The sequence below is a fragment of the Lissotriton helveticus genome, chromosome 7, assembly GCF_964261635.1.
Source record: "Lissotriton helveticus chromosome 7, aLisHel1.1, whole genome shotgun sequence".
NCBI lineage: Eukaryota > Metazoa > Chordata > Amphibia > Caudata > Salamandridae > Lissotriton > Lissotriton helveticus.
The window spans coordinates 1,853,086,409-1,853,230,587 of NC_136068.1; the positions used below are offsets into that span (position 1 = coordinate 1,853,086,409).

General features: G+C 46.2%; 1 protein-coding gene and 1 long non-coding RNA gene across 2 annotated transcripts; one reads left to right on the plus strand and one right to left on the minus strand.

Annotated features, from left to right (window-relative positions):
* The first annotated feature begins 2,344 nt into the window (after positions 1-2,344).
* LOC144767776 (olfactory receptor 5V1-like) lies at positions 2,345-119,532 on the plus strand. Its single transcript, XM_078651156.1, has 5 exons — positions 2,345-2,453; positions 32,934-33,065; positions 35,331-35,423; positions 89,264-89,354; positions 117,200-119,532. The coding sequence occupies exon 5, from the start codon at positions 117,244-117,246 to the stop codon at positions 118,168-118,170; it is 927 nt and encodes a 308-aa protein (XP_078507282.1). The 5' UTR covers positions 2,345-2,453; positions 32,934-33,065; positions 35,331-35,423; positions 89,264-89,354; positions 117,200-117,243; the 3' UTR covers positions 118,171-119,532.
* On the minus strand, positions 10,225-11,751 carry LOC144767777 (uncharacterized). The gene is made up of 3 exons (XR_013598342.1): positions 11,464-11,751; positions 11,296-11,371; positions 10,225-10,464 (listed from the first exon to the last, which is right to left on the minus strand). It is a non-coding gene; the product is annotated as an uncharacterized LOC144767777 (long non-coding RNA).
* Positions 119,533-144,179: the final 24,647 nt, after the last annotated feature.

The window sequence follows — 144,179 nt, forward strand, 5'->3', positions numbered from 1 at the left end:
TCGTTTTCTTCCAGGAGGCTTATTGAGTGCCGGAGTTGGCGTCTGCTGCAGTGCTCGGTTCCAGCTGGGCTTGCCACTTACGATAGTCCCCGGCTTCCGGCGCCAAAGCAGGCCTCAGTCTTCCCCACGGTGTAGCTTCTCAGTCAGACCACGCACAGGGACACGGGTGGGATCGTCATGCATCGGAAGGTCCGCCGCTGCTGGTTCTTCAGTTTAGCAACTGCGGTGATGCCGGATTAATGATCAGATCAGTGGAGGAGTGCTCTTCAGTCACAGAGCTCCTTCAGACTGCGGCCATCTTGGCTGGTCGCTAGCCACGCCCCCATTGCGTCCTTTTTTTAATATAATCTTGTGTTCAAAATGATGCACTAAACAAAGTCCTTCTTCAAAAAGAGTGTGATGCTCAAGCGATAGCTGTTGTAATGTAGGATTAGAATTAGGAAGATCAACCAAGGAGATAGGGCAAGTGGTGCCTGGTGTTAAAATCATGCCGAATTTCCCTTGGTCTTTCCATCCCAATATAATATATCCTTTCTTTGCCACATACATTTTTATGAAGATCAGTCTGTTTTTGAATCTGATGTTATCAGAGAAAAAAAAACATGTCAATATTGTGTCCACCAAAAGCAATGGTGCGGATATCTGATGGATCAAGTTGAATATGATTCTAATGTTTATAAAATAATTCATTGGTAATGAAGGTAATGGGAGATCCAGAGTCTACAGTCACTTGTAAATTACCATTGCCAATTATTATATTGCATAATGGACCACCACCAGTAGCATCAGAATCAGCAGAAAGAATAATTTTGCTAGCACTTCTAATAGCACAAACATTGGAATCAGAAAGTTTTTCTACATTTTCAATAGTTGCAATTTCACGAGGGACCTTACACATTCGAGAAAAATGGCCAACTTTGTTGCAATTTACACACAACTTTCCCAAAGCTGCACATTTTTTTGCATAAGCCAAATGTGTAAAGGAACCACATCTATAACAAACATTCTGTTTCTTAACATCTTGAGTTTTATAAATTGTAGATTTAGGTTTAGTACTTATGGCAACAACAGGTTCAATAACTAGTTCATTTTTATTTTTGTTTAATTCTTTTTGTGCAACAACTGATCTCTCAATGCCTCTGGCCAGTTCTAAAGTTTCATCTAAGGAAGTATCTCTACAACAGAGAAGCCTTTCTTGTACTTTTTTGTTAAAACAATTGACAACTAATTGATCCCTTAAATAAGAATCAATGTTCCTATCAAAGTCACAAGTGGCTATTAATACCCTTAATTCAGTTAAAAAGGTATCAATTGATTAAAAATCAAATTGACGTCTGGTGTAAAATGTATGTCTTTCAACAACTTGTGTCATCTTTGAAATTATTGGAAAGTCTACAAACAGCTTCCTTATAAACATCCCAATCAGTTTCATTAGTTTGGATCATGACTGGTAAATGGTCAAAGATATGATACCCCTCAGAACCCAGATTATTATAGAGGAAAGCTAACTTTCTGACTGGATCCAATTTTGCTCCATCTGAAGCTATATTATAACTTGCAAAACCTTTAAACCATTGCTTCCATTTGGTTTTTACCAATCCAGGTTCAGGTAGAAAATTAGGAGGACACGTAATATTTTGCATGGTAACAATATGAAAGAAATAAACAGAAGGAAAATGTCAAAATAAAGTTGCAACAGTGAGGTTCGGAGGTTCGGCAGTTGGCCTGCGAACTCCGGAGCTGACTGCTCGAACATAGAACACATTCCATATAAAGATTCTAGTGCCCACTCTAAGAAGTAATGCAAATGGAAACACGACACATCTTCCCTCTTTAACCGCATGCGTGCGGGCGGAATTCCGCCCGTATGCTGAGTTTTTTTAAATCGCATGTTACGTGACGAGCTGGGCTCGTCATGAGCGTGCGAGGAGGCTACCTCATGGAAGGGGTTAAAAGGAAAGAAGAAAAAGGAGAGGAGATGAAAAGGGGAGGAAGCAGGAGGAGTAAAAACAGAAAGGTGAATTCAATGTAAAACGTAATCCTTAAGATAGTGAGGAGTACTAGTGATTCAAAGTATAAAGCAAAAAATGTGAATTTAACGTGTGCACATCACCGTATAGGATTCAATAAGTTAAAAGTGGTGAGTAAAATCATTAAAGTACCTTCATGGTGTGCACATCACCGAGGTAGCTGAAAACTGGAATGTGCGAAGAAAACTGCATGCACTGTTTTTGAGCGATTGCATGTAAAATGAATTAGTGGGCGTATAAAATGGGGTGCGCGTTACCTTGCTGAAATTGTAAATAAAGTTGGTGCCTTGTAAAATGGCGGCACCTAAGGTCACGTAAACATGACCCTGTTGTAGCTGCGTGCGAACGTAGTATGACGTAGCCTGGAGAACAGTGAGCAGGAGAGAATGCCGTGCTGGATGAAGATTCCAAGGATCGTGCGAGGTAAGCCAATGCTCGGGCAAGGGCGGCATGGGGGTTGAGGATTTCAAAAGAAAACCAACTTGAAATATTTACGTATGGTACAGAAAATCCATACAACCTGCCGCGGGATGTCTTCAAACATTAACGGCGGGATTCCGGTCACTAAGAGGTTCTTCCAAGGCAGGAAAGCAGAAAGTAAATTATGTTCACCCACGCAGTCAGTGCTGTAAAGGTGCTGAAGAAAAATCCCATCCTCCTCGCCAAGTGTAGTATCCGGTGAGCTCCAAATAAATTAAAAAGGAGTCATCTGATGAAAGGTTTAAGTCTTCTTTATTTCTGTCAGCACACAGCACAGATCAAGACCACTAGTCAGTTCCGGAGGTCACAGAGCAACTGCCGAACCGCTGAACCTCACTGCTTGAACATAGAATACATTCCATATAAAGATTCTAGTGCCCACTTTAAGAAGTAATGCAAATAGAAACACACCAGAAACCCCTTAACTGCTGGGCTTTCATCCCCCACATATCAAGCTGTTTTATGACTATTTGGGGTAGTTCACACTTAGGGCTCCATTTCTTTATTTTCACAAAAGGTATCCATGCCAAATTTGCACCCATGTTTTCCAACTTCTTGGGGATTCTAATGGTACCCAGTGTTTGTGAATTCCTCATGAGGGGACTGAGGAAGTAAACAAAATATATCAAATCTAGATTTTTTTAGGATACAAATACAAAAAGGTACCCTAGATAAAAGTTCGCAAAGATGGAATCAATGCAATGCTGTGCTAAAGTCACCAGCTTCACAGCTTTCATTTGCATACAGAGCAGAATACAAAAAACTCTGTTTTACCAAACTTTTACAATTTTTCAAAAAAGATAGCCCATTTTTCGTATTTTTTTGTGCTCTCAATCTGCTTCCAGTTTGTGTTGAAAACCAATAAATTAATAGACTCGACGTGCCTGGCTCTAAGATGGCTGCCAAACCCACACTCCTTCTCCTACCTTTCCATCCTTGCCAGCGCCTAACGCCCATCTTTGGTTTCTAGCCTTCTGATCCCCTTCTGATCCTCACTCTTCTCTGGCAGAGCCCTAAACGCATACATGGCCGCTTTCCAGTGGAGCTGCACCGACAGTTAAAGGGGAGATTGGCCCTGGCACACCGCTATGAACATCACCTACCCAGCCTGACCACAGACATTTGTCTAGTTTTCTTCCCCGTTGCTGTCTCCTCCCTGTGGATTACTTGCTGTCCCTGGTCTTTCCTATCCTGACTTTCTTGTTCGCTAATTTACTCCTGTAATGTTTATTTATCCATTATGCAACAACTGTGAAACTTTTGTAACTTGTAACTCGCTGTGTCCTTATGTAAAGCGCTCTGATACCTCTGGGTCTAGCCAGAGCTATATAAAACTCAAGTAATAAATAAAACCAGTATAAAATCATGGGTGATCTAGGCACTCTAGAGTTTTCAAAAAGGTAAAAAGTAATCCAAATTCAGTATGTGTAGATACTTCAAGGTTAAAGAACTAACTGTTGAAATAGAGAAATATTGAAAACGAGTACAAATGAAACTGCCATTTGTGACAATGTTTTCATCTATAACTTTTTGTCACAATGGCCAATTTACAAAAGCAATGTACCATTAGATCCGCTTAGGTTGCAGTGATATACAGGGTTTGTAGGTTCTCCTAAATGCAAGGGAGCATAAGTACAAGGACTTAATGCTGCCGTAGTGTCAATGTTTTGACGTTATGGCTTTTTTTATTGCCGTATTTACAAGTTGTTGCTAAGTGCAGTTAGCATCACTTTCTCAGTGAAAACTGGAATTTTTAAGATCGCTACTTCTGTTAATGGGATTAACAAAAATGAGATGCAAGGTAGGGGTTCCCGTGCAAAAACTGCAGCTAATCCCACTTTGTGATATTTACAAGGAATTCCTTGTATACTGCAAAACCCCAAAACATTCCCTCTAACTCCAGTTAGAGGCACTTTTCAAGACTAGAAAATAGCTGGTCTTAATAATGGTGCAAACACTTGGGCCTCATTTCAGAAGGTTTTGTTGCTAGACAGTGCTGCAAGGAATGTTGCTGCGGTGCCCTGCAACAAAACTACAGGGCAGGAACTGTCACCATCAACCTAAAAAGTGGTGCATCGCTGCAACAAAACAGTGTTGCAACGCTTTTCACTACGCCCTTCTTGTGACACCATGGATGTGCTGTATTCACTGTATAGCGCTCCATGCCACAATTAATGACAGACACTTCTGGAATCCTGCATATCTGTCAGCACTAAAGTCACTAAAGGCGTAAGGCTCAGATGCAGTGGTGTCCTACTTGTTGCAGTGAAATCTTATGGATTTTACTGTGCCACTCCTATGAGGCTCTGTTGCATGGGAATGCCTACCCTGCATACATCATACCTGATGCAGGTATAATGTGGCATAGGTCTTCACAGGTCACACTGCAAGTATGTTAAGAAAATGACAAACCAGCAGATTTAAATTGTGAGAAGGGGCTCATGAATAGGCTCCCCTGTCTTTTTCCCCTACACAATGCTTCCATGTGCCAACGCAGGCACCCTTGTGCCCTGGTGCAAGGGGAACTGTATTGTGTAGTTGACTGATGTTGTGGCTCCATCTCTTCTCTAGACATCTGCAGGTGGGGCTGGACTAGTGGAGGGTGGAAGTAAACCAGTTGACCTTCTTGGAGTGTTGTTTGCCTGGTCTTTTCTTGAGGGCTTTTTTTTTTTTTTTGTGAAAAAGTATACGCCCAGGCAGACTTCGAGTACAAGGAGCTGGCTATTTAAAGGAACATATTATATAAACATTAGACAAAAAATAGTGCAATAAACTGTAATGATATCAAAAAATATTTTTTAATTCCGATATTTTAAAAGAGATCAATAAATATAGCTCTTTTCTTGAGGGGTGCCAGGGTGTTGCCACAATTGGAAATCCATAGGTGGAGGTTGCGTGCTGCCGTCTTGCCATCTGCAAGCGTTGGTGGAGTGGTGTTATGTTATGTTATGTTATGTTAAGTGCAACTTATATAGCGCGCTAACACCATAGGATTCATGGCGCTTTAAGACAGAGTGAGTGAGGGTGAAGCGTGAGTGACGGAATATTAACCAAGGGGTGAGAAGAGATGAGTTTTAAGCAATTTTCTGAAGTTCAGGAGGGAAGGGCTGGATTTGATGGAAAGAGGGAGGAGATTCCAAAGTCCGGGGGCTAGGTGGGAGAAGCGACGGCCACCGAATTTCTTGGTTTTAGCTTTGGGGGTGAGTAGCCGATGGAGGTGGGCTGAGCGAAGGTTGCGCGTAGGTCGATAAGGGATGATTAGGGATTTGAGAAACGCGGGACCAGTGCAGTGAAGGGCTTTGAATGTGAGGCAGGCCACTTTGAAAGCTGCCCTTTGGCCTATTGGTAGCCAGTGCAGTCTGTGAAGTAAAGGTTTTGCCGATTGCCATCTGGGGTTTTATGAATGAGGTGGGCCGCTTGGTTCTGGACAACCTGAAGGCGGTGCGCAGAGATTGTGGGAGACCGTGGTAGAGGGAGTTGGAGAAGTCCAGACGGGAAAGTACCAGCGAGATGACAACTTGGGTAAGTGCTGCGGGTGGAAGTAAGTGGCGAACTTTGCGGATCTTCCAGAGCTGGTACGTACAAGATGATATGACCGCAACCATTTGAGCTTTGAGGGGCAGTTCGGTGTCGATAATCACACCCAGGCTCTTCACTGATTTGACCGGGACTGGGGGGGGCTAGCTCAGAGGGCCAAAACTGCGGACCCCAGTGAGCATTACTGAGTCCAGGGAGGAGGAGCTCGGTTTTCCCGGGGTTTAGCTTGAGTTGATTCAGGTTCATCCAGTGTTGGATGTGAATCATGACACTGTGAAACGTATTGATGGCATGGGGGGAACTGAGAGGGAGGACAATCTGTAAATCGTCGGCATAGTTGTAAACAATAATGTCCCATTTCTGAAGTGAGTGGATCAGGGGCCGGAGGTATAAGTTGAACAGAAGCGGTGAAAGGGAGGAGCCCTGAGGGACTCCACAGATCGTGGGGGTTTTTGTTGCGGTATAGGGGCCCAGGCGGACGGCCTGAGTTCTTCCGATCAGGAAGGACTCGACCCACTTAAGAGCGGTACCCTGGATGCCTGCCTGTCCGACATGGTGGAGAAGGATGTTGTGGTCCACCGTGTCGAACGCGGCCGACAGGTCCAGGAGTACAAGGGCTTGGGGGATCCCCGCACCCGCGTTACTCCTAAGCGTGTCCAGGACTGCCAGAATGACGGCTTCAGTAGAGTGGGCAGGTCTGAAGCCAGCTTGGTTGGGCTCAAAGTAGCAAGAGGATTCAATAAAATTTGACAGGCATCGTGTGACGTGGGCCTCCATTAATTTGGGAAAATAGGGAAGGAGGGAGATGGGATGCTAATTGGATGGTTCCACGGGGTCGGCGCCAGGTTTTTTGAGGAGGGGCACTAGGATGGCCTCCTTAAGAGAACTAGGAACGATGCCGCTGCTGAGTGAACCATTCAGCAGGGGTAAAATACAATCAGGTAGATTAAGGCAGATATTCCGTAAGACAGATGGCGGGCAGCAATCATTAGGGGAGCCAGATTTGACACGGGTAGCGAGTTCCGCTAATGAGGTGGGGTTCAGGGCAGGGAAGGTAGTAAGAGTCAGGGGGTTATTAGAGGCGGTGTCCGATAGATGTGGCTGGGGTGGGGAAGGGATAGAGTTTTTGATTTTTATGATCTTTTCCACAAAGAAGAGGTTGAGAGTGTCGCATGTCTCTTGAGTAGGAGTCTGGGCTGGGAGGTTTCTGTCATCTGTGGTAAGTTCATTCATGACTTTGAACACCTCCTTTGATTTATTAACCGCAGACGAGATCCTATTGGAAAAATGTTCCGATTTTGCTAGGGTGATGGCAGTTTTGTATACTCTGCGTGCAGCCGTGTAAGACAGCCTGGCTGAGTTAGAATAGACGCGTCTCCAGATTCGTTCCAACTGGCGCGTTTTTAACTTAAGTTGCTTGAGGTCATCAGAGAACCACCATTGGGAATTGTGATGCCTAGTGCGGGGAAATTTGGTAAGGGGGGGCGAATTGGTCGCTGGTCATTTTCTATGACGTCGATATTATCAGTGGAATTAAAGACTGGGCGGGTGTCGGCCAGGGTCATGAGAAAGCCCTGGGAGTCATATGTGCTCCATTTTCGTGAGGAGCCACCAGCCATCAGAGGAGCAAGGATCCGGCCGCCGACAGTGATGGAAGTGTCAACTAAGTGATGGTCTGACCAGATGCAAGGGGATATAGCTGGCTGGGACAGAGCCAGATTACAGGTCCAGTTCTGGTCCAGGATATGGCCCTTGATATGAGTGGATCGGGTGACCTGTTGGGTGAGGTTCACGCTGTTGAGAGTCTCAAAGAGCTCAATAGCATGGGGGTCGGCGTTGGTATCATTGAACCAATAGTTCAGGTCACCAAAAAGGGCGAACCTAGAGTGCTGCGTTAATAGATTGGACAGCTGTTCACTCATAATGGTAGGGAAGGAAGGCATAGGGTGTGGAGGCCGGTATAAAAGAAGGAACGTGAAGGCGCCGGTATAAATTTCCAGGCTAACAAGCAAGTTATCCACCTCAGGAAGAGGGAGGGAATAAGAAGAAGTCGAGTTCAGGCGCTTCGATATGATGGCTGCCACCCCACCCCCAGGCCGGTCACCAGGGCGATCGGCATGAAGAATGTAGTAGTCAGGGGGGAGGGCCGCCAAAATATCTGGGAGGGACTCTGACGTTAACCATGTTTCCGCTAGCAGGAGTATGTCAGGGTTGTTATTAGACAACAGAATAAAAATGTCTTCGCAGTGCTTTACTAGAGAACGGGTGTTCAGATATGACACCCTGATGGAAGTAGCGTTCTTGATCGGTTTAACTGATGGTGTGTGGCCACATGGAGATTGTAGAGCAGGGCACAAGAGGCCGGCAGTGTGTACACGGCTATAGGAATTGGGAGACAGTGGGGGGGCAAGGTGCTGTAGCTCTCTGAGAGATTGTAAAGAGTATGAGATGGGATGGGCGACATGGTGTGCCCTAGGGCCCGACCTGGCGTGGACGGGCGCAGACGGGCTTACCTTTGGCGCGCTGACGGCGCGCCCGCTGCGCTCGTCCGCTGCGCGTCCGGGGGATGCACATGATTTATAGGTCTGGAGGGAGGGGGAGGGGGCGTGGCCTGCGGCCTCGCCGAAGTGGCGGCAGGAAGAGATTGTTTGCTCTGGGGGCCGCTGCAGCGCTAGATCCACTGCGCGAGCTCAACCGGAGCTCAGTAAGTGACGAGTGCAAAAAGTTAAAGTGACAATCAAATTGCACAATCAAATTTCAATAGTTAGTTTTTAAAAACAGGTAAAAACGCTCTTGGCTTCCGCCTCAAGAGCTCAATGCAGTCTTAATGAGCGACGCTAGTTTTCAGCGTCTATTTGTAGGGCGGCGGGGGGCATGGCCTCTAAAGGGGGCGTGGCCTGCGGCCGCGCCGAGATGGCGGCAGGAAGATATTGTTTGCTCTGGGGGCCATGGCAGCGCTAGATCCACTGCGCGAGCACAACTGGAGCTCAGTAAGTGACGAGTGCAACAAGTTAAAGTGACAATCAAATTTCAATAGTTAGTTTTTAAAAACAGGTAAAAACGCTCTCGGCTTCCGCCTGAAGAGCTCAATGCAGTCTTAATGAGCGGCGCTAGTTTTCAGCGTCTATTTGTAGGGGGGCGTGGCCTCTAAAGGGGGCCTGGCCTGCGGCCTCGCCGAGATGGCGGCAGGAAGAGATTGTTTGCTCTGGGGGCCGCAGCAGCGCTAGATCCACTGCGCAAGCACAACCAGAGCTCAGTAAGTGACGAGTGCAACAAGTTAAAGTGACAATCAAATTTCAATAGTTTGTTTTTAAAAACAGGTAAAAACGCTCTTGGCTTCCGCCTCAAGAGCTCAATGCAGTCTTAAATCTGGGTGGTGCTGAGGGAGTTGACAGTAAGTTCTTTGGTGGCCTTGATACAGCTGCAACGGAGGGCAATGATAGTGATGATGTACGGTGGGTGAGGTGATGGCGTGATGTAAATAATGATGGTTGGTACAGGAGAGTCCTGTGGTGTGGCTGTAGTTGAAGTTCCAGCTGGTAGAGAAGAAGGGCTCAAGCATGTGTCAGGCTATGTGGGTTGGTGCGATGACTAGCTTCTTGAGTCAGAGGTTGATGAGTTTTCCCAGAAGGGGGTGGTGGTCTGGTCACTGGGGCTGATCAGATGGAACTTGAGGTCTCCAAGTAGGAAGCAGTCAGTAATTGTGAGAGCCTGGGATGCAATGAGGTCTACAATGGCATCAGTGAATAGGGTTCATGTCCTTGGGTCCTGTATATAAGGGTGCAGTGGAGGGTGTTTTTGGTTTGGATCAGGAAGTGGAGGTGTTCCATGGTCACCGTCGGTTCATGACAGTGCATGTTCATTGAGTGTGCCTTTTTTAGACAATGGTAGGTATAATGGAGAACCCAATCTACCCTTAAGGGCTCGGGCAAAGTTACTAAGCGGTTAAAGGTGCCTTCAAGGGATGTATTGAAATACTCAGTTATGTTGTTCTAAATCTCAGTTAATTACAAGGTTTGTTATTAGCTTGCTAATTGATTTCTTTTGACATTCTGTTTTCTAATAGCACAATTTCTTATAGTTTTGAATAAATCACATAGAGATATATATCAAAGAGAATATACATTACATATATATATATATATTATACAACAAAAAGAAGCAAAGAACACAGGTGTATCTAAACATAATGGATTTTATCATCAAATTTCATAAAGGGTACTTGTATGAAACACATACAATGAAACAAGAAGGAAACAACCTAATATTTCAACCTTTACTGTTACAGTTGTATACAATTTTTCATAATCACAGTCGATGACTGTTAAGAAAGAAGTGTGCAAGTCGACGTTTCGGTCTCTAGGCTTTGATCGATGGGACCATCTTCAGGACTAACATTTTTTAAAGTGGTTGACCCCTAGTGAATTATAGAACAAACAATAATTACCATATATTTTAATCAAGTTATAATATATTACCCGTGTAAATATGACAGAATTCTATCCTTCAACATTGTCTTTAAAAAGCAAAATCATATTAAGTAATTGAAAAACTTTTAGTAGTATCATATTTTGTTCTATGACATTCTGTATATCATATCCAGATATCATACTTGTGTCTCTACTGATGTTCATTCAGCATATTTGGTTAATGCACAAAATATATATCCATTCTTATTGCATTTTGCATATAGTCCAAGGGAGTAAAATATACCTGTTTTGCCAGCCTTATTTATGAGCCGAATTTGGTTTGGACAGATATATGATTGTATCTACAATAAGCTCCATCATTGTATTTCATGATCATACCTATTGGGACTACGGCTATGACATTTACATGGATTCAACAGCCAATGTTACATTTTTCTTTTTTGAGTATTATATTCTCCCTATTACAACAGAGCATTATTAATAGGAGTAATTGCATCCTTGGTATAAACATTTTATCTCGATGTAATGTGGTTATTCTATCTATCTTGGTCTTTTTGCACTTAATATTAGATCTATTTGTATTGCATACATCTAGAGAACTCTTTCAAAAGTAATCAGGTATATTTTATCCAAAGAGAAGATACATCTTTTTTTGGTCAGTGCATCTCAATATGTTAACTGACCGATATTCCATCATCGTAATTATGATAACCCCATCATTATTATCATTGACATTTAAACCTTTGGGAATGAACCAACTCATTGCCAACCGGAGTTTATTTCCGTTATTATATTCAAGTACAATAAAAAGAGCCTACCTGGGTTCTGTTGTTTAAGAAAATTCAGCAGAATCATGAATATCGCCCGTATTTGCTTTGACAATAGTGGAAGACCCTGCGTGAGTCAAAGAGGGATTTTTATTCTTCTAGTAACTACTTAGTACATTGCAGAATGTTCATTTTTAAACATGATTAAACGTAAATTACCGTAGTTTTTTATAGAGGCAAACATACGAAAAAGGGACATCTTCGCTCTGATTTAAAACGTCTTCTGATTAGGGGTCCTTATTTGTTGCCCGACGAAAATTCAACTGGAACAACTTTAGAGTCTAAACTAAAGCAAAGGTAAACAAGTGTTTAAGGATTTTATACAAAATATATATTCAGACTATAGTGTCCTGGCTCTATTTGGTGTACATATACATGTAATCTCCTTTGAAAATTGAAGCTGACGAGCCCCCGTTAGCGCATCAACGTTTTCATGTACGCCGAGTGTCGTTCGTTTTATAGTTTGGAGCGCGAAAGAGGACTGTCTTGCTTGTGTCCATATCATTGTCAACATAGGCAGCCATCTTGGCCTGGTGTTGATATATATTATACTGTAGAGTTTCTGCTATGTTATACATGTTTCAATTGTATCGATCACCAAATGGCTTTAAACGATCGACAGTTGTTGTACCACATCGTATGTACTTTATTTCTATCTACAGATTCCGACCTATAGTATGCTTCATATCATCATTTAAACTAATGGTGCCGTGCTTACGTTAATTATTAACTGGTACCTACTTATATTATGTATTTTCAGGACCAATTCATAAAAGAGTCTTTATACGTAAATCATGTTATTAAGAGACCTAATGTCCCTTGTGTATAGACCCTTAAAGCTAGGTGGGCACGACTTAATAATAGTTCCCTGTTTATTTCAACATTTGAAAAAAGTGATTTCATTATTTACCACATAATGTCAGTCATGCCCATCTCTGCATGTCTGTCATTACTTCATAAAATTACATTGTATATTCAATTAACCATATTTACAAACAATGTAATGATTAAAATTCTATGTCAGGACGGAGGCTCCGATTATGCTTTTCTCAATTTCTTTACTGAAACAGCAGCCAATAAAAACACAGTAAAGAAACAAAAAACTACATTTCCCATGAGCACATAGTAACCATAGAGTACATAGAAGGTATAAATAACGTCATAGAGGTCCCAACTTCCTCTTTCTTTGCTGCTCCGCAGCCAGTTAAGTGTTTTCACCTATTCTTATGAATTATATGCATTGTTTAATGTTTATATCATAAGCGCTTTGTATTTTGCACTGTTGCGCTTCAGTTATATGCTTATTCGAACCTTTGGTTCATGTGTTTGCGCTGTTACTGTATGCGCTTTGTTTTTCACACTTGCACTCTGTATCTTGCCGTTTTCGGCGTCGCTACAGGGGCGTGGGCTCACCCCCCCGGTTGCAGGCTTGCTTGTTGCGCCTGTTCTTGTTTGTGGAGCGGGAGTGGGGCTGAGAGACGCGCGTCCTTCTCGCGCGTCTCCCATTTTCGACATTGCTCCTCAGCGCATGCGCAGTACACCGGCTGTTCGGTTTAGTGGTCGGCGGTGGTACTGCGCACTCGCTCGTGGGATTTTCTGACAGGACAGCTGTGCGCTCGAGTGTCTCTCCGGAGCTAAGTGAATTTAGGCTTTGCCTTTGCCCGCTGTTAGAAATGGGGGTCTCTAGTTGGCAGAGGTAGGTACCACTGTCCAAATAGGGACCCTTGCTTCTAGTCAGGACAAGGAGATAACTCTCTGAGATAACCCCTGCTCGCCCTCTAGGTAGCTTGGCCTGAGCAGTCTAGGCTAATCAGAGGCAATGCGTAAAGTATTTGTACCAACACTCACAGTAACACAGTGAAAACACCACAAACTGATTCCACAATAGTTTAGAAAAATAAAGGTATTTAATCTAAAACTACACAAGACCAAAACGATAAAAATCCAACATACACAGTTCAAGAATATGGTTTCAAAGAGTTCTTAAGGTTGCTTTAAAGTTCTTCAAGTTGCGGTAAAAATAACCACAGTTGCGTGAAAAGTTCACAGTTGCGTCACGTTTACTCACAGTACCTTTAGTTGCAACAAAGTTCCAAAAGCAGAAGCTGGTACGGTGAAAAACAAGCGATGCGTTGCTCCTGAGACCCTGGGGAGGAGTTTGCGACAGCCCCGCTGCAGCAGCGGGCGTGTGGCGACGAATCCGGTCTGTATGGGGAGGAAGGCCACTTGTATGGATTCCGGTGCGTAGGTTCCGTAGGAAGTCTGTTCTCGCGAAGACACGATGCGACGATCTCGAAGGTGCTGCGACGATCTCCGGGGCGACGATGCGCGGTCCAGCGGTGATCCTCTCTCTCGCAGCTCCTCGATGCGATGATCCTGCGACGACTCTCGCAGCGACGTGATGCGGTCCGCAAGCAAGCGGTGCGGCGTTCTCACCCAGCGACGACAGGCTCTGCGACGATACTCGCAGCGATGTTCGATTCTCCCGCACCGGTCTGGTGCGTCCCGCAAACGAAGGATGCGACGTCTCTGGCAGCGGCGTCAGGCGCTGCGACAATCTCGACCTCCGTAGCGGTGGGAAACTTCTCGCACTGTCGGGGATGCGCTCCGCAAGCGAGCGATGCAACACTTTTCAAGTTTCAAAAGTCACTCAAGCTTAGTTTCAAGCTTCCCAGCACAGGTCCAACCTCCAGAGGCCCCACAACTGGATCAAGCACTCTAGGAGGGACAGAACTCACTCAGCAGAGTTCAGGGAAGCTGGGGGTGAAGTCCTTTTGTTCCTGGGACTTCAAAAACAGGGAGCCAGCTCTTCTCAGGCCCTTGGAGATTCCTTCAAGACAGGGGACACAGCACACAGCAAAGTCCTCCCCTCTCCTTGGCAGCAAAGCAACAGCAGGTCTGTCCAGCAGAGCAACAGCAGGACAATCTTCCTTCTTCAGAGTCAGCTTTCTCCTTGGCAGAGGTTCCTTCTTGATTTCCAGGATGATCTAATTTTCTGTTGTCAGGGGTCCTGTACTTATACCCCTAAAGTCTTTGTTCTCTTGGTGCATGTGGGCCCTGTGCCCGGTCTGAACCAGTTCTGGGTGGATCCTGAGTACTTTGTTTTGCTGGCTGCATCTTTCCTTTCAGAGTGAGGGGCAGGGTCCTCAGCCGCCCAGCAGGGGGGTGGAGCCAGCATTGTGGAAGGCAGGCACAGCCCTATTCAGCCCAGGTGCTAACTCCTCCCACCACTCCAGTTGCAACTGCAGTCATTCAGCCTAGTGCTGACTCATCCATCCTGCTGGGGAATTCCCCAGCCCCTGTCACTCACAAACCAGACAGTCAATACACAAACAGGCCCAGGCACACAGAAGGTCCAGACAAGAGAACAGCAACTTTCTAAAAGTGCTGTTCTCAAACACAGGATTTAAAAACAATCTTTCCTAAAAGATGTATTATTAAATTCTGAGTTCAGGGATACTAGATACTTATGTCCTATCTTGTTCCTATGGGAAGAAATGCTGTTAACCACTGTAGCCAGCATCCCCCATGTTAATCTATGGAGCAAGATAGCCTTACAATAGTGAAAAACGAAAATGGCTGTAATTCACTACCAGAACATGTTACCTGCACCAGTACATGCTCTACCTTTCACATACACTGCACCCTGCCCAGGGGGGTACCTTGGGCCTTCCATAGGGGTGACTGATGTGCACGAAAAGGGAAGGGTTAGGCCTGGTCAGTGGGGACACTGACCAGGAGGACATGGCAGTTCTAAAACTGCCCATAGGCACTGCAGTGGCAGGCCTGAGACACCATTTTAGGGCTACTCATGTTATGTTATGTTATGTTATGTTATGTTATATAGCTTTTATATAGCGTACGGCTACTCGGTAGGAGTGTCCCGACGCTTTCCACCATCAACTCATAATGAAATAACACAACACAGCTAAAAACAAACATCAGAAAAAAACAAAAAAACAGTAGGCAGTAAAACAGACTAAGAATTAAAAAGCCAAGTCTTCAGGCCCTTCCTAAACTGGAGCAAGTTGGCAGTGCTACGGAGAGGAAGTGGAAGCAGATTCCAAAGCTGGGGGGCTCTGCAACTAAAAGACCGCCCATGTGGGTGGCACAATCAGTGCTGCAGACCCACTAGTAGCATTTGTCATCACCAGCCCTGGCACACCCAGTGCACTTTACTAGGGACTTCATGGTGATACAAATATGCCAAACATGTATATCCAATCAGAATAGCAATTTACACAGGGAGCATATGCACTTTAGCCCTGATCAGCAGTGGTAAAGTGCGCAGAGTCCTATTGCCAACAGCCACGGGTCAGGAAAAATAAGGGAGGAAGAAGCAAAAAGTTTGAGGATGACCCTGCAAAAAGGGCCAGTTCCAACACCCGCATTTCCTGTCGTTAGGCCCCTTACGCCCTAGAGTTCTGGAAAAAGACCTGGGGTTGTAAAATTATTGAAAGGCTCTGCCTAGAGTGTGTCAAGCAAGCCCTCCCTCCACTTTTGAACATTATTGTTGGACAGGTTGCCGCCTGTTCTTGGCTTGCTTTGGGGTTACACTCCCTCTGAAGTGCCCTTTGGGTGTTGATAATTTACTTCTCCTCTCGGGCATTAATTCTACCTTCAGGCAGAATGTCAGAATACTATGAGGATGATGAATCTTACTACTACGCTGAGGAAGAGCCCGCGGGCTCTGAGGGGGCTGAGTTTATGGACCAAGCCTTGTATCAGGCTATAGCACCTCTGAAAAGACATTTGGCTGATTACGCCACTCAGCAGGGTTGGTTACCTTCTACAGGTCGATCTAAGAAGTCTCCAAAAAATCCTCATAAGGCAGACTTTGTTAAATTAGCTAAAAATCTAACCGCCTCCAAACCTTCCAAAAGATCTGCCTCGTCTTTTCAGACGCATCCAGTTTCAACCGTCACTGATGACTCTTCCTCTACTGACTCTTCAGATCCTGTGATTCCGCCTCCCAAAAAGAAAGCTCGTAAGGAACACTTCGTCGATGCCTCTTCTGTTCCGCAAGTCTTAACATTTAACCCGGATGACATTATTCATCCAAACTCTTCGGTTTGGCTTCCCTCTCCTGAGGTTACTGATTACGTTCAGGCACATATCCGTCGTCCTTTCGAGAAGGATGTACGTGCTAGACTGCGCTCTGAATGCCCATGACCCGATCTGGCGGACAAGTTAGCGGACACTCCCGAGGTTGATCCCTCTATGATAACGTATATGCGTAAATATGCTAAAGACCCGAAGAAAGGCTTAGATAGATCGTGGAGGTCCTGCCAGGACAAACTACTAGATCTCTTGAGACCATTGACCAAGATTTTGGATTTGGCATACACTGCAAAACATTCTAACATTCTCATTGATCCTGATGAGTTAGCAGGATGGTCTCAACGAGCCATCTGCATTTTAGGGAATGCTAATTGTGCCCTCTCCTGCGAGCGGCGTCGCTCCATCTTAATGAAATTAGATCCTAAATTAACAGATCTTGCATCTTCTGAATCCGGTTCTCTAGCACAAGGGTTGCTCTTCGGTCCCCCCTTTCTAAAAGAACTTACTAATTTTGTGGCGACGTTCAGTGGCCTTGACAAGGCGCAATCGAACTTACGTCGAGCCTTCCGTCCGGTTTTCGGACGGGCCGGACGAAGGGGACGTTCGTCCGGCCGGGGAGGTACCCAGCCTACTCAACGAGGAGGTCAGTCCCAGCGTGGAGGAGCCCAAGATACCTATGGCTCTGGAAAGTCTCGATTCTATCCCTCTCGCAAGGGCAGAAATAACCATGGCAAAGGCGGCTATGGAGGTGCCCAAGGAGGACGTCATGATTCCTCCAACTCAGGTGAGCTTGATTCTAGCATCAGAGGTTGTTCTGGGGGGCAGACAAAAATTTTTTCTCCACAACTGGCAGCTAATCTCCAGCGATGCTTGGGTGTTGGAGACGGTGCAGGGTTTCAAACTAGAGTTTTACGAACGCCCTCTCCAACACCGCCTTCCCACCCCCCTCGTTTTTTCCCAACAAGATCAGGACTTCATCTCCGAAGAAGTCGAGTCTCTTCTGGCGAAAGGAGCCATCATTCCATCTTCCCGTCACCCCGACGGTTTCGTCAGCAATATCTTCCTAGTGGAGAAAAAAGGTGGAGGTTCCCGTCTGGTCCTCAACCTCAAAGAGTTCAACGGCGGTGTTATATACCGTCATTTCAAGATGGAAGGTATCCATCTTCTTCGAGATCTTCTTCAAGAAGGGGACTGGATGGTCCGTTTGGACCTGAAAGACGCCTATCTTTCTCTGCCAATCTATGCTCCCCACCGTCGCTTTCTTCAGTTTCAATGGTTGGGGAATTGGTTCGAGTACACTGTACTCCCCTTCAGTCTTTCTTCCGCTCCATGGTGCTTTACAAAGCTCATGAGACCAGTGATGGAATCTTTACGGGCCCGGGGAGTCCGTTTGATTGTCTATCTAGACGACATTCTTTTGCTGGCTCAGTGCCCTTTTCTTCTGCAGCTTCATTTACATTGGTCCATAGAGCTCTTACAGTCGCTAGGGTTTCTTGTCAACCCTCTAAAGTCGGACTTTCAACCCTCGCAGGCGATGGATTTCCTCGGGTTCCGCATCGATTCAGTGGCTTGTCAGCTTCTTCTTCCTGGTCTGCAGATCAGGGCGATCAAACGAGAATTGCGCATGGTTTTGTCCAAGCAAATGGTTTCTGTGCGGACAGTGGCTCGGATAGTAGGCCTCTTATCCTCTTCCATCCAAGCCATTTTTCCGGGTCCCTTACACTATCGCGCTCTTCAGCGCCTCAAGATCCGTCATCTTCAGAAGGGCCTTCGTTACTCCGACCTCATTCCCCTTTCGGAGGACGCTCGTTGGGAAATGTTGTGGTGGCTGGACCACATGGAGTCTTGGAACGGTCGAGCGCTGTTCGGGAAAACTCCAGACATTGTGATCGAATCCGATGCGAGTCTGTGGGGATGGGGAGCCAGATGCGGTTCTCTGACGACGGGGGGCCGTTGGTCCCAGGAGGAATTATCCCTCCACATCAATTGTCTAGCGCTTCTTGCGGGCTCTTTTGCGATCCGCTGTCTTTCCCCTCAAGCGACGAACTGTTGCATTCTCCTCCGAATGGACAACATCTCAGCGGTGAGATATGTCAACAAACTTGGGGGCACGAAGTCCAGACTCCTTTCGGAGATTGCCTAGGACTTTTGGCATCTTTGTTTGCAGCGGCAGATCACGATTATTGCCGAGTATCTTCCGGGTCGAGACAATCTCATTGCGGATTGGAACTCTCGTCATCTCCGCGATTACAGCGACTGGCGTCTCCATCCTCGAGTGTTTCGGACCTTGATCCGGGTTTGGGGCCAATGCCACTTGGATCTCTTTGCCTCTCGCCTGAACAGACAGCTTCCACTGTTTTACAGTTGGCGCCCGGATCCGGAGGCCTTAGCCACGGATGCCTTTCTCCAGTCTTGGCCTCCTCTCCTGTGCTATGCGTTTCCTCCCTTCATGATGATTCCCAGGGTTCTGGCCCGCACGAGGTATTTTCTCTCGGATCTGATTCTCATCACTCCTCTTTGGAGGGCTCAGGCGTGGTTTCCAGTTCTTCTGGAGATGAGTTGCTCTCCGCCGCTCCTTCTCCCCAACAGGTGGAACCTGTTGCTTGACCCTCTTCTGCAACCCCACCCTCTCATTCTGTTGGGGCATCTCCGTCTTGTGGTGTGGCGGATTTCGGGGGACGCTGGCAAGTCGCAGGCCTTTCTTCTGACGCTGCCCGATTTATCGGCGAGGCTTGGGCTCCCAACACCCACAAACGTTACGCTTCAGCTTGGAAACGGTGGTGTGATTGGTGCGCTCAGAGGTCAGTGGATACCTCTTCGGCAGATGTCACCTTAGTTCTGAACTTTCTTGCTTCTCTTGCTTCTTCTGGTTTAGCATACAGAACGGTAAATAATTTTCGTTCTGCTATTTCAGCGGGTCACATTCCTGTGGATACTAAACCAATTGGGGAACATCCCTTGGTTTCCAAATTGCTCAGAGGCATCCGGATGGTAAAACCTCCTTGCCCTAAGTATGTTACATTGTGGGATGTCTCTGTGGTGTTACGTTTCTTGAACTCCTGGCCTGTTAATTCAATGCTTTCTCTGAAACAATTGTCCGCAAAATTGACAATGTTGCTGTGCCTCTTGTCTTGCAAGCGAGTGTCAGATGTTCGTGCACTGGATCTTGCCGGTCGCACTTTCTCACCTGAGGGTGTTTCTTTTTCCATTTCTCGCCGTACTAAAAGTAACACGTTTTCTGTGTCTTATCCCTCTTTTCCACACAATCCCAAGCTGTGTGTAGTACAATGTATCAAGGATTATGAGGTGAGTACTGCACCTTTCCGTCATGATTTGCAAGGTCAACTGCTTATAGCTTTGCAAAAGCCTTTTAAGCCTGTGTCTCCAGCCCACCTTGGCACGTTGGGTACGTTGGCTCATGTCAGAAGCGGGCATTGACGTTACCGTCTTTGGGGCCCATTCTGCTCGGGGAGCTATGGATTCAAAGGCTTTTTCCTTTGGGGTTTTTTCTCCAGGATATCATGAAGGCCGCAGATTGGTCTTCGTAATCTGTTTTCAAAACGTTTTACTTCAAACCTATTGTTGCTGTTGCTTCTGTGGTGGTGGAGGAGCTTTAAACAAGCATAATCGGAGCCTCCGTCCTGACATAGAATTTAAAATTTGCTAGCATTCGTGCCAAGAATTTTCAATTCTATTAAGGACAGGAGGCGAGGATTATCCCACCCTTATTGACTTTTATGCATTGGATTATGTATGCATGTTGCTATACTGTAATATTCTTTATTATATGACTTTTTTCCCGCCCTATTGTGAATTTTTGAACTCTATCCTTTGGAACGGCCTTTACGGCTCTGTTTTTCTTTCCTCCAGGCTCCGACCTTAAATGAGATGTGCTGTGAGTTCCTGCTCCTCGTGGGTCTTCTTCTGTTCCTATGGCTCTGGGAGGTGCCTCCGTCCCGTCATATGGATGATGATTTTTCCTTTGGACATTCTTAATGGTTTTTGAATTCTGATGTTCTTGGTTCTGGACAAAGAAAGAGGAAGTTGGGACCTCTATGACGTTATTTATACCTTCTATGTACTCTATGGTTACTATGTGCTCATGGGAAATGTAGTTTTTTGTTTCTTTACTGTGTTTTTATTGGCTGCTGTTTCAGTAAAGAAATTGAGAAAAGCATAATCCTCGCCTCCTGTCCTTAATAGAATTGAAAATTCTTGCCACGAATGTTAGCAAATTTTAAATTGAGCAACTATTGATCATCTCATAACTGCAGAACATGATAATAAATAACATCATATCATGTTTTAACAGAGCAGTTACATTGAAAGATTGTTACATATCAAGATGTATCAAGCTCAGCCAGCACCTTGGCAACCTAGCAAACTTGCACATATTTGTAAAGTAAACCCCTGGAGAAATCTAAGGGTGGGGAAACTTGCATGAATCTCACCAGGTTTTTGTACCTAAAATCCCTCAAACATTGACTAAAAAACATTTTTGTCTCACATTTATGCATTTGAACGTTCTGGAATATGTGAAGAGCCACAAAGTTCCTTCCACCCAGCATTCCCCCACGTCCCCTGATAAAAACTGCACTTCGCTTTTGTGGATAGGCTTAGTGGTTGCGATAGGAAATGGCCCAAAACGTAACATGGATGCATTATATGTTTCACCTCAAAACTGACCCTTTTTTCAAAGTGGGTAGCTGTGCATTTTGGGCCCTAAGCCAGTCAGCATCTAAGGAAACCTAGCAAACCTGCTCATTTTTTAAAATTATACTCCTGAGGGATCCAGGATTGGGTAACTTGCAGGGCTTTCACCAGGTTTGCTCACCCAGAACCACTTGCAAACCTCCAACTTTGACTAAAAATCACATTTCACTCGAATTTCTGTGATGGAAAGTTCTAGAATCTATGGGGAGCCACAAACTTACTTCCACCCAGCATTCCATAAAGTCTCCCAATAGAAACAGTACCTCACTTGTATGGATAGCCTTAGAACGCGCAACAGGAAGAAGCACAAAACGGAACATGGACATATGACATTTTGACACAGAAAATTTACCCTTTTTGTGCAATGTGAATGGCTGTTGAAAGCATAACAAATAGGGAAGTCTGGGGATGCATGCCATGTGTGACTCTCACTAGGTAATTTTACCCAGAAAACCTTGCAAACCCTAAACTTTAGTAAAAAAATAGACATTGTTCTCAAATTTCTGTCACAGAAAGTTCTGGAAACTGTGGGGAGCTGAAAGTGTCATACCACTGTGAGCTCCCACCTGTCCTCCTGATAAAAACTTATAGGAATGGGCCAAGATACCACAAAATAAACAATGCTAAAACACCTCCATTGATAAATAACCAACAGGGATAGGTGCAGTATTTGGGGCTGTGCTGTAGGGCCACCTTTGCATGTCTACAAGCCAAAGACATTTTTGAAAAGTAGACAACCAGGGGTTTCCAGGGTGGTGTGCCTTGTGTGAATCCAATGAGATTTTTTTACCCACAGTGCCTTGTAAACCTCAATCTTTGCCTGAAATCACACATTTTCCTTATATTTATGTAATTGAAACTTTCAAAATCTGCAGGAATCCACTACCCCACTTGTGCCAATACAAACATGGCACCACTTGTGTGGCTGGGCCTACTGCCAGTTAAAGGAAACAGATCAAACCAAGATCAGTGGGAGCCCTTGCGACGGACTCCCATTGACCTTGCTTTGATCCATTCTGGGTAGGGCGGACAGAAAGACTGTTGCAGCATTTTTGGGATGAGGGCATGGGCATGCCTAAGGCAGGTAGACCTCACTCCTATACATTTTATTGTTTAGATTTCCCAGATGTCTAGTGGGCTTTCTGAATCCCCCATGGAGCAGAAAGATTGTTGCCCCTTTTTGTAGGGCGGGCATGACCGTGCCTGTCATGGGCAGTCCCCACCCCTATATTTTCTTACTAAAAATGTCCCCAGTGTCTTGTGGGCTCTCTCCTTCCCATGGATATTTACCCCCATCTATCCCCGGAGGGGGCAGAAAAACTGATATTGGAATGGGTGGAGGGGGGGCTCAAGCCCTTACCTACTGGACCGTTCCCCCAAAATCCCTGGTGTCTATTGGTGAGTCACTGCTTGAGAATTTCTCTTCTATTGTGATCCCCAAAAAGGAATCCAATGGGCAGAGATATCATTGAAAAGGGGAGAGCCTCCCGTTTCCAATGATAGCTCTCCTAAGAGAAACAGTGCTCGAGTTGAGATATGTCCCCGAGCACTGACTCAGTGAAAGTAAAACAAGCTCATCAGCTTGTTTCCCTTTCACTGTACTGTAATGACGTCAGCGCACACTGTGCTAAAATGGCCTGAGCTAAACATAAAATAAAGGAATCCCTCTGGTAATTTGCACCAGAGGGGCCTTTATAATGCTCCCTAGTGTTGGCCAGGGGCCAACAGACACACTGGGGACGAAGTGCAGGTGTCAGCTTTGGTCAAACCAAATGTTATTGATGTTCACTTTTGTGTATAAGCAAACTTTTAGAACACATGATGTTAGGGCTATTGCAGCACAATTGTCATACATGAAATATCCTCAATTTGTTTTTCACTTCTGTGAGACCTACCTCCCCAGTAGAATAACATTAGGTTACCTTACTACATTACATAAATGATAACTTTCAATTGGGATCAGATAGAGATATTGAGTTTGGTGTTTAAAGAATTGTAATTTAAACCTCTCTTTAATGGCAAAATCAGATTTTAAGTCACAATTCTGAAAATTTTACTTTTACAAAACTGGCATTATCTTGTCTTAATCCTTTGATTTCTGCACCCGGTATTCAGGGTCACATGACATGATGTGGCTGAAAGTTGGTCTTTGTGTAATGCTTCCTCATACTAAGACAAAGAGGGAAATGGGTGTTGACAGGATTGGCCCTCTCTGATTTTTGGGGGCCAGATCACAAAGCCTCTGCCTCAGTACACTCACAAAGGGTTTGACACTAGTGTCCTCAGATAAGCTGGGGCCATGGCAGAGAGGCAGGAAATGTCAAGCACTTCTGAGGGTGGAAGCCTCTAGTATTTTCTCCAGGTATAAATATTGGATCCTCAGACCCAACTCTGCAAAACACCTTTGGACCTGTGGTAGAATTAGATAGATTGGTGTGCTGCTCTACAAGAAGGACTGCTACTTTGTATGAGTGAGAAGGACTAGGCTTGCACCGTGAACCCAGTGACTCCAAGGGCTTATTGGAGCACCTCCAGATCAGAGCTTCATGGACAGAAAAAGCTCCAACCACCTTAAGTCCAGCACCTGGACTCTGCCTGCTGTGTGTCCTGTCACAAGTGGTGGCACCCCAGTAGTGGACCCTGGGAATTATTCCTGAAAGAGCAAAGGCCATCCCAGCTGAGGTCCTAGCAGAACTGACAAAGGGTGAAGCATAACTCTAGAACTCCTCAGCACCTCTTCTGTGCTCTGCATCTTGAAGCAGGACCTCAAATCGCTGCTATGCAGCTCCTCAGAACTGCCACCGCACAACACATATTGATGCAGGACCACACCTCCCAGAACCACAGCTCCTCAGAGCCGCTGTTGTGCAATGCAGCTTTATTCAGAGCCTTGCATCACCACAATGCAACCCATTGGTTTCACTGCTGCACAATGCATTCTCTGCACAGGATCTCACAGAGCTCCACAACCAGGAAATAAGATACTTTGTTCAGCGTCCTAATTTGGTCCCTGTCTCCGGCAAATGGTCCATCGCAGTCAGCCTGAACTTGTGACTTAGTTGCGGTTCGGTGCAACAGATAGCCACAGTCCGCACCTTGCGCTTCTAAGCACTGGCATTTTTAAAGATGCATACATTTGGTTCTACAGATTGGATTCCTGTCATTTTTCTCACAAAAAAGTTGTTGCATTGTTATCTATATTTCTAATCTGTTGTGGGACATTTCTCTTTAGTTGTTCTTTTTTTTAATAAATTACTGTTTGATGTGCTGCATACATTCTTTACACATTGCCTCAAATTTAAGACTGGATGCTTCATGCCTACCTCTCAGAGGATTAAGCACAGGTTAATTTTGAGGTTTGCTTGTGTTTTATTCTGACAATAAATGTGGTTTCTTACCCTCAATCAGTAATCCAATTTCCTAAACTACCCAACTGTTTTGCATCCATTGAAGGCACAGAAACTGTGCAGTCAAGTATGTCTCCTAATTGAGTCAGTCTAACTTTTAAAAGATGGGCAACTTCCCACGATGTACCGAGCTACACCCATCTAGCAGATTCTTGGGCAGGCCTGACCATCAATTTGGGAAGGCTACACAAAGAGTTGATGGTCCTGGGTCAGCTATCAGTGATCATTCAAAATTCATACTATTGCTAGGTCTAGCAAATGCCACATTATAAATCCCTCATCTTACTACGTGGCTGACCGAGATTAACAGAGAACCAACAGAGCCTATAAGGGTCGAGAAATTGCTCATCTCAGTACCGCAACTGTACCTCATCCACCATTACCAACCTGATAAAAAACATGAACCCCTGATTGACATGAATACAAAAACTCTCATTGTTAGGACTGGCATCTTTGGCGTGGTTTCCCCTGACTTTTTTCCTCTACCCCCTGTATTCAGTCAGCCCTTGGCTGAATAGCTGCATCTGCATCTGGAGTGGTGGGAGGGGATAGCACCTGGGCCTGAATAGGGCTGTGCCTGCCTTCCACAATGCTAGCTCCACCTCCGGCTGGGCAACAGGAAAACAAAGTGCTCCAGGACTGACCAGAACTGGTTCTGACTAAGCCAAGGCCTCTCTGCCTCCAGAGAACAAAGGAAAGACTGGTATAAAAAGGGCTACCCAGACTACAGAAAATTAGATCATCCTGTAATCAAGAAGGAACCTCTGCCAAGGAGAAAGTTGGAAGACTGAAGAGGAAGGACTGTCCTGCTGTGTGCTTGTGGACTGACATGCAGTTGCTTTGCTGCCAAGGAGAGGAAAGTGACTTTGCTGTGTGCTGTGTCCCCTTGCTTGAAGAGATCTCCAAGGGCCGGAGGAGAGCTGGCCTCCTGTTAAGCAGTCCCAGGAACAAAAGGACTTCACCTCCAGCTTCCCCCTGAACTCTGCTGAGTGAATTCTGCCCTTCCTAGAGTGCTTAATCCAATTGTGGGGCCTCTGGAAATTGTGCCTGCTGTTTGGGAGCTGGACAAGGAGAAAAGAAGACACTCTGCAATTTTCACGCATCGCTTGCTTGGGGAGCGCATCCCCGACAGTGCGAGGAAATTCCCGCCGCTGCGAAGATCGAGATCGTCATAGCGCCTGTTGCTGCTGCAAGAACAGACGCATCGTTCGCTTGTGGAACGCATCGCCCCGGTACGGGAAGTTTCTTGTCGCTTCGAGTATTGTCGCAGAGCCTGTCATCGCTGGGTGAGATTGTCGCACCGCTTGCTTGTGGACCGCATTACGTCGCTGTGAACATCGTCGCAGAGCCATCGCATCGAGGGGCCGCGAGAGGAGAAGATTGGCACTGCGCTGCGCATTGCCACCACACCTGAGATCATCGCCGTCCCGACGATCGTCGCATCGTGCCTGTGCGAGACGCTTCTTACAGAACCTGCACATCGGAATCCATACAAGGTATCGCATCCCTTCCCATACAGACCGGATTCATCGCAACACGCCTGCTGCGTCCAGCAGGGGCTGTCGCATCGCCTCCCCAGGGTCTCAGGAGTGACGCATCGCTTGTTTTTCAACGATGCAGCTTCCATTTGGATGTTTTGTCGTGTCTATATGTACTTTGGGCTAAACGTGAAGCAACTGTGGATTATTTTAACGCAAACCAAAGAACTCTTTGAAGATCATATTCTTAAACTGTGTATGTTGGATTTTTGTTGTTTTGGTCTTGTGTAGTTTAGATAAAGATACTTAATTTCTCTAAATTGGTGTGGAGTCCATTTGTGGTGTTTTCACTGTGTTACTGTGAGTGTTGGTACAAATACTTTACACATTGCCTTTAATAAGCCTGTCTGCTCGTGCCAAGCTACCAAGGGGGTGAGCAGGGGTTATCTAAAGAGTGAATCCCCCTTACCGTGACTAGAAGCAAGAGTTCCTATTTGGACATTTGTACCTACCTCTGCCAACTAGAGACCCCCAGATCTAACACTCATGAAACCTAGATAAGCTGGTGTGTTTTTATTTTCTGCCAGTCAATGTGGACATCCAGGGAGATAATATCTTAACATCCTGGCCCTTATCATGTTAGCAGATCTTAGGGTCTAGAGAAAATTCCATTCCGCCAAGGCTACTCCTATATCTGAGATATCCTCCTTTTTAAAGTGCAGGTAGCAGCATCAAGAGAAGGGAAGGTCCAGTTACAATTTAGAGGGAAGAAATGGCAGAAATACCCCCTCTAGAGCAACACATTATTCTCTAACTTTGAGCTGTGTACCTGCATATCTGATTTGAAGAGGGTTTAGTTGAAAATGTGGGCGTCCCACAGCTAGGATGCATACCAGTCTCCTGTCTCAGTCTATTCCCAGCCATCCAGCCACCCTTCATTGGAATATTACTCTTTGAACCACTAATTGGAAATGATGAAACATTCAATAGATCTATGTCATGCACTCTGTGATGTATTCACAGCAAATATCAACAGGAATACTGGACTACAACTTTATTCTCCTAACATTATCTGCAAGTGTTATTCCTCATAGTTACAAATGTTCTGGGAGAGGAGAGCCAACTCTCTTTGTAGCCAAACATACTGAGCATAGTACTCATGCTTCCCATCAGTCATGTAAAACCAACCTACCCCAACCCTATTAAGCAGGTCCTCTCTGGGTTAATGACACAGATAGCAAACATTTTATAAAGAATGTAGGTATTTGCTATAGAATACACGGGAGCCTGCAATCACTGTGTGAAAGCCTGTCCCTAACTTCCGTATATATGGTCACCAAGCTCCTACTGACTTGAAATATCCATATAATGTATGAAGGGGGATACTTTATCCCATATATGTGGTCTTAACAGTGAAGAGGAGTGTAGAGCCTTATATATACCATTATATATTACAGTAGGAATATTTCACAAACATGATATTTATACCTAGAACGGCATGGTGTAATAGATTTGGTTGAGGTGAGATTAGAGAAATCAAGATGTAAGAGGTCGTAGTGGGCACAGAAACAAGCAATTAAGACAGTACTGGTTTGTAAAGTACACAGCTGGATTTTTGATCTTATTCTGCAGATTCACTAATGTTTTTGACCCTCTCCACTCGTGGTGGATGCCCCGCAGTCATGGCTGGGGGCTCCATTCGTGGCAGGACCTTCACAGTGCAGTTATTCCAACGTAGGTCCAATGACAGTGAGGAGACCCTTCATTGAGCATTAATGAGTGACACTAATCGTAGCATTAGGGACTGTAGTTCTAGGCAAAGTTACAGCAGCAGTTGGTGGCTCTCTCTTTCTGTCAAGTGCATTTTTAAAAAGTGTATCAAGCTTTGCCACACACTCCTCCATCTATATTTCCAATCCAGTGTCACTGAACATTCTCTTTCATTTCCTGCTTCTGCCCTATACTGAATCTTGATGTGCCATTCTGGGAGAATTGCACCTGTACATGGCTCAATTTTTGTTATTTTGATCATATTAGCATCTGCAAAATTTGCAACATGCACATTTTACCCATTCAAAAATTGTGATTTTGTATTTTATTCTTGAGGATCATAATGATTCAGCTTTGCTGTTGATGGTACCTGAGCATACCTACTTTAAAAATCTTATTCTAGGAGTTTTTATTTCTTGCAAAATCTGTCAACTTTCAGTTTAGTACATCCTACCCTAGCTCCTTTAAACCCACTTCCCTCCCATATTTATCCCACTATTTCAAACACAAAATCTGAGAGAATATTTGGAAATGCTGATTACAGACATATATCACTGTTCCTGGAATGAGACCTTTAAAACTGACCTTCTGTCTCTAACTCTCAATACTGAGAAATGGACAGACTCTCTACAGACTCAATGCTAGAGAGCCTGTTTAACTCCCTGATGACCAGCATCCCCAATGAATGAAAGGTTTCTCCATCATCACATGTCGATGGTAATCTCTGTTCACTTCCTTCAATCCACTGTCTGTTGTTCTATGGATTTCTCATGCTGCTTGTTCGTCCACACCTAGAAATAAAGTTACTGACCTTCTACTACCTCAGTGATCATGCTTCAACCAGTCCTTAACCTGCTCCATCCATTCCTGAAAATACCCCTGCAGATCCTCGACCTTCTCAGTGTTCACACTCCAACATTCCTCACTCAGTATTCACTCCAATCTAACACATCCACTAGTTTTGAACCTGCCAGTCCTCACTTTTTCTGGGCTCGAAACCAGCCCCTGCTTCTCCCAGTTAATTGTCTCCTCCCCTCATTTCTTCCTTTTTCCCTCTCTTCACCTACATCTTAAACTACTCCCACGTATCTACTTTGCCAGCCTTTCCTCTGATCCCCCAACTAAGACAGGCCGCTCCCCTCTCCCTTCTCCCCTCTCAACCTTCTGGCCTTCGGCACCTAATACCTGAATCTGCAATTTAAAACTTCCAGCTGTATCATTACCAGCTCAAGTCTTCTCCCAACTAAACAATCCAATCTCCCTACTCTGAGCTTTTTTTCTCTATGACACAACTAGGAAAATTGACACCTGATCATAGGTAGTGACTCAGTTGTCAAATTTACTGATCATTCTCAATTTTGTTCACATCCTGATCTCCAAGTTAAAGATCCTGTCTTGAAGAATAATCCCAGGTGACACAGATTGACTAGGAGCGGCTTTGATGTATGATCCAATAGATCTATCCATTCTCTCAAAGGTTGTGATTTTCGTAATCTGGTTGCTCGTTATGAAGGCATAAATACCACCCCTTTGACTTTGTGAGATCATGCTCCCTTCCACTTCCCCATCCCAAAAAACCTGGCGTCTAAGTTTGTCCGATTCTCACTGATGGGCCAACTACATAGCTACCATTCTGTAGTGAACCCCTTCCTGGATATCTCTGACATTATTAAGAAACTCAACATGATCGTGGTTTTAATAAAAACCTGATCCAATGACTCCTTAAACAGTGTTTTCGACCTTCATGTCTTCCCCCATAATTCCATACTCTGCAATGATCACAAAGAAATACACACTGGCCCACTAACTGTTATCAACAACAATTCAATAGCCTGTAGAAAACATCCAACTATTCGCTATAAATTCTTCAAGTTGGCATTTGTCCATAAAAATATCAATGCAACAGAAAAAATCAAAGATGCAGTTGTGAGACACAATAAATATTGATAGTATTACTATTTCCAACAAAGCTCAGTAGAACTTTCCCACTCCCTGTTGTAAGCAAGCAATTAATGTTGCGACTGCTGAATACAATAAGTGCATGAGGGACCTGATAGTCTAACATTCCCCACTGAAAGTCCCAAAGAAAAATGGCTAATTATTGTCAATGGATCAATGTTTTGTCGTCAGAAACCATATAAATATTTGATATAGCTTGCACTTATCAGACGTCCCACTTTTGATGCCTCACTATATTGCAAATTTTAATGAGCCACCGTATCCCTTTTCAAAATTGGAAAAACAATTCAAATTCACAAAAGAAAGGTTTAGTATACTTTTTTGTGTCGCAAATCCTGTGTTTTTCTCAGTTTTCAGGATTTGCAACTGCAAAGGTATTTTCTACTTGAGGCCCCTCATTCATGAGATTGCAAAGTAGATCTAGTGCACCAAGGTACTAGCAGACATCTTTCTTATCTTGACAACTTTGCCAAGTGGATTCAACACCATTGGACCACTGTGGTGAATTCTTCACTTATGGAAGGTGCGTTCCCCAATTGTTTTAAAATCTGATGCCAGTGATCTCGATAACTTCCAGGCTGTCTCAAATCTACCCTTAAAAAAGTGATGGAAAGCTGTGTAGTCAACCAACTTTCTCTTCATGTTCAGACTACCAATCACCATTACATTTTCCAATCTGGATTTTAACAAAGATGAAGCAGAAACCACCCTGTTAGGAGCTGTTGACAAAGTACTCCACATCCTTGAGTAGGGTGACACCTGCCTATTTGTGTTTCTAGATCTCCTGACTGCCTTTGATACAGTCAACCACATCTCTCACATCAATATATTCACAGAGAGGATGGGAATTGAGGCACGGTTCTAAACTGGTTCAAACCATATCCCAAGTGCAGGGCCGGACTGGCTACTGGGCAGTTTGGAATGCTGCTGAGTTGGGGGCTGAGTTTATTGATGGGGACCTGCGTGTACTAAACGAAATTTGTTTTGCTTTCATTATTTCGAAGCACACGCTGGTCTCCATGAATGAAATCCACCCCCACTGCAGTGATATCAGCCCCCAGCTCAGCAGCATTCCAAACTGTCCGGTAGTCAGTCCGGCCCAACTCAAGTGGTGACAAGAGAAATCTCCATATCAAACAAAGTGAGCCTTTTACAAGGGGTCTCTGAGGGCTCAGTCCATTCCCAATTTCTATTTCATCTGTATCTGAAACCACATTGGAGAGATGCTCTGAAACTCTCATATGCTTTATCATAAATATGAAGATGAAACCCTGACCCTCCTTAAGATATAATCTTCCAGCGACATCTGCCTGCTCTCCAACACCCTTTCCAAAATCCAAGATGGATGCCAAAGAACCACTTAAAACACAAAACCCAAAAATATGGATTCTATTACTTTTACTGAAAAAATAAATGATTCCTGTCCAAGGGTCATGCTCCACATGGACTGTGAATAGACCATTGTGGCTGACGAAATATCGCTGAGGTTTTTTCCTGTCAACTGTCTTATCCAACATAGATACAATCACAACTATCACCAAAAGTGCTCGCTGCCATCTCATCCTACTTTGTGGCATGAGGCTGGGTATTTCTAATCAGGACTTAACATCAGTAGTGCAGGCAATAATTGTTTCCAGACTTGTCTAAGGGAACTCTCTCTTCGCCAGTCTCTCGACATTTCACCCGACCCTCCTCAAGAGCTGTCCCCTACAGGACAACCGGCTCTTGGTACAAGAAATGTGTCCACTGTCCTTTTCACTCTCTATTTGCTCCTCAATGAAACAGGATTATATTTTAAGACTGTCGGCATCACTCACAAAGTCCTTCATTACTCCCCCTTATCTGAGAATTGGAAATGGGGTCCCGAAAATGTACAGTCCCTCCTTTGAGAGCCTCCCACATTGCTGATTTTCAATGACCCTTGTCATTGGTTAGCTGATTGAAAATAGAGATTGTATGTGTAGTGTCTTATTTCTTAGTTGGTCACATTAAGAGTGTTTAGTGTGTTTTATAACAGTGAACATGTTGGCCCATACTACTTAGGATATATTATTGACCCTGCTTTTAACATTGCACAATCTATTTAACTTAAGGTAAAACATGACCTACATTCCAGATGCATTTCAATTAATTTTGCTTGTATACCTGGTGACTACATGACTCGTACTGCAGTACCTGTTGTGTTGTCGTTGGTGGTTGACACTGTACATTTGTGATAGTGACAGTCAGTTGTGCTTGTATAAGGTGTCGCACCACCATGTTCTTCCCCATATGGTAAGCGGTGAGGAGTAAGCCCTATGGTCAGCGCCTCCTTCACCCACATCCATGCACAGAGGAGAAGAAGCCTTTGATGAGACTCAGTGATCGCGGTTGCTCCTAGGTCACGAATACCTGAGCACCGGTGAGGGTAGTCTTCTCGGGGCACAGGCCATGAGAATACCATTCAGTGATGCTCACTTCACACACTGGAATGAGTTTGTTACTTGCCAGTTGTCATAAACAATTATTTCATTACTTTGCATGCTATTTGTCTCCTTGGCGCTGAGCTTTTGATATTTTTCACATAAAGGTGCCGGTGGCACAAGAATTTTCACTCACATTTCTTTACATATTTTGTGGTTGTCACTTGGAGTTTACTGATCAGAGGTGCAGTCATTATTATGGACGCCTCTGAAGTGCATGGAGCAGGCTGCCAAATCCAAGCCACAAATGGACATCAAACAAGTTTATCAGAAAAAATACTTGACCATGGTCTTACTTTGGAGAAACTTTACAACCTGGGTTCAAAAGGTTAAAAGTTTCATCAACATAGAACTTTTATTTACTTTTCTTCTGTAGGTGATGATTAAACAGTTGCAATTTTCAACTGCAAAAACTTCACACCTTTGGGGACAACGTACTGGACTTTGAAGGAACAATTAACTTCAAGTTTTAATTGCTTTTGTTCAGCAGCTGTGACTCTCGACTAAACTTCTTCCACGTCCATCTTTGAGGATCACATCCTTTGAGACACAAGGCATAGACAAAACAAAGAAAGACAGGTATAAAAGTGCTGCACCACTGGAAAAGGTACATGAGCAGAACACAGTATTATCCTGCCTGAATTCCGTTTTTATGCCCACATTTTTGCTTGTCTTATAGTTGTTCTTTATGGTCTGTTATTTTTTACTTCACTTTACAGCAGTATTCATGCTCTTTGGATATGTTGTTCCTACTCATCTTGTGTATTTGTGCTCAGCAGCTTTCACTGAAGACTTTCCACCGCTGCTGCTGAAGCATGTATTAGGACTGCTGGACTCCTGCAGCATTGTGGATTTTGTTTGCAGAGAGAGTCGAGCCCCAATTACCCGAAGAGGCCTGTTTCAGCTACCAGGTCAGCCTCCTTGTTATATCATTTGAGAGTTGTGTCCATTGAGAGTTGCTTTACCTCCAGGGTTAACCCAGTTCCATGAAAATGTAGGGGCATATTACCAAGCCCCTTTTGCCACCACAACGTCACTTTTTGTGACATTGTGGTGGCGATAGGGTCAGCACAATATTACCAAGGCAGCGTTAAACCACATAACGTGGCTAAAATCCAACGCTGCCTTGGTAATAGGGCCCCTTTCACGCTAAAATGAGCGTGAAAGGGGCATGCAGTGGGTGTTGAGCGGGCGTTCCACCACAACACCATTCACTTCGACGCTGCCACCTTTTATCAAGAGAGGCAATAATAGGTGGCAGCGCCGAATTTAAGACCAGGAAAATCTTGGTCTTAAGGTGGCGAAACGGGGAGAAATGCTTCATTTCTCCTCGTTTTTGCTTTTTTCATGTGTGCTGCCATGTGCAGCACACATGAACATGGAAAAATCAAAATGCCAAGGTTTGTTTATGTACAGGAAGGTGTCCCGTCCTGTACATAAACAGACCTTTTTTAAAAAAAATGCCATTTTGTAACTTACATGTGTGCTGCATGAAGCAGCACACATGTAAGTTACAAAATGGCATTTTAGGTTTGTTTATGTACAGGAAGGGACAGGAGGTGCTGCAGCACCCCATAAAGCGCAAACACGTTTAGAAAGAGAATGATCAATGAAGGAGCCTCTCAAAGGTTTTTCCTGGCAGTATTTGTTGTGTTTTCAAAGACAGACTGTCACATGTGCCTTTTTGCTATAGTGAGTTAAATGTTGTTGGCCAGCACACACACAAACACACACACACACACACACACGCACACAGTACACAAACAGTTCCAGCAGCATTGGAACATGCTGTAGTTGGACAGACGAGGTAAACTGCTGTGTTTTGGCACCCTTTATTTGGAATTCTGTCTCGTGGCTATTATCTTCATCTCAGTCACCCGACCACCCTCATATTAGCTGCAAGGTTTGCTTGTGCTGGAATGGAAAACAAGTTAAACTCCGAAAATGTTGCAATACTTGTCCCATGTCCCAGCGAGTGAGCGAGCGCCACTAAAAAATTCCACAAATTCTCATGGCTTGACGCGGAACCCAGGAGCTTTATTTCTCTGCCGCAGCAAATAATGCCTTAGCTTGAGAAGAGAGTTTTTTACCACTCTGCAAAGCCTTTTCACAAGGCACTCTAGGAGCTAGATGTTACTGGTCGCTATCTGGGTTCGCTACTATTGTTTACATATGTTGTCCCAGGGAATTTGGTACGATGACTCTCCTTTGCAAAACCAAATAATCTAGGCCACGTGTGGTCCTGAATTTACTACCATTTATTTTAATGGGAATTACACTTGGATTTTGTGAATAGCCAAAAGTAGTAAAATTAGTTAAAGTGTAAATTAATCAAAGAATGTAAAGTACTTTTGTATATCAGGTCCTCCATTTAAAGTATTGTTCTCCAGTACTAGCTTGGGTGAACAGTTAAGGAATTTCCAGAAGAGGGAAACAGATTAGGAAAAATAGAGTAAAACGAAATACACACAATATTACAACTGTCCAGAGTTTTTATCTACTAAGAGGAAAAGTAGTTCTGATGTGCAACACCAAAGGAAGCCAGAATGCATTGCAGTGAAGGTATGGCCCTAAAATATTATTCAAGTGTTTACAGTGTGGTTTGCAGGGAATCTTAGTCTATAGATTAGGACAGTGAAAACACAGCAGAGTTCCCTGATAACTTCTCAGATTGTAGCACTCAATAGTGTTGCAGTGCATCTTCAGGGACAGTGATTTGTCTGACTCTTGTCCTAAATCATTTGCAGGGTTGGCCTGAAGGAGTCCATACAATGACTTGTGTGATACTGCAGCGTATGAACCTACATCAAATAAACCTTGCAACCAAAAATTAACACAACTGCATACCTTCTGCCACAACTGCAGACCCTCTGCAACAAGCATGCATCGTCCGCCACAACTGTGGGGGCTTTTTTTGATATACTGTTCATGTCAGTCTCAAAACCAGATGCAACGCAACACTGACTGTCACTGTCTCATGATGCAGATCTTGCATCTCAAGCTTCTTCAGGCCACCAATGACTCCATGGGGGAGATCCCATGTTGTGTCCCGTCCCTGCACCGTTCCCTCAGCTGGATATTCTGCTCTTCTGAAATGTAAAGGAGCCCCTCTCTCTCAATGGTTGTTCAGCTGAACCATGCTCAATAAATTCTCCTTTTTCCTGTGTCCTTTTCAGCCTCTTGGATAACAGCCACATGGTACATTGTCCTCCTTTTGACTGTGACTCGCGAGCTTAAAGGAAATGTCAAAGTAAATGCAAGGCGCAGAGGTATGTACTGATCAAAAACTGAGAACTTTGTCTGGAAATGTGTGTTGATTTATTAGCAATACTGGCTTCAGATGTATGTTTCTCAGCTACTACCGCAGATAGCATCTTCAGGGCCAGTTTCTTGGGTGCCTCCCACCCACTGGCGCAGTCAATGAAAACTGTCTTGGTTATTTGGTTTGGGAGGAAGGCTGACAGGCTTCCAAAGAGGTGTCCAGACAGTGATGGGAAGATTAAGTGAGTGAGGTTCCCCAGCAGTCAAGGCAAATATCTAGAACCACATATTGCTGCTACAGGACACATTTCAGGCTAAGCATAGATTACAGACAGAACACATACGTGTAAGGTGTAAGCCTAAGGGACTGCCTCTGGAGAGCAAAGCCAGTTTGGTCATATTGTGCTGTAGGGATCCACCATCATATGCTATAAACAAAGTGTCATGCTAGAGAAGGCTATTGATAAAGAGTATCAAGCACTGGCAAAACCAGCAGCTCTCTGCATTAAATGGCTAAACTATTGGCTTCGCCAGTTCTTATTTGTACTGGTATAAGGTATTGTTAAAATGACTGCCAAAGCATTGCACCACATGCACACATATTCACACACATGCAGACACTTGGAGAGCCGCGTGGAATGGAATCTGTAATGAAAACAACTGCTATTGAAAGATGGCTGCTGATGCACACGCATACCGAGCAGGCTTGTGCTTGAGCTGTGGCCCTCTGTCGGCCCTTTAGTTATTGAATTAGATTTGTTATGTCCTTTACTGTGCCAATATGATTGATGGCCTTCCCAGAATGGTAAATTGAAGGTAATCAAAGAAAGTGCAAAATATTGTGCAACATATAGTGAGCAGCCTAGTAGCACTCAGCAGCTGCTGAGTCCTCGTAAAAAAAAGAAATAAATGCAAATCTATTGATATAAGGAGAGTAGGATGTAGGAGTATTAGGCAGCTGGCAGATCAGTGGGGGAGAGTAAAACATAGAGTATGCAAGGCACCAGATACTGGAAGGGCGAGATTTTGATCGATACCTTATCACTATTGATCTAAACCCCGATCTGGTCGACTGAACCTTTGTTGCCTGTCATTGAAGGAAGAAAGTGCCCCTGTTACCAAGCTAGTTCACCCAATAAAGGACCCCGCTCCAAAAGATCACAAACAACTTCTAGCTTTCAAAAGTTTATTGTAAGGATAGGATAAGCTGCAAATACAGGCATCTCAGAATGAGATTCACGAGATACACAGGTCCAACTACATACATGTGCTCTCTGAAAGCCCTCAGACGAGCAACGGATATTACTAACACAAGTTCTAAGAATAATAAAGCTATCAGCATTGACGCATATCTCTCCTTCATTTAAGTTGGAGGAAAACACACAGGTTAGGCTGTCCCTACCCTGCTCTAGATGGTATCCCTACTTAACCAAATCCCAACCTAACAAAGGTGTCAGCAGTGAATGACCCCCAAGGGAAGTCACTCACTCTTAGTCTCTTGGTGAAAACCTATAGTTCTCCAGTCATGACCCCTCTCTGCCTACCCATCCGCTCTCTAAAGGGTCCTCAGGTATCTGCTCTAACTCCACCCAGGGGTGCTGTCCCTAATACAAAACAGTCAACAACATTTGAGACGCCCCTCGTGAGACGCCCCTCACGTGGTGTAGCTTCTGGCTTTTTCCATGCTGCTTTGTATTGGGCCTCATACGTTGGAGTTGACCTTGCTTCTCAGACTCTTCTCCGGCCCGCTGATACCCCTTAAACATTCCAGAACCCTCCTCCATGTCTGGGCCGTCTACTGAACAGACCTCTATTCATATTATTTATAATCGGATCCTCCCTTTCTCTTGCAGACAGACATCTGCAGCCAAGAACCCAACTCTCATAGACTTCCAAAAAGGTTTGCAACATTTCTCGGCCCAGACATGTACGTGTAAATCAATGTTAAAACATTTCAGGCCTACAGCATTTCTCATAATGATTATAGCATTCAACTTCTTCATTAATTAAAGCATGTTAATACTCTTATTCTATTATTCAGTAAACACATCTATAAATCATGGCCCATTAATGCAATGACCAAAACATTAGTACAATCTATGTCGTGAAAAGAAACACCTTCCTTTTCCCTTCTAGCACTGGCCCTGAGGCCTACCACATTCTGCGTTTAACCACATGCCATCTTACATTTTAACGGCTACACGACATGGATTCAGGAATAATCACATCTAATAAAATCATATAGTGTCACACATTTCTGTATTAGTTCCATTTCTACTTAAATCTCTACATTAGCTATACATTCAGAATATAATTGCAGATACTACTAGCACTCATGGCATTTCTCCTCATGATTTGTGCTTACTACGGGTAAGTGTGATGCACTCATACATTTAGGTCAGTTTGCGCTCTCTCAGTTCCCCCCTTTGATGACCTCTCGGGGTCATCACTAACATTTAAACTGCAGTTATTGCTAGCATAACTTGTCTCTGCGCTTCCAGAGCCCTCAGACTCCTGTACTGATTATCTTGTATGGCAGCCAATCTCTGCAGCTGCTCTCTTTGGGCCCTTTCTGACCTTCTTGCTCTGTACCATTTGAATACCCTCACCAATCCCCACAATATGATCCCACAGATCAATATTATGATGATAGGTTTTAGTATATACCACACAAAGCTTTTGCCTAAGGTGGAGATCCACCCTCCAACTTCACTCATTCCGTGGCCCACCTTTTCCCAGACATTTTCTCTACTCAAGTCTTCGATCTCCTTGTGAATATCAGTTATGTTCCTAATAACTTTCTCAAGGGGCTTCGAATTGTCTGGAATGTAAGTACAACATTCCTGGACCTTCAAAGCCTTACAGACTCCGCCCTCTTTTGCTAGTAGGACGTCTAACGCAAGACGGTTCTGAAGAACCATAGCCCTTATCGATTGCATCTCTCCTTCTACCAGCATTAAGGACTGAGCAGTGCTGGCAGACAACCTGTCGACGACTGTTGCCAGTCGTCTAATTTTAACATCATTAAGGATTAGACCCAAAAGAGGGAACATAGCTCCAAAGACATCTCCAACCATTTCTGCATCTCCTACATCTCTCCTTTCGCCGTACGCCTCTCTGTTATTTTCCCTCTGATCGCTACTCTCCCTTTGCCTAGTATCGCTCAGTATCCGATACGATCCTTCCTGGTTCCCCATATTCCCTGGGCTGCGCTCATTTCCGTCATCACAGGGACTATGATGCGACCTCTCACAACTCCCATTCAGTTCTCTGGTGCCGGGCACACAGTGTGGACACCTAAAGCTGTTTCTGTACTCTTGCGCTCTCCTCTCCTCTTCACTGAGTATTGGGCGCGCCACCCCTCCACTCCCGGGGCCCCCGTTTTCCAGGTCTGTTCTATCCCCACTCCGGGCCCAATGGGTGACTCCCCTACTATCTCTCTCTCTCCCGTCCCACTCCGGGTTGCTCTCCCCAGCCCCGCAGTGAGTCCGAGCTCTGCTGTCCTGACTTTCCCTTTCAGCTTCTGCAGCTATGATGCTCTTGTGAGCCTCCACTGCCTCATCCCACTTCTTCATGTACTCATTTAGCTCTTGAAAGGATTTTCGTCCAGATCCCCTCAGATCCACTGGCCATCTAGGGCCCCCAGGATCCCCTCCTGGATCCCCTGCTGTGTGCATCGGGGTGCTCCACTCTCTTGGTATCGGCATCTGACTTGGGGAATTAATCGTATCGTTCCTCCTTGCCGTCCCTGCTCTTTCTCTGTCCTTCCGTACCCGTTCTTCCCCTCTTGCTCTCTCTTGGTCATATATCGATATTATAGGACCTATGGTAACAGGTACCTGTAGTGCATCTGGTAATGCGTAGGATGTGGCGCTCTCCGTTTCCGGCGCTCTTTGTACCACAAACCTCCCGACTACCTGTTGCACCTGACTAGGCTGGGACAGCTCTTTCTTCGCCTCAGGATCCCACTCTGAACTGGGAAGCGGTCCATGCTCTCCTGCATTGCCCCCCTTTTCTCTTTCACTATGCTCGACCTCCCCCCCTGCTCTATTATACGGGGGTGGCCTCTCTGTCAATAATCTGTTTATCAGGCTGTCCTCTGTTTCGCTCTCATCATCTTCTTCTAGGGGGCTTTTATTTCCGGGCACCTCTAACACCGGGTACAGTTTATTTACTTCCATGTTATGCACTCTCCATCTTTTAGCATCCGCATCCCACCTGGCATCCTGCACTGCCCTTACCGATCGTTTCACCCTTTCTTGTCGTCTGTTCATATTCTTTTCATGCGCTGCCCTAATCCATGCATCAAGAGCTTCAAACTGGGTCGGTCTAGGCAAGGGTCTCATTGAGGTCATGACTGATTTTAATCGATGTAACACCTCTAATCTGAACGTCCCGTACTTCGGGAACGTCAGTTCCTCATTTCCTTCCGTAATCTTACTCCACTCTGATATCCAAAGGATCGTATGCAACCCAACATTCACTGCCATGTAACGAGCCGGCGTACCCTCCGGCGGGGCTTCTTCCCCCTCATACGATCCCCGCTTCTCTTTTTTAAACGCCGCTCTCAGCCATTTAAAACACTTCATAATTATACGCACAATATCCAGCCTCGCTACTCTGTTTACTTCCTGATGACAATCCACCAATCCTGTCGCGGCTTTGCTAACTTGGCCTATCGCAGCGCGGTCTTTCTCCGGTCGGCCAATCACGTCGCGACACTTTCTGACGTCTTTGCTAGCTGGCCTATCACAGCGCGGTCTTTCTCCTGTCGGCCAATCACGTCGCGACACTTCCTGACGTCACTTTTCTCCGCTTCGCAGCAGCACCCCTCCTTTCTCAACTCGTCTCCCGGTCATGCATGCGTCCCATTCATACACCGAAAAATGACTACTTCCGACCAAGCGGTCACTTCCCTCGACTGTACGTCCACAGTCTATATGTAATTGTCAACACAACTGACGAAATGTCTATCGTCTCTCTGATAGGTTGCTTACACACACAGTAACCTCCGACCAGCGTCCGTTACTCACGCACTCACTCTTACGTTCCCCCTATCTCGGTCTTTCGGGTGATCAATGGTACCTCATGACCCCCTTCACACTATTTGACAATTACTCTGGGTGTCCGATACACCCGAACCACTTAAGCTCTCCTTGAACTTAAGATTTCCACCGGTTGCGCGCGCTCACAACCTGTTCCACAGTCACTCTACAGACATTCCAACTCCGCCAGACATTACAACATAGATACAATACAAAAACACCACAATCTAACACGCATGACCCTTTATACTCACTCTCGACCGATACTGCTGCTTTTTCTGTCTCACGTCATCCGGATCTTCTTCGGCGGGCGGTTCTTCCGATCATCGATTTCTAGGGGCCTTGGGGTAAGCTAACCTGGCCTAGGTCACCGTCCTCAAGAAGGCAACCATCCTCTATAGCTACCAACTGGAAGGGCGAGATTTTGATCGATACCTTATCACTATTGATCTAAACCCCGATCTGGTCGACTGAACCTTTGTTGCCTGTCATTGAAGGAAGAAAGTGCCCCTGTTACCAAGCTAGTTCACCCAATAAAGGACCCCGCTCCAAAAGATCACAAACAACTTCTAGCTTTCAAAAGTTTATTGTAAGGATAGGATAAGCTGCAAATACAGGCATCTCAGAATGAGATTCACGAGATACACAGGTCCAACTACATACATGTGCTCTCTGAAAGCCCTCAGACGAGCAACGGATATTACTAACACAAGTTCTAAGAATAATAAAGCTATCAGCATTGACGCATATCTCTCCTTCATTTAAGTTGGAGGAAAACACACAGGTTAGGCTGTCCCTACCCTGCTCTAGATGGTATCCCTACTTAACCAAATCCCAACCTAACAAAGGTGTCAGCAGTGAATGACCCCCAAGGGAAGTCACTCACTCTTAGTCTCTTGGTGAAAACCTATAGTTCTCCAGTCATGACCCCTCTCTGCCTACCCATCCGCTCTCTAAAGGGTCCTCAGGTATCTGCTCTAACTCCACCCAGGGGTGCTGTCCCTAATACAAAACAGTCAACAACATTTGAGACGCCCCTCGTGAGACGCCCCTCACGTGGTGTAGCTTCTGGCTTTTTCCATGCTGCTTTGTATTGGGCCTCATACGTTGGAGTTGACCTTGCTTCTCAGACTCTTCTCCGGCCCGCTGATACCCCTTAAACATTCCAGAACCCTCCTCCATGTCTGGGCCGTCTACTGAACAGACCTCTATTCATATTATTTATAATCGGATCCTCCCTTTCTCTTGCAGACAGACATCTGCAGCCAAGAACCCAACTCTCATAGACTTCCAAAAAGGTTTGCAACATTTCTCGGCCCAGACATGTACGTGTAAATCAATGTTAAAACATTTCAGGCCTACAGCATTTCTCATAATGATTATAGCATTCAACTTCTTCATTAATTAAAGCATGTTAATACTCTTATTCTATTATTCAGTAAACACATCTATAAATCATGGCCCATTAATGCAATGACCAAAACATTAGTACAATCTATGTCGTGAAAAGAAACACCTTCCTTTTCCCTTCTAGCACTGGCCCTGAGGCCTACCACATTCTGCGTTTAACCACATGCCATCTTACATTTTAACGGCTACACGACATGGATTCAGGAATAATCACATCTAATAAAATCATATAGTGTCACACATTTCTGTATTAGTTCCATTTCTACTTAAATCTCTACATTAGCTATACATTCAGAATATAATTGCAGATACTACTAGCACTCATGGCATTTCTCCTCATGATTTGTGCTTACTACGGGTAAGTGTGATGCACTCATACATTTAGGTCAGTTTGCGCTCTCTCAATACTAAAAACAGGACCATGAGAGGAATTATCATGGGAGCTAAAACACAGGAATAGACAACAGGTGCAAGGACGCGTGACAAACAAGGAAGCATATGCACTCCGAAGGAGTGCTGAAAGATAAAAAATAAGCATTAGCCAAGCCAATTGGTCTGGTTTGCATATTCAGATAGATGCCAGAACTATTGACTTTGCAAATGCTTGCTTAAGCAGCAATGGAGCCTTAGAGTTCAATATTAATAATATGGTGTGTAGTTGATTTTGTAATTGTTCATAATGGCATGTATCCTGCCACGGCAATGTCAATGTAAGTCTGAGACTTTGTAATTGACTTAGGTATGCCTTTAAACCACCACCTTGTCTTATTTAACACCTTTAATGCTGAAGGCTCCGACCCCATCACTCAACCCTTGTTGACTTAAGAGCACTGTAGCATTTAAGCCTTCATATCCTCTAATACGTATTGTAATGGTACCACATATTTATCGATTTACACGTCTTTTTATTATCTATCTTCATAAATTCAAGATTTCCAAAATGAATGTGTTGTCAAAATATTGTGCGAATAGCAGGTGCTTTATTCTGCAACAGGCATAAATCTGCTCTCAACTGGTTTATCTACAGAGGGTATTTTCCCGTGCAGTAAGTGTGACACTTTATGTAGGCTAAATTGCTGGCAATTCATTGCTGCCTTTTTCCCTGTTCACCTGCCACTCCAGTAGCCATCCTGCTTTTCCTCTGTTTGTGCAGTAGCTCTGTATATGTTCTGTAGGGGGCAGTGTTGCAGGGGATCATTGACAACTCTTAAACAACAATAACACAAATTAAACCATTTTTTAAATGCAGCCCCGTTTCCTTCTAGGAAGAAGACGAGCTGCATTTTAAGGACAAAAGCTTACTTTTGTAAAATGCAATCACAGACATGGGTGTATTGGTGGTGGTGTAGGTGCTGGTGGACATAGGTGCACCATTCCTGTGAAGCACCTAATTGTAGGGAGTCACAATCTGCCTCCTATTTAATGAGTACCGATGAGGGGGGCCGGATTTGTGAGAACACCTGTTGCTGCAGTGAGACACATGTTCAGGAGACAAGCGGCTTCCTCAAGAGCAGTGCAAAGATAGCGCTCAGTATCTCAAGTTTTTAGGATGTAGTGCTGATGAGAGAGCATCAGTCATCGTGGCCAGTGTAATGTCACTCTGCTATTCAGGACATTTGATGAATAGTCATCGAAGGTGGGCACATGTTTTCAGTCGCTTCCATCTTTTCATGCTGGCATCTTTTCATGCTCTGTGTGCGGAAAGAGGGTCAGAGGATTTATCTCTGAACAAAGCGCAACATATTTATTGGAGAAAAGTTATTTATCTTGGCAGGATCCCTGTTCACCAATCACACCGCGTGTAACAAGTTTAAGTTTATTATGTTTTGTCTCTCAAAAGAGGGCCACATAAAACAATCACATAGTTATACACCACTACATACATACAATAATAATAACAATAAGAAAAAAGAGACCGAATAAAGGATCACATCTCTAACACTGGCCGGACAATCATCAAACAACATCTCTAGGTATCATTAATAAATATCTAAAAAACCCTTAAAAAAGTTAAAAAATTTAAAGCAAAACATTTCATTAGGTGGACAATAAAGGGCATGGAAGAAAGTATTTACATTAAGGGTTCCTAATTGTAGACAAATGGATTTTAACCATTTAGAGCGCAATGGACGTAATGCAGGACAAATAAACAAAACATGATTTTGGTCCTGCACTGCCTTATTACAAAGGTTACATACTGGAGATGTCCCATACCATTTTGCTAAGAGTGAATTTAGAGGAAGCAAATCATGTCTTAAAAGGTACCATAACCTACGGACTCTATGCGGGATATTCCATGAAACATACTGCTGGGCCTGCTTTACGGAGTACGTGCTTAAGAGTAACTCACCACCCTTCTTTTCATGTAGAGCTGTCCTATCCAATTTAAAACAGAGTTCCCAAGATGCGTATTTCAGCTGAGACTTTAGCTGAGAAGGAGAAAGTAGGAACAAAGTACTTGCATCCAGCTCTAACATTGTTACCACTTTTCTAAAAAATTTTACTAGTAATGAGAACTCGTTTAGATTGCCCAGTAGTTAGTTTTTAATATATGCTCGTAGGGAACCCGATTTACCTCTGGCCAAACAGGCCACCCACCTTACCAGGGCAATCAACCCCTGTACCCAACAGCTCCGGAGGCCAAATTCCAGCCTGCATGCAGACACGGAGCAAGCTGTATTAAGGGAAGAAATTCTTCTTAATACCTTTCCTTCCATTAGTTGCAAAAACCCCCAATGCCTTAACTCCACCAATTCGATTCCATATAGCAGAGTTGCAGGGATTTTTGCTCTATATAATTCCAAAAAGCGAGCAAAGTGTCTTTTTCCTGTAGCAGAATACAAGGAACATAACCCTATACCATGAGCCAATGCTTTACGCGAATTATGTTCAATGTGGGGTTTCTCACTTAGATTTGCCGAGATTATTTTACCTAAAAAGGTGTAAGTTTTAACTACCTCTAGTGTCTGGCCTCCTATAGCCCATCCGAAGTTTTCAGACCTACATTTTTTCCTTCCAAAAATGCACATGATTTTGCTTTTAGAAGCATTGATCTTCATAAAATGTGCTTCTGCAAATAAATGTAATGCTTGCAGGCGGTTAGACAAGCCCTTCGGAGTTAGGTCTAAAATGAGGATATCATCCGCATACATTAAAACCGAAATGGATGAACCTCCAACTACCGGGGCTAACCCACCACATGCAGGAATGGAAGCAGGTAGGTCCGCTGTATATAATGAAAACAACATGGGGGCCAATATACACCCCTGTTTTAATCCGTTCAAGGATAAAATAGTGTGTGAAAGACCCCTTTCTCCGCCTTGTAGCACCTTACACCAGGTATTCGAGTGAAGGGATTTTACTAGTTCCAGTAGCTGTAGTGGCATACCCAGTACAGCAAGCTTTCTCCACAGCGTCGGACGGTCCACCTTGTCAAACGCTGTGGAGAAGTCTATGAATGCCGCATATACTCCACCTCCTCGCACTCTTACATACTTATCCACAATCACATGAAGAGCTGTTAAATTGTCAAGTGTACCATGCTCTTTACGGAACCCAGTTTGTTCCACAGGTAGAATTCCATTTGCTTCCACCCAATCAGTGATTAATATTAAAAGGCACTTAGCAAAAACTTTGCCGATAGAATCCAGTAGAGCTATTAAACGGTAGTTAATGGGTTTATCCCGCTCTCCCTTCTTAAATATGGGAATTAATATACTTCCCCTCCAAGATGTAGGAACTGATCTCATTAAGAAACAGGCTTTAAACAAAGGAAAAAGAATCCTACTCCATGGGTGACATCCTGCTTCAGTACTGAAATGGGCAACTCGTCCGGGCCCATTGCTCCGGAGCAGCGCATACTCTTAATCACTGAAGCAAAGAATTTCTCAGGTGGAGGCTCCATATTATACACCCTGTCCAAAACAAGGTCACAATCCTCACCCTCTACGCCATTAGACGCATACAAATTCGATATAAATGAAATCCAGACATCTTCAGGAATAGAGATAGGAATAGGGGAAATTCTAGCACCACAGCCCTTACCAATTATGGACCAGAATTCTCTAGATTTACCATAGACGGAGGCCTCCCTTAAACTAATCCAGAGTGAGTCTGCTTTTTCTTTTTTTAGTTTTGTTCTCAGTCTGGTCCTCCTTCTTTTTAGTAAGGATAACTTATTAGCATTTTCCCTAGTTCTAAAAAGAAACTGTTGTCTCACTAGTTTATTAATTTCTTTATTTAAGGGTACCAATAAACTAGGAACAAAATTCTCTTTCATAGTGTATCTTGGCTTCTTTGCAGTCGCAGTAAGCTTCTTCATAAAGTTTTCGAAATGAAAAAATTCCATACCCTGCCATTCTTTTAATTCAAGTAAGGTTTGGGCAAGAATAATTTGCACATCCTTCATAGTGGTAGGGTTCCAGAAGCATCTGCCAGACTTACTATGAAAAGAGACTCCTCTATTACTTAAAGTCCAGGGATCAGTGACCGGAGGTTGTGATGAAACAGTTATACTGATTACGTTATGGTCACTCATGGGAGTTTGAGAGATCATTATATCCTGAATAAAGGAGAAGGTATCATAGTCCGTAATGACATAGTCAAGGATGGATTCACCCTTAGGGGACCTATGAGTAAATTTAGCGGGTATATCAGATGGCATTCTACCATTTACAATTAACCCCTCTAGATAGCTAAGTTCCTCTAACAACATCTTTCCTCTTTTGCTAGTTTTTATTTTCTTTGGAAAGATGGATTGGGGTATATTATATGCCTCTTCTTTAAACTTATTTCTAAACAAGTTTAAGCTTAAGTTAGAAACTTTGCTATTCAAATCACCCATGAGTAGAATATAAGGTGGCTGATCAAGCTCTAATAGCTGTTTAACATAAAAAAACATTCGCTTCAACACAGTATTAAAGACATCTTCAGGCGGAATATATGCATTGATAATTACCAGGGAATACTGGCTACCTACTCTAGCTAGTTTATTAATGCTTATTGCTTGAAAAAGGTTACTTGTGTCAACATAATGGGAGAATTGCCATTGTAATGAATTAGATAGGAAGCAGGCAATTCCCCCTTTTGCGTGACCTTTTTTCGATGGCGTAGCTGCAGCCTCAAGCACAAATTAATCTTTCCCCCCATATAGGATATTTTTACACCAGGTTTCTTGAATGCATATCACATCTGGATTCAGAGAAAATAAGAAATCAAGTTTCTCCGGTCTATTATGTAACCCTGCTGCATTCCAGGATATGACTCTTAAGTGACTGTTAAAGATGTTGAAACAGTCTTGGGTTATCCGATATATTATTAGATAAGACTCCTGGAAGCCAATTCCACCGATGATTATCCTCAGTTATAGAAGCAGTCAGGTTCAAGGGGATAGGTAGTACCTGGGAAACCAAACGTTTACCTCTAGAGACCCAGATTTTTAAATCTTTATTGTGTGTTGACGGATCTTCCTGCCTACAGCTCAACTTTGTAGCCCCTTCTCTATGGTAAATATCCTTTCCATTATGGAAATAAGGTAATACATCGATCCCTCTACATTGAAACGATTCCGCCTGTTGTAGTACAAGGTTAGCTATTATTTTAGAATAGAATGTTGCCCGTAGACATAGCCCATTTTCAAACCCTACTGAAGAAACCAAGTCAATGTCACTCGACTGAATAAGTTTCAAACTTTCAATATCCTTAAAACAGTTAAGCAACCATGACCTGTTTAGGTATACGTCAGAGTCAAATAAGGGCAAAAAGTCCAGAGTCAAAGTATCCACATAAGAATTGGGGGCTTTAAAATGTACAGGAGGCGACTTCATGGCAACAACAGCCGGCAGATGAAAAATAGGCGCTGATGGATTAAGTGTCCCTGATGCACCAGGAATAGTTCTTGTCACCTCTTCTATTGAAACTATGGGCACTAATCCATTATCCTCTTGACAATGGACTCCCCCAACATTGGCATACACATCAAGATGACCTTCGACTGCAGAGGCAGTGGTACAAACAGCAGCCTGATTAGGAGAAGTGTCTAATAGAGAGTTTTCTTCAGGATCTATATCATCAGGTGCTTCTGTATTTATATGTTTTTGGAAAATAATTTGCCTCTGTCTTTTCTTCTTGTACTTACGAACAGGTTTCCTATTTTTCCCTTTGCTCTTTCTGCTATTTTCTTTTACTTTTCCATTTACATCGAGATTCGCTTCAGGCTCTTTTTTATCTAGGTTGAAAATTGGAAATAATTCATTTTCAGCGTTTAAGTTCACATCCGCTAAACTTGCATCCTTCAAAGGAGGATCTAATTCCTTCATACAGTTTGAAACGGATGGAATAGGCATCCGTAAGGGCTCATGTTTGTCAACCGCTACTAGCGTACCCGCAGGGTAAGATGCTTGGGAGATTAGAGGCTGGTCCTGATGCTGCGTGCTGTAACACGCAGGAGCATATAAGCAGTGAGGATGTGTGCTCGTATTATAGGCATCGATATAGGTGCCCAGTGTAAAAGTAAAGAGCCATATAGAGAGGTAAATGAGGGGGACAATTATAGGAACAATCCTGAGCTTAAGTTGAGCCGTGGTTGCAGGTGGGGTCCACGTGTGTGTACTGGTTAGCTGGCTTCACTTAGGCCTGGCTCTCCCTCCCTGAAACTTCCCCACGATTGGTTACAACAAGAAGCATTTGCAATGCAATAGGTCTCGCTTTCATGGTATTGGTATTTGGGGTATTGTTGGTCGTATTGGTGGTGGTGGTAATGGTGGTGACGGGATTGGTTGAGGTGGTATTGCCGGTGGTGGTATTGGTGGTGGTATTGGTAGTATTGGTGGTGGTGGTATTGCCAGTGGTATCGGTATTGGTGTTGGTGGTATTGGATTGGTGGTGGTCATACTGACGATGGTGGTGTTGGTGGTATAGATGGTATTGTTGGTGTTGGTTTTATTGGTGGTAGTGGTATTGGAGGTGATGGTATTGGTGCTGGCATTGGGGCTGGTCATTTAAGTGGTGGTGGTGGTGATGTTGGTAGTATTGGTGGTGGTGGTATTGGTGGTGGTGGTATTGGTGGTGATGGAGGTGGTAGTGTTGGTGGTAGTTTTGGTGGTGGTGGTATTGTTGGTGGGGGTATTGGTGGTAGTATTGGTGATGGTGGTATTGGTGGTAGTGGTGGTATTGGTGGTGTTGGTATTTGCTTTATTGGTGGTCGTGGTGAAGGTTGTGATATTGGTGGTGGTGCTATCGGTGGTGGTGTTGGTGGGGGTACTGGTGGTGTTGGTGGTATTCGTGGTTGTGGTATTAGTAGTGGTATTGGTGGTGGTATTGGTAGTGGTGGAATTGGTCGTGGTGATGGTATTGGTGATATTGGAATTGGTGGTGGTGGTAATAGTGGTTGTATTGGTGGTGGTATTGGTGGTGGTAGTATTGATGGCGTTGGTAGTACTGGTGGTGGTATTGGTTGTGGTATTGTTGTTGGCGGTATTGGTATTGGTGGTTGTGCTATTTGTGGTGGATTTGGTGGTGATGATGGTATTGGTGATATTGGAATTGGTGGTGGAGGTATTGGTGATTGTATTGGTGGTTGTGGTTGTGGTGGTGTTGGTGGGGGTATTGGTGGTAGTATTGGTGGTAATATTGGTGGTGGTGGTATTGGTGGTATTGGTAGTTGTGGTGGTATTGGTGGTGGTATTGGTGGTAGTGATGGTATTGGTGGTGGTGGTATTTGTGGTGGTAATATTGGTGGCAGTGGTGGTGGTATTGGTGGTGATGGTATAGGTGGTAGTGGTGGTATTGATTTTGGTGGTATTGGTTGTATTGGTGGTGGTGGAGGTAATGATATTGGTGGTGGTTGTATTGGTGGTGGTGGTAGTGGTATAGGTGGTGGGGGTATTGGTGGTGGTATTGGATTAGTGGTGGTGGATTGGTGGTGGTGGTATTGATGGTATTGGTGGTGGTGGTGGTGGTGGTATTGGAGGTGGTGGTATTGGTGCTGGCATTGGTGCTGTTCTTTTAAGTGATGGTGGTGTTGGTGGTAGTATTGGTGGTGGTGGTATTGGTGGTGGTGGAGGTGGTGGTATTGGTGGTAGTTTTGGTGGTGGTGGTATGGTTGGTGGGGGTATTGGTGGTGGTGTTATTGGTGGTAGTGATGGTGATGGTATTTGCTTTATTGGTGGTGGTGGTGGTGGTGGTGAAGGTGGTGATATTGGTGGTGGTGATATTGGTGGTGGTATTCTAGGGGTACTTTTGGTGGTGGTGGTGGTATTGGTGGTGGTGGAAACGGTGGTGGTGATGGTATTGGTGATATTGGAATTGGTGGTGGTGGTATTGGTGGTGGTAGTATTGATGGTGGTGGTAGTACTGGTGGTGGTATTGGTGGTGGTGGTATTGGTGTTGTCATTGGCGGTTGTGGTGGTATTGGTGATGGTGGTATTGGTGGTTGTTGTGGTATTCGTAGTAGTGATGGTATTGGTGGTGGTGGTATTGGTGGTGGTGGTATTGGTGGCAATGTTGGTGGTATTGGTGGTGATGGTGTAGGTGGTAGTGGTGGTATTGGTTTTGGTGGTATTGGTTTTGGTGGGATTGGTTGTATTGGTGGTGGTGGGATTGGTAGTACTGGGGGTGGTGGTGTTAATGATATTGCCGGTGGTTGTATTGGTGGTGGTGGTGGTGGTAGTGGTATTGGTGGTGGTGGTATTGGTGGTGGTATTGGATTAGTCGTGGTGGATTGGTGGGGGTGGTATTGATGGTAATGCTGGTGTTGCTTTTATTGGTGGTGGTGGTGTTGGACTTGGCCCTCTTGGCAGGGTCATCCCTGAACTTTTTGCCTTCCTCCAATATTCTCTCTGACCTGTTTTTGTTGGTTTAATGACTCTGGGCACTTTACCACTGCTGACCAGTGCTAAAGTGCATATGCTCTCCCTGTGCAAAATATATAAGTGATTGATGTCCATGATTGGTTCATTGGATTTACTGTCAGTCCCCAGTAAAGTGCACCAGGAGTGCCAGGGCTTGTAAATGCCAATACTGCTAGTGGGCCTGCAGCGCTGGTTGCGCCATCCACAGAAGCAGCCTTTTAAAATGTGTCTAGGGTCTGCCCTTGCAGAACCTGTGTGCAGTCTGGTACTGTCATGCTGGCTGGGCAAGTGCACACACTTGCCAGCCTCTAAACCTTCCCTTAACTTCATATTAGACACCCCTATGGTAGGCCCAAGGGCAGGGTGCATTGTAAGTGTAAGGAAGGACATGCACTGATGAGTGTGGCATGTCTTAAATCTTGAATTACAGCCAAATTAGTTTTTCACTATTGTAAGGCTACCTGTTCTCTTAGGCCAAGATGGGATGCTGGAATTATTACACTCTATAATCCCAGCAGTCTCAGGGAACATGGTAGAAAGTCAAGTTTAGTATGCCTGAACTCAGAATAATAAAATACTTCTTTTAGTGAAGTTTATTTTAATATCCTGTGTTTGCAAATGCTACTTTTAGAAAGTTAGCATTTGCTTGCCTAGCCATTTCAGCCCGCCTCTGCTTGAATGTGTATCTGACTTTCTGGGTTATGTGAGTGACAGGGCTGGGGGATGACAGGTGGTGAAGGCAAGGATTACACCTTAGTGGGAGGTGGGAGTGCCCCTGGACTCTGAATAGGGCTGATCTCTGCCGCCACAATGCTGGCTCTTCCCCCTGGCACTGTCTACAAGGTACTCCTGGCTGCCTCTGTCCACACAATGCCGGCTCCACCTCCTGTGGAGCGTCTGATGTGCCTGCCCCTCACACAGAAAGCAGAAGCCAGACTACACCCAACAAAGTATTCAGAGACTGAATGAAGTTATGCAAAGGCCCCCCTGGCCTGTGAGAACAAAGAAAATGCTGTATAAAAATAGGCTCCTTGGAAATCAGAATCCTGTTTCCCACAAATAACCTCTGCCCAACTAGAAGGAGAAGTAGACGGAGGAAGGACTGGCCTGCTGCTTGCCTTGCTGAGGAAGGAGAGGAAAAGACTTGATGAAAAGACTTTGCTGACTTTTGCTAGAAACTTTCTCCAAGGGCTTGTCTGAGCTTGCCCCCTGACATGAGCCACAGGACCATCTGGCTCAACCTGCTCTCTGCTCGTCTGTCGTTGAATTACAAGGACTTCTGCCCCGCCGGAGCCGTGATCTTTGGTGACCCCAGCCCCTCCGTGAGGCCGTAACCCAATGGTGTTTCCCCATCCCCGCCGAGGAAGTGCCCCGCTCCGTCGAGCCGCTCTCCCCCGCTGAGGGAAATCACCGAGTCATCTCACCTTGGGAGGCTCGCTGCCGTAACCTGTGGTGCCCCCTCCAGCCCCTCCTCGAGGCCGTGATCAAACTGTGTCCCCCCGTCCCCGCTGAGGGAGAGCCCCGCTCCGCCGAGCCGCTTTCCCCCCGCTGAGGGAGATCGCTGCATCACCGCCGTTGGAGGCTCGCTGGTGCACCCCCCACGCTCCCGCCTGACGTCTGCACCAGACCCAGAGACCCAAACCCCTTGAAGCTGTGTAATCTCTCTCTCCCCGCCGCACGAGCCGCACCAACTGGGTACGGCTCGCACCATTGTGTGTTGATCAGCTAGGAGCGGTACGCTTCGTACCCGTGCTCACGCCCGATGCGTGAGACGCGGTAGGGTGTCGCCCGTTCACACCGGGAGAAGCGCTCAGTCGCGCCACGAAGCGGCTAGCAAGCCTCAGAAAGGTATCAAGGAACTAAGAACAGTTCTGGGAGTCAGTGAGACTAAGAAGAACATTTTTGTTGAACTGTAACTGAAAAGAACACTTGCCTATTTACACCTTGTGGCTAAGAAACACGTTACTTATGGTCTGGTGACAAATACTTGCCTGCATATATATTTTTACATAAAGAAGACGTATTTTTATATAACCACAGCCTGGTGTCCATTTGTGGGGGGTTTGGTATTTTTTTACTGTGTGTGTTATTACAAATGCTTAACTCAGAAATGCCTGAAGAATAGCCTTGGCTGCTCACGCCACGCACCTAGAGGGTGAGCAAGGGTAATTCTAAGGGGTCATCCTTTGCCCTGAATTAGAGGAGAGGGTTCCTGCTTGTCACAAGTGAATACTTGCGCCAACCAGAGACCCCCAATTCTAACTGGTGGTATTGGAGGTGGTGGTATTGGTGGTAGTTTTGGTGGTGGTGGTATTGGTGGTAGTTTTGGTGGTGGTGGTATTGGTGGTGGGGGTATTGGTGGTAGTATTGGTGGTGGTGGTATTTGTGATAGTGGTGGTATTGGTGGTGATGGTATTTGCTTTATTGTTGGTGCTGGTGAAGGTGGTGATATTGGTGGTGGTGATATTGGTGGTGATATTGGTGGGGGTACTGGTGGTGGTGGTATTGGTGGTTGTGGTATTAGTAGTGGCATTGGTGGTGGTATTGTTAGTGGTGGAATTGGTGATGGTGATGGCATTGGTGATATTGGAATTGGTGGTGGTATTGGTGGTTGTATTGGTGGTGATGGTATTTGTGGTGGTGGATGTGGTAATATTGGTGGTGGTGGTATTAGTGGTAGTACGAGTGGTGGTATTGATTGATTGTGGGTTTCTAAAGCGCTAGAATCGACTCCAGAAGGAGTATCTCTGCGCTGTAGACTGCTGGGGAACCCGTCCTGGCTTTCCCTGTGAGATGGTCCCTACTGGGTATCTCCAAGGTGAAACCAGGCATCCCCAGCGTATGTGGGGGGCCGTTGTGGAGATGAGGTAAGCTAATGCCCAGAGTTGCCGAGTGTGATCCCTAGTTAGAGTAGGCACCGAGGCGAGAATTATCGAGTCCGTTGACCCTGCCGCGTTGGGGATTGAACCCTGGTCCCGGTCCGTCCTCTGCTCCCGGGTCTGCCGCCTCTAACCAGTGAGCCACACCACTCCACGTATTGGTGATGGTGGTATTAGTGGTGGTATTGGTGGCGGTGCTATTTGTGGTGGAATTGGTGGTGGTGATGGTATTGGTGATATTGGAATTGGTGGTGAAGGTTCTGATGGTAGTATTGGTGGTTGTGGTGGTATTGTTGTTGGTGGTATTGGTGGTGGTATTAGTGGTAGTATTGGTGGTGGTGGTATTGGTGGTTTTGGTGGTATTAGTGGTGGTATTATTGGTAGGGATGGTATTGGTGATGGTGGTATTGGTGGTGGTGGTATTGGTGGTGGTGATATTGGTGCTGGTGGTGGTATTGTTGGTAGTATTGGAGGTGGTGGTATTGCTGCTGGTGGTATTGGTGGTAGTGGTATTATTGGTGGTATTGGTGGTGATATGGCGGTGGTGCTATTGGTGGTGGAGTTGGTATTGGTGATATTGAAATTGGTGGTGGTCTTTTTGGTGGTGGTTTTGGTGGTGGTGGAATTGGTGGTAGTATTGGTTGTGGTGGTGGTATTGGAGGTTGTGCTGATAATGGTGGTGGTGGTGGTATTGGTGGCAGTGGTGGTATTGGTGGTGGTGGTAATATTGGTGGTGGTATTGATGGTGGTGGTTAAGCATGAGCGCAAAATCCGCTCCGATCGCGGATTTTGCGGATTTTCGGTAAATTCGCGGTCCGCGAACTCTCGCGAATTTACCGAAAATCCGCAATCCGCGAGCGGCGGATTCCGCGGTCAAAAGTTCAAAGCCTAATTTACGATGGCGCCGGCAAGCTGCCAGCGCCATCCTCAAATAGTTACTTAATTAGCTTCAACAGGAAGCTCTAATAGATAAGATAAAGCAGGGGCTCAAGCGCCTGCTTTATTTTATCAGTTGGAGCTTCCTGTTGAAGCTAATTAAGTAACTTTTTCAGGATGGCGCTGGCAGCTTGCCGGCGCCATCGTAAATTATTTACGATGGGGAAAAACGGTGGTGTCTTCTTGAATAAATATGAAGGGCAGGGTTCATTCTGGCACGACGGTCCTGGCACAAAAAATAAACCTCAACAGGAAACACTTGCAGATATCAATAAAGCATATGCCCTAGTTGAAGCTTAAATTCAGTGACTCATTCATCAGCCCAAAAACAATCGTGAGCGTTGTGGAGGCTGGGCAGGTGTGCCTTCTTCCCAAATATACCATCGAAAATCCGCTGTGATGCTGGCCAGAGGCATTTGCATCTTTGACTTTCACGAGCGCAATCCCCGTGCTGTTCCTGTGACCAGGAGCTTCTGTCTCTTAATCTGCTGCTCTGATCGGTCTCTGACCTTTTATACACACAAGAGGCATGTGCGCTCGCATGGAAGCCCCGTCCGTTTGGCCCTGCCCACACACTCGAGGAAGCCCCGCCCCCAAATCCGCCGATCCGCAAAATCAGCGGATTTTGCGGATCCACGATCCGTGAATTCGCAAATTCGTGAATCGTGGATCTGCAAAATCCGCCCATGCTTAGTGGTGGTTGTATTGGTAGTGGTGGGATTGGTGCTGGTGGTACTGGTGCTGGTGGTAATTGTGGTAGTGGAAGTATTGGTGGTGGTAGTATTGGTGTTGGTGGTATTTCTGCTGTTATTGATGGTGGTGGTGATATTGGTGGTTTTGGTAGTAGTGGTGGTAGTATCAATGGTATTGGTGGTGGTGATGATATTGGTGGCGGTGATGGTATTGGTGGTGGTATTGGAGGTGGTAGTATTGGTGGCGGTATTGGTATTGATGGCATTAGTGGTGGTGGTAGTGGTGGTGGTAGAACTGGTGGAGGTATTGGTGGTGATGATTTTGGTGGTGATGATTTTGGTGGTGGAATTAGTGGTGGTATTGGTGGTGGTATTAGTGGTGGTATTGGTGGTGGTGGTATTGGTATTGGTGGTATAGTATTGGTTGTGGTGGTGGTATTGGTGTTGAAGTTGGTATTAGTGGTTGTGATGGTATTGGTGGAGATATTGGTGGTAATGCTGTTAGTGTTATTGGTGTTTGGGGTATTGCTGGTGGTGGTATGGGTGGTAGTTGTATTGTTGGTGGTGGTAGCGGTAGTGTTGGTATCGATGGTGGTTACGTTGATGGTGGTATTGGTGGTGGTATTGGTGGTGGTAGGATTGGTGGTGGTGGTGATGGTGGTAAAGGTGGCATTGGTGGTGGTGGAGGTAGTGGGATTGATAGTGGTGGGGTGATGGTATTGGTGGTGGTTATGTTGGTGGTGGAATTGATATTTGTGGTGGTGGTATTGGTTGTATTGGTGGTGTTGGTGTTATTGGTGGTAGTGGTATTGGTATTGTGGTGGTAGTAATATTGGATTGGTAGTGTTGGTGGTGGTGGTGGTGGGTTGGTGTTGGTGGTATTGGTGGTGGTGGTATTGGTGGTGGTGGTATTAGTGGTGGTATTGGTGCTGCTGGTTGTGGTATTGGTGGTGGTAATATTGGTTCTGGTATTGGTATTGATAGCACTAGTGGTGGTGGTAGTGGTGGTACTTGTGGTGGTATTGGTGGTGATGATATTGGTCGTGGTGGTATTGGTGGTGGAATTAGTGGTGGTATTGGTGGTGGTATTGTTATTGGTGCTATCGTATTGGTGGTGGTGGTATTGGTGTTGATGGTGGTATTAGTGGTGGTATTGGTATTGGTGGTGGTATTGGTGGAGTTATTGGTGGTAATGCTGTTGGTGGTATTGGTGTTTGGGTACTGGTGGGAGTGATATTGGTGGTGGTGATATTGGTACTGGTGGTGGTATTGGAGGTGGTGGTATTGGTGGTGCTGGTGGTCCAGGTGGTGCTGGTATTGGTGGTGATGGTATTGGTGGTGGTATTGGTGCTGGTGATGGTGTTGGTGGTTTTGGTGGTGGTGGTATAGGTGGTGGTATTGGTAATGGGGGTTTTGGTTGTGTTATTGGAGGTTTGGTAGTGGCATTAGTGGTGGTGATATTGGTGGTGGTGGTATTGGTGGTGATGATATTTGTGGTATTGGTGGTGGTGGTATTGGTTGTATTGGTGGTGTTGGTCATATTGGTGGTAGTGGTAAGCCCCATGGTTCACCGACGAACTCAAGAGCTCCAAGAAGGACTGCCGAGCCCTCGAGAAAGTCTGGAGAAGGGAACCAACACCGGACAACATGACCACCCTCAAGCTTGCCACCCGGAAGCACCACCAACTGATCCGCGCCACCGAGAGAACTACATTCAAGGACCGGCTGGACAACAACGCACACAACTGCAAGGAACTCTTCAACATCGTGAAAGAGCTCTCCAACCCCAGCGCCGGAAACAACGACATCACCCCATCGCAAGACCTCTGCAACTCCCTCGCCTCCTACTTCCACAACAAGATCACGGACATTCACAACAGCTTCAGCATTCAACCATCGCACACAACGACCGCAGCACCACCCTCCGCGCCTGGACTCCGATCAGCACCGATGACACCGTCCGCATGATGAACTCCATCCACTCCGGATCTCCGACCGACCCCTGCCCCCACCACGTCTTCAACAAGGCCGACGCGGTCATCGCACCCCACCTGAGGGACATCATCAACACCTCCTTCGACACCTCCACCTTCCCGGAGGGCTGGAAGCACGCCGAGCTCAGCGCTCTACTAAAGAAACCTACTGCGGACCCCACCGAACTCAAGAATTACCGCCCTATCTCGCTCCTCCCGTTTCCAGCCAAAGTCATCGAGAAGACCCTCAACAAACAGCTGGCCGCCTTCCTCGAGACGAATGGATCCCTCGACCCCTCACAGTCTGGCTTCCGAGCCAACCACAGCACCGAGACCGCCCTCATCGCTGCCACCGATGACATCCGAGCCCTGATGGACAACGGAGAAACAGCGGCCCTCATCTTCCTAGACCTCTCCGCGGCTTTCGACACTGTCTGCCACCACACCCTAGTGCAGCGCCTCAGCAACGTCGGAATTCAGGAGAAGGCACTGGAATGGATCGTCTCCTTCCTCGACGGAAGAACACAGAGAGTCCGTCTACCACCGTACAAGTCAGAGGCCACCGGAGTCATCTGCGGCGTCCCTCAAGGATCCTCCCTGAGCCCCACCCTCTTCAACGTCTACATGAGCCCCCTCGCGACCATCGCACGCCAACACAACCTGAACATCATCTCCTACGCCGATGACACCCAGCTGATCCTCTCCCTGACCAACGACCCCGCCGCTGCCAGAGCTAACCTTCACGAAGGGATGAAAGATGTAGCCGAGTAGATGACGACCAGCCGCCTGAAACTGAACTCAGACAAGACGGAAGTCCTCATCCTGGGTTCCTCGCCCTCCGCCTGGGACGACTCCTGGTGGCCCCCGCCCTGGGCACCGCACCCACACCGACAGACCACGCACGCAACCTGGGCTTCATCCTGGACTCCTCCCTCTCCATGACCAGACAAGTCAACGCCATCTACTCGTCGTGCTTCAACATCCTGCACATGCTACGGAAGATCTTCCGGTGGATCCCCACCGAAACCAGGAAGACGGTCACCCAGGCCCTCGTCACCAGCCGACTGGACTACGGCAACGCCCTCTACGCCGGAACCACCGCCAAGCTCCAGAAGAGACTCCAGCGGATCCAGAACGCCTCAGCCAGACTCATCCTCGACATCCCCCGACGCAGCCACATCTCCGGACATCTGAGAGACCTGCACTGGCTCCCCGTCAACAAGAGAATCACCTTCCGTCTCCTCACCCACGCACACAAAGCCCTGCACGATCAAGGCCCGAGCTACCTCAACAGCCGCATCAACTTCTACGCTCCCAAGCGCCACCTCCGATCAGCCAGTCACGCCCTCGCCGCCGTCCCCCGCATCCGAAGAACGACAACAGGAGGAAGGTCCTTCTTCTACCTGGCCGCCAAGACCTGGAACTCCCTCCCGACCGACCTGCGCCTGACCCAAGACCACCTCTCCTTAAGGAAGAAGCTCAAGACCTGGCTGTTCGAGCAGTAGCAGCACCCCCCCCCCCCCAAGCGCCTTGAGACCCTCCGGGTGAGTAGTGCGCTCTATAAATGTCCTTGATTGATTGATTGATTGATTGGTATTGGTATTGCGGTGGTGGTGGCATTGGGTTGGTAGTGGTGGTGGAATGATGGTGGTGGTATTGGTGGTGGTAGTGCTGGTGGTAGTATTGGCGGTGATGGTATTGGTGGTGGTATTGGTGCCGCTGATGGTTATTTTGGTGGTGGTATTGGTATTGATGGCAGTAGTGGTGGTACTGGTGGCAGTATTGGTGGTAATGATATTGGTGGTGGTATTGGTATTGGTGGTATAATATTGGTGGTGGTGGTGGTATTGGTGGTTGTGGTATTGATGGTGATGGTATTGGTGCTATTGAAGGTGGTATAGTTGGTGGTGGTATTGGTGGGGGTAGAATTGGTGGTGGTGGTATTGGCAGTGGCATTGGATTGGTGTTGGTCATACTGACAATGGTGGTATTGGTGGTGGTATTTGTGGTAGTATTGGTTCTATTGGTGGTGATGGAGGTGGGATTCATAGTGGTGGAGTTGGTGGTATTGGTTGTGGTTGTATTGGTAAAGGTGGTGGTGGTATTGTAGTGGTGGTATTGGTTATATTGGTGGTGGTATCGGTGGTAGTGATATTGTTTTTCTGGTGGTGGTGGTGGTATTGAATTGGTAGTGGTGGTAGTGGTATTGGTGGTGGTACTGAAGGAGGTTGTATTGGTGGTGGTATTGGTGCTGGTGGTGGTATTGGTGGTGGGTGTATTGGTGGGGGTGGTAGTGGAGATGGAAGTGGTGGTATTGGTGGTGGTATTAGTGGTAGTATTGGTGGTTGTGTTATTTTTGGTAGTGGTATTGGTAGTGGTATTGGCGGTGGTGATAGTGGTGGTGGTGATATTGATGTTGGTGGTGCAGATACTTGTGGTATTGGTGGTGGTGGAGGTGGTATTGGTGGTGGTGATATTGGTGGTGGTATTGGTTGTATTGGTGGTGGTGTTGGTGGTATTGGTGGTAGTGATATTGGTATTTTGGTGGTGGTGGTATTGGATTGGTAGTGGTCTTGGTGGTGGAATTGGTGGTGGTGCTGGTATTGGTGATATTGAAATTGGTGGTGCTGGTATGGGTGATATTGGAATTGGTGGTGCTGGTATTGGTGATGGTGGTGGTATTGGTGGTGATGGAGGTGGTGGTAATGGTGGTGGTGCTGTTATTGGTGGTAGTATTGCTGGTGGTGGTATTGATGGTACTACGGTGGTGGTGGTATTGTTGGTGGTAATGGCGGTGTTATTGGTGGAGGTAGTATTGGTGGCATTGGTGGTGGTGGTATTGGTGGTTATGTTATTTGTGGTATTGTTGTAATTTGGCAGCGATTAGGTTAGCATTAGCAGAAGCCATCCTGTATTTAGAGACTATCTTGTCTGTTTTGTGGAATCCATTTTGTATTTCTGTCAGCCATTTTGTTTGCCATGTGCTACCATGTGCTCGCCATGTGCTCTGTCCTACCTTCCTGTTAACTGCTCTTGAAATCTGCCAAGAGACAAGATATATTTAGCCTTTTCTGCTTCGCACATGCTCAGTTGAGCTTGCAGCTGTCCTTGCAGCTGTCCCCAGTCTGTAACTGTCAGGATTGTATTGGTAATGGTGGTGATGGAATTGGTAGTGATATTGGTGCTAGTGGTGGTGGTTTTGGCAGTAGTTGTATAGGTGGTGGCATTGATGGTTGGGGTATTGGTAGTGGTGTTGCTGGTGTTGGCAGTGGTGTCAGTATTGGTGTTGGTGTCATTGGATTGGTGGTCGTTGTACTGGCTATATTGGTGTTGGTGGTATTGGAGGTGGTGTAGTATTAATGGTGGTTGTACTGGTGTAGGTATTGGTGGTGGTGTTGGTAGTGGTATTGGTTGTATTGGTGGTGGGATTTGTATTGATGGTGGTGGTGCTATTGGTTGTATTGGTGGTGGTGTTGGTAGTATAGATGTTAGTGGTATTGGTGCTGGTATTGGTATTGTGGTGGTGGTTGCATTGGATTGGTAGCGGTGGTATTGGTGGTGGCGGTATTGGTGGTGGGGTATTGGTGGTGGTGGTATTGGTGGTGGTGGTATTGGTGGTGGGGGTATTGGTGGTGGTGGCAATATTCGCTGTGATGGAGGTAGTGGGATTGGTGGTGGTATTGGTGGTAGTATTGGTGGTGGTTGTATTGTCAGTGGGGGTGCTGGTGGTGGTATTGGTGGTGGTGGTACTGGTGGTGGTATTGGTGGTGGTGGGATTGCTGGTAGTGATAGTACTGGTTGTATTGGTGGTTATATTAGTGGTGGTGGAGGTGGTGGGATTGATAGTCATGGGGTGGTGATATTGGTGGTAGTATTGGTGTTGGTGTTGGTGGCATTGGTGGTGATATTGGTGGTGGTGGAGGTAGTAGGATTTATAGTGGTGGGGTGGTGGTGTTCGTGGTGCTTATGGTGGTGGTAGTATTGGTATTGGTGGTGGTAGTGATATTGGTTGTATTGGTGGTGTTTTTGGTGGTATTGGTGGTAGTGGCATTGATATTGTGGTGACCATCGTATTGGATTGGTAGTGGTGGTGGTGGTATTTATGGTGGAGGTGGTGGTATTGGTGGTGATGGTATTGGTTGTGGTATCGGTGCTGCTGGTGCTGGTATTGGTGGTGGTATTGGTATTGATGGCATTAGCGGTGGTGATGGTGGTAGTGGTAGTAGAGGTAGTGGTGGTACTGGTGGTGGTATTGGTGGTGATGATATTGGTGGTGGTGGTATTGTTGGTGGTAATGGTGGTGGAATTAGTGGTAGTATTGGTGGAGGTGGTATTTGTATTGGTGGTATAGAATTGGTGGTGGTGGTGATATTGGTGTTGGTGGTATTTGTGGTGGTGATATTGGTGGTAGAGGTGGTATTGTTGGTGGTGGTATTGGTGGTGGTATTGGTTGTATTGGTGGTGATGGAGGGGGAGGGATTGATAGTGGTGGGGGTGTTGGTATTGTTGGTGTTGGTATTGGTGGTGGTGGTATTGGGTGTATTGATGGTGTTGTTGGTGGTATTGGTGGTAGTGATATTGGTGTTGTGGTGGTATTGGATTGGTAGTGGTGATGGTGGATTGGTGGTGGTTGTATTTGTGGTTGTTGGAAATGGGATCCCTGGCTGGCCAGGGCTTGCGCCAAAGTCAGTCAGAGACCACCACTCCCAAGTCAGGGCAAGGGAGTTACACGCCAAGATAACCCCTGCTCACCCTCTAGGTAACGTGGCGCGAGCACCGAGGCTAAACTTGGAGGCGATGTAAGTTAAGTATTTGCGCACGCACCCCAGCAACAACACCCAGGACCCACCACAAAGGAAACTCCACACAAGGTTATATAAAAATAGCCTTTGTATTACACCAAAACACATTAGATAAAAACACACACTTTACAATGTGCCAGAGGCACGGGCAGAATTTACAGGGGATATGTACAAGACAGGGCCACCTGGACCACTGTCAGGAATCAGCACTTTTTAGAAGTAACAATACAATACTTGTAGGCCTAGAACTTAGAACATAGAGCCTATCGAACAGTACCTTCCGTCCTGGTTGCGCAGGATAATGCGAGTGATCTCCTTAGTAGGCTTTAGCGGGCGACCGGCTAGCTACAAGCGTTTCTCTGGGGCCACCAATGTGTGCGGCTCAGAAGAGGAGGGGGAGGCAGGATGCGGGCGGCCCAGCAAAGCGGCGCGGCTCAGGGGAGAGCGGCGCGGCTCGAGGCTTGGACGGGCGGCCGGGCACGAGCTGCCGAGGGGAACGAGCGAGGCACACTTCAGCGAGGCCCCAGGGGCCCAGGGAGATCAGACAAGTCCCAGCAATTTGTCAGGGAAGGCACAATAGAGTCCACTGGTCCTGGGACTCTGGTCAGGGGGCGAGCTCAGTATCAAGCCCTTGGAATATCACTTAGACCATAACAGAAAATCACTGTAGCACAATATAAAAATAGAGCACACAACCATTAACTACTGGTAACCAGGACCTCACTAGCACCACCTGTACTAGCAAGCACATAACACATATGTAATGCATAACATTCATTCAGAGGTGTAAGGAAGTAAAACACATGATGCATTATCAACACATTCAGAGGTGCAGCGCAGGAGAACACATGATGAATAATCTACCCATTCAGAGGTGTAAGAGAAACACATGACGCATCCACACACGTTCAGCGGTGTAAGGAACAAGGCACATGATGCATCAACAACACATTCAGAGGTGCAGAACACAGGGTGTGCAAAACATACTACACATTGTACATTTCCTAACACCCAAAAGCAATAGGACATAGATCATAACAGCATCTAAACCTCATTTAGCGCATAAATCACCTTTAGCGCAGAACTCACAAAGTCCAGGTTGCGCCACTTGCGCCAGAACCTAAATGTAGCAGCTGCCCACTACTTGCTGGGCAGCTGAGGGACAGAACAGGGGGCCTAAACACAGCTGGAAGGCCAGGGTAGGGGTGAAGGAGTGCGCCCACTCCTGATCCAAAGTACATGTCCCTAGGAAAAGAAAGACCTACACAGTGCAGCTGCCCACTACTTGCTGGGCAGCTGGAAACAAATATCGCCAGGGGCTCTCTCTAGCCCCTCAGGAACACTGCGCCCAAAACGTTGGAGCCCTTCACAGGCTGTGAATCCATAATGTGTGCACGGGAGCACTCTGGCTCCTTAAAGAAATACATGTCCCCCTCGTTGGAGCCACGGGGCTCTGGGAATCAGCTCTGCCCCTAGGAAGAGCTGTGTGGGGAAGCATGGGCCCCTCAGAACAACTGCGCCCCATTGAGCCACCTAGGCTCTGCAAATACTGGGGGGGGCTTTGTTGGAGCCAACGAGGCTTTAAAACAACTTCATAGCCAGCTGGAGGAGCAGCCCGCTACCAAACGGGGCCGCTCAAATGCTGCCTCTCTTCCCCCTCCCCCGGTCCAGCCCTGACTCACCGGGCTGCTCTGGGGAGGCGTCTCGCCATTTCCGCCGGACTCCACGAGGTCTGCCGGGGCTCTCCCTTGCTCAAGGGAGCCTCGGCGGGTGTCAGCAGGGCAGCGGGCGGGGCTCTCTCACCTCATGAGAGCCCCGCTTTCTCGACACACCGGTCTTCACCCGGTCCCCCATCTCGGGACCGGGACTTTGGGCAGATAGAGCCTGCGAGGCTCCGGGACTTCCGTTTCCGGCAAAATGGCCGCACTTCCGCTTCCGTCCAGCGGCCCCGCCCACAACCAGGCGGGCCGCGGACGCTGCGGCAATTCTAACACGGCTCAGGCCGCGGCGGTGAATCTTGGGGGTCAAAACAAGGGGTGGGCACCCTCAAAATCAATAATAATGAAATAAGCGAGGTAGGCACTCGCTGGGGTTCCAGGACCCCTTCACCGAACGGGGCAAATGCCGGGTGGGCACCGGCTTAGGAAAACAAAGCGCTCTCAGCGCTAGCGGGACATAAAGCGATCTAATGCGCTAGGGACAACACACAAGCGCTTCCAGGCGCTAGAAGCTACCAGTCAAGCGCTCCCAGCGCTACCAGACAGGATAAAGCGCTTCCAGGCGCTTCAGGGGAACACAAGTCCAGCAAAAATCCAAGCACAGCGCTAGAGGGGAATAAACAGCGCTCCCAGGCGCTATAAGGGACCAAAGTCCAGCAAAGCTCTTCAGGAGTCCAAGGGCTGGGCAGGGCCCAGGGGAGGCAAGCCTTCCCCCTGGGCCCAAGCAGCAGCACGCCCCTGGCAGATTCAAGAGGTCACAGCCTCCTTATATACACCTTTTCCCTTTGTCTTTAGGTGCAGGGTGGGGGCGGAACCAGTCGCAGCTGGTCTGGGAGTACCATTTCAGCAGCCATTTTTCCAACCAAACCCCTACACACCGCCTTTTTTGTACCGGGGCGGAAGGGGAAGGGGAAAAAGAAGAAATCAAAATCAGGGAGCTCATGTACACTGGGCACCGGAAGATCCGAGTGCGAACCAGAACAAGTCCAGACCACAACAGGCAGGACCGAGCAACCGGAGAACCTGATAACCAACCTCGCAACTAGACCACTGAGCACAGACGAAGAATCAGTCCTGAATAAAGGCTTAGGATTTGTACCCACAGCGAATCTGGACAAATTCAGACTTCACTGCGAACTCTCGTCTTTCTTTAGAAAACTCAGGTTAAAAGCTTTCTTCGAAAAAAGACCAATAACAGAAGAGAACCCAGACCCTAACGAAACAGGTCTGAGGAACAAAGCCACTTTCACCCCTCCGCCACACCTGATTCCTGTGGAAATTTCCACATTCGAGCAAGCGGTATTCAATGAAATCGAGAACACAAAACCAAAGAAACAATTCATGAACCTGACCAACCAGGAAAGGGTTGCCCTCGAAACTCTGCGGAATTGTGAAACCATTGTGATCAAACCTGCGGATAAAGGTGGAGGAATTGTTGTGCAAGATCGCACAGCTTATCAAAACGAATGTCTTCGACTTCTAGCAGATGACAACAGCTATCGCAGATTACCGGTGGATCCAACAGAAGATCTGAAAAGCGAGATAACATCGCTAGTGGAATACGGAGAAACCGAGGGTTTCATATCTAAACAGGAGGCAAATTTCCTTTGCAACAGTGAAGGGAAAATCCCCTATTTCTATACCCTCCCCAAAATACATAAAAACAGGACACCACCGCCAGGTAGGCCAATTGTCTCTGGTCTGGGATCAGTCCTCGAACCGCTGTCGCAATTTTGCGACGTATTTTTCAAAGCCATGGTGCAAAGAACTAGCACATACCTACAGGACACAAAGAGCCTTTTACAAATTCTAGATCAACTCACCGTGGATAGTGACACCATCCTGGTGAGTTTTGACATTGAGAGCCTGTACACCAGCATCCCCCAGGATGCAACCCTGGAAGTACTAGAAAGAGCTCTGGAGAAAGAAACATGGACATCAAGAACACCGAAAAATGTTGTCCTCGAGTGTGCGAGGCTAGCACTCAAAAGGAATTATTTTGAGTTTGAAGGCCAAATATTCCTACAGACGGGTGGGACATCCATGGGCAGTTCTTTTGCTCCAAGCATAGCGGGTTTGTATGTATTTGATTTTGAAGAGAAATACATCCTCAGTGATACAAACCCCTATAGCTCCAATCTCCTAATATGGCGTAGGTACATCGACGATGTCCTAACCATTTGGAAAGGCTCAGAGGAATCACTAACCTATTTCTTCAACTGGATAAACACCCGAGACAATCATCTGAAGTTCACATATGAAAAAAACAGTGACACTCTGGTCTTCCTAGACGTAAAAATCACAAAAAAAGATGGGAAATTGACTACTATTACCCACTACAAACCGACTGCGAAAAACAACCTCCTCCGTTTTGAAAGCTTCCACCCCAGACCCCTACGCGAAAATCTACCATACGGGCAATACCTTAGAATCCGTAGGAACTGCAGTGAACTAGAAGACTACAAGAGACAAGCCAATGATCTCTCCCAAAAACTTCAAAATAGAGGCTACCCAAACAGAATCCTCCAGAAAAGCCAGAAGCGAGCTCGTAATCAACCTCGCACAGTTTTATTGGAACCAAAAGAAAGGGTCCCGGAAGAGACTCCCTTGACGTGTGTTACAACATATAACACAATATCCAATGATGTGTCAAGGATAATAAAAAAGCACTGGAACATTCTGAACACAGGCAACCTCAGATGGAACAAACCCTTATTTTCTTTTAAAAGGGCACGAAGCATAAAGGATGCAGTGGTCAATACCAGACCCCTAGCGGTACACCCAAGGAAAGAAACACAAACAAACCTATGGGGTCTACCGAAGGTAACTGGCCACTACAAATGCGGAAGTTGCAGTGTTTGCCCCTTTACCACAAATACAAAAACATTACTGCTGGAACCAAATAAAGTGTGGACAATCAGAGGGCAGACCAATTGCAATAGCGAGAACGTCATCTACAGATTGACATGCCCTTGTTACCTACACTATGTAGGAATGACCAGTAGGAAAATAAAACTACGCATCGGAGAGCACAGGAGCACCATCAGGTGCAGGAAGACAAATACCAAGCTCACTGAACATTTTTTGTCCATAGGCCACACTGCCGATGACATAAAATGGACAATAATTGAACAGGTCCAACCAGGCACAAACTTGAACAAACGTTTATTTGAAAAGGAACAGAGGTGGGTCTACAGACTTTCCACGCATAAAACCGGTTTAAACGACAATATACCGTGGAATAATGTGTTGACATAAGAGGGTTCATCAGAATCCAGACTTTTCCACACGGAATCACTATGTGCCCGTTTCTGTTTTATTTAATTCAAAACAAGCGGTAATCTTGCCCGCTTTTTCTGTCCTGAAGTATTCTCAGCTTTCTCTGTAAAGTAATATCTCGGAATTATGTCCCAATCTGAATTTGTGTTTGTGACTCCACAAACGCTAGAAAAACCCTAGAATGATGCCTCAGTTCAAACTGTCTATGCGCTCACAAAGCGCTGTCCGCCCGAGATCTTAACACATCGTTACCATAGCGATGTACACAATGACTCCTTTGGGCAAGCGTAGTCCCTTTACAATGTTTACCAAAACATCGTGAGTGGCTATCACTAGATCACGTGGTTAACACACGTGACCCGGCCACGCCCAACTAGGAAGTGCTCACATTACCGGCAGCATTCAGGTACCGGAGACACTCCACGGGGCACGCCGAGCAGGAACCAAGTAGGTTTTTCGGTCTGATGAACAGAAGCGACAAGTAAGTACACTTGATGGATCGTAATGCGGTAATGATTGACCGCATTTTCTCTTGAGGCAATATTCGATTGTCAGCGCTCAGTGACCATAGAGCTGACTCTAGATACATGTTTTTCTACCTACAGGAGACGGAATCCTGTCAACTTGGTAACGCTGGTGCCCATGAAGCGATAGTTCCGCTTCTAAGCGTAAGCACTAAAAAAACTAGCCGCCTCCATGCAATTGAGACGTTTTTTTTGCACGACTGCTCTCAAATTGTTTGGCAGCCGTTCACATCGCAGCACGCTAATAGGTCACTCTCCCATTTACCGACCCCTGATTTTCACATATTCCAGACCCCAAAACCATCTCGACACCCCTCATTTTGGCGCCTGCCCTTCGATTGAAAGGCACTACCCGGCGACTTATCACAGTAGTTCTGTTGCCACCCACGCAATAGATATGTTCTACTCACGATATTGTTATGCTGGCATGACTCCACACGTGGATGTTACGATTGTGCTACTGACCATGAACGTATGTGTTATATGTGGTATAATCCAATTTGTCTACCCTAGTGTGTGACCCCTTCCTGTTCTTTGTTTCCCTGTCTTTTCACAGGTTTTTTTCTAAAGAGAAAAATTCACTTTTTTTCACGAGATCACTATTTATGGTCTCTAAACTTGAACTAGGGCAGGACGCTCCTTAGCGTGGGCGGACCACCCAGTTCAAATCACCACGGTCCTGACGAAAACCCTTGAATCCATGTATGGGTTGAAACATGTAGACCTTTTAAAACAATAGTTTTGTATATTCACATTCACATAGCACACTTTCGCTATTTTTATATATTTTAAATACGACTTTTGACACCAAAGCCTTCCTAATTAGGCAAAGGTGCCACACTTTAGTTTTACCAAGGGTTCAAGCACTCAAGAATAAAATACTTGAAGTGAGTAGTGTTGGCCCTTTTTAAACACAATTTTGATAGTCTTGAACACATAAAAACGAAACCAGCTCCACTGTAATCAGGTGTCGCAGCACACCCTGTAGGCACTCGGCCTATGGGGTGGGACCCCGATGATGAAGCATGTCACCAACCAGGTTGGTGAGTGAGGGGTCTTCTATAAGGATATGCATTATCCAGCAACAGGTTGGGGCAAAATGTGCTGACCAGAGCACTTGTGCTCATTGTTAGAGAGTTATTTTCTCTCTGCCTTCAAGGGGTTACTCCTCTATTGTTTTTTCATATTATTTGGGGGACCAGGAGTTCCCACCTCACATAGTGCCTGTCATTATTATTATCCCTCTCTCTCTCCATTGTTGCGAAGTACTGTTGATGGCTCAACCACCCTCTCTATTCACTGGCAGGGCTTGGGTCATCAGTCACACCACAGGGGGGCGGAGCCAGCATTGTCAGGGGAAAACCCAGCCTCATTCAGGACACAGGTACACTCCTCCCCAGCCATCAGCATGCTAATCTCACACTCACCACCGGGCAGACCCATCCAGACTTCCTGGAGCCTGGCATGCCAGCCAGCTCCAGCCAATCACGCTCCAGCACCCTCACAGCACACACACAGCCATGTCTAGAAGTGGCCCTTCCCCACTAGACACATACAAGCCGCACATACCGTTGCGCAGCATTCACTCCCACGAGTTCACACATACCAAACTCGAGCCTGCACTCCCCACGCATCAGGAACTACCAGGGACACATACACTCCCCATGCATTCCTATGGGAGGGCAGGCCCATCTCACCACATGCACTCCAAGTGCGCACGCACTTTACACTGCGCCACAGTGTCAAAGTGCGCAAAGACCAGAAATCACTATAATTTAAGGCAAAAAGTTCAGGGGTGAACCTGCCAGAAGGCCCAAGTCCAACAGTGGTATTGGTGGTGGTGTTGGTACTGGTGGTGGTGGTATTGGTGGCGATGGAATTGGTGGTGGTATTGGTGCTGGTGGTGGTGGTTTTGGCGGTGGCCATAAGGGTGGTGGTATTGATGGTTGGGTTTTGGTGGTGGGGATAGTGGTAGTGGTGATAGAGTTGGTGGTATTGGTGGTAGTATTGGTGGTTGTTATTGCTGGTGGTGGTATTGGTAGTGACATTGGTGGTGGTGATATTGGTGGTTGTGGTGGTATTGGTGATGATGATATTTGTGGTATTGGTATTGGTGGTGGTGGTATTGGTGGTGGTGGTATTGGATTGGTGGCGGTGGTGGTTTTGGTGGTGGTGGTATTGGTGGTGGTGGTATTGGTGGTGGGGTATTGGTGGTGGTGGTATTGGTGGTGGGGGTATTGGTGGTGGTGGCAATATTCGTTGTGATGGAGGTAGTGGTATTGGTGGTGGTATTGGTGGTAGTATTGGTGGTGGTGGTATTGTCGGTGGGGGTGTTGGTGGTGGTATTGGTGGTGGTGGTACTGGTGGTGGTATTGGTGGTGGTGGGATTGCTGGTAGTGATGGTATTGGTTGTATTGCTGGTTATATTGGTGGTGGTGGAGGTGGTGGGATTGATAGTCATGGGGTGGCGATATTGGTGGTGGTATTTTGTATTGGTGTTGGTGGCATTGGTCGTGATATTGGTGGTGGTGGAGGTAATGGGATTTATAGTGGCGAGGTGGTGGTGTTCGTGGTGGTTATGGTGGTGGTAGTATTGGTATTGGTAGTGGTGGTATTGGTGGTGGTGGTATTGTTTGTATTGGTGACTTTTTGGTGGTATTGGTGGTAGTGGCATTGATATTGTGGTGGCCATGGTATTGGATTGGTAGCAGTTGTAGTATTTATGGTGGAGGTGGTGGTATTGGTGGTGATGGTATTGGTTGTGGTATTGGTGCTGCTGGTGCTGGTATTGGTGGTAGTAGTATTGGTGGTGGTATTCGTATTGATGGCATTAGCGGTGGTGGTAGTGGTAGTGGTGATACTGGTGGTGGTATTGGTGGTGATGATATTGGTGGTGGTGGTATTGGTGGTGGTATTGGTGGTGGAATTAGTGGTGGTATTGTTGGAGGTGGTATTGGTATTGGTGGTTTAGATTTGGTGGTGGTGGTGATATTGGTGTTGGTGGTATTAGTGGTGGTGATGGTATTGGTGATGGTATTGGAAATATTGGTGGTATTGGTATTTGAGGTATTGGTGGTGGTGGTATTGGTGTTTGTGTTATTGTTGGTGGTGGTTGCATTAGTGGTTGTATAGGTGATGGTGGTATTGGTGGTAGTATTGGTGGTGGTGGTGGTATTGGATTTGATATTGGTGTTGGTGGTTTTGGATTGCTGTTAGTTGTACTGGCGATGGTGGTATTGGTGGTGGTGGTATTTGTGGTGGTGGTATTGGTGGTAGAGGTGGTATTGTTGGTGGTGGTATTGGTGGTGGTATTGGCTGTATTGGTGGTGATGGAGGTGGAGGGATTGATAGTGGTGGGGGTGGTGGGATTGTTGGTGTTGGTATTGGTGGTGGTGGTATTTGGTTGTATTGATGGTGTTGTTGGTGATATTGGTGGTAGTGAGATTGGTGTTGTGGTGGTATTGGATTGGTAGTGGTGATGGTGGATTGGTGGTGGTTGTATTTGTGGTATTGGTGGTGGTGGTGGTACTGGTGGTGGTGGTATTGGTGGTGATGGAATTGGTGGTGGTATTGGTGCTGGTGGTGGTGGTTTTGGCGGTGGTGGTATAGGTGGTAGTATTGATGGTTGAGGTATTGGTGGTGGTGATTGTCGGGCATTCAGGTTGATCCAGGCAGAAGTCCAATTCCCCGGGAGCGAAGCTAATGTCTCAACTTTTCTCAAGGTACCACCCACCGTGGGTCTTTACAGAACACAGCATAGAAGGTGATCACCCTAAAAAATGAAGAGACCAAAAGTTGGCTGCCAGCCAATTGAAGAGATGACCAGGGCAGAGGATCGTCAGGCTGGCTGTATAGTGAAAGAAAACATGAACAACAATCAATAAAGTTTTCCTACACAATAAGAGTTTCCCTAATCTAGTTTTAGTTCTAAAGATGTGCTGTCCCACACTTACCCGTAGCTTGACTGAAGAGGAATCCTCCTGCAGGAGTGCCACTTGATGTCCTTAGTCTCTTTACCAAAAAAACAGGTGCTGCGAAAATCTTGTACCGAGCACAAAACTGAACATTGGCAAAGTTTTTTACTCTTTGTACTCCAATATGTACTTCATGTTGGACTTGGCCCTCTTGGCAGGGTCATCCCTGAACTTTTTGCCTTCCTCCAATACTCTCTCTGACCTGTTTTTGTTGGTTTAATGACTTTGGGCACTTTACCACTGCTGACCAGTGCTAAAGTGCATATGCTCTCCCAATGTAAAATGTATGTGTGATTGATAATCCTGATTGGTTCATTGGATTTACTGTCAGTCCCCAGTAAAGTGCACCAGGAGTGCCAGGGCTTGTGAATGCCAATACTGCTAGTGGGCCTGCAGCGCTGATTGCGCCACCCACAGAACCTGCGTGCAGTCTGGTACTGTCATGCTGGCTGGGCAAGTGCACACACTTGCCAGCCCCTAAACCTTCCCTTAACTTCATATTAGTCACCCCTATGGTAGGCCCAAGGGCAGGGTGCATTGTAAGTGTAAGGTAGGACATGCTCTGATGAATGTGGCATGTCCTAATAGTGAATTACTGCCAAATTCGTTTTTCACTATTGTAAGGCTACCTGTTCCCTTTAGGCCAGATGGGCTGCTGGAATTATTACACTCTATAATACCAGCAGGCTCAGGGAACATGGTAGAAATTAATGTTTAGTATGCCTGAACTCAGAATAATAAAATACTTCTTTTAGTAAAGTTTATTTTAATATCCTGTGTTTGCAAATGCTACTTTTAGAAAGTTAGCATTTGCTTGCCTAACCATTTCAGCCCGCCTCTGCTGGTATGTGTATCTGGCTGTCTGGGATGTGTGAGTGACAGGGCTGGGGGATGACAGGTGGTGAATGCAAGGATTACACCTTAGTGGGAGGTAGGAGTGCCCCGGGACTCTTAATCAGGCTGTGCTCTGCCACCACAATGCTGGCTCCGCCCCCTGGAGAGCGACTGATGACTCTGCCTGGACCTGGCCCAGGAAGGGCGAAGCACTGTCATCAAGGTACTCCTGGCTGCCCCTGCCCACACAATGCTGGCTCCGCCACCCTGTGGAGCGTCTGATGTGCCTGCCCGTCACACTGAAAGCAGAAGCCAGAAGTACACCCAACAAAGTTATGCAAAGGCCCCCCTAGCCTGAGAAGACACAAGAAATGCTGTATAAAAGTAGGAGCCCTGCTCCTTGTAAATCAGAATCATGTTTCCCACAAAGAACCTCTGCCCAACTAGAAGGAGAAGAAGAGGCTGGAAGGACTGGCCTGCTGCTTGCCTTGCTGAGGAAGGAGAGGAAAAGACTTGATGAAAAGACTTTGCTGATTTGTGCTTGAAACTTTCTCCAAGGGCTTGTCTGAGCTTGCCCCCTGACCTGAGCCACAGGACTATCTGGCTCAACCTGCTCTCTGCTCGTCTGCCGGTATTTTAAAGGATTTCTGCAACCGCCGGAGCTGTGACCCTGGTGCCCCCCAGCCCCTCCCTGAGGCTGTGACCGACCGTGTCTCCCCGTCCCCGCCGAGGAAGAGCCCCGCTCCGCCGCGCCACTCTTCCCCCGCTGAGGGAGATCCCTGAGTCACCCCGCCTTGGAAGGCTCGCTGCCGTGGTGCCCCCCAGCCCCTCCTCGAGGCCGTGATCACTAGATTTCCCCGTCCCTGCCGAGGGAGAGCCCCGCTTTGCCGAGCCGAGGGAAACCGCCGAAACCATCGCTGAAGGAGGCTCGCTGTTTACGCTCCCGCCTGAAAATCTTCACCGGACCTACACAGATCCAGAGACAGACCCCGTGAGGCCCGGGCGCCTCGGGTATCAGCCTCGCTCTACTGAAGAGCCACCGAGCACCCCGCACCCGCCTTCGCTGGAACTCTGCACAAGCTGCCACTCGCCCACGCACAGTGTTCACCACGGGCTGGGGGCCCGCAACGTTCTTCTTTCCCCCTTTGGAACACTGTGCGCGGTGATTGCTACGGTACGTCTGCCCCCCGCCTTCACAAAGGACCTCGGAGGTGTGGAGACCGAGCCGCGGTACTAGCCGTCCCTCCAACGAGGCTCGCACTGCTCCGTGTCCCCCTGGGCTTCTGGAAGATCCGCAAGCCTGCAACCCCCCACCGTGTGAGCCGCACACCGCGGTACAGCCCGTACACCCAACCCGACCGCGCGCTCCGCGAGAAGTGTGAGCTTTGGCAGGTCGGGCCCGTATCTCGAGCCGGGAACAGACAGGAGCGCTAGAAAGCGCACGGGAAGACAGGAACTGCGTGAAGGGGCCCCAGGGAGAGTATTGGGAGAACTGTGGCATAAAAAGAAGACTAGAACTTTGCTTTATTGAACTACCAGCGCGAAGAACATTTGCCCATTTACAACCTGTGGCCCAACCTGAGAAAAGGATTATTGGTCTTGTGATAAGTCTGATCTATATATATATATATATTTTTTTTTACATAAAGGAACGTATTTTGATATATAATACCTGCCTGGTGTCCATTTGTGGGGGGATTGGTAAATTTTACTGTGTGTGTTATTACAAATGCTTAACTCCATAGCGCCTGAAGAATAGCCTTGGCTGTTCACGCCACGCACCTAGAGGGTGAGCAAGGGTAATTCTAAGGGGTCATCCTTCGCCCTGACTTAGAGGAGAGGGTCCCTGCTTGTCACAAGTGCATACTTGCGCCAACCAGAGACCCCCAATTCTAACATTGGATGCAGCGGTGAGGATTTGCGAATTTGCATTTGTAGTTTACATGCAGTGAATTACTGATCACCACATAGTGAGAGCAGACCAATAACGCAGCCACAGATTATATTGTTTCTTAATTTTGCTGGGAAATCTCCATGTGTTTTTGAAAACGTCATGCCTGGTTCAGTGAGAATGGAAAAGACAGCAACCAGATGCTTGTCGCCAGAGGAGCTGGCAGACAGGGCAGCAACCAGGGCACATGAAATGGAGATGGCGAGATTAAAGGGACAGATGGATTTGGAAAAGCAAAGGCTGGCAATAGAAAGCCAGAAATTAGCCATGGAGGCGCAAAAACGCCAAAGAGATCACTACTTGACAATGAGAGAACTGGATTTGGAGCTCAAGGAGCTTGAAGCAAGGAGGGCTTCAACCCAACATCCAGAGATTTGTGTAGCTCGCAGATTAGGCTTTGCTGAGTTGGAGGTGGAGTCCAGCTCAGCTGGTGGCAGCAACATTCAGGTAGCTAGTGCTGACAGCATAGTGCGTGCACCTAGAGATATGGCACCTGACTTGGAGGGGGTTAACATACACCAGGAGGTTCAAGGGCATGAGGTAGCTCCAGTAGTGCGCAGCGTCCCTGAAGGGAATAGGGTAGCTGGCGTAGGAGTTCATCATCCTAGTGGTGGGAGGGATTCCCCCTTGGTTGAGGTCCTGGTGGGTGAGTGTAAGGACCGCCCAGAAGAGTGTGGGTTGTGTGACAGAGACAGTCCGCTACTGTCTGGCCAGTCTCAGGAGAATGGTGTGGAGTATGTGTGTGAGGCGCTGGATGGTGAGGTGAAGGATAGTTTGGTTAACCCTGCTAGGGGGCTGTGTAATCCAATTGTGCGAGAGCATATTGTAAGTCCCAGTTTTCCAGAGCTATGCCAACACCTGTTGGAGAGTGAGTTCTCTGACCCCAGGGAGCTCACATTGGAGGCAGACCTTGTGGTGGATTCCAGAGGGTCTGGAGAGGCATTGGGGTGTGATCCTGTGGGGAGTGGCTCAGGTATCTTCCAGCCCGGAGTGGTGGAAGTGGCGCAGAGTAGCCCAGCTAGGTCCTGTAGTAGTGAGAGTGGTGTATGGCCTCACGTCCTGTCCTTAAGGGGAAGGAGTGAGAATGGTTTTTTTTCCGGTAGTGCCCAACCTCAGTCTCAGAACCTGGAACATTACCAACTCTAAAATTCTGTCTCTAAACAGACCACAGAAATCAAAAAGCAGGCTCCACTGTCTGCAGACGTTCTTGGGAACAGTTCAACACACAGGACTTAGGTATCTGAGCAAAACAAGCATTCAGCAAGCTCCCCATCCAGAGAACTCACACACACGTCTAGTGCCACACACCATTCATCCACACACCCCTCCCCAGACTGGTAAGGCAGTTTCTACCACCCCTGACTTCTCAACCTGACCACACTTGACACAGGTACCATTACTCCAGGGCAGTGATGGGGGACACATGCACTGAACACACTTATGCTGCCACCACTGGATCCCACCCTTCTGGTGAATCCAGAAAACACACTGCACTTAGGGGGATGATCTACCCTCCCGAGCTAGGGACACCTAACTCAAAGTGCACAAGAAACACATTTCCACAGAAATGACATTTTCAGCAAACTTAAAGAAATAATCCCCAAAAATGTGGTCATCTAAAATGCAGAGTTTTGTGGTGCAGCCAGCTGCTACTGTGGTACAACGCAAACACAAATCCTTATCCTCACCGCTTGCCGCCAATGTTGGAAATGGGATCCCTGGCTGGCCAGGGCTTGCGCCAAAGTCAGTCAGAGACCAACACTCCCAAGTCAGGGCAAGGGAGTTACACGCCAAGATAACCCCTGCTCACCCTCTAGGTAACGTGGCGCGAGCAGCAAGGCTAAACTTGGAGGCGATGTAAGTTAAGTATTTGCGCACGCACCCCAGCAACAACACCCAGGACCCACCAAAAAGGAAACTCCACACAAGGTTATATAAAAATAGCCTTTGTATTACACCAAAACACATTAGATAAAAACACACACTTTACAATGTGCCAGAGGCACGGGCAGAATTTACAGGGGATATGTACAAGACAGGGCCACCTGGACCACTGTCAGGAATCAGCACTTTTTAGAAGTAAAAATACAATACTCGTAGGTCTAGAACTTAGAACATAGAGCCTATCGGACAGTACCTTCCATCCTGGTTGCGCAGGATAATGAGAGTGATCTCCTTAGTAGGCTTTAGCGGGCGACCGGCTAGCTACAAGCGTTTCCCTGGGGCGACCAATGTGTGCGGCTCAGAAGAGGAGGGGGAGGCAGGATGCGGGCGGCCCAGCGAAGCGGCACGGCTCAGGGGAGAGCGGCGCGGCTCGAGGCTTGGACGGGCGGCCGGGCACGAGCTGCCGAGGGGAACGAGCGAGGCACACTTCCGCGAGGCCCCAGGGGCCCAGGGAGATCAGACAAGTCCCAGCAATTTGTCAGGGAAGGCACAATAGAGTCCACTGGTCCTGGGACTCTGGTCAGGGGGCGAGCTCAGTATCAAACCCTTGGAATATCACTTAGACCATAACAGAAAATCACTGTAGCACAATATAAAAATAGAGCACACAACCATTAACTACTAGTAACCAGGACCTCACCAGCACCACCTGTACTAGCAAGCACATAACACATGATGTAATGCATAACATTCATTCAGAGGTGTAAGGAAGGAAAACACATGATGCATTATCAACACATTCAGAGGTGCAGCGCAGGAGAACACATGATGAATAATCTACCCATTCAGAGGTGTAAGAGAAACACATGACGCATCCACACACGTTCAGCGGTGTAAGGAACAAGGCACATGATGCATCAACAACACATTCAGAGGTGCAGAACACAGGGTGCGCAAAACATACTACACATTGTACATTTCCTAACACCCAAAAGCAATAGGACATAGATCATAACAGCATCTAAACCTCAGTTAGCGCATAAATCACCTTTAGCGCAGAACTCACAAAGTCCAGGTTGCGCCACTTGCGCCAGAACCTAAACGTAGCAGCTGCCCACTACTTGCTGGGCAGCTGAGGGACAGAACAGGGGGCCTAAACGCTGCAGCTGGCACAAAGTGCTGCGTAGCTGGAAGGCCAGGGTAGGGGTGAAGGAGTGCGCCCACTCCTGATCCAAAGTACATCTCCCTAGGAATAGAAAGACCTACACGGTGCAGCTGTCCACTACTTGCTGGGCAGCTGCAAACAAATATCGCCAGGGGCTCTCTCTAGCCCCTCAGGAACACTGCGCCCAAAACGTTGGAGCCCTTCACAGGCTGTGAATCCATAATGTGTGCACGGGAGCACTCTGGCTCCTTAAAGAAATACATGTCCCCCTCGTTGGAGCCACGGGGCTCTGGGAATAAGCTCTGCCCCTAGGAAGAGCTGTGTGGGGAAGCATGGGCCCCTCAGAACAACTGCGCCCCATTGAGCCACCTAGGCTCTGCAAATACTGGGGGGGGCTTTGTTGGAGCCTACGAGGCTTTAAAACAACTTCATAGCCAGCTGGAGGAGCGGCCCGCTACCAAACGGGGCCGCTCAAATGCTGCCTCTCTTCCCCCTCCCCCGGTCCAGCCCTGACTCACCGGGCTGCTCTGGGGAGGCGTCTCGCCGTTTCCGCCGGGCTCCACAAGGTCTGCCGGGGCTCTCCCTTGCTCAAGGGAGCCTCGGCGGGTGTCAGCAGGGCAGCGGGCGGGGCTCTCTCACCTCATGAGAGCCCCGCTTTCTCGACACACCGGTCTTCACCCGGTCCCCCATCTCGGGACCGGGACTTTGGGCAGATAGAGCCTGCGAGGCTCCGGGACTTCCGTTTCCGGCAAAATGGCCGCACTTCCGCTTCCGTCCAGCGGCCCCGCCCACAACCAGGCGGGCCGCGGATGCGACGGCAATTCTAATGCGGCTCGGGCTGCGGCGGTGAATCTTGGGGGTCAAAACGAGGGGTGGGCACCCTCAAAATCAATAATAAAGAAATAAGCGAGGTAGGCACTCGCTGGGGGTCCAGGACCCCTTCACCGAACGGGGCAAATGCCGGGTGGGCACCGGCTTAGGAAAACAAAGCGCTCTCAGCGCTAGCGGGACATAAAGCGCTCCAATGCGCTAGGGACAACACACAAGCGCTTCCAGGCGCTAGAAGCTACCAGTCAAGCGCTCCCAGCGCTACCAGACAGGAGAAAGCGCTTCCAGGCGCTTCAGGGGAACACAAGTCCAGCAAAAGTCCAAGCACAGCGCTAGAGGGGAATAAACAGCGCTCCCAGGCGCTATAAGGGACCAAAGTCCAGCAAAGCTCTTCAGGAGTCCAGGGGCTGGGCAGGGCCCAGGGGAGGCAAGCCTTCCCCCTGGGCCCAAGCAGCAGCACGCCCCTGGCAGATTCAAGCAGCAAACAAGAACATTTGACAAGAGGTCACAGCCTCCTTTTATACACCTTTTCCCTTTGTCTTTAGGTGCAGGGTGGGGGCAGAACCAGTCGCAGCTGGTCTGGGAGTACTGTTGATGGCTCAACCACCCTCTCTATTCACTGGCAGGGCTTGGGTCATCAGTCACACCACAGGGGGGCGGAGCCAGCATTGTCAGGGGAAAACCCAGCCTCATTCAGGACACAGGTACACTCCTCCCCAGCCATCAGCATGCTAATCTCACACTCACCACCGGGCACACCCATCCAGACTTCCTGGAGCCTGGCATGCCAGCCAGCTCCAGCCAATCATGCTCCAGCACCCTCACAGCACACACACAGCCATGTCTAGAAGTGGCCCTTCCCCACTAGACACATACAAGCCGCACATACCGTTACGCAGCATTCACTCCCACGAGTTCACACATTGCAAACTAGAGCCTGCACTCCCCACGCATCAGGAACTACCAGGGACACATACACTCCCCATGCATTCCTATGGGAGGGCAGGCCTATCTCACCAGATGCACTCCAAGTGCGCACGCACTTTACACTGCGCCACAGTGTCAAAGTGCGCAAAGACCAGAAATCACTATAACCGCATGCGCGCTAGCGTTATTCCGCTCCTGTGCTGAGTTTTTTAAAACCACACTTTACATGACGAGCTGGGCTCATCATGAGCGTGCGAGGAGGCTACCTCATGACGAGCCCAGCTCGTCATGAGCGTCGAAGGGGTTAATTTAAGGCAAAAAGTTCAGGGGTGAACCTGCCAGAAGGCCCAAGTCCAACAGTGGTATTGGTGGTGGTGTTGGTACTGGTGGTGGTGGTATTGGTGGTGATGGAATTGGTGGTGGTATTGGTGCTGGTGGTGGTGGTTTTGGCGGTGGCCATAAGGGTGGTGGTATTGATGATTGGGTATTGGTGGTGGTGATAGTGGTAGTGGTGATAGAGTTGGTGGTATTGGTGGTAGTATTGGTGGTTGTTATTGCTGGTGGTGGTATTGGTAGTGACATTGGTGGTGGTGATATTGGTGGTTGTGGTGGTATTGGTGGTGATGATATTTGTGGTATTGGTATTGGTGGTGGTGGTATTGGATTGGTGGCGGTGGTGGTTTTGGTGGTGGTGGTATTGGTGGTGGTGGTATTGGAGGTGGGGTATTGGTGGTGGTGGTATTGGTGGTGGGGGTATTGGTGGTGGTGGCAATATTCGTTGTGATGGAGGTAGTGGTATTGGTGGTGGTATTGGTGGTAGTATTAGTGGTGGTGGTATTGTCGGTGGGGGTGTTGCTGGTGGTATTGGTGGTGGTGGTACTGGTGGTGGGATTGGTGGTGGTGGGATTGCTGGTAGTGATGGTATTGGTTGTATTGCTGGTTATATTGGTGGTGATGGAGGTGGTGGGATTGATAGTCATGGGGTGGCGATATTGGTGGTGGTATTTTGTATTGGTGTTGGTGGCATTGGTGGTGATATTGGTGGTGGTGGAGGTAATGGGATTTATAGTGGCGAGGTGGTGGTGCTCGTGGTGGTTATGGTGGTGGTAGTATTGGTATTGGTAGTGGTGGTATTGGTGGTGGTGGTATTGTTTGTATTGGTGACTTTTTGGTGGTATTGGTGGTAGTGGCATTGATATTGTGGTGGCCATGGTATTGGATTGGTAGCAGTTGTAGTATTTATGGTGGAGGTGGTGGTATTGGTGGTGATGGCATTGGTTGTGGTATTGGTGCTGCTGGTGCTGGTATTGGTGGTAGTAGTATTGGTGGTGGTATTCGTATTGATGGCATTAGCGGTGGTGGTAGTGGTAGTGGTGATACTGGTGGTGGTATTGGTGGTGATGATATTGGTGGTGGTGGTATTGGTGGTGGTATTGGTGGTGGAATTAGTGGTGGTATTGTTGGAGGTGGTATTGGTATTGGTGGTTTAGATTTGGTGGTGATATTGGTGTTGGTGGTATTAGTGGTGGTGATGGTATTGGTGATGGTATTGGAAATATTGGTGGTATTGGTATTTGGGGTATTGGTGGTGGTGGTATTGGTGTTTGTGTTATTGTTGGTGGTGGTTGCATTAGTGGTTGTATAGGTGATGGGGGTATTGGTGGTAGTATTGGTGGTGGTGGTGGTATTGGATTTGATATTGGTGTTGGTGGTTTTGGATTGCTGTTAGTTGTACTGGCGATGGTGGTATTGGTGGTGGTGGTATTTGTGGTGGTGGTATTGGTGGTAGAGGTGGTATTGTTGGTGGTGGTATTGGTGGTGGTATTGGCTGTATTGGTGGTGATGGAGGTGGTGGGATTGATAGTGGTGGGGGTGGTGGGATTGTTGGTGTTGGTATTGGTGGTGGTGGTATTGGTTGTATTGATGGTGTTGTTGGTGGTATTGGTGGTAGTGAGATTGGTGTATTGGTGGTATTGGATTGGTAGTGGTGATGGTGGATTGGTGGTGGTTGTATTTGTGGTATTGATGGTGGTGGTGGTACTGGTGGTGGTGGTATTGGTGGTGATGGAATTGGTGGTGGTATTGGTGCTGGTGGTGGTGGTTTTGGTGGTGGTGGTATAGGTGGTAGTATTGATGGTTGAGGTATTGGTGGTGGTGATTGTCGGGCATTCAGGTTGATCCAGGCAGAAGTCCAATTCCCCGGGAGCGAAGCTAATGTCTCAACTTTTCTCAAGGTACCACCCACCGTGGGTCTTTACAGAACACAGCATAGAAGGTGATCACCCTAAAAAATGAAGAGACCAAAAGTTGGCTGCCAGCCAATTGAAGAGATGACCAGGGCAGAGGATCGTCAGGCTGGCTGTATAGTGAAAGAAAACATGAACAACAAGCAATAAAGTTTTCCTACACAATAAGAGTTTCCCTAATCCAGTTTTAGTTCTAAAGATGTGCTGTCCCACACTTACCCGTAGCTTGACTGAAGAGGAATCCTCCTGCAGCAGTGCCACTTGATGTCCTTAGTCTCTTTACCAAAAAAAACAGGTGCTGTGAAAATCTTGTACCGATCACAAAACTGAACATTGGCAAAGTTTTTTACTCTTTGTACTCCAATATGTACTTCATGTTGGACTTGGCCCTCTTGGCAGGGTCATCCCTGAACTTTTTTCCTTCCTCCAATACTCTCTCTGACCTGTTTTTGTTGGTTTAATGACTTTGGGCACTTTACCACTGCTGACCAGTGCTAAAGTGCATATGCTCTCCCAATGTAAAATGTATATGTGATTGATATTCCTGATTGGTTCATTGGATTTACTGTCAGTCCCCAGTAAAGTGCACCAGGAGTGCCAGGGCTTGTGAATGCCAATACTGCTAGTGGGCCTGCAGCGCTGATTGCGCCACCCACAGAAGCAGCCTTTTAAAATGTGTCTAGGGTCTGCCATTGCAGAACCTGCGTGCAGTCTGGTACTGTCATGCTGGCTGGGCAAGTGCACACACTTGCCAGCCCCTAAACCTTCCCTTAACTTCATATTAGTCACCCCTATGGTAGGCCCAAGGGCAGGGTGCATTGTAAGTGTAAGGTAGGACATGCTCTGATGAGTGTGGCTTGTCCTAATAGTGAATTACTGCCAAATTCGTTTTTCACTATTGAAAGGCTACCTGTTCCCTTTAGGCCAGATGGGCTGCTGGAATTATTACACTCTATAATACCAGCAGGCTCAGGGAACATGGTAGAAATTAATGTTTAGTATGCCTGAACTCAGAATAATAAAATACTTCTTTTAGTAAAGTTAATTTTAATATCCTGTGTTTGCAAATGCTACTTTTAGAAAGTTAGCATTTGCTTGCCTAACCATTTCAGCCCGCCTCTGCTGGTATGTGTATCTGGCTGTCTGGGATGTGTGAGTGACAGGGCTGGGTGATGACAGGTGGTGAATGAAAGGATTACACCTTAGTGGAAGGTAGGAGTGCCCCTGGACTCTTAATCAGGCTGTGCTCTGCCACCACAATGCTGGCTCCGCCCCCCTGGAGAGCGACTGATGACTCAGCCTGCACCTGGCCCAGGAAGGGCGAAGCACTGTCATCAAGGTACTCCTGGCTGCCCCATCCCACACAATGCTGGCTCCACCTCCCTGTGGAGCGTCTGATGTGCCTGCCCCTCACACTGAAAGCAGAAGCCAGAAGTACACCCAACAAAGTTATGCAAAGGCCCCCCTAGCCTGAGAAGACAAAAGAAATGTTGTATAAAAGTAGGAGCCCTGCTCCTTGTAAATCAGAATCATGTTTCCCACAAAGAACCTCTGCCCAACTAGAAGGAGAAGAAGACGCTGGAAGGACTGGCCTGCTGCTTGCCTTGCTGAGGAAGGAGAGGAAAAGACTTGATGAAAAGATTTTGCTGATTTGTGCTTGAAACTTTCTCCAAGGGCTTGTCTGAGCTTGCCCCCTGACCTGAGCCACAGGACTATCTGGCTCAACCTGCTTTCTGGTCGTCTGCCGGTATTTTAAAGGATTTCTGCAACCGCCGGAGCTGTGACCCTGGTGCTCCCCAGCCCCTCCCTGAGGCTGTGACCGACCGTGTCTTCCCGTCCCCACCGAGGAAGAGCCCCGCTCCGCCTCGCCACTCTTCCCCCGCTGAGGGAGATCCCTGAGTCACCCCGCCTTGGAAGGCTCGCTGCCGTGGTGCCCCCAGCCCCTCCTCGAGGCCGTGATCACTAGATTTCCCCGTCCCTGCCGAGGGAGAGCCCCGCTTTGCCGAGCCGCTCTCCCCCCGCCGAGGGAAACCGCCGAAACCATCGCTGATGGAGGCTCGCTGTTGAGCCCCCACGCTCCCGCCTGAAAATCTTCACCGGACCTACACAGATCCAGAGACAGACCCCGTGAGGCACGGGCGCCTCAGGTATCAGCCTCGCTGTCCTGAAGAGCCACCGAGCACCCCACACCCGCCTTCGCTGGAACTCTGCACAAGCTACCACTCGCCCACGCACAGTGTTTACCACGGGCTGGGGGCCCGCAACGTTCTTCTTTCCCCCTTTGGAACACTGTGCGTGGTGATTGCTACGGTACGTCTGCCCCCGCCTTCACAAAGGACCTCGGAGGTGTGGAGACCGAGCAGCGGTACTAGCCGTCCCTCCAACGAGGCTCGCACCGCTCCGTGTCCCCCTGGGATCCTGGAAGATCCGCAAGCCTGCACCCCCCCCTCGCCGTGTGAGCGGCACACCGCGGTACAGCCCGTACACCCAACCCGACCGCGCGCTCCGCGAGAAGCGTGAGCTTTGGCAGGTCGGGCCCGTATCTCGAGCTGGGAATGGACAGGAGCGCTAGAAAGCGCACGGGTAGACAGGAACTGCGTGAAGGGGCCCCAGGGAGAGTATTGGGAGAACTGTGGCATAAAAAGAAGACTAGAACTTTGCTTTATTGAACTACCAGCGCAAAGAACATTTGCCCATTTACAACCTGTGGCCCAACCTGAAAAAAACATTATTGGTCTTGTGATAAGTCTGATCTATATATATATATATATATATATATATATTTTTACATAAAGGAACGTATTTTAATATATAATACCTGCCTGGTGTCCATTTGTGGGGGGATTGGTACATTTTACTGTGTGTGTTATTACAAATGCTTAACTCCATAGCGCCTGAAGAATAGCCTTGGCTGCTCACGCCACGCACCTAGAGGGTGAGCAAGGGTAATTCTAAGGGGTCATCCTTTGCCCAGACTTAGAGGAGAGGGTCCCTGCTTGTCACAAGTGCATACTTGTGTCAACCAGAGACCCCCAATTCTAACATTGGACGCAGCGGTGAGGATTTGCGAATTTGCATTTGTAGTTTACATGCAGTGAATTACTGATTACCACATAGTGAGAGCAGACCAATAACGCAGCCACAGATTTTATTGTTTCTTAATTTTGCTGGGAGATCTCCATGTGTTTTTGAAAACGTCATGCCTGGTTCAGTGAGGATGGAAAAGACAGCAACCAGATGCTTGTCGCCAGAGGAGCTGGCAGACAGGGCATCAACCAGGGCACATGAAATGGAGATGGCGAGATTAAAGGGACAGATGGATATGGAAAAGCAAAGGCTGGCAATAGAAAATCAGAAATTAGCCATGGAGGCGCAAAAACGCCAAAGAGATCACTACTTGACAATGAGAGAACTGGATTTGGAGCTCAAGGAGCTTGAAGCAAGGAGGGCTTCAACCCAACATCCAGAGATTTGTGTAGCTCGCAGATTAGGCTTTGCTGAGTTGGAGGTGGAGTCCAGCTCAGCTGGTGGCAGCAACATTCAGGTAGCTAGTGCTGACAGCATAGTGCGTGCACCTAGAGATATGGCACCTGACTTGGAGGGGGTTAACATACACCAGGAGGTTCAAGGGCATGAGGTAGCCGCAGTAGTGCGCAGCGTCCCTGAAGGGAATAGGGTAGCTGGCGTAGGAGTTCATCATCCTAGTGGTGGGAGGGATTCCCCCATGGTTGAGGTCCTGGTGGGTGAGTGTAAGGACCGCCCAGAAGAGTGTGGGCTGTGTGACAGGGACAGTCCGCTACTGTCTGGCCAGTCTCAGGAGAATGGTGTGGAGTATGTGTGTGAGGTGCTGGATGGTGAGGTGAAGGATAGTTTGGTTAACCCTGCAATGGGGGCTGTGTAATCCAATTGTGCGAGAGCATATTGTAAGTCCCAGTTTTCCAGAGCTATGCCAACACCTGTTGGAGGGTGAGTTCTCTGACCCCAGGGAGCTCACATTGGAGGCAGGCCTTGTGGTGGATTCCAGAGGGTCTGGAGAGGCATTGGGGTGTGATCCTGTGGGGAGTGGCTCAGGTATCTTCCAGCCCGGAGTGGTGGAAGTGGCGCAGAGTAGCCCAGCTAGGTCCTGTAGTAGTGAGAGTGGTGTAGGGCCTCACGTCCTGTCCTTAAGGGGAAGGAGTGAGAATGTTTTTTTTCCCGGTAGTGCCTAACCTCAGTCTCAGAGCCTGGATGGTTCTTTAAGGGAACACCAGGTGGGGAAGATTACAGAGGAGATGATGAGGTATGGACTGCAGTCATTGTACCACGGGTTACCAGCTAGGATGTGGTCTTTTGAAATGTGCTGCACCCCATGTCTTGGTCCACAGGGCCCGCAGTGAATGACCTTAAGCTGTGCTCTGCAGGCTCTTGACACCACAGTCAGTGGGCTTCAGCAGCGCCCTGCATCCACCCACCTGCCCTCCAACTGCCTTGCCATGAGAGTTACTTGCAAGGCCTTCTGTTGTGCTAAATGAACTCAGAGCACTGGGTGCAGGGTGTGGCATTTGCAAACGACATCTGCCCAGCTCCTGATGCCTTGGCTCAGCCGTGTCTAGTGGGTGGTGGATGCAGGATGTGGCCTTTGTTCATGCCTTACACACAGTCCTTCTGCTCAGGAGCACACAGTGAAAGGTCTGCGGTTGGGAATGGTCTGCAGCCATGTACTCACACAGGGTCACGAGTGTTGTATGTGGCTTTAGGCTATGCCCGATACCCAGGCCTCCTATCTTATCTGCCTGCGCGGAAATGCATCTAGCAACATCCTGTGTCTAATTAAGATAGCATTGGAACCCACAGGACATGGCCATCAGCCATTCCCAGTGGGCTCAGTGCACAGAACATGTCCACAGGCCACACCCTATGCTCCGTATCCCACCGCTGGCCTGAAGAATGCAGAGGGAGATGTTTTGACTGGTCTGTGCTCCGAGGACTCTTTGCTCTCAATACCCCACCTTCCAATATACCAAATGTGTGGACTATTGCCACCCAATCCTTGTTTCTTATGGAATTTGGGAAAACACTGCAGGCCCTTGGCAAAGGGCCTGAGCTTCAAACAAATCCTGGGTTCAACACCCTACCTCTGGTGGGTATTACTGTTCTTCTGCCTCTAACGCCACCTTGTGCAGCAGGCTCTCTGCTGTTATAAATCAAGGAGCTCATTTATGAGGAGGTCTGGAATGCAGTTCAGCAAGTCACCCATTTGGACGCATTCCTGTCCTGTCCCAGCACTGGCTCCCTTTGGGCTGCCTAATGCCAATTCTGCACCCTTACCATGGTGCAAGAGTGCCTGTGTAGCATATTGGATTGTGTGTTTGCAGGAAGGGATACACCTACATGTGGAGGTTCACTCTCCACCTCTCCTATCTATATCTGGGCCGATATGTCCATCCTGAAAGCGGAGTCTCAACATATATAAGTATACCTTTTTAATAAATGTGGGCGGAACAGAGGGGAGTGGCTAGAAAAGGCAAAATACATACAAATAATGGGGAGGAGTTAAGGAAAGAGTATGAAGTGGTTAAGGGGGCTAGGCATGTGTTAAGGTGGGACATGCATCCATCAACAAAAGGGTAAGGCCATTGCTGCACCCAAAACTGACCCAAAAGCAGCAGTAAATGTACTCCAGCTCATAGCTGGAGTAGGTTCAACACCAAGCATGGCCAACCACTGCAACACCCTCGCATACAAATCAATAGCAGTAGGAACTTATAATAAAACAGCATAGAAAACAATGTTAAACTGAAGTAAAATATTTAGACTATTAAAAAAATACATTTAATATAATTCTTTTTAAAGGATTTAAAAAAAATGATTATTTAATTTTCAAATAATTTGACAACCTTGTGTGAATTTAAAAAATAATATGGAATTGACAGGTTTTTATGTATATTCATTTTTAATCAAAATATCATTACATTACTTTTAATTAATTATGTAAAACGTATTTCTGTTTAACATTTCTCTATTGCTGTTTAGTAAGGCTACATGTGGTCAACAACCAGAATACATATTAAATCCACTTTTACATTCAAACCTGTGTATGCCTAATGTTTTCCAAACAGAACTCTACCATTTCCCAATACTTCCCAGATCATGGTCCTATGTTCTTTCACACCTATTGAACCTGAGCCATATTCCATTTCCTGAATCATCTGGCATCCATCTAAACAGTTGGCCTACAAGGGTTGCTATTGTTGTATGACGCATGAATGGTACTGCCCACATTTATCCCAGTTAATATTAAAACCTGAGAATGCAGCATGCAGAGACACCTTGTGCAACCGTCCTTGCATCAATATCGCTTGGATGTCTGGTGTTTCCCTGCTGCTATTGCCACTGGCTCTAGTGCTAATATGAAGAGAATCGGGATAGTGGCCATCCATGCCCGGTGCCCTTTCTTACCTAAAGGTTTCGGATAAGTGTCCATTACAAGTGAACCTGGTGATTATGAGTGTGTAACGCCTCTGAATTCTAGAATGAAATATCCCCTATGGCCCATTTTTGTAGAACCTGGAAAAGGTATGCCCACTTGACTCTATCAAGTGCCTTTTCAGGATTGAGAGATACCACTGTTTTTTCATTTGTGCCTGACCGCACATGCCATAGGACATTCATCAGGGAGTGGGGGTGTGATGCTGGGATAAAGCACACTTGGTCTTTATGAATAAGGGAAGGTAGCACCAGTTTCAGTGATTGGCCAGTACTTTTGCCAAGATTTTTGAGTTTATTGTTGGTTAAGATCATGGTTGGCATATCACTGGCTTAGTGTAATGGACCCTTTTCTGGCTTAAGCATTAGTGCAATTTCTGATGATTTCCCTCTCTCTGGGCCTGATTCATAAAGGGCCCCTGCACTTGTGGTGGAGGTCCCGCAGTTGTGGGGGAGTCTCTGCACTCGGGTTGGAATCTCCAAAATCAGAATACTCATTGCGAAGATTGCACCCCAATTGCGGAGAGTCCCCATGACTGTGGGGCCTCTGCCATGACTGCAGAGGCTCTTTGGGAACCAGGCTCATAGTGTGATGGGGTTCAGCTGAGTCTCTCCCAGGTGCTTGTTTAGTTGCACGGTTATGTTCGTTGACTGTCCGAGCACCCCCTCTAAAGCTCCATGGACCGCATTGCTGCCGGCCCGAGTCGCAATTAAGGGATTGGGGAATGGGACAAAATAATAAACACGTTCTGGTCCATTACTTCACGGGTAACCCTCGTATGTGGTTGTCTGATGGGTGTCAAGGATGTAGTGTGAACATAAAACAGGTTACCCACTAATCACCACACCTCATTCACTCTCTTCTGACATTACTCTCTCAGCATTACCTCTCTTATGGCCAGATCAACATAAAACCTATAATAGCTGCGGACTGCTCGAGTCCAAGTATTGCAGCCCAAATTGCAACACCAGTTTCATTACTGGGTAGAGTGCCTTCCAGAATCTGATGTCTGATCGGCATGGAAAGCACACACATACTGCCCGATCATGCCACCTCTGCAAATAAATCTTTGATGAAGCACTGTGCCCATATGCCACAAGATGTGTGGTTAGTCTCTTAGGAGGCACAATGGAGGTGCAATAACAGATGTATATTAGCCATGGTTAGTCACAACGGTCTTGGGGGATTAGTCCTTTGTGATTAGAAACAAAGTCTTTGTGTTTTTTTTCTTTTCTGCCACTGATGCTGCTGCTGAGCGTGGTGCACTAAGATTAGGTAACATTCTACCATAATATGAGGTTTAGAATTGAGCGCATATTGATGCTTTGACTGCTCTCAGGAAGAATGGCACAGAGTCAGCCCACCAAAACCAGACAAAGGCACACAGTCCTTTTCCGAGACAAGGTTTAAGTCAGGGGATGCACTCATTGATGTGTGCCTTACTGTACTCTGTATTTTTTTTGCAGGTTTGTTGGTTTGGATATGTGGGGAAATAGTCTGGATGCTGAAATGCGGGGAACCATTCCAAATGGTGTGCCCTAAATGGGAACAGATCAGGTGAGTACTGATTGCCTAGCAAGCGGGTGCTGTTGGGGCATGGCGTTTAGAGTCCCAGTCTTCAAGATGGCTGCTGAGAGCTATCGGTCTTGCAGGAGCATACGCTCATTCCCTGCTAGCAGTCTTGTGGGAGCACATGCTCTACCTTTGCATATGGAACAGCCCTGCTGAGTGTATTGCTCTACTTCCTGATTGTCTTATCATTCTCAGCATTGGCCAATCATCCACCTAACGCTTACCCATAATGGTAGCACTTGGCAACTGCCAAACCTTCCAAAGCGCTAAGCAAGTCAAACATGCTATTGGGTATACCTCATGTAGTGTCTTAGAAAGGATTGTGTTATTCCAGGACTGCATGCTATGACGCGCTTTATGAGTCCCTTATGAGACCCTCAAGATTGAAGAGGAATTAATACCCCAACTTAAAACGCACCACAGGGCGTGTTTGCACACGTCACCTCAGGCCCCGCCCCGTCCCTTCACTATTATGCAAACACGCCATGTGGCGCATTTTAAGTTGGGGAATTCATTCCCCTTCAATCCTGAGGGCCCTTGGAGGCCAACTAGCCCACCAGGTACCTCCAGTAAGGGCCAGAGGCCTGCTTTGCAGAGAGGTAGTCCAGGCTACGCCCCTTTTTACACCTTTTTACACCTCTCAGCAATGCGGTTCTGGGGCGCTTTCTGGATGTACCTGGTTGGCTAGTTGGACCCCAGGGACCATCAGGATTCAAGGGGACTTAATCTCCCAACTTAAAACGGCCACAGGGCGTGTTTGCACGCATGTCACCTCAGGCACGCCTACCTTCACCACTGTGCAAACGCGCCCCATAGCACATTTTAAGAGGTAGTTTTAATCCCCCTGCCCTATTATGTACTAGGGCCTTACAATGGAGGTCATGCTAATCACAGGGGTACCCCAACGCATAGTGTTCCCTAGTTTGTGTAGGTATTTTCACTGTATGCTAAGTGTCTTTTAGCAGAGCACTGGCTCTAGGCCTGGTTTGTGGGCACAGGATGATTTTGCAACAAGGCCTCTTTCTGCTCCTCTGTTGGTTCTTTCTGCACATGTCTTGCTTTTTCCTGCACTTTTCTTTGTCTTTGGGGACTTCTTTTGCTTCTTTCTACATTTGTTTTGCTTCTTTCTGTGTGTTTTTCTTCTTTCTTCACATGTCCTACCTCTGTAGGCATAGTTAGAAACTAGCATTTGAAAAACCTTTGAAATTCACTGACAAAACCACAGTTTTCAGGCACGTCATAGTTAGAAATTAACATTTAAAAAACCTTTGAAATTCACTGAAAAACCCATAGGTTTCAGGCACCTTATAGTTAGAAATTAGCATTTAAAAAACCTTAGGAATTCACTGAAAAAAACCATAGGTTTCAGGGGCGTTATAGTTAGTTGGACATTTCACTTGTACAAAACCATAGAAATTCCCCTGTTATAGTTAATTCAGCTAACTATAACTCGCGCCCCCGCAATGCACTGCTGATGACGTCACATATTACATCACTCATGACATGGTCAGTTATATCACTTATGACATCACTGATGACATCTCAAATGACATCACTGATGACTCACTGATGACATCATGCATGTGATAATTTCATGCATCTTCGCACACCCTGATATAACTTTATATACACCCACTCTAAATTACAGACTGCCATTCTCAAAACCATAGACACTCCAACACCAATAACTACATACCCACTCACTGATTCTTAGGTCTACACACACATCTACTCATACTTATGGTCACTCAGTACAGGACTATCATATGCACTCATACACCTATAAAGACACTCACACACCGCCACTCATCCATAGAGGTACTCACACACCTAGTCAGTCATGCAAATAATTAATCACACTCCCATTTACTCACCTATACAGTTATAAACAAACCAGCTCAATTACTCAAACAAATGCTAGCACATTCTTACGCTCTTATACAATCACTGATACAAGCACGGACTCATCCATACAGCCAATCTCACAATCACACACTCACTTATAGCTATTTATATATTCCAACACACATATTTACTGCCTTTCACATATGTAGTTAGTCACACATGTACCACTGAGATATACATTCACTCACCAACACACTTATACATACACTCACCCACCCATACAGTCCATCAGAGATGCACTCTTGAAACCATGCACCCAGTGAATCACCCACTCACACATCTATGCACAGAGTCACACACACCCCACCCACACAAACACTCAGGCTCCCATACAGATATCAGACAACAAATCAATAACCCATATAGACACTCATGTAGCTATTCGCAAACCCATGCTGCCACTTACACACCAACAGACAGACGGGTACAGACATGCACACAGTTTAGTCACTAACCCATGCATTCAGTAAGATACGTTTAATGACTCACTTATAGAGTCAGTCATGCACCTACTAAATTATCCATTCAGACACTTATACACCCACTCATTCTTAAATACGCCTTTCCATAGATATATATAGCATATTTAAACTTTACAGAAACACACTGTCACTGGATGATGTCATTTGAGATGTCATCAGTGATGTCATCATTGATGCTACTGACCATCAGCAGTGCATTGCAGGGGCGTGAGTTATAGTTTGCTGAACTAACTATAACGGGGGAATTTCTATGGATTTGTACGAGTGAAATGTCCAACTAACTATAATGCCCGGAAACCTATGGTTTTTTTAATTGAAAAAAAAATAAATATATATATATATATATATATATATAAAATATTTTCTTCGTTGGATGCTGTCAGCATTAAAGTGAACAAAATTAGGTAGTATGTTGGATGCCTCCAGAAGAAGTCTTATTGGCTGTTGTTTAAAAAAAGAATTGTTATACAGACATTGATATGCTTTTGAATCTGTGGAGTAAACCACACCTGATGTATCTCATTTGGAAGTAGCATGATCCTTCTACCATGTGCTGTGAACTTGTAAACTACTGGTTGCACTGGGTTGTTAAGTTCACTGAGCTAAGAGTATATTGGGGGAAGGGTGTTAAAGAGACAGAACATTATTTTTTTAAAGTTGAAGAGTGATGCACAATTTAAGTAATGGCACACTTTATTTTCCAAATCAGGACTATGTAATAAACTGTGTATAGTATTTAAATAATAAAAAATGAAGCTAGAATATATTGTGAATGCACATAGGAATCTCTTTTTGAAACGGAGGGAAAGGGTTAACAGATACTAACCATTAACAAGTGGCTATAGTGTAGTCTAAAATGAAAGACATGATTTCATTTGCTACTTTTCTCATGATCACAGAGTGCAAAGTTGAAGAGGTTGCTATTTCATTGTTGCTTTGCATGAGCGTGGTGTATCATTCTTGTGCTTAGTTTTTACAAATTCTAGCAGTGTCAAAACTATCCAGAAAGAGCTAAAACAACAATTTCATCAACAAACTGAATTCACTGGTATGTACATAACTTTTTAATCCTTTATAAAAATTACATTAGAAATGAAGATGTAAATGGGAGTTTGATCAAAAAGAATATCACAGTGATATGAAAAAATATATCAGATTAACTGTATGTATTAGAGGGTATGTGTTTAAGAGGTTAGTGGTGAATGTTTTGGGAAGTAGAAGAAACATGAATTAGTGCATCTTTATTACATTGTGTAATGTATTGAAAAATAATAGTATAGGTTTGTGGAAAGTTGCAATGATGAACAAGGAATTGTTTAAAAATTTCTAAATATCATGTGCAGAAGAGATACATCTGGCATTTGCATTCTGGGAGTTGTAGTAGTTTTAGCTTCATTTGGAGTGTAACATCTGTTTAGAAAATGCTGAATATATGTTTTAGAAGCAGAAGGCGTATTTGAGAAATTATGTAGGTATACCATTCATAAATGGTTTTGTTTTTTGAACCTTTTTTAAATGTTGTTTTCAATTTTAGAAACTTACTGATGCATGTGCATGCTCAGTAACAAAGCAATGCATGCTCCTAGAGAGCCATGTGTGCAATTATATACCAAGTGTGATATCTCGACTTCACTCAAACATGGCTCAGTAGAAAAGCATATACACAGTAAAACAGGGAGTTTGATATTGACAGAAGGAGATGAGTCAGATATATAGTTACAACCTTTACGTATCTAACAGTAATGAAGATAATTTCACTGTCAATCTGGCAGTATTCAGATACTCATGCAATCACCCAACCACTAGTGAGGCAGTAATCAAATCAGTGATTCAGTATCCATGGAGTTATTCAATTACCCATATACTACACATGTACTCGTCGAATCAGGCAGTCAGAAATTATGCAGTCACTGAACTATGGAAGCACTACTTATACATTCATCTAATAAAATAACAATTTACTTATGCAATTAACAAGGCTGTCACTATGAAGTCATTGTAACACTTGCACAGAAGCTATGCAGTCAACTAAGCACACACTTACAACGGGTGCAGTCATTGAAACACTGCAGGACATGCATGAACTTATGCAAAAACTCAGGTACTACTCATGCGCTCATCTAATTACATAGAGAGTACTATTGTAGAAAACCTGTTATCCATCCAGTACCTATGGACTCGTTTAATTTCAGAGTGAATACTCTTGCACTAATACAATCACCCCAGTAGTACACTTACTTGCATTCAATCTCTCAAGGTTTTACAATGGAGTCATAGAATCACTCGGACACTAGCCATGCACTCATGTAATCAGCCAGGCACTACTGATACACTTATTTAATTATCCAGGCACCACCCATGTAGTTATCTAAACATCCAGGCACTACATGTTCACTGAACCAAAATCACATGTGCAGCAGCCAAGTAGTCATGAAATTACTAAAACACTACTAATGGACACATCCAATCTGCTAAGTTCTATGCATGTACTGAAACAATCATATATGCACTATTCAGGCACTCTATAAATAACCAATATACTATCTGAGCACTCTTGCAACCATCCAGGCACAAAACATGCACTCATGTAATCATCTAACCAGTATCTATGCATGTAATGAATTATTGAGATATTAGTCATACACTTATCTAACCATTCAGGTACTACTCATGTACTCACCCAAACACCCTGATATTAGTGATATACTCATGGAAACATGTAGGCAGTAACTATACAGATAAGGAACAACCCATGGAGTTCTGATATACTCAGGGAATCATTTGGGCACTACCTGTAGCCTCAAAGAATCACCTAAGTACTATCTCTGCACCAATTCAATCACCCAGGGAGTATCCAAATATTCAACCACAAACACATGTTTTTACAAGTTTTACTGAGGAATATGCAGACTTTTAGAACTATCTGGTGAATGATATATACAAGCTGGAACATACTCTTTGCATGTAGTTGGAAGAATTAGTCAGGTATATGCTTTTTTTTTTTTTTTTTTAGAGTTTTATATAGCGCGAACTAGACCCGAACCGAATCAGGTATCAGAGCGCTTTACATAGCACAAGTTACATTTTCTTTTTTTTACATGAGGACACACACTTTCATTTTTAGGCACGGGGAGATTAAGTGATTTGCCCAGAATCACAGGAGGTTTGGCGTCGTTACCGAGACTCTAACCCAGATCCCCAGGTCCGAGGTCAAGCGCCTTAGCCGTTAGGCTAACTCCTCTCCCCTTTGTTAGACATTAACGTGCAGATTGTTATATGCACTGTTTCCCAAAATGTAAATTTGATAAATTTAAGTACAACAGTACTGAGATAGTAAATAGACCACTAACACAGTGGTAGAGAGGCATCAATAGCTTTTATGTTGTGTTTTTGCATTTACAGTGTTGAAACAGGCACTTGGGGCTACATTTTGAAGAAAGTAATGCAGTGCGGAGCTGCAAGCCATTTGGCTGTGCCATGTTGCATTTCTCTCAAACCACATGGAAGCATCAAATTTACAACAATATGATGGATCCCTATGCAGTCTCCCTGTGCTGGTGCACAAATGGCTACCATGCGCCAACAGAGACACCCTTGCACCACGGTGCTAGGGTGCCTGTGTAGTGGGGAAGATTGTATTTGTGTAGGAAGGGACACCTTCATGCAGAAAAACAATTATAAGAGGTATTTAGCTCTTTGTACTAGTGCTGCAGAATGCAGCATGCATAGACACAGGAAAAAAGGAGGAGAAATACAAGTATTTATCCTCGTTGCATCTCCCTACAACTCCCCTGGGGAGGTGTAGGATTCTGAAGCATTGCCACTTTTATGAATTGTTGTAAATTTGGACATGCAAAGTGATGCCTGAAATGTGCCTGTATTATAAGGCCATGAATAGCTATGCAGAATGGCTTTACATGGCTTTGTGAATATGGAGCACCACATTACGGAGTCGGTGTGTCAAAAAATGTGATGCTCTGGAATTTGCATGGGGTTGATAAATATGCCTACTTGCCTTGATGTACATTTTAAAATTTACTACAGAAGGAATAAACTGTTTTTTCGCCATGTATAACTGAAACGTGGGAAATGAGTTATGATGTAGCTGTGTTGAACAAGAGGATGCTAAAATGTTACATCTTAACTAATAAATAACGTTTTGTGTTTTGCTCTGAGTTTCTTATATTGAAGTAAGTGCATCTAGTAATATATCTAGGTTCATCTGTAGATTTTAAACTACAGCATAACATGAAAACTGTTTTTGTATTTTGTGTAAGTCAGTAGTAAAGTACTTGATGATTGGCTAGGGTAAAAATTAAGTGTCCTTTTTTTTTACAGAACAATATCTACATAACTACACAAAGATTCAATGCCTACAAAAGCTCGAACGAAAAAGTAACAGCATCAACTACAGTATGTTTGCAGATATAAGTTATAAAAGGGGAAACATGTAGAAAAAGTGGTGAAAGAAAAAAGAGCAACTGGTAAGAGGACAAAGTAATTTCTTAAAAATGTATGCAAACATTTGCAAAGATTACAAATAAAGAAAAGAAAATTTTGACTATGAGAAACAATAGGAGTGAACAAAATGTACATTGCAAGAACAGAAACGATTGTAAATGACATGGATGCACCTTAACCAGCAGACGTAAGCAATTTAAGGAAATCAGAGCCAAAGTGTTTCGTAGTAGAGTGGTTATAAATCTACAGGGAACTATGAGGAAGGAGTTGATAAGGTTTTTGCTTTGAAGAGGAAGCTTTTCATTTTGATTGCAAATAGAATGAAGAGTCTTGACAAAATAGTGTTGTGCATGAAGCGACAGAACCAGAAGAAAAGATTAGTGAATAGAAGTAACTTTTGTACAGTTTTTAGTGGAGAATGGATACATGCTTCTAGTACAGAGCTTTTCTATAATGAATAAAGCTATCTCCAGAACAACAGATTAGTTCATGCTCTTGATGAATGCAGATGATGTTATGAAATTAAGAATGGCAGTCCTTTAGCAACAGACCTGATGGTACCTAGAAATGTACAACAAGTTATGGCAGAAGACGTAAAAGGGAGGCGTAGTCTGGCCCCTGTATACAAATGGAATTGTAGTAGTGTCGGTGGTATTAGACAGCAATTCATTGATATATTAAGGAAATTCCTTCATATATTTTCAAGGTGAAGTTTGAAACACAAAATAAGTACTTTACAAGGTTTGGATCCTTGCAAGTTGAGAAAGCATTCACATTTGCAGGGACACTCACTAGCTTGTTTATCAAAGAAAGTTTGCCAACGCACCTTTCATCATTTTAAGATGTTATCTGTACACCACTCAACAATGCAAACTTTAGTTAGGAGGCTGCACTATGTGAAATCTCCTGCAATATGTTTAGGAAAAATGAATAGGGTACTTTTGCATGGTACTGTGGCAGAGGTAGCAAAAGTTAGTGAGGATGTGCAGTTTCGTTTTTTTGGTCCAGAACAGCACTCTAGGGAAATTGGAGAGTTGATAACAGGAGGAGTTGTAGAACAGGACACAGGTACTTCAGTTGATAGTTTTGAAGAAGAGATTACATAATTTAAGACAGTATGTGCTGAAAAACCAGAGTATGTTTGTATATGATGTTGACGCTCTCACTACAAGAACCAAACATGGACGTTTGAGTTATATTTAAAAAGTACAATAGAGAATAATGATAACTGGCAACAGTTTGCACCGTACATATTTGTAGAAGAAAGATTTGACTTGTCCACATGAAAAGTTATATGTAAGTACTGCTACAATAAATTTGAGGATAATAAACTGCCTGCTAGAGCTGTGCATTACAAGTTAGAACTGGCTCCCGTTCCAGAAGCACTTCAAGGTTTAAATATTGATGAGTCCATTCTTATCCGAACTATACATCCATTTCAGGCTATATCACGCATGGAGCCAGAGAGAGGTAACTTGCTCCTACATTGCCGGGACACTCTGAGTAGCCGTGCGCTTTAGAAATACAGTATAACATAACATCTGCAAAGGTCTAAAAGGAAGAGCAGTGTATTTGGCATTAGATGTCAAGAAAAAACATTGAATAGGTAGGGGTAGATAGTGATTTAGAGGAAAGAATAATAGTTCTTGTAAAGGGTGTGCTAATCAAGAACAGGAAGATATGGCAGGAGTTAGTATATATTACCAAAGGTGAAAAAGAACTTTATATCTGGTACAAAACAATATTTACTATAGAAATGTGGGAAGCCTGCAAGATATCACATATATAGATGATCAGACATTTCCATCAACAGGGCAGATTGAGAAGGTGGATCAGTCCATGACAGAAGAAATTTATGAACATTAATGCATCTGACCTTTGCATTCTAAAGAAGTGATTGGTGATGCCATTGAGCTGTTTCAAATGAAGGAAGCAAAAGGAGCTCCATTAGATATGTGGGAAAAAAGTTTAGAAGCTCAGTGTTTCCCACATTTTCTCCTACTGGAGTAGGTGGCAGGTATGACGACTGGCCTGTGCAAATACCTGCAGCTGAGTTTAGATGTAGTAGACTTTAGTCAGATGATCCTAGATTTCATCAGGATATTCCATATAGATTGTACCTATTTTTTGAGAGTGACTTGTCTGCCCTCTCATATGCCATGAATCATATTGTAAAAACAGGAGTAATTTGCATAATATGGGATGACCTACTAGAAGGAGGCAAATTCAAATATAAAAGACATTCATCTGAAGATGTCATAGGCAAATGTGCTCACTAGACCCTGCAAATGTTTGAAGATATTTTATTCGCATATTTCAGCAATGAGGGATTTCATCTTGAAAAAAACAAAACCTCCTCTTGGTGAAGTGATTGATTTCTTTTGACATAAAGAGTACCAAGCCAGAGGTGCTCCCCATATTCACATGCTGTTGTGTGTGAAAGATGCCCCAAAGTGTTGAACAGACAGTGATGAGTCTGTATTGTGTTTTGTTGAGCAGTTTGTAATTTGCTCCATCCCAAAGGAGAGTAGTGACTACCTAGTCAGGGAACAAGTTCTACGAATATGATGCAGAAAATATTGTCAGCGAAAATACAGAACAAAAGGTAAATTGTATACAAGATTTCATTTTGGATTCCCACGACCTGTTCATCTCAAAAGGAAGAGTCAACAGCTTTTTGTCTGCAGTCAGACATACACTTACAAGGAAACCACGGAAAAATACATAAACCTAAGAAGAACAGAGGCCTCCAGGTACATTAATGACTACAATACTGTGATTCTGAAGATATGGAATGCAAACATGAATGTGCAGTTTTTTGCAGACAACTCAATTTCTGTTGCTCGGTACGTTACATCTTATATAACAAAGTCAGAGAAAACTGAGATGAAAGAGATATAGGAGGAGATTTCGCAGGGAAGAGTCTTATGAAGAAATTGTGCAGTTTTAGTTTGAAAATGCTTTCCCACAGAGATAGGCTCCTATGAGCATGTAGACCAGTTAAGCTCAGCCAGTTTGTTTTATAAATCTAGAGTTCTATGGGTGAGTTTAGGGCTTGCTAATACTCGTAACAGAGTACTGAAGTATTTTCTGAAGTATTTTCCTGAATTTCAATATCTTTCAGAGCCACACAGTACAGATATTCTGAAGAGTAACATGCTGGATACGTACTATCCAAGAAGAATTCATCATCTGGAAAGACGTGTCTTTATGAAATACTTCAGCATTATTCTTACAGAAGTAATGCCAGTGAAAACATAGATGAAGGTTAATTTGTTGTGGCTGAATGTGAAGGATGTTTGGTGAGACATAACAAAGGAAAAGTAATCAACCATCGAAAGTTAAGATGCCACACTCCAGACAAAATAGAGTTTTCTATTTAGCCTTGTTACAGTTGTTTAAGCCATGGTGAACTGAAAGTGAGCTACTTGGAGAATTTGACTGTTATGAAAACTCATTCAACGCTGTGAAAGACAGTATTGAATGCTTTGTGTTTCAAGTGTATCTTCAAATGTTGAGAGATAAGATTGAACAAGAAGAAACAATTTCTGCTGAGAAAGCAAGCAAGAGTTCTCAGAGCAGTCAAAGTTCAGCACCTGTAAGTCAAGATCCTCTTGGACAGCCAATCATTGAAAATGTATCTGCAATAGCTATAAATGAGGTGGAGAATGCAATACAGCCAGTAAGACAGGAAGCTGTGGATCCAGAACTCAACAATTGAATGCAAATCAGAATATAATGTTTAGAGAGGTAAAGGGTAAGGTAGAACATGGATTTCTCCATGAGAATAAAAAGTGTGCATGTTTTACATATAAACCAGTTCTATTGTTCATAAGTGGTCAAGCTGGAACTGGAAAAATCCTATTAAGTAATGACAAGTTACCTACAGAAGACAATAGATTCCAATTTGTTGTGATTATTCGCAGCACCAGCAGGCTTAGCTGCTCATAATATTAAAGGAGTTACACTTCGTTGATTATTGATGCAGTCTGTTCAACAGGACAACACATTAAAATACAACATATGATCAGGTGATGCTTGTCATGAAGTGGCAAGAGTATTAAATACATTAAAGCAATCTAATGGTAGCTTTTATACATTTAAGAATGTAGCAAATATTAAAAACTCACTACAATTTACTTTTTGGAAGAAAACGCTTAATAGTCCTTAGAGACCTGCTACAACTAGCTCCCATAAAAGGATAACCTGTATTCAAGGAAATCCTATGTAATGAAACAAGGAATTCACTAGGAAGTATTGGAAATGTAAGCATTTGGGAACATTTTCAATACAAAGAGTTAATCCAAAATATGCGCTAAGCAGGAGATATGCATTATGCAGATATACTAAAGGATATAAGAGTGGGGGTCCTCACAAATGAGTCTCATGGTGCCAACTCTTGAGGAGTGTAGTAAATTCAAAGAACAATTATTGCAACTGGAAAAAGAAGAGATTGTCGCAAATAGAGCAAAATATAAAATGGAACATCAAGGAGGTACAGTGCTACTAACAGAAAAACTGCAATTGAATTTGGTCAGTTTAGAAAACTGTGTTGGAAACTGCAGAATTAGAAAAAAAGTTACATTTCTGTAAAAATTGTCATGTGATGTTACATCATAATTTAAATGTTGAAAAAGGGCTAGTGAATGGTGCATTGGGTAAAGTTATGAAATTTGTTAATTATCCAAACAGAAATGATGTGATATACTTAGCCATAAAATGTTAGATATTGCTGAAGCTAAGCAGATTGGTTGAATCATTCTATGTTTCTTACTTGAGAAAGACTTGTATGTCCAGCGAAAGCAGATCCCAGTGTCTTTAGTGTATGCAGTAACTATTCACAAATCACAAGGTTTAAGTGTAGATACATGTCTTGTTAATATTGGTAGTTGTTCATTCAAAGAAGCAATGTCATATGTTGCTTTAAGAAAAGGTAGATAAAAGAATGTCTTCACAACAGAGTAGTTTACTGGAAGAATTTAGATGTTATAGAAGTATTATACATTCTGCTACTGGAATATGAAAACTCACTGACAACTGTACTGGATCAGTAGTGTTCTCTCAAAATCTTCAGCAGGACTATTAGCTGAAGAAAATGTGACTATCAATGAATTATTTGGTTTAACTTCTAAATGGACCCATAATTGTGAAGATTATGAATTTACTTGACATTACCAGATTGTGAAGCTGTGCCGTTTGAAGATTTAACTACAAATGTCCATCAAGATATGACCTGTCTAAAGTGCAGATCAGAACTTAGGCCAACATTGTTTCTAAAGAGGTATGGAAAATATATCATAGTCATGCTACAATGATGCAGAGTGGGTGGTAGTAAAATAGGAACTGAAATGACAAACTTTAAAGCTGCACAACCTTGCATCTCAAAAATAATTTTCACAACTATAGCAATCAAATTTCATGAAGTAGTTAATATAACCTCTGGACACTACACAATTTATTTAAGATGTTAAACAGAATGGACAGAGTGCAATGACATTCAAGTGACATTCAAATCAAGACTACCTAAAACGTTACCAAACTCATATCTGATATTTCTAGAACCGAAGTTCTAAGGAGAATCTAGGATAAGAATATGTGGTATTGTGTTGATATGTATAGATTATGTGTTTCTGAGACGTTATTCGGCCTATTGGGTGTATTATCTACAGCAAGCTGTTAGAAATTAAGGATACTTTTTAACTGCGTGAAAGGGATTTATGAATATTTGCGGACTGCAATGTGTTACTACAGATAAAATGTTACTGGAGTTACCATAATACCAGTAGCCTTATGTTGCATGTGAAAAGTATCTTCACCACTAAAAAAAAGACCCCTTTTGTTTCTGCTACAGCAATTTCTACATAGTACTATGAGTTATGTTTTTCATACACGGACTAAGAACAGTTTACAAAAGGATATGCAAAAATGAAGACTGCTTCATAATTGTTGGACATTTTGTACCAAATATAAAAATATCTGAAACAGCATATAGTTCATTTCATTTAGGTAGTAACCTATCAGCAAGCCAGTATTAAAAAACTTGTAGCGAGTGCAGTGAACAGCATTATTGCTTCTTCCCCACTGTTTCATGATGAGTCTTTATATACATCACTGTTGAAAGTGAACACGTTTGAAATCTGAAAACAGGAAAAAACAGGAAAACATTTGTCTGTGTTGAATTAAAGTTTTCGTAAAAAAATATTTTATGCTGTTTGGTTGCCTCATTTTCTAAATGAAATTCAAATACATTTCATCTGTTCCTATTTTTTCACAGTGGTTGGAGGTCGAGATATATTATGTGTGTCAAATCACTGATCTAGTGATGGATTCATTGTGTTACTACTCATGTACTCACCCATCTCCCAGGCACAACAGTGCACTTGTCCAATCATCCAGCCACTACCTAAGCAGTCATCCAATTACCAAGGTACTGCACTTGAATTCATCTAATCTCCCAGCGTCTACTCAGGCACTCATCCAATCACCCAACCACTACCCAGGCACTCATCCAATCACCCTGCACCTATGTATGCACTCATCCATTAACTGAGGCACTACCCATGCACTCATTCACTCACCCAGGCACTACTAATGGACTCATCCAATTACCCAGGCAGCACCCATTCACTAATCCAGTCACCCAGGCACTATCCATGCACTCACCCAATCCTGCAGGCAGTGTCCATGCATTTACCAAATCACCCAGGCACTATCCATGTACTCACCCAATAACCAAGTCACTACTCTTGCACTTATGCAGTGAAGCAGGCTCTATCCTTGCACTCATCTTATCATCCAGGCACTAATCTCGCACTCATCCAGTCACCTATGTGCTACTCACACACTCATATAATAAACCAGGCCCTACCCATGCACTAATCCAAACACCCAAATAGTACCCATGCACTCATCCATTCACTCAGGCGCTGTCTATGCACTCTCACAATCACCTAGACACTATCTATGCGCTCATCCAATCACCCAGACACAACCCTTGCACTCATCCGTTCACTGAGTAACTACTAATGCACTCATGCACTCACCCTTGCACTACACATGTACTCACCCTATCACCAAGGCACTATCCATGCACTCATATAATCACCCAGGCACAATCCATACACTCACCCAATGATGCAGGCACTATCCATTCATTGACCCAATCACCCTGGCACTATCCATGCACTTGCCCAATCACCCAGGTACTACCCTTGCACTCATGCAAGTACCCAGGCACTCACCCAATCATGCAGGCAGTATCCATGCATTTACCAAATCACCCAGGCACCGTCCATGTCCTCATCCAATAACCAAGCCACTACTCTTGCACGTATGCAGTGACCCAAGCCCTATCCTTTCACTCATCTAATCATCCAGGCACTACTCTTGCACTCATCCAGTCACCTATGTGCTACTCACGCACTCATATAATGAACCAGGCACTACCCATGCACTAATCCAATCACCCAAGCAGTACCCATGCACTCATCTATTCACTCAGGTACTATCTACGCACTCTCACATTCACCTAGGCACTATCTATGCACTCATCCAATCACCCAGCCACTACCTTTGCACTCATCCATTCACTGAGGCACTACTCATGCACTCATGCACTCACCCATGCACTACACATGTACTCATCCCATCACCAAAGCACTATCCATGCACTCACCCAATCACTCAGGCAGTATCCTTGCATTCACCCAGATACTATCTATGGAATCACCCAATCACCAAGCCATTACCCTTACACTCATCCATTCACTGAGCTTCACATTTGCACTCATCCAATCCCCTAGGCACAACCCATGCACTCATCTAATCACCCAGGCACTATCCATACACTCATCCAATCATGCAGGCAATATCCATCCATTCACCCAAGCACTATCCATGCACTTGCCCAATCACCCAGGTACTAACCTTGCACTCATGCAGTTACCCAGGCACCACCTTGCTCTCATCCAATCACTCAGGTGTTACCCTTCCACTCATTTATTTACTCAGGTACTACCTTTGCACTGGTCTATTCACTCACTACCCATGCACTTATCTGTTCACCCAGGTATTAACCATGCACTTATCCAAATAACCAGGCCCTACCCTTTTGGTCATCCATTAACCCAGGTACTACCCATGCACTCATCTATTCACCCAGCTTCTACCCATGCACTCATCCCTTCACCCAGGCACTACCCATACACTCAATCATCCATCAAGCCATTATCCATTCACTCATCCACTCAGGCACTACTATCCTTGCACGCATCCATTCACTGTGGCACTAACCATGCACTCATCCATATATCAAGGCACTATCCTTGTACTCATCCATTCACTCAGGCAGTATGCATGCGCTCATCTATTCACTCAGCCACTATCCATGTACTCATCCATTAACTGAGGTACTACCCATGTACTCATCCAATCACCCAAGCACTACCTATGTACTCATCCAATCACCCAGGCACTATCCATACACTCATCCATGTATTTATTTATTTATTTATTTGCTTATATAGCGCAGGAATTCGACCCCCGAAGGGGTATCTCCGCGCTTATGTTCTTACCATTCACTCAGGCACTAACCTTGCACTCGCCCATTCACTGAGGCACTACCCATGCACTCATCCATGCATCCAGGCACTACCCTTGTACTCATCCACTCACCCATGCACTATCCATGCACTCACACAATCACCCAGGCACTACACTCGCACTCATGCAATAACCCAGCTATGGTCATGTCCCATACCGACTATGCTAATTCGCTATACTTTGGCATCCCCCTCTACTTATCAAAACGTTTGCAGATGGTACAAAATCAGGCCGCACGTCTGATTGTTCATCAACCTAGGCACCATCATGTCACTCCTCTCCTAAAGAAACTACATTGGCTTACGGTGGATCAGCGCTGTGCCTTCAAGGTTGGGTGTCCTATCTTTAAGTCACTCAATGGAAGAAGTCCTACATTTGTGAACAACTTGATTAACAAGCATGTTCCCTAATGCAATATTCGTTCGGCCCATAAGCAACTCTTTTCCATTCCCTCTTTTAAATTAAAGCGCACTGGTGGAACTCCCTCCCCTCTGAAATCCGATCTGCACCAATCTCCTGGGCTTCCGAAGCCTTTTTAAAACTTGGCTATTTCGACAGGCATTTTGAATAACTCTTTAGGACTTGGGTATCAATCAAAGTCGCGCCAAGAAACCACCCCGGTGTACATCCGCTTTATACATTTATTTTAACATAACATAACAACATAACTACCTTGCACTCATCCAATCACTAAGGAGCTACCCTTCCACTCATTCATTTACTCAGGTACAACCCTTGCAATGATCCATTTACTCATGCACTACCCATGCACTCATCTATTCACCCAGGTATTAACCATGCACACATCCAATCAAGCAGGCACTACCATTCTACTCATCCATTCACTGAGGCAATAGCCTTGCACTCATCCATTCATCCAGGCACTAACCTTGCACTCATCCATTTACTGAGGCACTATCCATGCACACATCCGTGCATCCAGGTACTACCCATGCACTCATCCATTCACTCAGCCACTACCTTTGCACTCATCCATTCACTGAGGCACTACCCATGCACTCATCCATTCACTCAGCCTCTACCCATGCACTCGTCCATTCACGGAGGCACTACCCCTGCACTCATCCAATCACCCAGGCACTATCCATACACTCACTCAATCACTCAGGCACAATGCATGCATTCGCCCAATAACCCAGGCACTACCATGCACTCACCCCCTCATGTAGGCACTACTCATGTACTCATCCAATAACCGAGGCCGTATCCATGCACTCATCCAATCACCCAGGCATTATCCATGCACTCATCCATTCAGCCATAAACTACACATGCACACATCCAATCAGACGGGCACTACCCTTGTACCCATCCATTCACTCAGGCTGTACGCATGTACTCATCTATAAAGTCAGGCACCACTCATGCACTCATCCAATTAACCAAACTGTACCCGTACACAATAATCCATTCACTCAGGCACTGTCTAAACACTCCCCAATCACCTAGGTAGTATCCATGCACTCATACAATCACCCAGACACCACCCTTGTACTCACACATTCACTCAGGCATTACCCATGTACTCATTCACTTACCCAGTTACAACTCATGCATTCATCCAATTACCCAGGCATTATCCATACACTCACACAATCATCGAGGCACTTACACTTACACCCTTACACTTGTCCATTCACTTGGGCACTATGCATGCGTTCATCAATTCACTCAGTCACTAGCCTTGCATTCATCCATTCACTCAGGCAGTACCTAGGCACTCATCCTTTTACTCAGACACTACACATGCACTCATCCATTCACCCAGAAACTACCCATACACACATCCAATCACCCACACACTAACCCTCTACTCATCTATTCACCTAGGCACTACTCATGCACTCATCTATTCACCCAGGCACTACCCATGTACTCATCTAATCACCCATGCGACATTCATACATTTTTGCAATCACCCAGGCACTATCCATGCACTTATAATCAATCAATCAATCAATCACAACATTTATAGAGTATGCTACTCACCCGTGAGGGTCTCAAGGCACTAGGGGGGAAGAAGCAGCTACTGATCAAACAGCCAGGTCTTAAGAAGTCTCCTGAAGGCAGCAGGTCCTGGGTCTGTCGTAGATGGATGGGTTGGGTGTTCCATGTCTTGGCGGTGAGGTGGAAAAATGATCTGCCCCCGGTGATCGTTTGGCCGATGCATGGGATGGTGGCAAGGGTGAGGTCAGCAGAGTGAAGCTGGCGGTTCATGGTGTAGAAGGTGAGTCGTTTGTTGAGGTATGCTGGTCCGGTGTCGTGGAGTGCTTTGTGAGCGTGGGTGATGAGCTTGAAGGTGATCCTCTTGTTGACCGGGAGCCAGTGTAGATCTATCAATTGGGCGGTGATGTGGCTGTGGCGGGGGAATCTGAGGATGAGGCGTGCAGAGGCGTTTTATGTGCGTTGAAGTCTTCTCTGGAGTTTGACTGTGGTTCCCGCGTAGAGGACATTGCCGTAGTCCAGCCTGCTGCTGATGAGGGCTTGGGTGACCATCCTTCTGGTTTTGGTGAGGATCCATCTGTAGATCTTGCGGAGCATGCAGAGGGTGTTGAAGCAGGAGGAGGAGACAGCATTGAGTTGCTGGGTCATGGAGAGCATTGAGCCCAGGATGAAACCCAGGATGCGTGCATGGTTGGAGGGTGACAGGGCAGCTCCCAACGTGGCCGGCTACCAGGAATCAACCCATGCGGAGGGGGTGGAGCCGAGGATGAGGACCTCTGTCTTGTCAGAGTTCAGTTTCAGACGGCTGGTCTTCATGCACTCTGCGACGGCCTTCATTCCCTCATGGAGGTTGGATTTGGTGGTGGCCGGGTCCTTGGTGAGGGAGAGGATCAGCTGGGTGTTGTCGGTGTACGAGATGATGTTGAGGTGGTGCGCTCGGACGATGTTGGTGAGTGGTGCCATGTAGATGTTGAAAAGGGTCAGGCTGAGGGAAGAACCTTGGCGTGGGCCGCAGGTGATCGTGGTAGCTTCAGATCTGAATGAGGGGAGATGGACTCTCTAGGTTCTGCAGGTGAGGAAGGAGGTGATCCAGTTCAGGGTTTTGTCATGGATCCCTGCGTCATGGAGGCGTGTGCGTAGGGTGTGGTGTCAGACGGTGTCGAAGGCGGCCGAAAGGTCGGGACGATGAGGGCAGTGGTTTCGCCATTGTCCAGCAGGGTCCTTATGTCGTCGGTGGTGGCGATGAGGGAGGTTTCAAGGTTGTGATTGCTGCGGAAGCCGGATTGGGAGGAGTCCAGGATGTTGTTCTCCTCCAGGACGTGGGTTACTTGTCTGTTGGTGGTCTTCTCAATGACTTTAGCTGGGAACAGGAGTAGGGAGATGGGTCAAATGCTCTTGAGGTCCTTTGGGTCCGCCTTAGGTTTCTTCAGAAGGGCGTTGATCTCGGCTTGTTTCCAGCTCTCCGAAAGGTGGCTGTCTCAAAGGAGCTGTTGATCTTCCGGAGTTGGGGTGCGATGATGGAGCTTGCTTTGTTGTAGATGAGGTGGGGGCAGGGGTCGGAACGAAGGGCCAGAGTGGATGGTGTTCATGATTTTGATGGTATCTTCAACGTTACCATGGTTCCAGAAGAGCAGGAGGTTGGTGTCTTTGGTGGGTGTTGAGTCAGGGGTGTCGGCGTCTGTCATCAGTGTCTGGATGTTGAAGCTGATGTGGATATCTGCGATCTTGCGGTAGAAGAAGGTGGCCAGGGAGTCGCAGAGGTCTTGTGACGGCGGGATGTCATTCGCGCTGGAGTTGGGGGAGGCGAGTTCTTTCATGATGCTGGAGAGCTCTTTGCTGTTGTGTGTGTTGTTGTCGATGCGTTCCTTGAAGGAGGTCCTTTTGGTGGATTGGATGAGTTGGTGGTGCTTGCATCTGGCGTTATTGAGTGTTGCATGGTTGTCTGGTGTCTGGTCTTGGCACCACTATGTCTCGATTCTTCGGCCGGTTTGTTAGGAGGTCTGGAGGTCGGCGTTAAACCAGATGGCTCTCCTGTCGGTGAGCCTTGGTAGAGTGTTTCCTGATTGGGGCGAGGGTGTTGGCGCAGTCATCGATCCATTGTCTGAAGTTGTGGGCCACTGCGTTGGTGTCAGAGGGCTTGGAAGGAGGGTCTTGGGTGAGGGTGGTGAGGAGCTGGTCTTCGGAGACTTTGTTCCAGCTGCGTTGTGGGATTCATTGCAGTTGGATGTGCGTGGTGTGTTTTTTGAAGGAGAAGTGGAAGCAGTGGTGGTCGGTCCAGTGGAGTTCGGTGGTGTGGCTGAAGGTGACGTGGTTGCTGGCAGAGAAGATGGGGTCGAGCATGTGTCCGGCGGAGTGGGTGGGTGTTGTGATGAGATGTTTGAGTCTGAGGTTGGCTAGGTTGTCGATCAGGGTTGTGGATTTGCTGTTGTTGGAGTTCTCGAGGTAGAAGTTCAGGTCTCTGAGGAGGTTGTAGTCTGGGGAGGCGAGGGCGTGCCTGCTGATGAGGTCTGCGATGGAGTTGCTGTAGTGTGGTCGAGGTCGCGGGGGTCTGTAGACAAGGGTTCCTCTGAGGGTGTTGTTGTGATTGACGTGGATCTGGAAGTGTAGGTGTTCAGCCATGCTGAGGGAGTCTTCGATGTTGGTTGAAATTCTGTTGATGTTCCTGTGGGCGATGGCGATTCCTCCACCTGGTTTGTTGTTTCGGTCACTGCGGGTGATTCTGTAGCCGTCGGGGCTGGCTTTGTCGGGCACCGAGGAGGCATTCATCCAGGTCTCGATCAGGAAGGCGATGTCCGGGGAGGATGAATCGAGAAGGTCCCAGAGTTCGACGAAGTGCTTGTGGACTGAGCGGGTGTTGAGTAGTATGCATCTGAGACTGTTGTGGCCTGCTATGGTAGGATGGGCAGGATATGCTGGTGTGCGCAGGCTGGAGTAGTTGCAGTTTCGGCAGGTGAAGGGTCTGTGGGTGAGCTTCAGGGTGGCCTGGAAGCAGGTGGCGGGTCGGCTGGCATTGACTGCGTGGAGGCTATTGGAGTCGTAGTGGCGTCAGGTGTTGTGGCGTTCGCAGGGGCCAGGGGGTCTGGCACTGGGTGCAGTCCAGGTTCGGACAGGCACAGATGGGCTTGCCTTAGGCGTGCCTTCAGCGTGACCATACAGCTGACGCCATATAAGATGGGGAGGGGGGAGGAGGAGCGTGAGGCTGGGAGGTGGAAGTGAGGCGGGATGCATCAAGAAAATAACGCAGGAACAGCATTAGGGGCTGCAGGGGAACCAGGCAAGAAAAAACATCCAAGCACCAAAATGAGCAGGACCCAGCAGGGAGGAGATTCGAATCCTGCCTTGGATGGGACCAAAGCCGAGCACAGACAGGCGGAGCGGTGGGAGAAGAGCTGATGTCTGGCCGATGGTCAGGGGTCTAGCTCGCGCTCCCCGCAGCGGTCACCAAATTAGATGGGGAAGGGCATGCATATGGGAGGTGGGAGCGGGTGGGATGCGTCGGGAAATAATGCAGGAACAGCGTTATGGGCTGTGGGGGAACAAGGCAAGAAAAACCAGCCAAGTACCAAAATGAGCAGGACCCAGCAGGGAGGAGATTTGAACCCTGCCTTGAATGGGACCAATGCCGAGCGCAGACAGGCGGAACTGCAGGAGGAGAGCTGATCTCTGACTGAGGGTCTGGGGTCTAGCTCGCGCTCAATGCAGCAGACACCGTATAAGTAGGGGAGGGGGGAGTAGCATGTGGCTGGGAGGTGGGAGCGGGGCTGGATGCGTCGGGAAAATAATGCAGGAACAGCGTTATGGTTTGCGGGGGAAGTAGGCGAGAAAAACCAGCCAAGCACTAAAATTAGTAGGACCCAGCAGGGAGGAGATTCAAACCCTGCCTTGGATAGGACCAAAGCCGAGGGCATACAGGCGGAGCTGTGCGAGGAGAGCTGTTCTCTGACCGAGGGTCAGGGGTCACACAATCACACAGGCACTATGCTTGCACTCATCCATTCACTCAGTCACTACCCATGCACACATCCAATCACCCAGGCATTACCCTTGCACTCATCCATTCACTCAGGCAGTACACATGCACTGATCCATTTACTCAGGCACTACCTATAGACTCATCCAATGACCCAGGCACTACCCATGCACTCACTCATTCACTCGGGCATTATCTATGCACTCATCAATTCACCCAGGCACTACACATGCACACATTCAATCACCCAGGTACTACCCTTTCAGTCATCCATTCACTCAGACACCATACATGCATTCATCCATTCACTCAGGCACTATCCATATACGTGTCCAATGACCAAGGCACTATGCTTGCACTCAACCATTCAATCAGACAGTACACATGCATTCATCCATTCAATAAAGCACTATCAATACACTTATCCAATGACCCAGGTATTACACTTGCACTCATCCATTCACTCATGCACTACCATGCACTCATGCAATCACCCAGGCACTAACCATGCACATATTGAATCACTCTGCCAGCACCCAGGCACTGCTCTTGCACTCATCAATTCACTCAGCCACTACCCCTTCACTGTGCAATCACCCAGACACTAACCATGCACATGTCCAATCACTCAGGCACCACCACAAGAATACATTATTTTTTTGCAAAGGTGTCTTTCTTCTAAATTGGTCACAGAAACAAAAGTTAAAACAATATTTTACTGAATATGTAGTCTTAAGGTGTATTTTTCAGTATGTGAAATGTTTTTACTGATGACAAATTCTCCACAGTAAATGCAACAATGTTGTGCCGACTTATAATATACTTTATGATAAACACATAGGAAATCAAAAAATGAGTGGTGTATTACATACATATAATAACCAGTATCTAATTATAGAAAGAAAGTATGAAAATCTTAAAGGTTTAATTAATACAAATGGACTTTACAATTAAGAAAAACAGAGACACTGAAAAAAACAAGGTTACAGGGACGTTATAGTTAGAAATGAGCATTTAAAAAAACCTTAGAAATTCATTGAAAAAAACAATGGTTACCAGGACTTTATAGTTAGGAAATAGAATTTTTAAAACCCTTAAAATTCACTGAAAAAACCAAAGGTTACATGGGCATTATAGTTAGGGTGATATTTCACTTGTACAAAACCTGAGAAATTCAGCTGTTATAGTTAGCTGAGCTAACTATAATTTGCGCCCCAGCAATGCACTGCTTATGACCTCACATATTATATCACTCATGACATGGTAAGCGACATCACTGATGACATCCTAAATTACATCACTGATGACATCAACCGGGTGACTGTGAGTGTTTCTAAAACGTTTATGAGTGTTAAATATACATACACCAAAGTGTATTAATGAATCAGTAAGTGTATGAGTGCCTGTATGGATGATTTAGTGGATGCGTGGCTGACTTTATAAGTCAGTGAGTAGTTTTTGAGCTATTATAGGAAACCAAATTTGTATATCTGGGTGTATTTGGTACTTTGCAGTACCTTAGTATACATGTTTAAAACTCATAAACTTTTAGAAAACACTATCAAACACTGGATGATGCCATGAGTGATGTCATTTGAGATGTCTTCAGTTACGTCATGAGTAATGTCACTGACCATGTCATGAGTGATCTAATATGTGAGGTCATGATCAGGGCATTGTGGGGGAATAAATTATAGTTAGCTCAGGTAACTATAACTGCTGAATTTCACTGGTTTTGCACAAGTGAAGTCTGGGCTTAACTATAACGTTCCTGTAAACTTAGTTTTTTTCATTGAGCTTCTAAGGTTTTTTAAATTCTGTTTCCTGAATTTCACTGAATTTCTAAGTATTTTTTTTACGTTAAGTACTCATTGTAATGCTCAGTGGGGGGGGGTTAAACACAGGGCCTGGCCTGGCATTGCGATGCTCCCACCCAAGCTTGCTGCTCCTGCTCCCCTTCCTCCTTGCCATCCATTGTCCAAGTCCATGACCCTGCTCCCTCATTGCAGCCATTTGTGGCTATTGCTCTGCCACACTACCCTTACTGCCTACCCTAAACAGTTAGCTTGTTGCCCATCCACCTGCTCCCTTCCCTCTGTGGTCCGAGTCCATGCACGAGCCCCCTCCCTCCTGACCTGCATGGTGTGATGTGTGGCCACTGCCCTCCGTTAAGCTTGATGCCCCTGACACTCCACCTGCCCTCTGTTGCCCAATTCTATGCCTGATCATTCCCCTCTTGCTTAACCTCTGTGCTTAGCTTGCTGCCCCTACTCTCTTTCCACTTGCCCTCCAATGTCTTTGTGCATGTCCATTCTCCCTTTTATCTGCCCATCATATTCCATGAAACTGCCCACATTCCTATCTACTCTGTTGAGCTGCCACTGCCCCTTCCACCTGCCTAGTGTGTTCAGTTGGCTGTCGCCTGTCCCTAACAACTCCACCCTGCCTGTTCAGGTTCTAAGCTCCATCCCCTTTCCCCTTCCTCCATGGCCCATTTTGCTGCCACTCCCTTATGCCCCCATACTCTGTTTTCCTACAACAGCTCCTCCTGTCTGCCGTGTATGGCCTGTTATGAAGCCCCTTCCGGCCCTCTTTTGTGTGTGTCCAGCTCTTAGTCCTCCCTTCTGTCCTCCATGGTCCTTTATGCATGCTCCTGGCCCTGCCTCTTACCCACCATGACTGTTGTGCTGCTACTAACCCTCCTGCTTGTCATGCTAGGTCTTCTGTGCAGCCATATCCCCTACCACCTGCCTTGTATAGTCAGTTTGCTGCCTCTGACCCCCACCACCTTTCCTTCAATGTCTGGGTGTATGCCATTATAGTCTCACTGTTACCCTCCATGTTGTGTTGTGCTTCCAGTACCCATCCCTTCTGCCCTCCATGGTCAGCCTGCTGCTCTTGCCCTGTTACCTTGCCCGGCCTCCTTTTTCTATGTGTAGACCCCATCCCCTCCCTCTTGACTTGTCTGGTCCTTTGTCGTAGCCCTGCCCCATTCCTTCTGCCCTTTGTGGTCCGTTATGCTGCAATTATCCCTTCTGTCTGTCCAGTATGGTCAGCTTGCTGCCCTTGCCTCTTTCCCCTCTTTCCCCTCTGCTCTTTGTTGCCAATGAGCATGGCCCTGTCCCATCCCTATTGTACTGATCTCTGTTGGCTTCTCAAGGATGAAAGACCGACAGAGGTTGAAATATCAAAACAAATGTTACTTTCCCATATAATTTTATTTTCTTCTTTGCTATTTTGTTTTACTTACTCCATACAACTTTTTTTAATATTATGAAAATCCTGTAGTCCTTATTAATAATACATTCTATGTAATACGTATAACACTTTATTTAGCAGTGTTTTAGTAAATAATCACCAAATATAAAGTACGTTCAATTAGCACTCTGGTTGGACTTAGACCTACCACCTAAGCATTGGCTGAAATGAACGATGTTCAATGTGTGTCAAAGAAAAGCATTTGAAAGATTCCATGGAAAAAAACTCAGAAGAACTGATTGGATTGATTTGCTGTGTTTGATTCTGTAATTCATGCCAGGTTATGGGAGATCCTTGCAGACCTAGGGGTGGACCCAAACATAATTGTCTTTCTGCAGCGTTTATACGAGGGAGCTTCTGCCAGATACAGGGCGGAGGGTCAGCACACAGCAGGATTTCCTGTTAGAAGAGGGGTCAGGCAGGGCTGTGCAGTGGCCCCTTTCCTTTCTAACTTATACATTATTGGGCTGGCTGAGGCACTCTTAAAGAGTGGACAAGATTTTCCTCAAGCAGGTGGGAGACCCATTCCTGCCCTTCTATACGCTGATGAAGCTGTTTTAATGGCTTGTACTGGAAATGGTTTAAAAAGGATTTTCGACAGTTTTTATGCTTGACTTGGGTCTAAATATCAATTTTTCCAAGACATTCATAATGAGCTGTGGTACTGGACTCGTAGGGACACGGGCAGGGACATCTGCCTGGATGGTAGGAAGTTAGCATCTATGAGCACTTTTTCGTATCTCTGTGTCCTCTTCAATCAGAAAAATACATGGTCCCGTGCAGTTGAGCAGAAAAAACAGGGCTTCAGAAGATCAACTAGCGCCCTGGCTATCTTTGCAAAGAAACTGGGCAGGAAGCCGCCCGGCGAACTTCTGCAGATATATAAGGCATAGTGTATCTCAGCAGCGTTATACGGGGCAGGGGTATGGGGCATCGCTAATTCCCTCCATTTACAAACGGTGGAAAATGCCTTCCTCCTGTAAATCCTTTCCGTCCCCCCTGGTACGTCCTCCTTTGTGTGCCTCGAGGAGCTGGGTCTCCCATGTCTAGCAGACCTTATCAAACTTGAGCCAATACTCCTCTGGCACAGGATATGGGTTAGCAATCAGACCCATCTAAATAGAGATATCTTGCATGACAGTACTAGGCTGGATGGGGCGCTGAAGTTTCCCTGGCTAAGGTTTGTCTATAGGTTCATGAATGATCTTGGACACCCAGATTTTTATTCAAACCCTAGCTCTATGGCTCAAGTCTCGAGGGAAACCCTGAAGAAAGAGGGCCTTGGAATGTTGGGTTCCCTTAGAATAGCAGATGAAGCCTCCAAACCCGCAGTTATTCAACATCAGTTAATGCTTACTTCTTTGGGTATGGAACCCTATTTATATTTTGTTCCAAGTAGCTATGACAGAATGTTCCTGATGAGATTTAGACTGGGCACAGTACATAGACTAGTGACTTCTCCCAAAATGAACGACTAGTCAAGATTGTTACCCCCATGTCTGTATGACTCCCATTCAGAGCAGTCCACCAGCCACCTTGTTTTCGTTTTGCAAGTTGTTCTCAGAACTAAGGAAAATTTGGCTACTTTCCCTCTTAAGACAGCAGGGTCTTAGGCAATGCCGTCCATCGCTCGTCCGTCTTCAACTCTTAGAGAATGAACACGTGGCCTGGAGGGTATCCAAATACTTGAAAAGGGTCCTGTGGCAGAGGAAAAGTATGTCATTCGAGCTTTGGGAGGCCTCTTCTTAGGTGATGCAGAGGGATGTGAAATGTTCTGGATTTTAAATGATGTACTTTTTTAATGATTATGTGTCTTTGGTATTTTACCTTTTCTTTTTAATCTGTACATTTTAACTATTAACTTTTCCTCTAATATTTATTGAATGTGATAGGTGCTTTTATGACTGTAACTTTCATGGTTGAATAAAGCTAACTATTGATTGATTGATTGATTGTTGGATTGATTTGCTGTGTCAATTCAGCAGTGAAGGAAAAATGTAAAACTGCGCAAAATGTTGTGGGTTGAAGCAACATGTGTAAGACATGTCAAGAGAACAGTGGTTGGAGGGGGCAAACCTACTACTAGGTACTGGATGAAGGAGGTGACCCAAAGCCTACTCTCTGTGTAGCTGTTCATAACATAAGTTCTTTGGAGTGCCTGATCTAAACATTGATTAGGAATATCCCATACCTATTTGAAAGTCTTCTGCCCTTATAATTATGCATCGGGTCACAGCCATCATCTAAGTTGCAACACTTTAAAACTTTTCTTATAAGTGCATGCGTGGATTGATATTGTCTTTTTGATGATTTTTGAACTGTTACAGCCATGTTCTAGCACGTCTATAACTAACATATACATCAGCAATAGATATCATGCATCCTAGCCATTGTCCCATGAAAATAAAAGGTAAGATGAATACCAAGAACAAGCTGCAATTAGAATTGCAATTAGAACTGACTTTGTCTATATTTTGTTTCTTCAATTCAATAGGTTTCTTCTGAATGAGAACATTTGAACTGTGACTGCTAAACATGTGCATCCATTCTCCCACCCAAAACAGTGAGGGGCAGATTTATCAAGAAATCACGCAGCGCAGAAAGCCACCTTGCTGCGCTGCTCTGCGTGAGAGTGAAATGGCAGGGATGCGCCATATTTAAAATTATATGGTGCATTCATATATTTTCCTTGTATTAGCGTGCAAGGGCACCTGCATGGAGAGCTGGAATACTTTTGTACAGGAAGGGACACTTTCCTGCCTCTGAGGCATTTCCTTCTGAGCTGCAGAATGCAGCACACCATAGAAAGAGGAAAAACCTGGGAGAAATGAAGATATTTTTCCTCATCACACCTCATCTGGGGAGGTTTACAATTTTGACGCATTCCCAGGTCTACCACTAATGGTAAATCAGGGAATTTGCCAAAAACCATGGGTGGATGCTTGGGGACACTCACGCTCCACCCATGGAATGCCTCCCTGCGGCAGAGTAAAGCAACACAGCAATGTGTGCTGCTTTGTGTTACTCTAGATTTATTAAGCCATTCAGGACCATGCAGGGCTTGATAAATCTAACTTAGTAGTTACGTTGCCCTTTCACTGCCTTGTGTTGTGCAAGGGCGACACACCTCTTTGCTAAATATGCCTTTGGTGTTCCATATTGACATTCATTTTTTTCTTTGATTGCAGATATTGTTGATCTACCAACACCAGAAGACTGCATTCCATTACAAATGGCAGGACACAATCAATCTTTAGCGGCTGAGTTCATCATTGTGGGTTTCTTTGATTTTCCACATCTTCTAGTTCCACTTTTTTTGGCCTTTTTGATAATTTACTTCTTAGTAGTTGTGGGGAACCTTCTTATTATGGTTATTGTCTATTCCAACACACAATTGCACACACCCATGTATTTTTTCCTAACAAACCTAGCCTTTACTGACATCACTTACACAACAATCATTTTCCCAAACATGCTGGCTCACTTCTTTCTGGAGGCAACACACATTTCTCTAAGTGGATGCTTGCTGCAGATGTTTTTGTTCGTTTCCATGGCAACTACGGAAATGTTCCTTCTAACTGTCATGGCTTATGATCGATATGTGGCCATTTGCAATCCTTTACGGTACGTGACCACCATGAATGATGCAATTTGCATGAAGCTGGCTGCTGGATGTTGGTTAATTAGTTTTATTGACCCAATACCACACATCATAATAATATCCAGGCTCTCATTCTGTGGGTCTCACACAATCAACCATTTCTTCTGTGATGTGCTAGCTGTAATAAAGCTTTCATGCAGCCTTACTCGTGCTGTTGAGGTAGCAAACTACGTCATGGGTACTCTATTTGGAGTTGTACCTTTTGCTTTAACTATTGCATCTTACATTAACATCATCTCAACAATCCTGAAAATCCGGTCTAAAGAGGGAAGACACAAGGCCTTTTCTACCTGTGGCTCCCACCTCACTGTGGTTATATTATTCTATGGATCTATCTGTTCTACGTACATGAGACCAGCATCAACAGCTTCAGAAAAATACAACAAAGTATTGTCACTGTCATATGTTGTTGTGACACCACTATGTAATCCCATTATATACAGCCTGAAAAACACAGAATTTAAAAACACCCTGAAGAAGATGCAGACTACAAAATAGCATTTGACAGAATGTGTGTTTTTATCTTCTGGGGCATATATTGCATTTATACATTGTATGTATTACCAAAGATTTTTTCCAGAATTTGATATCTTATATCCTTGATTTCTGGTGCTATGTGAATATGTTGCATGTTCTTGTGATGCAAACTCCTCACGTTCGTTGTGCCAGGATTCCATTTTGAGCGAGATAAGACCATGTAAGAGTTTACTTTACTACACACCTGTGGATCTATTTCCAGTACTGTGTTTATTTGTCTTTCATTATTATCAATATTTAATTATTTTAAAATGAGCGTAACATTCATGTCAAAAGTTTCTATATTCTTTTTAGTACGATATTTTAATGTCAGCATGCCATATTGGTTTGAGCACCTAAAAAATCAATGTTCACACTTTATTCATTTCAAAGACATATTACATATCTCATTGCTCATCTGATGTTTTCCAGAGAGTTTCACGTCCATTTTAACATATGCCATATTCATTTGATTATATTTCATTTTCATCTCAACAATGCCAATCTATCCAGATGGCATATACTTGAGTTGGTTGAGACCACCAGCCACAAGCGCTAAGTACTACGCTCTACCAACACCCCTATTACTAAAACAACAGAGGAACCACATATATGCTAATAATGATACAGCTCAATAAAGCAGAACTAAAGCTCCATGAAACCATGGTATGAAGGCACTGGAACGACAACAGAGTAAGACCATATAGTTATATTAGGGAACTGGCTATTTATCTGGCAACCGGCCAAATAGTACATAGCCTCTGCTATTTACCCAGCAGCATCACACATAATCTCCAGCGGCAGGCTAAATATCTCATTCTTCACTGTTTATCCAGCTAGAGGCTAAGTAGTAGAGATCATACACTGTTTGACTGGAGGCGGGATAAATAGTATAAAGTAAAGTAAAGTCCACATTTGTAAAGCGCACAATCACCCGTAAGGGTCTCTAGGCGCTGGGGGCCGTCGGGAAGATTAAGCGAGCTATTGCCCAGAGTCACATGGTGCTGGGCTAATCTGCCGCCGGAGCCGGGGATCGAACCGTGATCCCCAGATTCCAGCGTCAGTCGCCCTGGCCGCGGCGCCACACCTCTCGAAAGAGCTCTTTATTTAGCTTGACATACAGAAACAAGCATTTGCAATGCAATAGGTCTCGCATTAGGAAAGTTTGAGCTATTGGTATTGTAAATGACAAATATTTTATTTATTTGTTGGTTTTGAAAATAGTGAAATTAATAGCTTAGTCATTTACAATGCCAATAGTTATAAGTTTTGCAAATGTGACACCATAAGCATTATAATGCAATATGTGTTGTATTTACGTGACTTAGATGTATTGATATTACAAATAACAATGGCCTATAATTTTTTTTTAATAATTAATACTGAAATAAAAGTTATTGTAAATTATAATGGCAATAGCTTAAACTTTTGTAAATAACTTTTGTGAAGATTATGTTCAGTGTATTTTATTGTGATGTAAATCCAAGAACAGAAGTGAAATATTAACATCTTTTTGTGACATTTGTAATAAAGCTTAAAACATTGAGAGAACATATTTGAACTAGTTGTTGTTGAATGGTTGCACAGATTGATGGTGTGGTGGCACTGAGTGATGTTGTGGTGGCGACGAGTGATGCTGTGGCGTTCAGTGATGCTGTGGTAGTGCATAGTGATGTTGTGGTGCCCTTTAGTGATGCTGTGGTGGTGCGATAGATAGAGTGAGTGCGATAGATAAATAGAGTGAGGGCGATAGATAGATAGATAGAGGGAGGGAGGGAGGTACATAGATAGATAGATAGATAGATAGAGGGAGGGCGATAGCTAGAGTGAGGGCGATAGATAGATAGATAGAGTGACTGTTTTAACATTATCAGAGGCCTCAGAAAATTCTTCGACCTTCTCCCCCTGACAGCAAGGCAAACGGTGGCGGTTTCACTTATAACACCAAGATTGGATTACTGCAACAGCCTGTATGCGGGAGCAAATAAATCTGTACTCCGCAGGTTGCAGATGGTCCAACATGCAGCCGCCCGCCTTGTCCTTGGTTGGTCGAGGAAGTCATCCGCCTCGGCCGCACTCAATGCCCTCCATTGGCTGCCAATACATAAGCATATTTTGTTTAAAATACTGGTCATCACGTTTAGGGCTTTCCATCTACAAGGACTTAAGTATCTGTCAAACGGCTTTAGGCGCTACTTACCAGTTCGGAGCCTTAGGTCATCAAATCTGAATTTATTGCGGATCCCAAGCTTCAGGCTTGCCACCAAGGGATGAAAATCCCTCGCTGTATTGGGATCCAGGGCATGGAATAAGCTCCCACTGCAGCTTCGTCAAAAACCCCTCAGAGAGCCAGTTTAGGAAAGCCTTGAAAACTTGGATTTTCAGACTTACTGATACCGCCAGTAAAGCCTTGGTGTAAATGTGCAGGATCTCCCAATAACCCAACAGTCAGCCGGTCTCACTCCAACTGGCAACGGTACCAGCGCCAAGATGCTCCCTGGAGTGATAGCCACGCTATAAAAATGTGCCATTACATTACATTACATTACAGGGCGATAGATAGAGTCAGGGCGATAGATAGAGTCAGGGCGATAGATAAAGGGAGGGCTTTTGTTTTTTTACTGTAGCCCTGCCCCCCCACTGACCCGCCCCCACAGGTGCGGCCCTCGGCCACAAACCACACTGTAAATTTGGCCCCCGAGAGAATGTTTGCGAGTACCCATGCTATAAAATATACAATTGGCCTGGTCGTGGCCCAAAATAATACTGGTAATAGCATGTGGCGCAAATCCATTTTAGAGTCATGGAAAACTAGATAAAATGCACCCCCCCTTCCTGCAAGGGTGCCTGTTGGATGTTAACGTGAGTAAAGGGGATAGAACGAGTGTGTCCACCCCCCGTAACCATCATGGTGGGTGCACATACACTGCTACACTGGACAAGGAGCGGGCAGGGCAATACACGACTAAGTGAAGCGCACTCAGAATAAGAAACAATGAAAAGGCAGGAGTAAAGAGTGCCCAGGTAAAGAAGAACAAGGAAGTACAAGGCAATAAAGTGATGGCACACTAACACAGTGAATACGTAATAGGGAGTAAATATGCACCTACACTCAAGCAGACTAGTCAACGTGATGTATTGCAAGAGGGAGAAAAGGATGGCTTGTAAGACAAATATAGTACAGACAAATGGTGTGTCCCTAATGGAGACGAAAACTGAAGTTGAATGCGATATGTAAAGATAATGTCTGAAAAGAGTAATAAAATGCAGCCATATGTAATGCAAATGGAAGTTTCAAAGAGCACATCGAGGAGGGGAAAGCTGCAACTTAAAAACTGTGTGCCTCTATACTTTCATATTGCAATCATGACAGTCATCCCAAAAAAATGAACGTAACATAACCGGTGCTCATGTAAAGCGCTCCAATACATTCGGGTCGAGTTAGTGCTATATAAAACTGCAATAAAAAAAACAATTCAAAGTGGCTCTAGAGTGCATGTTAAAAGCGGGACACAGGAGTAAGAATGAGATAAATATCAATGTAAGGAATGTAATGGCTGATAATACACGTAATCAAAGAACTAACAGTAAAATCACAACAGCCGAGATAACAAGCACCCTCTCAGACACCGAGGTAGAGCTGACTGACGCCCTATCCAAAAACATCAACATCACATGGTCAGCGACTAGCTGCCGCCTCCCCCCCAAACCGGCACCCAACACCCAGGAACGTGGACACGAGACATCTTTACTTTTTGGAAGGCGGGCGCTAGTCGCCCGGCCGTATTTATTAAAGTATGAAATTAAAAAAGGTTTTAATTGCATAATCAACAATGTATACAAAAATCAGCAGGACATTAATTACAAAATTATTATCAACAAGTTTGAGAGCCTGACCTTAACAAAACTCTAATACATGTTGTTTCCTAACCGAGTCTAAAACATCCTCATCTTGATTTTTGTACATTTCTGGCCATATGGCAGGGTCACTACTGGTCCTACAAGCTGCGCCTCCCCCTGAGACGTGCGCATGCGCAGTGTTACCCCGGGAATTGCCCGGTCTACGCCCTGAACTCCATTTACCCACTGAAGGAGGGCCCTTACTCTGCGCCAGCCGGTGACGTCATGAGTATACGCGCGCGGGGTGGCTACCAGCCTAAGGAAAGCGTGAACTAATCCTACCCGCGCTCCTTTGCAGCATGAATTACCTTGCCCCTGGAGTTCTAGGAGTGGCCCGCAGGCCCCTCCCCCTGGGCGGGAACCTCCATAGGATGATGCCCGCCCCCTCAGACCTCGAATATGTGCTCACCGATAATGACCTTACCGCATGCCCCATACCTAATAAATACGACGACTTATGGGAAAAACTCTAAAGGACAGCTACACTGGCTAATAAATGACAGTATCAACGTACAGCTACAAAGGGAAAAAAGGCCTAAAGACACTTGGCATCAAAGAAAATACACTTCAAACACAGTTTGCTAAAAAAAGGGGGAAAAATTCCTAAATAAAAGCATCAACAAGATATACCAACAGCTCCAGTTCTACTACCATGTGAGACATGTGGACAGTACCTTCAAAACTTACCATTCAACCAGACATATGAATGCCACAAGACTTTTGTTCCAAGGGACGGTGGGTGGGGAAACAAAGAAGCCCCGAGCGCGGGGCACACCGTTCAGTGAGGGAGCGTCCAGGGACAAGGGGGTCTCCTGGGCGCTCCCCACCTCTTTATTCCCGAAGGGCCAGGCGGGGGGGGCACGCCCCCCCCCGGCCCGCCCCTCCTGTAGCCCGCCCCCCCTGACCCGGACCTTCTACTTTGCATCCGGGTCAGGGAGGCCGCCGGCCAATCGGCGGTGGGTCGCGCCCCCAGGGCCCGCCCCCACCGCCGAGAGACAACCATAGGGAAAGGGGGGGGCGACGGTCGCCGCGCCGCCATGCGTGCGGGGGGGCCGAGGGCCCCCCCTTTTCACATGGTCAGCGACTAGCTGCCGCCTCCCCCCCAAACCGGCACCCAACACCCAGGAACGTGGACACGAGACATCTTTACTTTTTGGAAGGCGGGCGCTAGTCGCCCGGCCGTATTTATTAAAGTATGAAATTAAAAAAGGTTTTAATTGCATAATCAACAATTTACACAAAAATCAGCAGGACATTAATTACAAAATTATTATCAACAAGTTTGAGAGCCTGACCTTAACAAAACTCTAATACATGTTGTTTCCTAACCGAGTCTAAAACATCCTCATCTTGATTTTTGTACATTTCTGGCCATATGGCAGGGTCACTACCGGTGTCAGGTCCTACAAGCTGCGCCTCCCCCTGAGACGTGCGCATGCGCAGTGTTACCCCGGGAATTGCCTGGTCTACGCCCTGAACTCCATTTACCCACTGAAGGAGGGCCCTTACTCTGCGCCAGCCGGTGACGTCATGAGTATACGCGCGCGGGGTGGCTACCAGCCTAAGGAAAGCGTGAACTACTCCTACCCGCGCTCCTTTGCAGCATGAATTACCTTGCCCCTGGAGTTCTAGGAGTGGCCCGCAGGCCCCTCCCCCTGGGCGGGAACCTCCATAGGATGATGCCCGCCCCCTCAGACCTCAAATATGTGCTCACCGATAATGACCTTACCGCCACAGGCCAGCATTGTTAACCGACGATCTGGCCTCCCCCCTCTACCCTTTGCCTAGGAAACCCTCCTACTCGCAAATCCCTCTAGCCAGGCCCAGATATTGTCAGACCACAGGACATTCCCTTCCTCATTTAAGTGAACCCCGTCCCTCAAGTAATACCTGTCGCCCCAAATACACCCATGAGGTATTGACTGTAACAGGGGGGCTCGAAACAACCTATCCAACCGTGTGTTGATCCTCTTTACCGAGTGATTCAACGCCCTGACCGAGTCCCCCCCCCCGCCACTGTAATCGGGGTATGAGTTGCGACCATACTAGTGTGCAACCCGGGCAGGTCCTGGCCATCCACCCCGCCGTTGAGATAATCTCCTCGATCAGAATGCGCCTTCCCAGTGTGGCCAAATCATTCTCCCCAAGGTGAAGTATCACCACTGACGGGGGAGATTGCCGGCGCGCTAAAAGCCCCTGGAAGAAGCCCCTAAACTGGTTGAGACACAGCCCCCCTCTCCCGAAGAACGTGATGTCCAACCCCAGTTGCGCCGCCCTTTTCCCCCTGTCACCTGACATAAATACACATTCTGCTCGTCTTACATAAGAGTGACCCACAATCCAAACACTTTTCTTCCTTGTTTCCTGGCTGCAGCTCCGTGCTGATGTATGTTGACGGTGCCCGACGACAAATTCCTCCCCTGCGTAACAGGTCTGAGAAACTGTAAGAGAGCGGAGACAAACCAAGCGTGAGTGCCCTGTAATCACAGCATGTCAATTCGTACATAACGTTTGTAACATTCAGAAGACCATCTCCCAATTGTCTTCACTCTCTCCACTGGGAGGCCCCCCGCCACCGCCTCAGTTGCTGCCCCAATCCTAAAGGAATGAGAGCCAAACTCTTTAGGGTCAAGACCTGCTTTCCTGACCACCATCTCCAATACCCTCCTAAATTGGTACCTGGTCAAGGGGTTACCGTCAGCATGACAGAGCAGTGCCCTGCCCGCTGTGCCCACCAGCTGCCCGTGCAATAATTCTACGTGCCTCACTGGGCAGCAAGGGTTGGCGGGGGCCCGTTGGAGGACTATGGTGTGGCCCCTAGACTCCTGGTCGGTCTTTGACTTCTGAATCGTCACCCACATGGTGTCCTCCCTTATCGTCACACTAGCCCTTTGCAAGCCGCCCAGTAGGTCTGACTTGGAACCTGCCACAAGTTCGCTAATTCTCAGCGCCCCATAGAATGCCAAGGAGAATGCTGCCTTAAAAAGAAGTACCTCCCACTCTGAGCTACAAACAGTGTCCAGCGCGCCCAGTAACGCTGTCAGCCGCGCTAATCCTATAGGCTTTCTCTTATCTTTATGGTGGCCTTGAATACGGCGCCAACCCCTCAAAGCCTTACGCACCATAAAGGTATTAGTGGGATCCCGCAAGCCCCTAGCTTGAGCGTAAAATGACACCGCTGCCCTATGTCTGTTTGCCGCTGCCACCGAGCGCCCCTCCTTATGCATCCATTCTAGATAGGCCGCAAAGCCATCCTCCTGCGCCCATAGCACCTTCCATTGTTGCCCCAAAAAGGAACAGTAAGACAAAAACGCCCCTTCGTAAGCCGTCTTGGTCCTGGGGGCTAGGCTAACGACCACGAGGTCCTGTAATCTGGGGCACCAATCTGCCAAAGTACTGCTGGGAAGTGCGCTGGCGAGGGGTCTGCTGTAGGAAGATGCTCCCTGAAAACCTGCATTTTGAAGCGAGAGAGGGAGTCAGCTGCATTGTTCAGAACACCAGGGACATGTTTGGCCTTAAAAACGACATTCAATTTAAGGCACTGCAAAACAATCTCTTTGATCAGACGGAGTATGAAAGGACACCGTGCTCCCTGCTGGCTGGTTGATACATTCCACCACCGTCATGTTGTCTGACCAAAACACCACTGATTGATTACATAGGTGTTCGGGCCAGACCATCAATGCCACCCATATTGGGAAGAGTTCCAGGAAGCCAATATTGGTGGTCAGACCCCATGTTCTCCATACCTCAGGCCACTGTTGAGCGACCCACCTGTTTCCTAGGATGGCGCCAAAGCCCACACTACCGGCAGCATCAGTCAACAGGCCCAACTCTGCTGATGTTGTGAGCGGGCCGGGCCAGACCACCCTGCCGTTAAAATCCTCCAGGAATGCCATCCATATAAGCATATCCTGGCGAATTTCAGACGATAGCCGAGTGCGGTGGTGCTTCTCCCTCAGCCCCTTCATTGCTTGAGCAATGGAGCGAGAGAAAGGGCGAGCCATGGGGATGATCCTCAGTGCGAAATTCAATTGCCCTACCACCTCCTGTAATTGCTGCAGGGTGACCTTATCCTTCCGTAGGCATAAATGTAGCGCTGTTTTGAATTTGTCCACCTTGTCCCTAGGTAATCTAAAACATCCCTCCATTGAATCAATCTCAATGCCGAGGAATTCTAAGCAGGTGGTCGGGCCAACCGTCTTCCCGGGCGCAAGCGGGACTCCAAAAGCCCGCATGAGCACGCAAAATTCCTGCAATGCCAGTGCACACTCCTGAGATCCCGCTGTACCCAGGAAGAGGAAATCATCTAAATAATGCATGACCCGCTGATGGCCCGTCACTTGTCTCATGGCCCATTCAAGAAAAGAGCTAAACATCTCGAAGTAAGCGCAAGATATAGAACAACCCATGGGCATGCATTTGTCCATGTTGAACATATCCCCAAAGGTGAAGCCTAAGAGATGCTGATCCGCTGGGTGTACCGGGAGGAGGCGAAAGGCTGATTCTATGTCTGATTTCGCCATCAGCGCCCCGGGTCCCGTGGCCTGTAATAAGTTAACAGCCTGATCAAAAGAGGCGTATTTAACACTACAGATACCCTCGTCAATGGCATCATTCAGTGACGTCCCCCTAGGCGCTGACAGGTTGTGGATCAATCTGAATTGCCCTTTCTCTTTTTTGGGGACCACTCCTAATGGGGAACACACAAAATTGGGTACCGGCACTTCAGTAAAAGGGCCAGCTATCCTGCCTAAAGATAGCTCCTTGTCAATTTTGGCGGCCACCACAGCCGGATTGTGCTTGACTGACATTTGGTTTCTACAGTGCGCGCTGCCTGTGTATCCCGCTGCCGGGATCCTAAAGCCTTTAGAAAAACCTTCTTGGAGTAGGGTGGCCGATGTGTGGTCCGGGTATCTGTTCAACCATGGAATCATTGCCACCACATCCACTGGAGTGGGGGGGCCTAACCTGTTTGTCTTACAGTGGCTTTCCCCTACCCCTCTGACCTGTGTTTCCCTGCTTGGACCTACAGGCAGTTTCTGGATGAGAGGGGTGACCACAGGAGGAACATGCATGTCTAAACTTACACGCGGCCCTTGTGCAGGTGCGCCTATTAAAATCCCAGCACACCCCTTTTTTGTCTGGCCCACTGGCCCTAAACTTCCCAGGCACCTCACTCGTTTGGGGTGGCCGAAAGGGCTGTTGAGGTCTAGCAGAGAACACCTTGACTGAACCGGAGAACTGAGGGGGGGGTGCATTATCCGCGAACTGTTTATGCCAAGACATGGAGTCCACTGTGTCCCATGCCAATGTTCTATTAAATTCCAATGCCTTCCTGAAATTGACATCATACCCTTTCCATGCCTCCCCAGAATACTGTTCACTCCACCCCACAATCCTGCTCGAGTAGCATGCCAATGGTGCCTGTAAATCTGGAGGTCGCTCAGCTTTAATAGCAGTGAATACAGCCCAAGCTTTCATCCAGTTGTTCAGAGTTTCCTCAACCCTAAATCTAGCACACTGCACCCTCCATTCGCTTGGGAGCATCCACTCTTTCAGTGTTTTAGCATGCTCCATTTCCCTATTATCTAACAACAAAGAATAAATATAAACATATTTGTCTGCCCAAATCATCTCCTTCACAGCTAACGACACATGCTGAGCCAAATTCTCACTCCTGGAAGGTAAAACACCGTCCCCCAAGAGTGGCAATGCCACTTCCTTACCAAGTGCGGGCACCGGGGGCGGCTGCCCATTAGCTCCGTCCAGCTGGGGAAGACTTGGACCTGCAAGGGAAGAAGATACTGGCAATGCAACACTGTCGGCGACCGCTGCCGATTTGATTTTATCTACAAACCTCGCCGCCTCTGCTGCATGGTCTGCAGACTTCGGGAAAGCTCCCCCTTTTTGGAGCCATGGCATCAAGGCCGTTATCTGGGACAACAATTCAGGGGGCATTGAATCTAAATTCCCACCCGGGACAACAGGTACCACTGGGGTTATGCCCAGTGGTACCGGCGCAGCAGGCAAGGCGGGTGCCGGGAGTGGCAAGCCTGTACCCGGGATTGTGGGCACCGGTGGGGGAGCAGACCCAGCGTCTACTGGTTGACCTGCAGGCACCGGCACCACGGGGGACGGGGGTATCGGCATAGGTATATGTGGGGGTGGGACGACCGCCGGCGGCACGGCAGGTACCGGCTCTACTGGCCCTGGGGCGGGGGCAGCCTGGGTCTCTTGGACTTAGACTTCCTGGGTGGGGTAACAAACTCCCCCCTTGGCAATGGTGCCACCCTCTGGTGGATAGGCCTACCCGATGTGCCAGGGGCATCCTCATGCCTTGCATTAAAACGTGCTTCCAGCTCATCTACCTTCCCTAGCTGCTGTCTAATTTCACCCATCTCACGCATCATGGCCCTCATCATCGCCTCCATGTTGGACCCACCTTTACCACCTCGCGGACCTGGCATGATACAAACACAAACAGCTGCCTACTCTCCTAATATCACGACAGGCCGACCTTGTGTACCTTTCTGATGGAGGGTCACCAGGGGGCTTTCAGCACCATGCAACGGCGACCGCAACACTAGCGGCTTGTCCGCTTATGTAAGGGATGAGTAAACCTAATGTAGACCCACCCGGCGGCCACCAGGAGCAATGAATGCTAGCCCCCCGTACCCCTCTTACCGACCAGTCCTGCGTCCTCGCCGGCGATGATGGTCTGCGGTCACAGCCCCCACCACGTTGCGTGCCCTGTCTGCGAGTGAAACGTGCCGATAATGTTGTTAAGGTTGCCTGGAATTGAAAAAAGTATTAATACTGTGCAATAAAGCAGGAACAGGTTTTAGGAAACCCAACTTAAATACCGACCTTCCAAATAACACTTATGCCAACGGCCGGTACACTACTGAGCAAAGACTTGCAATTAATCCTTGTTTTGTGCCATTACTTGAACAACAAGTCACTTAGTAATTAATACCACAGTAGGAAAATACTTTAAGAAATGTCACCTCTTCTGTATACTTGGACAACAATTCACACAATATTTGATACCATACAGTAGTGACAAACACCTAAAGAAATGCCACCTCGTTTTCTTAAATTGCACCCTCTGTGTCACAATCAGTACAATGTATTATAACTAAACACTGCAATGTCACCTCGTTTTCTTAAAAATTGCACACTTTGTGGCACAATCAGTACAATGAATTATAACTAAATACTGCAATGTAGCGTGAAAAAACAGTTACATAACTGCCACCTCGTGTTGTACACTTCTCAAAGGGTCTCCCCTCCAGGTGCTGCCCTGGTCGACCCTGCCTCGCTGCTTTCTATGGAGCGCGCTCTTAATCAGGGCACACTTAGACCGAACCCGAATTTTTACACAAACCACTGTTGTTTCCCCTGCCTCCAATGATTGTTTACCCTCTGATTGTGCGCCCGTTCTAAAACGCCCCCTGAAGGCGGGAAATCACGTTTTTCCGCTCCGTTTACCGCCTCTACTTAGGCGCCCGAATTTAAAAATGCCCCCGAAGGCGGGAAATCCCTCGTACCGCCTAGCAAAAGAGGTTTCAGCCCCCTCGTTACTCTGCTGCCCGGGTCCGCAGAGTGAGCCTGCACTTACCGCCGAACAAAGAACCCTTCGTCTGGCTCACCGCTCACAGCTCCCCGATGCGGCGCCGGTCCTTCCCGCGTATTACCGGCTTCTTCTACTGCCGACTTGTCTCCGTGTGACGCAGCTCCCCAGCCGCCCCAGTTCGCAGTGCCGCCTCGAAAGCACTCCGCCCGCGCGCCTCCCCTTCTTCACTGCTGGGCTCCGCTCGGGCAGGTAGGCAGTTCGTCCGCGACCTGAAAAATAAAAGGATAAAAATTACAGAAACAAAGAAGCCCCGAGCGCGGGGCACACCGTTCAGTGAGGGAGCGTCCAGGGACAAGGGGGTCTCCTGGGCGCTCCCCACCTCTTTATTCCCGAGGGGCCAGGTGGGGGGGGGCACGCCCCCCCCAGCCCGCCCCTCCTGTAGCCCGCCCCCCCTGACCCGGACCTTCTACTTTGCATCCGGGTCAGGGAGGCCGCCGGCCAATCGGCGGTGGGTCGCGCCCCCAGGGCCCGCCCCCACCGCCGAGAGACAACCATGGGGAAAGGGGGGGCGACGGTCGCCGCGCCGCCATGCGTGCGGGGGGGCCGAGGGCCCCCCTTTTCATTTGTTTTTGGCACAATCCTAATGTGTAGCCTCGAATGCCGAGGTATAGTGCCAAGAAGCACAAGCAGAATATCCGCATGGCTACGCCAATCAATGTATGCCCAGCCCAGCACACAGCCATGCCGCAGTGCTGTTGCATAAGCATTATTAATAGGCTTGCCTGCCCCGAGTTGTACAAACATGCAGGTTATCTTTGTCGGAACCAATCTGCACAGACCTACTCGAGGCACAAGTGAGCGCAGCAGCGATGCAGACCCCGTTCAAACACAAGTCCCAATCCTGGTCTCTTTGACATCACCAGTGTCTGCATGCACAGAAAGCCTGGGTGCCTATTCTGAAGAAAGCTAGTTTAGTTTAAGCACGTATTGGTGTGGCACACACCTAACCGTAGATGCTGTCAATTGTCAAGGTCTTTATTTTATCTACAGCAGGAGCACCCGGTGCTGCATCCATAGCAGACCTTTGGGGTAACCCTGACCAGTGCGCATTTGAGCGGATGGTTGGCACTGGGGGCCCCATCCCTAGGGCAGCAGAGGTAAAACACACCCTAACGGGAAAGGAGGAGGAAGACAAAAATGAAAAACCCATCACCAAGGAAGAAAGCATGAACCTGCAAGAGTAAAGCAAGGAGCAGTAGACGAGAGGCCCGAGGTGGGCTCAGGCCAAGCATGCCTGGTATGTGGCGCTCGGACATGTCCTGCCGCCGGCTGCGGCTTCCAAGCAGCTTCAGTCACCAGCATTCATTTGACAAATTAAGCACTGTCCCCGACTATCCGGACTCGCACTTGGATGAATCCCATCAGTTTTTTACATGAACATGCTGGACACCTGATATCACGTGTAAACTGTGTGTGTCATGACCCCCTTCCCTCTCGTGTCGTCTACAGATCTCACTCGTATTTGTGAGTGAGTCCCTAGCCACTATCGCTGGTGAGTGCCTGGGCCCTTGGACGCTGTAAAGAAGACAAAGGTTATCCAATATAGATGATACACAGGTCCAGGTGACAAATCATTTAAGATTTATTCCAAGTAAATCCAGCACTTCACGGGAGTGCCACCGGCTCTCAGGTAATGCAACAGCTCAAACAGTGTAACAACAGCTGTGGGTTTAAACTGCAAGAGCATCCTCCAAAGATGCACCTTCAAACACACACATGTTTGAAAGTACACTCTCTGCGAGGATGCAAGAAACGGAACGTGCATCACTTAGAACACATTGCATAACAATAGCATCATGTAAACGTAGAACAAGAAGAAAGACTATACCTTACATCATCTCCCTTCCTATAATAAACAAAAATGCAAAACAAAACAATTAAATTAGGACATATAAAAATCCTTAAACCTTGTTGGAATGGAACAATTACGAATTGGCCTAACAGGTTCATACATTTCACTTGTAGTAGAAGACATTTGAGAAAACATTGGTGTGGAAAGGAAAACCATACCTGCTGACGAAATGGAAGGTAAAACAGGAAAAGAAACAATGTTATGAGGATAATCAGAGCGTGGCTTGAACCATGACAATTTTCACAAAAGCCCTTTTACTCTACCACCCCTTCATTTTCACAAAAGCCCTTTTACTCCACCACCCCTTCTTTTCAAGAAAAACCGGACCTTTTGAAGTCTTAATAGTCCTTCATAGAAAAATGAAAAGAATGAAAAGAAGCATCAAAATACTTCTTTTGCAAGTTTAGTTCTTTAACTGTGAAATCGCTGGACAAAATAACCAAAAAATAACATTTCCTTATAACATCCCTGTCTAAAGGAGGCCAGCACTAATATACTTTAAGCTTACCAAAGGTGCTTCCTAAGCCCAAGTAAACTTCATGCACACATTCCACTGATGCCATGCATGAAGAAAAAGGTGGGATCCATTTATCTCCACACATCAAAATATTACTTACAATGATAAGTTCAAAACCTGGGCATAAATTTTGTAGGCACCCAATAAGACAAAGAGTGTGCTCCAACTAAAACCCTTAGATTTCTCAACCGTCCCCGAACAGACTAATGTTTCTATAGTTGAACAATTCCTACCTGCAAAGACTCATTTGAAACTGAAGGTAATTCTACTGTGTTAATATTAACACGTTGCATATAAGATTCTAAGGGAACCACACCAAACCCTGAGAAAACATCATGTTGTTCATGTTGATCAGCATTCTCAAGTGTTGCCACTGACCTAACGTGTACAGTAGGCCTAGCCCTGCACACACTATTAAAATGACCAACATTCTGACAGTTTGTACACTTCTTACCTAGAACATTACACATGGAACTGTTACTGAGATGTGTTCTTGATCCACACCTGAAACAAAATGTGTTATTACTTCTCTGCTGAGGTTTACTAATACAATTCTTAAATGACACTGCATTAACAGAAAAATCACTCTGCACAAAGTTAACAGGAGAAACATTTTCAACCATAATACTTTTTGAAGAAACAATACTCCTTTCGATACTTTTAGCCATATCAACCACCTCAGCCAATGTTGGATCTCTGCAACTTAAGATTCGTTCTTGATTTTTTTTTATGGCAACAACCATAAACAAATTGTTCCCTGATGTAAATGTCTAGATCAGCCCCAAAGTTGCAATCAGCTGACATGTTCCTCAAAACTGAAATTAAGTCTTCTACGCTTTCCTCCAGGTTTTGCTTTCTCTTTCTAAAATTAAAACGCTCCAGAATGACATTCGGAAGTTCCAGAAATTTCCTATTAAGTCTTTGAACTGCATCTCTGTCAACATTCCAGCCCTCGCCTCTTCCTGGAGGTGGAATTGAAGGGGGTAAGTTATCGTAAACTTCTCTACCAGCTCTCCCCAAGTGACTATAAAGAAGAGCAAGCTTCCTTTGGAGCATATTCCTCTGCATCAATTGCCACTATCGGCCACATGCATCATTGTAGGATTTTGCGATTCCTAAATTGAGAAAATTAAGGAATCGCAATTTAGGAATTGCAAAATCCTATGCATCAAGAAATCTTAGAAGTTTTTAGGATTTCTTAATTTTCTGTATTTGCGATTCTTTAATTGCGAATCGCAATTAAGGAATGGCATTACATTGATTCCTATGGGCCTAGAGGCCCATAGGAATCAATGCCTTTTTGCAATTTGTTGATGCATTTCAAGGGGGCTGGGGGGGGTCCAAAGGACCCCCCCTGCACCCTTGAAATGTTTTTTTAAGTGCAAGTTTCACACACACATGTCCAAAGGACATGTGTGTGTGTAACATGACACTTTCAAAAATGCTTTTTTGAGCATTTTTGAAAGATTTCGCAAATTAACACGAGGGTCCACCTCGTGTTAATTTGCACCTCCTATTTCTGAATTCGCATTTAAAAAAAAAAATCATGCATTGCATTTAAGGAATCGCACAAATGCGATTCCTTAAATGCAATCGCATTTTTAGGAATGGCAAAAAATTGCGAGTTTTGTGAAATTGTTTAATGCATCCCAAAAAGTGATTTTGGAATCGCAAACGGCCGATTTTTCCGAATCGCACCGTTTGCGACTCCAAAATCACTTGATGCATGTGGGCGTAAATAATTCTCGAAGCTTCTAAACCAAGTTTTCCATGGTTCCACAGGTTTTCCATTAACAGGTAAGAATTTGTTCAGAATAATCACCTGTTGATTATTAGCCATTTAAAAAAAAAAAAAATTACCTTAAATATAGGATAGTTTGTAATTAAATATGCTTCAATATACTATCCAGCAAATTTAAATAACTTTTGTACTCTTCTTTTCTTTTCGCTTTTAACTAAGTTTCGCAGTCTTTAAAATGCTAAATGACTTTAAAATGCTAAATGTCTATAAAATGCTGAATGTCTTTAAAATGCTGAATGTCTTTAAAATGCTAAATGTCTTTAAAATGCTGAAAGTCTTTAAAATGCCCAAGAAGATGTTTCCAATCTCCTTACCAGAAATGTACTTCAGCAGTCTTTTGCAGTCTTTTAAATGTCAAATGTCTTTAAAGAGCCAAAGGAGCTATTTACAGCCTCCTTCCCATAAATGTATTTCACTTTTGAAATGTAAAATGAAATTTTTCATATACCATTCTCCATATCCATGTTTGTAAAATGATGGATTTTAAAGACCTCCTCTTACTTAGTACGCTCACGCAACGACTTTCAATTTAGATGTAAATTTTAAACAAAAATTAGTCGTGCGCGCAGAATCTTTCCCTTAAGAATAGGGTTCAAAAGTGATTTCCTCCTTTACGTGATGATGTCATCACATACAACTCTTGCGTCTTGTACTGTTCCTGTTTCTTCAAATTTAAGTAAAAGCAGTCTTTTAAAACTCCAAAGTCTTTAAAATGCTAAAAACAATATTCCCAACTTGCTTTAAAGAATTGAAAATCAATCGTGAAATGTCAATTAAAAATTTGCACATACCATTATGAAGATCTTTCAAAGAAATGAAGCTCTTAAAAGATTTCCATTTACCTGAACGCTTGCGCAACAACTTTCAAATGAGATATTACCTTAAAGCAAAATCAGTCGTGCGTGTAGCGTTTTCCTCAGGAAATCGGCTTCAGAAACTAAATACCTCCGTTGCGCGATGACATAAACAAGGACTCTTCTCGCGTGGTTTAAGCTTCTTAAACTCCGTCTCAAATCACGGATTCACTTTAAAATGCAAAACAGGCTGAAATCTCCACCTTTGAGATCCGTTTAAAAAAGAAAGTGAAACGCACACGTTTCTTTATAAAAAGAACACAGTGGAGAAAATTTATTCTTGGAACTTGATCGTTACAAAGAAGTGTAACTTCCCAAGAAATTTGTGAACATGCCAAAAATACTTGAATCTTCACAAATCCCGTCGCCAAATGTAAAGAAGACAAAGGTTATCCAATACAGATGATACACAGGTCCAGGTGACAATCCATTTAAGATTTATTCCAAGTAAATCCAGCACTTCACGGGAGCGCCACCGGCTCTCAGGTAATGCAACAGCTCAAACAGTGTAACAACAGCTGTGGGTTTAAACTGCAAGAGCATCCTCGAGAGATGCACCTTCAAACACAAACATGTTTGAAAGTACACTCTCTGCGAGGATGCAAGAAACGGAACGTGCATCACTTAGAACACATTGCATAACAATAGCATCATGTAAACGTAGAACAAGAAGAAATTCTATACCTTACAGACTCATACAAGCCTTATCCCTTGTCACTGTTTGCCACCAGACACTCTCACATAACCTGTTTTTGCCTAGCCCTCATCTGCATGCACCTGGAACTCTCACCCGTGTGCACTTACCCCTTCTCACACGATTACACAGAGCCATCCCAGCTCCTCCGAAAGGCATGAAAGAACTGGAGACTGCTGGGACCACAGAGGTCCCCTCTCTCGTGAGCACCCAACCCCACTCTCACACACGGATGTAGTGACTGCTCCTAAGCTGCTGTCACATGCTGGCATCGGTCCCTCCAATGCATACAGAAGTTGAAGTTGAAGTTGAAGTTAAAAGCATTTATAGAGCGCGCTAACACCAGGCGGTTTCATGGCGCTATGATCAGATTTTAAGCGGAAAGGATAAAGGTAGAGGAAGAACTAGGACAGTTATTGCGAAGGGAAAGCTAAAGAAAAAAGATGAGTTTTAAGAGCTTTCCGGAAGTCCATATAATTAGTTATGGACCGGATAGAGAGAGGGAGGGCATTCCAAAAGGTGGGGGCAATTGTAGAGAACCGGAGGCCGCCATGTTTTTTCCTCTTGAAACAAGGGACTACCAGAAGGACTTGGGTAGAGGAGCGAAGGTTTCCCTTAGGGAGATTGGGCCGATTTTTTTAATTGAAAAAACCCAGGAGCAGTGCTTGCAAGGGCCACGAAGGTAAGACAGCCCAGCTTGAATAGGGAGCGTTGAGAGATAGGGAGCCAGTGAAGAGATTTGAGAAGAGGAGTGACACGATGGTACTTGGGGAGCTGGTATATCAGGCTGGCCGCCTGGTTCTGAATGAGCTGGAGGCGCCGGAGCTCATACGCGGGAATCCCTAAGAAAAGTCCATTGCCATAGTCCAGGCGGGAGACAATCATGGCCATGACAATGAGCTTAAGGGCCTCAACGGAAAAAAAGCGGGAGATTTTGCGGATGATGCGTAGGGATAAGAAGCAGGATGAGACAACGGCGCTGATCTGAGGGCGCATAGTCAGATCTTGGCTGACTAAGATACCCAAGGTTTTTGCTTTAGCGGAAGGGGAAGGAGGGAGACCAAGGGCAGGGGGCCAAAAAGCAGGAGACCAAGGACTAGGGAGGCTACCGGTGAGTATCAGCTCTGTTTTGTCTGGATTCAATTTTAACTGGTTGGAATTCATCCAGTCAAATATGAAGGTAAAGACAGAACAGAGGTTAGAGCTGGAATCGTGGGAGGGGGAAAGATTGAAAATGAGCTGGAGGTCGTCTGCGTAGTTGTAGACTGACACCTCCATGTTTTGTAGAGGCAAGATAAGGGGGTGGATATAGAGGTTGAAAAGAAGAGGGGAGAGAGCAGAGCCCTGGAGGACCCCACAAGTGACCGGGCAGGGAGAAGCCGAAAAGCCGTCCAAATGGACAGCCTGTGTCCGATTCCCTATGAAGGAGGTGAGCCAGGCCAGGGCGGACCCCCGGATGCCGGCGCCTCTGACACGGTTGAGAAGGATGGAATGGTCGACCGTGTCGAAGGCGGCTCCATCTGTATGCAACCCCCTCTCCCCCGGCCCCCCTTACACCCTGCTGACCTCACCCGTGTGCACCATCACTGGTGCACATGATACATCACAGCGTCATCTCACCCCCTCCCCATCACCTGTTTGCACCTTGCACCCTTTCAGGTCTGCATCTAGCCTCCGTCCTGTTGGCACGGTCCCCTCTCTTGCTCCCTTGCCTCTCCTCTGGGTACTCTGCCCCTTCAGATGGACACATGTTCTTACACACATATTCAGACACACGCTCCCGCGATAGTCACTGTCCGACTTGTACTTGTTACACAACCAGTTGCACATCCTGAAGCCCAGACAGACGAGAGACACGCGTACGCATCGGACATATATTGCCACTACCGAATGCCCAATGCCATGCTGGTGTCTCCAGTTCACCATTATATACATTCTTAGTGGGAAAGGGAAGGGGGCAACCAGGCAGTAATGGCTGTAGACGGCACACACTCCCTTAGAGCACCTGGAAGGCCCGCCACTGTGTACAGCGCTCAACTGGAAGCCTGTGCATCGAAATGTAGCACAAAAACAAAACAACATGACACGATCCGTACTGCCAATGGAACCCGTTTTTAAAATAAACAGGAAACAGCGGAAATGGAGCTGAAACTCTAAAATGAGCAGGCAGCGGTGGGTGGGAGGTAGTGTTCGTGGGGAGTGTGGATGGCACAGGGCACTTAAATGACAGCAACAGGAGCTGAAGCACAGAAAAGTAAAAGCCAGTGAAGGGAGGCATGGACGGGGTGAAAGTACAATGCTGCTGCACGCAAGCAAGGATTTAAAGGAGCAGGCACCATTAATTTTATTAAACCCCAGACGCATACGAAAACAAATATAATTCCATTAAAAAAAATAGCAAAAGCTGTATTACAGGAGGAACAAGGAGGACTCTGCATTTTGAGACGAGACACAGGAAGCCAGGCAGGACTGCCTGGGACTTCCTGCTTGAGGGCGGGGCCACCAGCACAGACAGGAAGCGGACGGGAGCCTACCCCGCGCTCCTGTGCCGAGGGCAGGAGGGAGCCAGTGTGTTACACCAGCGGGGCTCCCGTGCTAAAGGAGAGCCCCGCCTGCTGCCGGGCCTGGTCTGCTGCCGCCAGGAGCATGGGGAGAGAAGCGGAGGGGGCTCGAGGCACATTGCCGGTGCCTGCCCCCGCCACCTACCAAGCCCGTGCGAGGAGCCTGAGAGACCCGGTGAGTGGGGGGTGGTGAGTATTGTGTGTGAGCCTGTGAGTGGGGTGGGGGTGTGTGTGTGTGCGTGGCTATGTGTGTGCGCGGCTATGTGTGCGTGTGAGCCCGAGAGTGTGGGGGAGTGCGTGCGTGGCTGTGTGTGTGCGCGTGACCTGTGAGTGGTGGGGGGGAGGGGGTGGCTGTGTGTGTGTGCGCGTGAGCCGGGGGGTGTGTGCGCATGTGTGTATGTGTTCTCGGCTTCCTAGCAATCTGAGGCAGGAGATAGGCACGGAGCCGGCCTGGACATGCGCGTCCACAGATCCCAATCGACGCGCGTGCCCGACCCCTGTCTCAGATTACCAGGAGACGGGCAACATTAGTTGTCGGGCTGGACGCAATGCATTGCTTTCTCCAGCTCGACCTAAAAAGGGACTGCAGCCAATGGTAGAGTCACGGCCATCTTGTAATGGGGATGCAGCATGTGTGAAGCATCGAAATTAAGCAGATAAACACATGTACAAGGGTAAGTCCATTAATTAAGCTACATTGTTTGCAGATGAAAAAAACAGTAAAATCCATTTTGAATAATAATAATATTTATCCTTATATAACATTCAAATAAGACACATAGGAATGACACCTCTGTTTCAGGAACTTCAGGATATGGTGCATACATATTTGTCCTGCAGTCTAGAAGTATTTCACTGTCTGCTGAGAATAATGAGTATCATTTTAAAACCTGTTGTATAATTGTTTTCATTACTTATGGAAATTCATTGGATTTTTAATTTTCAGGATCTTATCTTCTTTTTTGATTATTTTTGAGGGCTAGTCTTATTTTGTGCTGTTTATGGAAGGCCTTATGGAAGGCCTTGTTATAATTGTGAGCTTCTTGTTAAGGGCCCCTGTTGCTTGCCTAGCATTTCAGACCTGACAATAGAATAGCAGTCGGCATGCAGCAGCATACAGGAGGGGAAAGGGATAGGTGGTATCTGGGCCACAGAAGGAGGGCCATATTCAGTTGGCAGTTGTTGTTTGGGGACACAGTGCTCTTGGATACTAGCAGGATGTAAATTGAGTGGGACAAAGTAAGGGAGCTTCTGTCGAGTGCCTGTTCACTCAATGCCAGCTAAATGTTAAAAACTTTTCATAATATTTACCCGGCAGAGCCAGTTTTAAGCATAGGTGTTTATTTGTCCTATGTCATGAGCAGCCCCATTAGCCTCCCTGACATTTTGGCCACCCACACAATGTATCTTGGTGGTAATGTATAAAAATTCAGGAAAAGTGCTCCGTGCCGAGCAAACGTAATGAGTGAGGCCGACTGTCATAAGGGGGGTCTCCCTTTGGGAAACTTTGAAAAAAAAGTGGGCAAATGGTGCATTTTCAAGCAAATTTGAGAAAGCAAGAAGGTTAATATAGAACTGGGAAATTGTAGCCATGACATCAATAAAGAGATTTCAAATGATAATGACTGCTTATTCAGTATAACACTGTCTTGTAGCTGAAAACAGTCATCAGAAGTTAGGCATCAGATAGTCTTAAAATTGCTATTTGCCGCTAGTCATTATCCTTGCATTAGGGGCATAATATTATCTCACAGTTGATATCACAATAAACGTTTGGTCAGCATATTTTCCCATTTTCTTAAAATTCGACGAACTCGAAATAATTATGACAACCATGTAAACCCTCACAGTGCATGTGCTACATTTAGGGTTAATAATCAAGTATCATGTTTTCTTAAACAAACTATTAGACTAGAATTCTGCTGCACTGAATAAAAATCAGAAAACATTTTTCTGAAAATATCACAGGATTCTCGCAAACTACACCATCAGAATGCTCCGCTATTGCAACCACTATTTACCATGGTGATCCCTAGGACGTTTCTTGCTATACCGAAAAAATTGATTGGGGTAGGCAAGAAATACAATACTGACCTTGGTATGGGACTCTGGCCGAGTTGTAGAAGGGATAGTGGTTTAAAATAAAGAGAGGCCGAGGGATGTTAAAATGCAGAGAGGGATTAGGGAGCCAGAGACAGAGGAAAGAGTCTGAGATAAAGAAGGAGGAAGAGTGTCACAGAACAGGAAAGGAGGGCACCAGCATGTGGGTCAGAGAGGTGATGAGAGGATGGAATTAGCATGACAACAGGAGTGAGGACTAGGAGGAAAGATGGGGAGAGAACAAGAGAGTGGAATGAAGGAGCTGTCTAGATGCTGGCTTCAGTACAAGTCCCTTTGCCCCACTGCTTTGAGGGAGCTTTTTGCTGGCTTGCAGTGCCGAGGAATCCCTCTGCACCAAACCCATCTGGGAACATCTGGAGGAAGCTGGGGCTTTGGGACCAAACCCACCCCCTCCGCATAGGAATATTCCCCAACGCAGGTAAGCCAGAGGGGGCTCTCCTAAAAAGGATGAATTCCACAGTGGCGTCTAGGGTATCTATATGAGAACTGGCTGGGCACCAGGGGCGTCACTAGGGTTGGTGTCACCCAGTGCGAGTAACTCATGGTGTCAGCCCCTCATGACTTACCCCCATGGACCTCGTCTGTGACAGAGTCAAGGCGACCTTGTCCGGCGCGCCTTCTTGGTGGTCATCCTGCTACCGCGTCCTCCTTCGTGTTGTCCTCCTCTTCTCTCATCTCCTTGTATCCGAGTTTCCCTCCACAGTCCCGGGCCATTGGAATATAAAGTCCCTCCTCCCCTTACACCGGTAACAGAGGAAGAGACCAGGAAGCAGGACTCCTTGGTGCTCCGGGGGCTCCCGCACAAGCCCTCAAGGCCTTTTCCTTACAGTACTCCCCTACCAGGCTTGGTCGATCGGGCTGTGCTGCAAGTGCACAAGGTGGGGAAAAATACATTTTGCAGTGGAAAGAATTCCATGGAAACAGTGTTCGGCTAAAGCACACCATGGTAGAACCGCTTTGCTCCGCTGATGTAAAATACCGGTTCAGCTGCTCGTAACTTTACTTTACAAGGACCGCCCGTGAAGGCACTTTGCTGTCCATTTTTGATTTTTTAACATTAAATAATATGTGTCCGTATTGTCACTTCTTCCGGGTCGACAGAGAGCCAGTTATATGGCTAAACATATTTTAGGAGTGGGTGGGACTCGTAATTTGTAAAGTGATCTAGGATTGAAGTATCCCTTTCACCTCAGCCAACCTAAATTCGTTGTACCGCATACCGAAGTGCTGATTGGCTGCAGAGTGCACTCTTAACAGTGATTCTGGGGAGCAGGGTGCGGCATGGCTGTTAAACTGCGGGCGCATTTCACTACTTGAGTTTAGCATGTCTCTCTGTAATGTTGCGGAGCACACCAGGCCTAGGAATGATGCCAGGACACCTTTTGTGTGAAGTGGGTATTTATTTAACCATCCACACATTAACTTTGAATTCTATTACAGGAGCGCCGGTACGGGCTGCTGCCAGCATCGGAATCCGCGCGCCAATGAATACAAAATGTCCGCCGCCGGATATCCACTCAAGTCACTGCCGGGGTGACACGCAGCTAGACCGCAACACCACACTCTCCAATCTGTGGTTGTTTACTGATGCCTCGTTGAGTCTTTCACGTAGTTCTGTCACAGCTGAGGAAAGGTGTGTTGCGGTATTTTCTTTCCTTTGAACGGAACACGCTTTTTTAGCTCCATGCATGGCCAAGGTTTTAGGTTGCTTATGTGTGACGTGTTGCGACTTCAACTATGCAGCTTGGCGCAGGGCTCCTAAAAAGTACTGTGTACCGCGCAAAGCGACTAGACTGTGTGTGAACGTCGGGGCACTGGCAGGCAGCTTATCATGACTGAACTTAAACTGCTACTATTATAAACCATTACCAATCAAATTTAGCAGATACTGGGTGACATTATACACCCTAAAGTAATCAAAGGTTCTGGTCATAACAGTCCACCCGAGCGCGAGAGAGGAAGTCTACTGAAAGGAATGGAGGGCCTATTTAATGGCAGAGGTGAGGCTGCAAAGTTTGACCAGCAGCCAATGCAGCGTAACCAGATTGGTGTCATCACCCCATGTACTGGTGTCACCCGGTGCGGTCCGCACCCCCGCACCCTCCTAGTGATGCCACTGCTGGGGACCGACGCTACAGGAATGGTTCAGGTACTTCACTGCACAGTCCCGGGCTCCACTCTATGGAAAGGAGCAGGAAAGGGCAGACGCTATGCTCTACGGAGCAGTGATATCAATGCAGAGCACTGTCTCAGGTTCTAACACTATGTGAGTGTGGGTATTCCTTGTTTGGGAGCATCTCCATCTGTTGAGATCTCACACGGGAAGTCCAGTAACGTGGACCAAGAAAAAATGATTGTTTCCTGGCCTTGGGAGCCATCTTGCCTCTTGACAAGATTTGTGTTTACTAGTGGTCAGCATACTGACCCCCAGAAAGCATTTAGTACAGCCGCGATGTGCATCTTTTATGTAGCATCCCTAGCAGCACAAAGTCCTACAAAGACCAGTGCCAAATTTAAGTGTATTTCAAACAGGCCCAGACTGGCAGTTGCGGGCACCGGGCAATCCCCCAGTGGGCCGCACGGGTGGGGGCCGGTTTTGAGCCCCTGGGGGCCGTTTTTGTTACAGGGCCGTTTCTGCAAAAACGGCCCTGTAACAAAATCGGACGAAAACCGGCCCAGGCAAAGAGCGCGGCCGCACCCCCAAAGCCCCCCTCCCCTCGGGAGGAGGGGGAGGGGGGTGGCCTAGCACTTTGAAAGGGCTGGTTTCGGTTCACAGTCAGGCCCTGATTTCAAAGTGTTTGTAATGGCAGGTCCATTATTGGAGATTAAATGTTAATATTCGAGTTGATGGTTAGATGCTTAATATACCTGTGTAACAACGGTTCTACCTTCTCCGAGGCTGCTTCTGTGATGTTGGATGGAAGAAACCTTTGGTTCACGCCAACCTGACCTATTCAATCCTACAGCTGCTCTCATGTTGTTTTTAGGATTAGACAGAGCAGGCTAACCCAGCGTTCCATTTGAGACTGGGGGCCTGTGCAATCCCTCAACTGTTTAACACAGCTACTGGATTAGGTGTGGGCAGAAGTGCGTATGTCGGGTTGGCCGTCGAAAGAATGCCGGCCAATCCGACATGCACACTTCGCACTTGGTGTCATCACTGCTATGCTATTCAAACAGTAATCACTCCCACCCTCACCCTTACAAACGCCCATTGGGGTAATGATGAGACCATTTTATATCTGTTGGTTTAGTGCTGCACTCGCAGCAGGTGCGGTTACACTCCTCCAAGGAGGACCCGTCCCTTTCAATGGTAGTACAGTTTTAACATATAAAGCAGTGTTTTGAGTGGGTAACGTATTGGCTCCTCTGGGCCCTCACTTTTGTCATTGAAATTGTTGTGCCAGCAAAATATATGCAGAAGCCTAAAAAATTAAATCTGAGCTTAAAGGCTGTACCTGACTAATGTCATTGTGGAGTGAACTTGGGGACATGATTAGAAGCAGTAGCAGGGCAAGGTGACCAGTCAGAAAAAAGGACTAGGAGATAGACATCCAGGAAGGCTAACATGACATGATCCACAAAGACCAGAACAAGAAGAACCAGGAGACCTATTTCAAGAGAGTCAGAGTTACCAAGGCCAGAGGGGGCCAAGAATAAACAGATGTGATGGAATAGGACAAGGAAAAACTGAATTAGGATAACTGGACCAGGGTAAGTCTGATTACGAGGTCCAGGAGGATGTGTAAAAGGAGGATCAGGACCAAGTGGACATGGGCATGAAGGAACAGAAGAATCAAGGGTAAAAACAGAAGGAACTGGACCAGCACGACAAGGAGGGCACATGACGGAAAACTTCCTTCAACTGAATGCGGCCAATACCAAAATTTCACTGTTTGGTCCTGCTCAAGCACTCTGGTCCCCTAAGAAGTGGCCTACTGGTTTGGGCCCCGCCCCGTCACCTTCTCCTGTAGCAAAAATCTTGGGGTCCGTGTGAATGTTTCGTTGTCTATGAGGGATCAAATCATGAACACCTCTGGGACCTGCTATCA

Bases quoted from the DNA above. Each gene is read 5' to 3' on its own strand.
- LOC144767776 (XM_078651156.1), top strand. From the start codon at position 117,244: ATGGCAGGACACAATCAATCTTTAGCGGCTGAGTTCATCATTGTGGGT.